This window comes from Homo sapiens, chromosome 6, assembly GCF_000001405.40.
Source record: "Homo sapiens chromosome 6, GRCh38.p14 Primary Assembly".
Lineage (NCBI taxonomy): Eukaryota > Metazoa > Chordata > Mammalia > Primates > Hominidae > Homo > Homo sapiens.
Genome location: NC_000006.12, coordinates 134,427,740 through 134,571,918, shown reverse-complemented (window position 1 = coordinate 134,571,918; position 144,179 = coordinate 134,427,740). Strand labels below are relative to the sequence as shown.

At 39.2% G+C, this 144,179-nt stretch overlaps 3 long non-coding RNA genes across 7 annotated transcripts, besides 6 other annotated features; 2 read left to right on the top strand and 1 right to left on the bottom strand.

Moving 5' to 3' along the window:
* The first annotated feature begins 31,913 nt into the window (after positions 1-31,913).
* On the top strand, positions 31,914-46,601 carry LINC03002 (long intergenic non-protein coding RNA 3002). Of its 2 annotated transcripts, NR_125855.1 has the most exons (4): positions 31,914-32,020; positions 40,855-41,081; positions 42,981-43,096; positions 46,376-46,601. It is a non-coding gene; the product is annotated as a long intergenic non-protein coding RNA 3002 (long non-coding RNA). The 2 variants fall into 2 exon arrangements; NR_125856.1 differs by lacking the exon at positions 42,981-43,096.
* Positions 33,811-35,010: an enhancer, noted in NCBI's record as "BRD4-independent group 4 enhancer chr6:134858047-134859246 (GRCh37/hg19 assembly coordinates)". NCBI's record gives its function as "activates an origin of replication core promoter dependent on BRD2, P300/CBP, MED14 and CDK7 cofactors, and independent of BRD4, by STARR-seq in HCT116 cells {active_cell/tissue: HCT116}" and the evidence as "EXISTENCE:reporter gene assay evidence [ECO:0000049][PMID:35650434]".
* Positions 36,564-37,763: an enhancer, noted in NCBI's record as "BRD4-independent group 4 enhancer chr6:134855294-134856493 (GRCh37/hg19 assembly coordinates)". NCBI's record gives its function as "activates an origin of replication core promoter dependent on BRD2, P300/CBP, MED14 and CDK7 cofactors, and independent of BRD4, by STARR-seq in HCT116 cells {active_cell/tissue: HCT116}" and the evidence as "EXISTENCE:reporter gene assay evidence [ECO:0000049][PMID:35650434]".
* Positions 46,602-67,898: 21,297 nt separating the features above from the next.
* Positions 67,899-134,203, bottom strand: LINC01010 (long intergenic non-protein coding RNA 1010). Of its 4 annotated transcripts, NR_038219.1 has the most exons (5): positions 133,398-133,529; positions 119,790-119,884; positions 107,070-107,178; positions 100,893-101,010; positions 67,899-69,131 (listed from the first exon to the last, which is right to left on the bottom strand). It is a non-coding gene; the product is annotated as a long intergenic non-protein coding RNA 1010 (long non-coding RNA). The 4 variants fall into 4 exon arrangements; NR_038216.1 differs by lacking the exons at positions 100,893-101,010; positions 119,790-119,884; positions 133,398-133,529 and adding an exon at positions 134,038-134,203 and having other exon boundaries at positions 106,861-107,178; NR_038217.1 differs by lacking the exons at positions 100,893-101,010; positions 119,790-119,884; positions 133,398-133,529 and adding an exon at positions 134,038-134,203.
* Positions 84,080-84,291: a silencer, noted in NCBI's record as "fragment chr6:134808766-134808977 (GRCh37/hg19 assembly coordinates)". NCBI's record gives its function as "represses an EF-1alpha promoter that drives an FKBP-Casp9 reporter gene in an ReSE screen in K562 erythroleukemia cells {active_cell/tissue: K562}" and the evidence as "EXISTENCE:reporter gene assay evidence [ECO:0000049][PMID:32094911]".
* On the top strand, positions 93,022-142,889 carry CT69 (cancer/testis associated transcript 69). The gene is made up of 5 exons (NR_125852.1): positions 93,022-93,716; positions 96,694-96,803; positions 117,338-117,466; positions 123,918-123,985; positions 142,704-142,889. It is a non-coding gene; the product is annotated as a cancer/testis associated transcript 69 (long non-coding RNA).
* Positions 134,157-134,216: an enhancer, noted in NCBI's record as "active region_25090". NCBI's record gives its function as "activates an Ori minimal core promoter by ATAC-STARR-seq in GM12878 lymphoblastoid cells {active_cell/tissue: GM12878}" and the evidence as "EXISTENCE:reporter gene assay evidence [ECO:0000049][PMID:35858748]".
* Positions 134,818-136,017: an enhancer, noted in NCBI's record as "BRD4-independent group 4 enhancer chr6:134757040-134758239 (GRCh37/hg19 assembly coordinates)". NCBI's record gives its function as "activates an origin of replication core promoter dependent on BRD2, P300/CBP, MED14 and CDK7 cofactors, and independent of BRD4, by STARR-seq in HCT116 cells {active_cell/tissue: HCT116}" and the evidence as "EXISTENCE:reporter gene assay evidence [ECO:0000049][PMID:35650434]".
* Positions 135,374-135,668: an enhancer, noted in NCBI's record as "tiled region #14472; K562 Activating DNase unmatched - State 5:Enh, and HepG2 Activating non-DNase unmatched - State 22:ReprW". NCBI's record gives its function as "activates a minimal TATA promoter and a strong SV40 promoter by Sharpr-MPRA in K562 cells, with weak activation in HepG2 cells {active_cell/tissue: HepG2 | K562}" and the evidence as "EXISTENCE:reporter gene assay evidence [ECO:0000049][PMID:27701403]".
* Positions 142,890-144,179: the final 1,290 nt, after the last annotated feature.

Below are 144,179 nucleotides of genomic sequence, written 5' to 3'. Positions count from 1 at the left end.
GTTGTCTTCTAGAATTTTTATAGTTTAAAGTCTTAGGTTTAAGTCCTTAATCCATCTTGAGTTGATTGTTGTATAAGGTGAGAGGTGAGGATCCAGTTTCATTCTCCTACATGTGGTATTGATTGCATTGTGAGTAGCTAGTTATCTCAGCACCATTTGTTGAAAAGGATGTCCTTTCCCTACTTTATGTTTTTGTTTGCTTTGTCAAACATCTGTTGACTGTAAGTATTCTGTTTGTTCCATTGGTCTATGTGCCTATTTTTGTACCAGTACCATGCTGTTTTGGTGACTATGGCCTTATAGTATAGTTTGAAATCAAGTAGTGTGATGCCTCCATATTTGTTCTTTTTGTTTAGTCTTGCTTTGGCTATGCAGACTCTTTTTTGGTTCTATATGAATTTTAGAATTGTTTTTTTCTAATTCTGCAAAGAATGATGGTGGTATTTGGGATTGCATTGAATCTGCAGATTGCTTTTGGCTATATGGTCATTTTCACAATATTGATTCTACCCGTCTGTGAGCATGGGATGTGTTTCCATTTGTTCATGTCATCTATGATTTGTTTCAGCAGTGTTTTGTAGTTTTCCTCGTAGAGGTCTTTCGATTCCTTGGTTAGGTATATTCGTAAGTATTTTATTTTTTTGCAGCTATTGTAAATGGGGTTAAGTTCTTGATTTGATTCTCTGCTTGGTCGCTGTTGTGGTATAGAACAACTACTGATTTGTGTACATAAATCTTGTATCTGGAAACTCTGCTAAATTCTTTTATCGGTTCTAGGAGATTTCTGGAGGAGTCCTTAGGGTTTTCAAGGTAAACGATCATATTGTCAGCAAACAGTGACAGTTTGAATTCCTCTTTACCGATTTGGATGCCCTTTATTTATTTCTCTTGTCTGATTGCCCTGGCTAGGACTTCCAGTACTATGTTGAAGAGGAGTAGTGAGAGTGGGTATTCTTGTCTTATTCCAGATCTCAGAGGGAATGCTTTCAACTTTTCTCCATTCAGTATTATGTTGGCTGTGGGTTTGTCACAGATGGCTTTTATTACATTAAGGTATGTCCCTTGCATGCTGATTTTGCTGAGAGTTGTAATCATAAAGTGATGCTGGATTTTGTCAAATGCTTTTTCTGCATCTATTGAAATGATCATGTGATTTTGTTTTTAATTATATTTATGTGCTGTATCACATTTATTGACTTGCATATGTTAAACCATCCCTGCATCCCTGGTATGAAACTCACTTGATCGTGGTGGATTATCTTTTTGATATATTGTTGGATTCAGTTAGCTAGTATTTTGTTAAGGATTTTGGAATCTATATTCATCAGGGATATTGGTCCATAGTTTTCTTTTTTTGTTATGTCCTTTCCTGGTTTTGGTATTAGGGTGATGCTGGCTTCATAGAATGAATTAGGGAGGGTTCCTTCTTTCTCTATCTTGTAGAATAGTGTCAAAAGGATTGGTACCAATTCTTCTTTGAAGAATTCTGCTGTGAATCTTCCTGGTCCTGGACTTATTTTGTTGATAATTTTTTAATTGCCATTTCAATCTCACTGCTTGTTATTGGTCTGTTCAGGGTATCTAATTCTTCCTGATTTAAGCTAGGAGGGTTGTATTTTTTCCAGGAATTTATCCATTTCTTCTAGGTTTTCTAGTTTATGTGTGTAAAGTGTTCATAGTAATCTTGACTGATCTTTTGCATTTCAGTGGTGTCAGTTTCGTTTCCTGTTTCATTTCTTAGTGAGATTCTTTGGATTTTCTCTCTTCTTGGTTAATCTTACCAACGGTCTATCGATTTTATTTATCTTTTCAAGGAAGCAGATTTTGTTTCATTTGTCTTTTGTATTTGTTTGTTTGTTTCAATTTCATTTAGTTCTGCTCTGATCTTTGTTATTTCTTTCTTCTGCTGGGTTTGGGTTTGGTTTGTTCTTGTTTCTCTGGTTCCTTAGGTTGTCTGTTTGTGCTCTTTCAGTCTTTTTGATGTAGGCATTTAGGGCTATGAACTTTCCTTTTAGCACCACTTTTGCTGTATACCAGAGGTTTTGATAGGTTGTGTGACTATTGTCATTCAGTTTGAAGAATTTTTTAATTTCCATTTTGATTTCATTTTTGACCCAATGCTCATTGAGAAGCAGGGCATTTAATTTCCATGTATTTGCATGGTTTTGAAGGTTCCTTTTGGAGTTGATTTCCAGTTTTATTCCACTGTGGTCTGAGAGAGTGCTTGATATAATTTCAGTTTTCTTAAATTTATTGAGGCTCATTTTATGGCCTATTATATGGTTTATTTTGGAGAAAGTTCCATGCGTTGTTGAATAGAATGTGTATTCTGTGGTTGTTGGAGGAAATGTTCTGTATATATCTGTTAAGTCCATTTGTTCCAAGGTGTAGTTTAAATCCATTGTTTCTTTGTTGACTTTCTGTCTCGATGACCTGTCTAGTGCTGTCAGTGGAGTCCCCACTATTATTGTGTTGCTGTCTATCTCATTTCTTACATCTATTAGTAATTGTTTTATAAATTTGGGTGTATATACGTTTAGGATTGTGATATTTTCCTGTTAGACAAAGCCTTTTACAATTATATAATGTCTCTCTTTGTCTCATTTAACTGCTGTTGCTTTGAAGTTTGTTTTGTCTGATATAAGAATAGCTACCCCTGCTCACTTTTGGTGTCCATTTGCATGAAATGCCTTTTTCCACCCCTTTACTTTAAGTTTATGTGAGTCCTTATGTGCTAGGTCAGTCTCCTGAAGGCAGCAGATAGTTAGTTAGTGAGTTCTTATCCATTCTGTGGTTCTGTATCTTTTAAGTGGAACATTTAGGCCGTTTACATTCAATGTTAGTATTGAAATGTGAGGTACCAGTGCACTCATCATGCTCTTTGTTGCCTGTGTACTTTGTTTTTTTTTGTTTTTTCTTTTTGCTTTTTAACTTGTGTTTTTGTTTTATAGGTCCCCTGTGATTTATGCTTTAAAGAGATTCTGTTTTGATTTGCTTCCAGGATTTGTTTCAAGATTTAGAGCTCCTTTTAGCAGCTCTTGTAGTGGTGGTTTGGTAACGGCAAATTCTCTCAGCATTTGTTTGTCTGAAAAAGACTATCTTTCCTTCATGTATGATGCTTCGTTTTGCTGGATACAAAATTCTTGGCTGATAATTGTTTTGTTTGAGGAGGCTAAAGATAAGGCCCCAATCCCTTCTAGCTGTTGGGTTTCTGCTGAGAAATCTGCTGTTAATCTGATGGGTTTTCCTTTATAGGTTACGTGGTGCTTCTGTCTCACAGTTCTTAAGATTCTTTCCTTCGTTTAACTTTGGATAACCTGATGACAATGTGCCTAGGCAAAGATCTTTTTTGATATGAATTTCCCAGGTGTTCTTTATGCTTCTTGTATTTGGATGTCTAGGTCTCCAGCAAGGCTGGAGAAGTTTTCCTTGATTATTCCCCCAAATATGTTTTCCAAGCTTTTAGAATTCTCTTCTTCCTCAGAAACACTGATTATCTTAGGTTTGGCTAACGATACCAACCTACCAGGTTTGTAATGAAGTGGGAATGAGCCAATATGTGTGAATTCCTAGACTATGTCTGACATGAGCCCTGATTGGTGTGTAAAGGGTGACATATGATAGGCTTTTATTTTCATCTGGCATTTATGTAGTAGGACATGAGATGGAAGAAACAATAAAAACAGGCCACAGACAGAACTAGGATACAAAATAGAAAGATGACCTGCAGCAGAACTAAAACTGGGTTAGAGATACACTTGCAACCATTCCTGACAGATAAAACAAAACAAAAAACCAACATCAGCAACAATAGCAAAAACAACAACTGAACTCCTTCAATCTTCCTTGTTCAGAATTCTTTAGTGAATCAAAGATTAGGCAGAGAGAGAGCACTATTACCCACACCTAGGTGAAGGAGACATCCAGATAGGGAAGGAGCAGCTCTCAGGGGTACAACCAGCACAGGCACATCCAGGCCAGACATTCTTGGATGAGGTAAGCTGGTGCTGGATGGTTGAGTACAGCATAGTGATGAGATCTCTGGAAGCCCCGTCACAGAGGCAGTTTAAGAGCAGGGCAGAGTCTCAGAGAGGGGAGAGCTTGACTGGAATTTGAGAGAATAATTAAGAATGGGCCCAGCTCATACAAAGGTGACTGTAGGGTAGGAGATCTGCAAAGGAGTCCAGAGGACAGTAGTGTCATAGGCCAAGGTCAACCCAGTGGAAAGAGGAACCAAGGCTGCAAATAAGAGCTGAAATTCACCTCCCAGGTCTAATGGAACCATTTGATGCTAAGGCCTATGAGTAAAAGTTGAGCTGAAGGGTCTCCTGGGAAGAGCAGGGGGCAAAGAACCAAAGGAGTAAGGCCAGAGGGGGCAGCTGGTAGCTGATGTGCAAATATACTGATTTGTGTCAGTTTGCTGAATGGTCTAGTCTTAACTTGGCTATTGCTAAACTCAGACTCCTCCATCTTAAGTGAAGCTAGATAAACTTACTTTTTTGCTGTTCTTCTGGAATCTTTTAGACATTGATAACATATGGGTTATCATTGCAGACACATTCCTTCCATCCTTACTAAAGCAGGTTAATACACTCTTTATAAAATAGTGTCCAAACAGAAATCATTTTGAATTTAGCAGAGACATCCTAGGGTGGAAGAGCAATTAAAAGACCATCTTATCCACTGCTTTGGAAACTTCTTTTAGCCATGGGTAAACACAGTTTAAACAGAGGTACAATATGTAAAACAGACCCATGGGGACCTGCTTTGGATGAAGAGAGAGGGCATTTGTTGGGCATGGAACAGGGAACTTGGAGCTCCACTGGATGGCTTCTCACCAATACCCATTCCTTGCTCAGAGAGCAGAGTCTGAAAAATGCCAGGTCAGCTACCACGTTTTTATTCCCTTTTTTAGTCTCTATGTCACATAGCTGCCCACCTGCAGGGAATAAACCTCAATCTCCGAAGCAGAGATTTCTTACTTTGGCCAGTTCTTTTTTTCTGTACCACCAAGCTTTGTCTTTCTGCAGCGTCTATCCATCAGCAGTCCTTGATGCCACATTAAGACATTTTATCCTGGGATCCGATTATTTAAATCAAAGGATTTTACAAAATTCCTAACCTGTATCATTGGAATATATCCTTGCCTTATTCCTTATTATGTACATTATCGGACTGTAAACAAAAAAAAGAATATCTTTTTTCTGAGAAAGGGAGAATCTGCTGGGAGGCAGTCTCAACAGGATTTAGGAAATAAATAACATATAAATTAATCACATGATACATAAACAAAAAGCATGGTTCCTAAAATGAAATTGGTAGTCAATGTTGGAATGTCAAATAAAAACAACTGACTGTATCATTGCCTTAGTAATAAAAATTTTCTTGATTAAAGAAAAAAAGCTGAAGCCAATTCAGGTTTTAAAAAAAGCATATTGAAGAAACATATATATAGAAGAAGTAATGCACAGTTGACCTACAAAGAAATAGTATACACACTAGGCATCAAATTTAACTCATCATTCTGAAGTGATATACATTATTTAACCCCCAAAAGGTAATTAATTAAAAGTACATAGTAGAATTGTCCTTTGAATGTCATGACTTATCTGTAGCACAAGTTCTGTATTCAGAGTCTGTCCATGTATAATTTATGATGATGAACAATGATCTTAGATTGGCATCAGGCTAAAGTTAAGTTTGATTGTCATAAGCAAAAATGGACTTTCTGATTGTTGCTGATAAGTTCATGAAGGACAACAATGTGAATGTAGCTGCCAAACAGGTTAATATGATTTTAAACGATAGAGAAATATAGCTCTGGGTAGTAAAATCTAGGTTTGGGATTTAAGTCAAAGGATAAGGGTCCAATCTGCTGTGCACACTTGGGATATCTTAAAATGGTGTGTATTCTAAGATTAGTGGACAGAATGGAAACCAGATTATATTGAAAAACAAAGGAAATGGGAATATCCAATTTGGAGAAGAGATACCTCATGAGAGATTTGACAGTCATTCCCAGGTCCTGGAAGGCTGTCATAAGAATAACAGAAACATAGATCTTGTCTCTACATGTAGAAATGTCCAAAAACAAAATGGACAGTTACAGAAGAATTCAGATTCTTGTAGTGAGAGTGTTCAAAGGCCAAGGGTCCACTTGGTGGAGATATTTCAGTTAAGAGTTTTTCAAACTGTGTTTCAAGACCTATTGGAGAATCATAAAATGAGTGAATTAGAATCCTCTAATGACTTAGAGGATCATTATATTTGTCTTTCCTTTAAAGAAAACAAAATAGGAAATAGCATTTTGAGCCTGCAGGAAAAGTACATATTATTTTGTTATTATTTTATAAAACTTGTGTTACACACACACACACAGAGTATGGTAGGTCTCAGCAAAAAAAATGAATTTCTTCTTGTAAATTGCAGTCAAAAAAATGTGAAAGTCAAGGTTTGAGTCATCATCTTCATCATTGCCAGGTGAGGACCATGAACCAGACACACCTGAGCTGGCATTTCAGTCACAAAACTTTTAGTTGTTTAACCTCTCTGTGGTTAAGTTTCCCCATTTGAAAAACGGAGAAAATAATCACAGTTGCCTCTGAAATGTATTTATACATATTGCGTTTTAAAAACCTAAATACTTAACATGTTTTAATGATTATGTACATAATCACTTCTGCCTTTTAGTTTCTCAAAATAAAAAAGAAAACCCAGAGTTTTCTCTTTAACCTCATTTTTTCCCTTTCTTTCCTTGGACACTGATATGTACAGATAAATCAGTAGGACCACATCCTTGGGAACAGGTTGTGGGGGCAGGGAAGCGTAACAGAGTATGTGCTCAGTTCCTTAATACAATAACACGATTCATTCCCAAACTCCCAGATGTAGCTCCATTGCATTCTGCCATGGCTTTGGAGGCAAAGGAAGCCTTCCCATTTTTACTCAATGGCTCTTTTGCAACTGTTCACTTTGGCTGTTGGTGTCTCCCCAGCTGGAACTGGACATTCATGTTATCAGAGAACTGAACGTCTCAGCCTCTCGCGTGTAAGATCCATTGTCTAACATGGGCTGCTGTGTAGGGTGCTGTACCATTGGCCTTTATTGCTGTTTGGGTAACAGGAAGAAACCTGGTACTTTTGTACTGTTCAAACACTCATCCTATTCATGGCCACTGTTTATACCAGAGGAAAATGTTCTCACAGAGAGACCAATAATTTAGAAAATATTTGAACAGGAGGTTGAATAGCTTCTATTGGAGTCTTTATCAGTGATCTCTATTTCTGAATACAATGCAACTCTGTTATAAAGTGTTCCTCTCCACTGCAGATTTGGTTTATTGCAAGCCAAATCTTGCTCCCCATGTACAGAATAAAATCTCTATCACCACAAAACAAAAAGGCTATACTATGTGTAGTTCTTTTTTTTTTTTTTTTTTTTTTTTTTTTGAGAGGGAGCTTCACTCTTGTTGCCTGGGATGGAGTGCAATGGCGTGATCTTGGCTCACCGCAACCTTCACCACCCAGGTTCAAGCGATTCTCCTGCCTCAGCCTCCCGAGTAGGTGGGATTACAGGCTTATGCCACCATGCCCAGCTAATTTTGTATTTTTAGTAAAGATGGGGTTTCTCTATGTTGGTCAGGCTGGGCTTGAACTCCCAACCTCAGGTTATCCACCCACCTCGTCCTCCCAAAGTGCTGGGATTACAGGCGTAAGCCACTGTGCCCAGCCTACTATGTGTAATTCTTATTCCTGACTTCTGGGATAATAGAATAAGCTATAGTAGCAGTAGTAATAATAATTATATATATATATACAAAATATTTTAGAAGATGAACAAACTGAAGCATGAGCTACCATTGTAGATATTTCAGAAAGTGCTAAAGTTTATTATCACTAAACATATAAAAGTTTTCCAAATTAGAATACTGAATTGGGTACATGCAAAAGAGATTTAGACTCAGAGGAATATCTATGTGTCTGGAAGTTTTGTGAGCTGCCAAGGTCTTTCTCCACTTTTGAGTAGAGTAAACCAGTATCACTGAGAAAGACACAATTATTTGAAATGGTATTTATGGCATATATTGGATTAAAGTCCTCAAAGGTATGTAGAAATAACAACTTTATTTATCTATAAATTAATTTATAAATTAATTTAATGTCTATTTCCAGCCTCCTTGACCTTAGATTGTGTATGGCATTTCCCTGGCCAAGGCTTCAAGAGCATAGTAGCATCTGGTCCTCAGGTCATCTTCTCACCTAGGCATCGTCTGAAATCGTCTGAAATGACCTTGGTCTTACTGGTCTCTCATCACTGTTCATACAGATTGATGCTGGGTTGTCTCATGTCCCCAAATGCAAAGCCACATTGCATTCAGCTGTCTCTTACGTATTAGCATGGCTCTCTAGGGGGCACAGAGGTCATTCGGCTGCTCCTGAGCCCTGCTAGACCATCAGAGACTCCCTGGGCTCAATGCCATTCCCACATGAGCAGGAGACCTTCTTAATCCAGAGTTACTTTGAGACATGAAAAGACTGAGCCTCCCTAAGGATTGAACACTTCATGTTCTCAGATTCTGCTTCTTCATCCAAACTGAACTCAAGGTACCTGAAGCTCTAAGACTTTCTCTTCCTGTACACACTGTGCAGCTACATCTCTTCTGGTCTTGCTCCCTCTCTTGGGTTAGTTACACCAAGGGAAAAAGCTTTGGTCCCTGTCTTCTCAGATACCGCAAACCTGTCTGGGGTTTTGCTGTCATTCCTCCCCAGGGTTTGGCCCCTGGGAGGGGACAGGGCATAGGAATTATCTTACTCAGGGATGCACAATGTCTCTATTTCTTCCCTCCCTCCACCAAAGACCTTCACTGGAATCCTGAGGATTCAGAAAGCTTTGTTCTTGATGCAATTGGTTCTCTTTGGGGTTGCCAGGGAAAAGCAATCTATTCACCCCTGTTTTAAATGGGGAGTCTCTTTCAATATAGAGGAAATCAAATGGTGGCTGTGGTTGATGACATATGTCACAGGTGCAGAGCACTATCCTCAATTGCAGAGGGCAGGTGGGTAGTTTGGAAGATTTCCAAGAGAACTCAGTCTTTACCTAATCTGACTCATGGGCGTTCCACCAATTCACTCATTCACTTGTACATCCATTAAGCATCTATTGAACACTTATAATGTACTGAGCACTGAGGAACAAACCTGAATAAGATATGGTCCTTGCTTTCATAGTTCAGCTGGAGAGGAAGAGAACAAAAATGCAAACAGATAATTACAATATAAAAATGTAAATTTCATAATAGAGGGATGTCTGAAGAACTAAGAAAGCACAGTGGAGGGAACTACAAATTCTGCCTAGGGCAGTTGGGGAAGGTTTCACAAACAATCATTGCAGTTATTTTGACCAAAAGAATATTGAAAAAGTGTGTGTGTGTGTGTGTGTGTGTGTGTGTGTGTGTGTGTAAGGGGAGGAGTATTTCAATGTATCCTAATTTGCTTAAAAAAATACACAATATATGGTCCTATTTCTAAAAAATGGAGTGAGCTCCTCTGATGTCCTAAATGCTTTATACCTTCCCTTTTTTGAAGACGTATTCATCCTTCTAATGGGCAGTATGCTTTCAGAAGGGCTTCATCAGTGTGATCAATGGACAGGCTACGTGGTATATTAACAGATATAATATGTCAATAACTACAATTCTATTTTTGACATGAATTAGCTATTTTCTTCTTAAGTTTCTCTCTGGCACAGTTCAGTTCCCTCTACTAAATCTAGTAAGTTTTTATAGCAGTGATTATCTGAGACCAGAATAGATGGTCTCGGAAGTAATTTAACTCTTCAAAGTGGTTCAAAGGAACTAAAAAAGCTGGAAAAGCAGTGCTCTCATGTAAAGTAAGTGAGGAGAGAGACAAAATGAGATGAGCTGAAAGCCTAGGCTTTATCTTACAGGAATGAATAATTAGTTACTCAAAGATTAAAGACTAATGGATTTGGGACTGGTACTTAAAAGTATGTTTCACTTTCTAATGTTCTCTGAAATGAAACCTAATGAAGCAGATTTCACAGCAGTTTCCAAAACCCATACAAAAGACAGATCCTAAGAAGTGTAGCAGAAATCAAATGAAAACATCAAAATTTATAAATATGTTTTGAGAACTTTCATTTCATATTTATCCCTTTAAATTTAAATTTCATGAGGACCCATGGAGTACTATTCAGCCATAAAAAGGAATGAAATAATGGTCTTTGCAGCAACTCGGATGGAGCTGGAGGCCATTATTCTAAGTGAAGTACTCAGGAACAGAAAACCAAATATCGTATGTTCTCACTTATAAGTGGGAGCTAAGCTATGAGAACGTGAAAGCATAAGAATGATATAATGGACTTTGGGGGTCTGGGTAGGAATGGAGTGAGGGATAAAAGACTACATATTGGGTATAGTTTACATTGCTCAGGTGTCAGGTGCACCAAAATCTCAGAAAGCACTGCTACAGAACTTATCCATGTAACCAAAAACCACCTATACCCCCAAAACTATTGAAATAAAAATAAATAAATAAATGAAAATAAATTTCATGAGGATGTAGTAAGCTGAGAATTGCATACCGAATGCCACAAGCAAGTCTATTTTTTAAGAGTACAAAAAAAAAAAGCAGGCATATACACATATTCAGAAACAGATGAACAAAAAGGAGGCTAGTGACTCAACGTTTTTGACACTTAACAGTGGGTTGACTTGACTTTAGTTCCAGGAACGGGCAAAGGTTCAAGTTGGATCTCATTTTATTCAAACTGGTTTTCCCACCATCTTTAGTTACATCGTGACAGTACTCCCACTACTATGCCTCAAATACCAAACACTATGCCAATACTTTTATTGGATTAAAGAAAAGAAACCGCAAGTAAACATGTCTGATACCCCCAAAGATCACATATCTTTTTTTTTCACCAGTTATTTTTGCTGTCTTATTTTCTTGTAGGTGCTTTTGCTGATATGGGCCTGAATGTAGACAAGACCACAACACTTTGCAGCTGGCTATTTTTGTAGAGGAGGAATCTGTAAAGGGCAAGTAGGCTCAGTTCATTGCCCAGACGATCTCCAAATAGGTCCAAACCTGTTTAGCTGCAAATACAATAGCAGTTCTTTCATGCATTATTTAGTACAAAACATCTAGCTGTTGTTATTTAAAGTGGACTACAATTTTCAGAACTTTCACAATCCAAGAAATGCCTCAGTTTACCTGTCATATAAAGAAATTAATGTCACTTCATCCTGTCTGAGAGCATTAAGGTATTCTACAGACTATGAGATGTCTGGATCCACCAGGCAAAAAAGACTCATAGAGTTAAAAGCTATCAACTGCTCTTCTCTCCATAGTAGCAGGTTTGTCATTGTAACAAGTACAAGGTTTGGCAAACCTCATAAAGCAAATGGGTTTGTTCCCATAATCCTAGGCCTCTGGGCTTGGTTTCTGATTAGAAATGGTATGCTGGCACACTTCTTACACAGGAAAAGACAAAATGTGGCTGTTATGAAAATACTAGGGAGAGTATTAATTTTTGTCCTCAATAATATCATATAAGGTACCTTAGATATTTCTGCTGGTTTATCACTGTGCACTGCACTGAATAGTATGAATCCAGCAACAACAACTACAACAAAAAACATGAGACACAGGATTTAATCAATGGCAGTTCCAAAGATTTTCTGTGTGGGGTCAAAGAACAGTATTCTGCCAGTAGCTTGCCATTTCCTACAGTTATGCCAAAAAGCCAAATAGGTTTATGTGTAGGTAGAAGAGTAAAAGAGTTTAGTCTAACAATGAGCTTTAGTTTAAGAATTGGGACCAATTACATGAAATTCTTCTCTTCTCAATAAGCATTCTAGAACTACCATTTGATCCAGCAATCCCACTTCTGGGTATCTACCCAGAGGAAAAGAAGTCATTATACAAAAAAGATACTAGCACACACATGTTTATAGCAGCACAATTCGCAACTGCAAATATGTGGAACCAGCCCAAATGCCCATCAATAAACAAGTGGATAATGAAACCGTGATATATATATATATATATATATATATATATATATATATATAGGTGTACATCATATATATATATATATATATATATATATATATATGATGAAATTCTACTCAGCCATAAAAGCAAATAAATTAACATTTGCGGCAACTTGGATGGGATTGGAGACCATTATTGTAAGTGAAGTAACTCAGAAAAGGAAAACCAAACATCACATGTTTTCACTCATAAGTGGGAGCATCCTATGAGGATGCAAAGGCATAAGAATGATACAGTGGACTTTGGGGACTCGGGGAAAGGATGGGAAGTGGGTGAGGGATAAAAGACTACAAATTGGGTTCAGTTTATACTGCTAAGGTGATGGGTGCACCCAAATCTCGCAGATCACCACTAAAGAACTTACTCATGTAACCTGATGCCACTTGTTCCCCCAAAAAACTACGGAAATAAAAAAAATAAATAAAAGTATGCTAGAGATTATTACGTTACTTAAAAGTGAGGCACCATAGCATGGAATGGGTCCTGCCAAACTCTGGAGAGATTGTACGAGCAATGCTTCCCACTGGGCTGTTAATGATCCATAGCTGGCCAGCTACAGTCCCTTGCTTATCTGTATCTGTACACTTTAAACACATAAGAAAATCATCTAAGAAATATTCCGATTGTTGCTTTAATTAGTTCTTGTTTCAAGACAATCTATTTCTTGTGGATCACCTACATGGTAATCAGAAGGACAAACACATCATTATCTCTACCAATCACATTACCTTCAAATATGACCTTTGCTGATCAGGTTGTTAAAAATTATACTAAGAGCAGTAATTCTGTAATAGTTCTTATCTCACAAGAGGAAAAATAACCAAAATGCTGTAAATGCCAATGAATCCCCAAGGAAATATCGGAGCTTCTTCTACAGATATTTTCATAAAGGAAACAAAGAAGACGACTTGTGTATTAGTCTGTTCTCATGCTGCTAATAAAGACATACCCAAGACTTGGTAATTTATAAAGGAAAGAGCTTTAATTGACTCACAGTTCAGCATGGCTGGGGAGGCTTCAGGAAACTCACAATCATGGCAGAAGGAAAAGCAAACCTGTCGTTTTTCACATGGCGGCAGCAAGGAGGAGTGCTGGGCAAAAGATGAAAAACCCCTTATAAAACCATCAGATCTTGTGAGAACTCACTGTCACGAGAAGAGTATCAGGGTAACCGCCCCCATGATTAAATTACCTTCCACTGTGTCCCTCCTACGACGTGCAGGGATTATGGGAACTACAACTCAAGATGAGATTTGGGTGGGGACACAGCCGCATCATATCAACTTGTTATGGTGGAATAGTCCTAAGATGGGAGATATTCTACTAAGAAATGTCAATGAAAATCTTGCAAAGAAAATGCAATAATATATTACCTAAATTAGCTATAAAGTGTATGTTCTAATCACTTCCTCCCCAACTCCCATTGATTTTTTTTGTATAGGAGTATAATAAACAATAAAACAGTATAGTTATTTAATGAAGTAAATGCATAAAATAATATAGAAAACAATTGCCCAGAAATCTTTAGTAAAGGAAAATCTATTGAGTGATATTAAAATTGTTTTTATTAAAGCATGTGAAAATGTTGGAAAGGGGAGATAATAACAATAATCAGTAACAATAAATGGAAAGGTTGAGATAGGCACAGTGCATTTTCTTTCCCAGTATAAAAGAATCAAAGTAAATGGAATAACTTACCAACCCTATAAAGCTTTGAAACTCAAGTTGCTATCAAACCCAGAGAGATTCTTTTTGTATTATCTGGATGAAAGGTTGAAAATTGAGTCAGTTGTTTGAAGTGATTTAGCTACTTGGCACCAAATATCCAGAGCCGATACACAGATAGAAACTAAAATTCTGCAAGTGTACTCACAGAAAAGGTGATTCAGAGGACCCTTCACCTGCTAAAGTATATAACCAGGTTTTCTTATTTCTAAATGACTAAATACAAAGAGGATTCTACCTCCTACTTTTCAGTTAAAAGACATAAGGAACATAGGAATATGGACAAACCATTAGCTTTATTCTTGCTAGCTATTGATTTTCTTTTTCACTCAGCCAACTATTTTCAAATCATGTGAAAATTGTTCCACTAATGTGATCTGAAATAAGAACACACCCACACAAACGCCAAAAGCTGAAGGCACAGGTGAAAGATATATTAGTAGAAAGAATACTCCAATAAAACCAAGGGCAAGGGTTGGGCTGACTAAAAGTCAAATTAACCTTTCCAGAAATATGGAGGCTACTTAATTGACCTGGAGGACTATCATTCTATTTACTTGTCTTTTGTTGGAACCATTCCTAAATCATCCCAGAGGGATAAGTTGTAACACTGTCCAAAAACAAAAATCTCAGCATCTCCCCAAGAGACCTGCTCATAAATGACACTCCATTCCATGAAGCGGCTTATTAGTGATGGCCTTTCGGGCCTTCATTGTGCCTAGAACCTTAGGGACAGTTATTGAGTCTAAGGTGTTTATTGTTACCTTAGAACTGTAAGAAAAATATGTGAAGCCCTTCACCTACAGCCAAGTGAGAGACAATATACTTCTCAGCCTGTTTTCTAGATTCAAGATTCAAGCTGCGGTATAAACAGTGGAACAGTAGAAAATTGCAAAATCACTCTAATGGGAATATTTTCTACTGCATTTAGGAGCATAAAGTCAGGAATTTAAAAGCCAGATATTTTTCTGTTTCTTTATGTAAATGGAAATTAATATAGCTGTGCTAGATAAACTTTCTGACATTCTTACTGCATGTGAAACAGGATCCAAAAAAATGAATTGGAATGTTTTTCTTGAGCTCTTTACCTGTGTTGTCCAATATGGTAGCCACTAGCTACAGGTAACTATTTAAATTTAAATTAGTTAGAATTTATGACATTAAAAATTTAGTTCTTCAGTTTTACTAGCCAAATTTCAAATGCTCAGTAGCCACATGTGGTTAGTGGCCACCGTATTGAATAGCATAAAGTATTGATTATTTCTGTCGTTGAAGGAAGTTCTATTGGACAGTGCTGCTCCATAGCATAACTTATTATTTCTAATACATTATATTTGCATAAAGCGACTTCATCAGTTACTTAATATTACTATTTATATTTTCTAGGCAAAAAAATTGCAATTCAAAGAGGTTAAATGACTTTTCAAGCCAAAACAGTGAGCAGGGTCTTACAGAAACTGACTTTCATGAAATTTTAAGCGAGGTCATCTGAATTCTATCAATGTACTTTCACAGAAACTCTGCAGTGATAAGCACTTAAAACAGATCACAAATAAATTTATTCCTCACCTTAGTCACCCAAATAATCTAAATTCTCCATCTAGGATTTTGTAAATGAGATTGTCCGAGGTAAAAGGAGTCTATCATATGGTTATAAGAATCCATCAAAATCTCCTCTCTTTGCTTTTAAATTGCTTTGAGTTGCATCCTGTTTCTTATTTCATCCTTGGATCCTTCTGACTTGTATCACACTTGACATCTCTACCAATCCTTAATTTTTCTCTTTGATTTCTTTTTATCAATATTTTACCCAGATGTTCCAGGCCCTTTTCTGGGCCTAACACACATTGACTAAATTTGCCCTACAGAGCTTGAAGATTTCTCTCAGTCCCGGACTCTAATGGGAGTAGATGACCATGGTGAGGGAAACAGCAGTGTTCAGGATCACTTGGCTCAGATTGGGATCTTGCAAGTACATAAGCAATGGGACAACCATTAAATTATAAATATAGCCCATGTGCTGGGGCACTGCAGGTTCAATAACAGTTTTGGATTTCTGAGAATTCATATGGTCACAAAAACTACACTGGTAAAGAAGATGTGTAGCAACCAATAGCATAAATGATTTGAACACATTATCTCTGTTTTGCTAACTTGATGAATATGGTCAACACTGGTATATTCAATAAGGTCATCGCCCTAAAAATTTGCAATCTTTGATAAATTCTTCAAAGACCTAAACTTTTATATCCTTCTTCATCTCCTGTTTACTTGTTCTGTTAATTATTGAGAGACTGGTGTTGAAATCTCCAGCTACATTGTAGATTTGTCTGTTTTTCTTTGCAATTTTATAGGTTTTGCCTCATGCATTTTGAAGCTTTGTTATTAGATGCATAAATATTTACAATATGTGTATCCCCTTGATTAGCAGTTGTCATTATCATAATAAAATAAACTTCATTATCCATGTAATATTCTTTGTGCCGAAATGTATTTTTCTGGTATTAAGATAGCCATTCTAGCTTTCTTTGGACTAATTTTAGGATAGTATCTTTTTCCAGTCTCTTACTTTTAACCTATTAACTTCTTTACATTTTAAGTAGAATTTTTGTGGGAAGCATATAGCTGGGTCTTGCTTTTTGTCCAATCTGATACTCTCTAACTTTTAATTGGTGTGTCTATTTATATTTAATGTTATTGTTGGTATGGTTGAATTTAAACGTACCATCTGCTATTGGTTTTGTTTGTTATCTAAGCTTTTTATTATTTTTATATGTATTTTTCACATATACTTTTTACATCCAAAGTAACTGCTATTAAATTTCCTTGGGAGCTCTGCCTATTCTTCTGAATATTCCAGAATATAAATGTATTCCTTTAAAGATTTTTTGGCACAAACTTCCAGCTAAGCATGGTAGCGCAAACACACCCACTTGCTCTCTATTCTCTAGTGAAACCCTTCAAAAATGACAACGGATTTAAGAAAAATTTTTTGAAAACCAATTATAGATTTGCATGCATTTTTAGGACATAATACAGAAAAATCCTGTATATCCTTCACCCCGTTTCCCTCAATAATAGTAATGTTTTGCATGACTGAAATTGGCGTTAATATAATCCACTAATCTTTTACAGATTCACCAATTTTGTATGCACTCATTAGTTTGTGTATTTAGTTCTATGCAATGTTATCATAGGTGAAGATTTGTGTGAGTACCACCACAGTGAAGATATGGAGGACTTCCATCACAAGGATGCTTTGTGCTAACCTTCTATAGTCACGGCCACTTCCCTCCCCTGACAATCTCTGACAATCACTAATTTGTTCTCCATCTCTATAATCTTGTCATTTCAAGAAGATTATACAAATGAAATAATATGGTATATAACTTTTTGAGATTGGCTTTTTCACTCAACAAGTGAAGAGATCCATCCAAGTTTTAACATGTACCAACAGTTCATTCCTTTTTAATGCTGAATAGTATTCCAAGGCATATATGTAGCGTAGATGTTTAACTTTTCACCCATTGAAGGAATGTTTGGGTTGTTTTCAGGAGAGAGTTTTTTGTTTTGTTTTGTTTTTTTGCTAAAGACTCTGCAAAGAGAATAAAAAGATAAGCCACAGTCTCAGAGAAAATATTTTCCAACCACATGTCCAAAAAAGAACTCGTATCTAAAATATACAAATAAATCAACAGTAAAAAATGAGCAAAACAGTTAGAAAATGGGTGGAAGATATGAACAAACATTTTACCGGAGAAGATACATGGTTGACAAATGAATATATAAAAAGATGTTCAACATCATTCTTTTTTAGAAAATACAAAATAAAGCCACAGTGAGATATCACTATATACTTATCAGAATGACTAAAACAAAAAATGTTGACCATGACAAATGCCGGTCAGGATGTAGAGAAACTGGTTTGCCATTCGTCACGCATGGGAATGCAAAATGGCACAGCTTCTCTGAAAAAGATTATGGCAGTTCCTTAAAAAGCTAAACATGTGCTTACCATATGACCTAGCAATTACACTTTTGGGCATTTATCCCAGAGAAATGAAAACTTAAGTTCACATAAAAACCTGTACATTAATTTTTATAGCAGCCTTATTCATAGTAGCCAAAAATAAATGAAATTTTAAAGGGCATAAACCCAAAGCACAAAGAACACAAGTGGATTTACTAGGAAGTTAATGAAGCTGAAGCTTTAGGGCCCCTCACTGTTCATGTGGGTGCCTTCCAAAGGCTCAGGAAAGGACCCTAAAAATGTATTCAAACTGTTGTATATTTTTATAAGATTTGCAAAGGTAAGACTTTTTAACCATAACTAATTAATATTGTTGTGTATTTCCACTCAGACATCTCCTTTATCACAGATCACCTTGCATTTCATGGGGACTGTGATCACTTTTGAGCTCTGGGTAAGGAAAGTTTATTTGGGTATACATTGAGCCTTGGTTTAGAAGGATATATTTATGAGTGCAATCACTCTGTATATAAGTATGTTGCAAACAATCCTAATAGAGGTCATGGGTTCCAGGACTATTTCTGCTACCCATTTTACCAACACACTGAGCATCACAATGCAAATACATACTCAGGCTCAGAGATTGTTTTGTGATATGATAGTTCCCTATGGTATCAGCCTTCAGTATATGCAAGTAGTACACGAGAAATAACAGTCAGATTTCTTCACTTGTAAAATCAAACTTCTTTTCTATCCCTTTTCCATCCTTTTAACATTTTTTTTGCAGGACAAGTCTTCTGGCAATAAATTCCTTCAGTTATTGTTTATTAGAGAAAGTTTTTATTTCTCCTTCACTTTTGAAAGATAATTTCAATGGGTATAAATTCAAGGTTAGTGTTTTTTGCTGTTGTTATTGTTCAACATCTTGAATATTTCAGGCCAGCCACGGTGGCTCACACCTGTAATTCCAGCACTTTGAAAGGCCAAGGTGGCAGATCACTTGAGTCCCTGAGTTTGAGACCAGCCTGGCCAACAAGGTGAAACCCCTTCTCTACTAAAAATACAAAAAGTTAGTCAGATGTGGTGGCACACATCTGTAATCCCAGACACTCAGAAGGTTGAGGCATGAGGATTGCTTGAACCCGGGAGGCAGAGGTTCCAACGAGCCGAAATTGCACCATTACACTCCAACCTGGGTGACAGAGTGAGACTCTGTCTCAAAAAACAACAACAACAACAACAAACCAACCAAACAAACAAAAAGAATATTTCAATCTATTCTCTTCCAGCTTATACTGGTTTTAAGGGCAAGTCCACTATAATTTTTATTCCTATTCCTCTGTAGATGAGGTGACTTTTTTCCTTCTGGCATGTTTTTGCTTTTGGCTTTTTGCTTTTTGCTTTTTTTGTTTTGTTTTGTTTTTGGAGACAGAGTCTTACTCTGTCACCCAGGCTGGAGTGCAGTGGTACAAACATGGCTCACTGCAGCCTTGAACTTTTTGGCTCAGATGATCCTACTGCCTCAGCCTCCCAAGTAGCTGGGATTACAGGTGCATGCCACCATGCCTGGCTAATTTTTTAATTTTTTGTAGAGACGGTGTCTCGCTATGTTGCCCAGGCTGGTCTCAAACTCCTGGGTTCACGTAATCCACCTGTCTCGGCCTCCCAAAGTGCTGGGATTATAGGTGTGAGCCACAGCACCCAGTGTCCTCTGGCTTCTCTCAAGAATTTCTCTTTGTCTTCTGTTTTCTGCATTTTGAATAATATGCCTAGGTATAGATATTTTGGTACTTATCCTGCTACATGTTCTCTAAATTCTCTGGATCTGTAGCTTGGTGTTGGTCATTAATTTTGGAAAATTCTTGGCCATTATTACTTCAAATATTTCTTCTGCTCCATTCTCTCTTTCTTCTTCCTCTGGTATTCCAATTACATGTATGCTATGCCTTTTGAAATTATCCTACAGTTCTTGGATATTCTGTTCTATTTTTAAAAATTCTTTTGTTTCCTTGCATTTCTGTTTGAGAAGTTTCTGTTAATCTAACTTAGGCTCACTGATTCTTCTCTCAGCTATTTCCAGTCTACCAATAAGCCTCTCAAAGGTATCCTTCATTTATCTTCGTGTTTTTTCTTTTTAGTATTTTTTATTCTTTCTTAGAGTTTACATTTCTCCACTTAAATTACCCATCTGTTCTTGCATGTTATCTATTTTTTACATTAGTACCCTCAGATTTTAATCATAGCTATTTTAAATTCCCTGTCTGTTGATTTCAATGTCTGCGTCATATCTGAGCCTGGTTTTGAGGCTGCTTTATCTTTCTAGATTGTGCGTTTTCTTGCATTTGGTTTGCCTTACAATTTTTTTGTGTGTGTGTGGAAAGCCAGATGTGTCATACTGGGTAATAGGGACAGAGGTATATTGATCTCTAGTGTGAGGTTTTATGCTAATCTGCTAGGTGCTGGGCTGTGTTTAATATCTGAGGTAATTAAGGTGCCAGAGGCTTCAAATTCCTCTAGTGTACTTTTTTTGGTCTCTTCTTCAGTTTTGGCTTCCCGGAGTACTCCTGCTCAGAGAGAGTTTGTGTGTTTCAACCCTAAGGTCATGACTCCTAAGAGTTTCTCATTCCTAGGCAAATGCACACTCAGCCTCTAGCAATTTGTCAGAATTGCCATCTAAGCGTTCTTACCAGTTTGTGAACTCCGGAGGCAGCTGCTTCCAGTGAGCAGATCTCAGCTGGACTCATTTCTGGATTCCAGAATTTTGCAGGGATAATGGGAACAGAGTTTGTTCCTCACGTCTCTGATGGGTCCAAGAAAAGTTGATAATTTTCAGTTTTTCAGTTTGATCTTGTTGTAAGGATGGAAATGACAGCTTCCAAGCTCTTTACACATCAGAGCTGAAACTGGAAGTCTCTTGGCAGAGGAGATATTTCGATAGATACTGCCAAATTGCCATTCAAAACAATTGCAACAGTTTACATTCCCATAAATAATATATGCAATGACTTAAATACAATTAGTTTTAAATAGCTTGAAACAACTAAGAACACTTGCTAGTATTTGACCTTGAGACTGTGGGACAAACCCTAATAGCATGAATATCAGAGAAAGTCTTAAAACTAAGAGGGAGGAATCAGGAGGGGAGGTTGTGTTCTAATGTATTATAAATTTAGCATTCCTCCACTTATGCTCTTTCTTAGTTTCAAAAAAAAAAAGAAGTAATGAGTGAAAACACTGATGGTGCTAATGAATTGGTGGGTTTGCATGTACCTAGCCTCACACATATAAAATGCGTCAGAATTTTCCATGAGTCAGGAATCACAATTGAAATTCCTGACCTTGGTCTGGCTCCAGGAGGGAACGTAGCTTCTTCGCTATTGTATGCATGCAGCTGACTTCTTCTATACAGGAAGTAATCCTTGATGGTTTCAAACTGTGCCTCTTCTCTCTTTTTTAAAACAAAAATGTGCTCCATTAAAATTTCTCTTAATCTCTTTGATTACAGCCAGAGAAATAATAAGTGCTTTTTCCCTTACCTGTCCTTGTAGAGATGATGATGCAGCAGTGAGTTGATTTTTTTTTTTCCCACATGAATGTTATTTTTCCATAAGTCCTTTTTCTGTGAGTGGAAAATTCACTTCAAAATCCAGTAAATGGTTTTTTAAAGTCAGCAAGGGGCAAAACCCTAACAAACCAATGATCTTTCTATTGACCACAATCCTTCAACTTTTATTCTTACCTTGTTGGAAATTTTATCCTGGAATTTGATAATCTTTAGTATAAAGTAAAATAATTGAAAAAGAAAGGTCTGATACATATTTGAGGGTCAAAATGTTCAAAAAAAAATAAGTCAAATAGTTTGGTGTAATAGAGCCATCTTAACTCAAGCTTTAGTTACCCCAAAAGTGACTGAAGAGAAGACTGTCTTAAATGGGCTATTTCATTATTGTTAAAAGCTACAGTTTCATTTGTTCACTCACTCTGGTATAAATATCTACTAATGGTAAATGAACTCTCTGTTCTAAAGAATGTAAAAAGGCTCTCCATCCTTGATAACAATAAGCTATGGACAGGAAATGAAATATGAAGCAAAGCCAAAACTCTTCTTTCAGCTTTGTTTTGTTAAGCTCTGTTCTCATAAGATATTGTCAGTCACAATGAAATGTGACTTTACTAAATGTTATCATTTAATAACATAGAGGATATAAAAATAAAACTTCACCCCCAGGTGCTGAGATTGGGACAAACTGAAGAAGTTATTTCCACATTTACATGATATTATTGCTATAAACAGTATTGAAAACTGTCTAATATTCAAGTTTCTTTTTAAAAACAATTCAAGTTCAATCCCTCTGACCATAGAATTATATCTGTTTTGTAGTTTAAAGCATCATCCAATACAAATTCAAACTTTCATCTGCATTCACTGATCCAATTCTTTAGACACTATTTTTTTTTTACTAAAAACAATTTAAGAACATAAAAATTTGAAGTAAATATGAATTATTATTTTTTAAAGAGTCCATGTAGTCACAAAAAGTAAACTCAGTGATCCAAATGAAAGCTTATAGATGAACAGAAGGCCCTTTGCTCTCAAATCCCATTGCTTCTGTTTTAACAGTGTTTCTGAGTAGGAGAATGTACTAAAATCGCCCACTTTACAGCTCACTTTCCAAACCAGTAGTTTGGGATTAGAGGGATTTTTTTCTATGTGCAGAGAGACAACAAAAATTTAAAAACTTTTACATTCAGTCATCAGGGATTACCTTTGTTCTATTACTTTTCCTCAAGTCAAAAAGTAGTTTCTCATAAGGTTCTTATGCTACTAAATACTAGGCTTCAAGGTGTGTTTATCTCATCAAAACTACACACCTATAATTTATGTGTCTCTCCTTTTTTCTTGGTTTACATAGAAAACATTGTTCCAGAGAAAGCTCTCAATTCTAAAAACTTTAAAACTTTGTTATCAGCAGAAAAAGAATATCAGGAATAATGGTGCCATTTGGATGCATAGTCCTGTCAGATGAGCAAGAGACTTGATGATGAAAACCTAGTCAATTTCATGATGATCTGAGGGCTACCAATTGGTTTCTGAATTTATAAACTGAAGATGAATTACTTTCAACAAGTGGTATGTCAACACTTTAACTGTGGGCTAGATGAGAGATTCAAAAATTTTATTCTGAGTTAATTAAAAATAAGAGTAGAGGATGAGATATAATGGGGAAAGAGAAGTAGAAAATAGAGTTGATTTTTTACTTTTGGAAGGATCCACTCTCAGATGCAATAGTATAGAAATAATTACAGTGACAACCATCACATATGCCATACACTGGTGGTGCCTTCTCAAGCACTTCTGTAATAGGGTACCAACTCTTTTTGGAGGCCCATTGCTTCCTCTCTTTCTTCTCCATCAAGTTGCCTACATTGCAACTTCTCCAAGGCTGTGTTGTTTTTCATAACCTATGTTTTGTTTCCTTTATCCTCTCATTAGTGATTTTGCTCTTTTTGAGCTACTATAGTGGTATGCTGCAACAATTTGGAGTCAGATTCACCTAAAGAAATTTATGCATTTCAGTTACCTATATGTTGAAGATGTATTATTCCTAGCCTGTTTAATGTTATCAAATACAACATCTTCTGTTGCAATGAAATAGGTTTCAGTGTAGAATAATGGATAAGAGCTCAGGTTCCAATGTGAGAAAGTTGGGGTCATATCTCATGCCTACCACTTAATAGGTGAGTGTTCTTAGGCAATGTACACTTATTCTCTAAGTCCCTATTTTCTCATTGGTAAATGAATTTAATGATAGAACTAATGGAACTTGCTTCATGGGTTTTGGGTCGATATTAAATGAACTCCTCCATGAATAGTGCATAGCATAAAGCATGGGGTATAATAGGCAGTCAATGAATGCTATCATTCAAAAAAATATCGAACATGACATTGCAAATCCATTCTAAATGGAAAGAGATGTAATACAGTATCCTCATCTTGTTGAAAGCAATTCTTTTCTATTGTGGTGAGGAGTTTAATTGATAGGCATCTTAGAACTCATGTGCTGAGTGTGCAGCTTTCTGGATGCCAACACCAAATTAGAGGGCACAGAATAGTAGCCTACTCTAATTCTAATAGGTGATAGAACCTAAACATAATCCATTTGGTTTATGGCATCAGATAAACTTGTGGTATTACTATCATCAGTCGTTACTAATTAATTCGAATATTAAAGCAGGTTTACGTCCCAAGAAGAGTTCCTGTGCTAAGACTTTTACCAAATAAGGTCCAAAAACAAACGGTCCATTGAGTGATGCTGTTTCTAACAGGCTGACTTAATAAAACAGATCTTTCAGAAACTTCTAGAATTACTGAGACTTGGTCTTTTGGCTACATATCCTAACTCAGAGAAGTTTTTTTTAAAAGTGAAAGGATCAACAATTATTTTCTAGTCAGTTACTCTTTGCTAGTTTTGAGTGAACTTGAATTTTTAAAAACCATATGACTTGAGATTTAAAAGATGTATGTTAAGTGATATAAGTATTCCTCAAGCTATTAGGCTCAGTGCTCAAGTTTTGTTCTTTGCGAGCTTTTAAAGCTGTATGATGTGGTCATGCAGGGTCAAAGTAAATCGGTCACTTTTTCATAATAATAGTTCATTTGTTTGTTATCCTATGTTTATGGTTACCCAACGATGCTCTGACCCGTTCTTTGACATTTACTCCTGAGGGTCAGCAGATGACATAAAAAGAAACACGAAGTTGTAAATCGACTCTTTGTTAATAAATCTGGTTGAAATTTTGATAGAAAGTGGCAGTTAAAAACAACTGTTCAAAATGGTTTGTGAATGATGCATGGTTTCAATAATCTATTCTTTCCCTTTTCTCCTTTACCATGATTATCAAGATTTGACTATAAATAACTCTCCAGATGCAGAGGCTAAAAACTGCCAATCAACATTCTCTGCAGTATCTTTTATGAGTTCCTGGATGAGTGCCTTCCCGTTTTTTCTGGTAATGAAATGTGTCTGGCATGTCTTCTGCTGGGTACTTCAATATTAACCCTTTTTCTTCAGGATATTCTAATTTAATGTGTACAAAGTTGTAGATGCTCGTGGACCTGTACAAGAAAGCTATACCAGATATTGATATTATCACCAAGAAATTTCTTTAAAGTGAAGTACATTCCAAGATGGTGTTCCCAAAAATGATGGTGTTGCAACTCAAAGAAGGCAAAAGAAGCAATCATTTTTTACCTCTAGGCTCTCCCATGAAAATCCCTACAGTGTCCTGATGCCATATACCTCATATTGAAGAATCCAAGGGCAGCATTAAGTTATTCCCTGCTGTATTGCTCTGTCTTGCTTCTTGGTGGACAAGGGAGCTCTCTAAGCTTGAATTTTCCCCTTTCCCAAGACTAAAAATAGACAATGGGCCACCTACATGGGTCATTGTTGTAGGATCTTGACTGAGTAAGATTAAATTTGTAATAGTCTTAAAGATATTAGCTCAAATTATTTCAATCTTAATTTCTATTTAATAAAAAGTCTTTGGTTCAGGCAGTTAAATCATTTCTGCAGGTGTGTTTCTCTACAATTATTTAGTCTTACTGCCTAGTTTCTATAAGGTTGGGTTATAAATTGCACTACTGGAGATTTTGTCGATCTCAAAGCATTTTCTAAATTAGGTCTGTGATCAAAATAAGAAATAATTGAGAAGAAACAATTTCTCCAAAGAATAGTTAAGAATATTAGTCCTTTGCGGCTAATACCCAGAATCTACAATGAACTCAAACAAATTTACAAGAAAAAAACAAACAACCCCATCAAAAAGTGGGCGAAGGATATGAACAGACACTTCTTAAAAGAAGACATTTATGCAGCCAAAAAACACATGAAAAAATGCTCATCATCACTGGCCATCAGAGAAATGCAAATCAAAACCACAATGAGATACCATCTCACACCAGTTAGAATGGCGATCATTAAAAAGTCAGGAAACAACAGGTGCTGGAGAGGATGTGGAGAAATAGGAACACTTTTACACTGTTGGTGGGACTGTAAACTAGTTCAACCATTGTGGAAGTCAGTGTGGCGATTCCTCAGGGATCTAGAACTAGAAATACCATTTGACCCAGCCATCCTATTACTGGGTATATACCCAAAGGATTATAAATCATGCTGCTATAAAGACACATGCACACGTATGTTTATAGCGGCACTATTCACAATAGCAAAGACTTGGAACCAACCTAAATGTCCAACAGCGATAGACTGGATTAAGAAAATGTGGCACATGTACACCATGGAATACTATGCAGCCATAAAAAATGATGAGTTCATGTCCTTTGTAGGGCCATGGATGAAGCTGGAAACCATCATTCTCAGCAAACTATCTCAAGGACAAAAAACCAAACACCACATGTTGTCACTCATAGGTGGGAATTGAACAATGAGAACACATGGACACAGGAAGGGGAACGTCACACACCGGGGACTGTTGTGGGGTGGGGGGAGGGGGGAGGGATAGCATTAGGAGATATACCTAATGCTAAATGATGAGTTAATGGGTGCAGCATACCAGCATGGCACATGTATACATATGTAACAAACCTGCACGTTGTGCACATATACACTAAAACTTAAAGTATAATAATAATAAAATTTTAAAAAAAAGAATATTAGTCCTTTGCTCCTTGGGCTGGCCTCATGCGCATGCAAATTGTATGATCATACAGTGCTTAGGAGACCTTGTACCTGGCTTCATGCCTTTCTATGCCATTTTAAAATTCTTGATAATTTTATCTTTGAACTTGTGATTTGTAAGTAAGTGAAATGGGACAATGGAGCATGTGCACAAGCAGAGAAGACACGTACAATGCATGATGGCTGTGATGCCTCATTACCCCATGAGCCACGTAGTATTCACCATGGCCCATAAGCAGAACATTCCAGTGGACCCACGATACATGGGAGTTCACTAAAACTCAAAGCAAGCAACATTAAGCATGTTAGGTCTACCACTGAGTAAGTAGCGGGAGAAGTGGTCTGATAACTGTAAGAGACCACTTTTCTTTTGAATGAGAACTCGCTTTGAATGAGAACTTTCTTGGAATGCAAACAGAAGGAAATAAGAGTTCTAAAAAACAGGAACAGCAAGGAACTCTCTCATATCCATAACTCATGTTACTTCCCTGTATTAGCCAACCACATATGCTAGAAATTGTGACATAAAGCAGAGAGAAAGATAAGTTGATCTACAGTTAACTTTCCTTTTAGTTTTTTCTTACCCATCAGTAAGTCAGAGGTAGAGAATGCTGGTAGAATGTATGCATATGAGGAAGAGAGGTAAGAACAGTTGAGTTAGTATTCTACAGCATTTCCACTGTTCTAGTCAGAGCAAAATATATGTGCATGTATGAGTACAAAATACAAATTGTGTGATTTTGATGACTCTACATTGGGTTAATGGCTTTTAAATTTGTGTTCAAGACTGGCATTGCACAATATAAAGATGAATGGTAAGAATCCTGCTAATAATTTAAAATTTTATTTTTTCTTATTTAGAACAGAATTATAGTAACAAAAAAACCATGACAAGTCAAGAGAAAGACTGTGAAAGAAAGGAAAAAACTATTTTAGTACCTTTAACAGCATGTTATTTTCTGCTTTTTGAATAGGAGGTTCTGCATTTTCATTTTGTTCTGGGCACTGCAAATTATATAGCTGGCCCTGGTTGCACCACAGCTGTTTGCTCCTTGACCTTGCTAAATCACTAAGAGATGGGGTTTGGGAAGAATGGAGGGGCGGGTGAGGCAGTGAGGCATACTTCAAGCCCCTTCCCTGCAAAGCCCTAGGGATTCTCTTCTGGATTGCTTTAATAAAGTTCTTTCTTGCTTTATTGTGAAATTATATTAATAATAGTAGTTTCTATTAGTTTTCCAACCAAAGAAAGGACCCTGTATTCTTCCTTATTTCTAATTTACTGAATACGCACTACCCTTTGTTAAACTCAAGTTATCTTTGCTATTGTTACTTTCTATAAGCAAGTTCAAACCACCCATGATTTGACACTGTGGAATACTTTCTTCTCTTCATTTTGTTTGTTTGTTTGTTTGTTTTTGAGACAGATTCTTGCTCTGTTGCCCAGGCTGGAGTGCAGTGGCACAATCTCGGCTCACTGCAACCTCTACCTCCTGGGTTGAAGCAATTCTCTTGCCTCAGCCTCCTGACTAGCTGGGATTACAGGCCTGTGCCACCATGCCTGGCTAATTTTTTTATTTTTAGTAGAGACGGGGTTTCACCATGTTGGCCAGGCTGGTCTCGAACTTCTGACTTCAAGTGATTCACCTGCCTCAGCCTCCCAAAGTGCTGGGATTACAGGTGTGAGCCACCATGCCTGGCCATTTCTCTTCATTTTCTTTTTTCAGTTTGTATTCGACCATCTAATTTCAAAACCATTTCCTTTTCATTACATTTTTAACCTTATAATTTAAGGTCACTAAAAGTGTTTTACATATATCCTGCAAAGTTTGATCTTTTTCTTCTCCCTTTTTTCTTATGTCTGATTTCTTATTTATTCTTAGGTCCACAGAAATGTAGGTAAGACCTAGGCCTTTATAGATGTCCTGTTGGTTACTTCTAAGGAAGAAAAGAATCATGTTGCTAGTTCTCTTTAAAGGTCTCCCAAGAGGCTATAAGCAACTTGCCAAAATGTCAGTAATGTTTTACCTCCGCCTTCACCTCTAGCTGTCATTCATCACCTCTAAGCAAATCTTTTGATCTTAGGAAAACCTCCACCTTGCCTTTTTAGTTTCTTTGATTTCTTACCTCACACTATCTAATTTCTGAATTCTCAGTATCAAAAGTGGTGAGACCTAAATCCTGTTCTGATTTGTTTGATCTATATCTTACAGGAGCTTTAAAATTTCAAGACCATCTTCATTCTGGCCTCTGCATACATGCCTCACCCCATTTCTTCCTTGCCCTTAGCTTTTTAGGAATACCAAGCTTCTTGTATTTATTCAAATGTGCCTTGTGTTTCAGTCCTCCTCACTTTTTCTCTTGTTAGTCCTTCTGTCTAGAATATCCTTTATTATCTTCTTTACTTAAATAATTACTTTTCAAGCTTAAAGTATCAGCACAGGCATTACCTCCACTGCAAGTCTTTCCCATTCCTTCATAAGACAAGTTAGGGTCCATCCAGTTAGGGCCCATATTACCGTGGGTATCACTCTATCTCAACACATTGTATATTGTACTAAAAACATCTGTTTATGTGATTGCCTTCAGACCATACTATGATGTCCTTGAGGGCAGGGATGTATCTTTTTATTTGTTGCATTATACAGCCCTGGACACATAGCAGTATTCAACACATATGTTTTTCCCTAAATTAAGACAAATTGAATTAGATGTGCTTTAATATAATATGTGATCTCTCTTCTGGACATTATGTGGTCCCAGCCCAGAGAATATACAGACAATTGATCCTTGAACAGTGTGGGGTTTGTGCAGTTGAAAATCCAAGTAAAGCTTTTAACTCCCTTAAAACTACCATCAGCTCACTGTCGACCAAAAGCCTTACTGATAACATAAACAGACAATTAATACATATTTTGTATGTTATATGTGTTATATACTGTATGTAAGCTAGAGGAAAAAAGAAAATCATAAGGAAGGGAAAATATATTTACTATTAATTAAATGAAAGTAGATCAACAATGGTCTTCATTCTCATTGCCTTCAGATTTGGTAGACTGAGGAAGGGGGGGGTTGGGTTGGTCTTGCTATCTCAGGGGTGGCAGAGGCCGAGGGAAATCCATGTATAAGTGTACCAGCACAGTTCAAACCCATGTTGTTCAAAGATGTGTGTGTTGTATAAATACATATGTATATATAAATTATGTGCTCCAGCATTATTCTCTAGATTTTTTTTTTTTTTTTTTTTGACAGAGTCTCGCTTTGAAGCCCAGGCTGATGTTGTGCAATCTTGGCTTACTGCAACCTCCACCTCCGGGGTTCAAGCGATTTTTCTGCCTCAGCCTCCCGAGTAGCTGGGATTACAGGTGTGCACCACTATGCCTGACTAATTTTTTGCATTTTTAATAGAGACAGGGTTTCACCATGTTGGCCAGGCTGGTCTCGAACTCCTGGCCTCAAGTGATCTGCCCACCTTGGCCTCCCAAAGTGCTAGGATTACAAGCATGAGCCACCGCGCCCGGCTAGCATTTTTAAAAAGTCATAGAGTGTTAGAGTTAAAAAGAACCCCAGAGTATCCCACTCAATTTAAGAATCTCCTTTGCAGAGTTTTGGCCAGTTGTTATCCATTTTATTTAATAATTTAATTTCATTTTATTCTTTTAACCTGGGTTGGGGGAGGGACCTGATGAGGAACAGATAGTTTCACAGACCCTTTTACTCAAAGCCAATTGCTAATATAAATTCTCTTCTCCAGAAGCCTATTGTAATCAGGGATAAGTTGAGTCATAGGTAGCGGAAAGGTCATCAAAAACTTTTGCTATCCCTAGGTTTGGGCAATCCTTTCTGAAGAATTTCACAAGAAGATTCTACCAAATTTTCAGAAATTTAAGAGTTCTGTTATGAGCTCAGCTAAAGATAAGCCATTCAGAGAGTAGTTTTGAGTCCTTTTCATGAGCTTTAGCTAGAATTTTGATTTCTTGGTACTTTTTGATTCATTTCATTCTTGGGAAAGCTAAGTGCATGGATTGTCATTTTCGTCAGTGTCTTGCGTCAGTTACAAGATTGACATCTATTCTTTTTACCTTGGGACAAGAACACTGGATTCCAAGAAGCAACTTCCAGGTTTTTCAAGTTTTTCAGTATCAGTATTTCCTTATATATGGGTTCTGTCGACCTTGCCGTAGACACACAGATATATGTAGGAGGTTAGCCCGCTGGTGGTGATGAAAGCCAGCCTTTACAGTCAACTGGAGACTGGTCACTTGTCCACATGCCTAAGGGATCTGACCTGATGAACAGGGCCTACCTGAGGAACCTGACATGTGGGTTCTGTACTTTCTGCTGCCAGCTCTTTATGAGGTTCAAGGGTCTTTAACTTTGTCTCTGTACTAACTCCTTGTACTGCTGAAAATAGACAATGCCTATCTAACTTTGCCAGGTTATTTTGAGAGTCAAAGGAAAAAATATGTGCAGAGTTAAAAGTGCCGTGGAAGTGAAAAAGTGGTGTGTTCTTTCTTCTATTCCTATTGGGAGTTGACTGCTTATCTCATTTTGCATAATAAACTGGCCCAGATTGGGTGGAGCAGATAGAAAGGAAGAGGTGTCTAGCAAGAAAAGATGGGCTTAACAGTGTTTGCTTTTTTCTCCATGTACTGATTGAGACTATTTCTTAATCAGAGAAAATCTGTTTGGGATCCAGAATGGTTTTCTCTGAAAAGAAGATGAATTGCTAAGTTATAAAACTAGGGCAATGGGATGGAGAGACTTCTCACCCATGATTTGATACTGTGGATTACTTACTTCTCTTCATTTTCTTAAGAGCCATAATTGCCCTGCAATGGATCATGGATCCCAGGCTGCTTCTGGACAGGTACTATTGGGCCAACACTCAGACTTACGTTCAGTACCCCCATTTGTGTCCTGTGGCATTGTGCCCAATGTAGCAACTAGAGTGATAAATGACTTCCTGCGCCTAAGGTCACCAAACAAGCAAATGCTCCCCAGGGTCATTAGATGGCTTTGTGTTCTTCTCCTAAATTGTTCCATCAGTGAGCCAGGATGGTGGAGGACTTGATTTTTTTTAATTTTATTTTTGATGCTCCTTCTAGGCTCCAGACTCACTGGAGACATCCTGACACATAATGCTTCGCCCAGCACAATGCGATGCCCTTTACCTAGTAAAAGGGTGAGTCCCGTAAAGGTGCTGCCTTCCCCCCAGAACAAACAAGGGAAATGCATCAGGAGAGCTCAGCTGCAGACAGAATGCACATCATGAAGCAGGAGCCACCCTGGGATTCCTCAGATGAAAGCCAATTTCAATGAACATTGTGTTTCAAAGCCCGCTTCCTCTTGCTCGGTAAGAGCTGCAGAAGGAACATCCCACTTGAGTCTGCTGACACAAAAGAATGCTGTGGCTGGGAGATCTTATCGAGCCTTCCTGTGCCACAGCAACAGAGCTCCAGTTGTGTCTTGTAAGAATTGGTCATTGTTTCATGGGGACGACTGGCTCCTTTGGGTGGGATCTGATGGCATCTCATGGAGTTGAGGTAGGTGGTGCTGGGAGGTCAGCCAGCCACATGACCTGGCTTGCTGGCTTCTCGGAAGTCAGATAGAAGAGCAAACTTCACCCAGTTTGCTGGATGCCGAATAGTTAAACATTTTAAGTTTAACCATTAAAATATGTATTTTCTGTTTCCTTAATAATATCTTCAACTGTACAAGTTAAGAACAAAAATTAGAAATGATGTTCAGGTTTTCTCAGTTGGTATAAGCTGTTTATTGTTCTCTTTTAACCAACAGTTATTTGATTCTAACAAAACTGAGGAAAATCAAGTAGTGTTTTGAAAAATATAAATTTAATTATTTAAAACTATCTATGGAGAATGTAGATGCTAATACGTAAACATTTTAGTGTTGATGACATAAGTCTCAAAAATATTTATTTGCTTCGTGAAGATGAACTTCCAGTTTACAATCATCACATTTGTATATAATAGTGTAAGTTAATAACATCAACTTAATTAAATTTGGCTAATTCTAGATAGTGTCTTCTTTTCCTAGAAAGCTCGTGGCCTTTTCCAGAGAGGGAAAATTGATGGTTACTTGTTCAGTTATACGGAGAGTAGAATTTGAATTTTCTTCTCTTTCCTCTTTCTCTTCCTAAAGGTCTGCTGCAGTAATGAATACATATAGAAATATATATAACTGTCGGTAAGACATGTCAGGGAAAAGGGGGGCCGTGAGTTTCCTAAAGGAACTTAAAGAAATTTTTTTTAGATTGAGGGGGTACATGTGTAGCTTTGTTACATGGCTGTATTGAGTGATGCTGAGGTTTGGGCTTCTGTTCGAACAATCACCCAAATAGTGAACACAGTATTCAATAGGCAGCTGTTAAAGTCTTGCTTTGCTTCCTCCCCTCTTCCCCCACTTTTGGAGTCCCCAGTGTCTATTGTTTTCATCTTTATGTCCATGTGTACTCAATATTTAGCTCCCACTTGTGAGAACATGCAATATTTGATTTTCTGCTTCTGCGCTAATTCACTTAGGATAATGGCCTCCAGCTGCATCCACATCTCTGCAAAGGACATGATTCCATTTATTTTTATGGTTGCATAGTATTCCATGGTGTGTATGTATCACATTTTCTTTGACCAGTCCACCATTAATGGACACCTAGGTTGATCCCATGTCTTTGCTCTTGTGACTAGCGTTGTAATAAACATATGAGTGCAGGTGTATTTTGGTAGAATGATTTATTTTCCTTTGGGTATATATCCAGAATGGGATTGCTGGGTCAAAGGGTAGTTCTATTTTTAGTTTAAAGAAATATTTTAAATCCCTCTTTCCCATATCTCCCTGTAGAATTTTCTAAAATGCTGTTTGTTCCATGTATTCTGATATTCAGAAAAAACAATTATTTTGCTTTAACTTTGTACAAAGTTCTGAGGATCAAGATATTACCAAAACACCATCTCTGTTCTAAATATACATTTTAAAATTATCATGCATAATTAGTTATGTGTAAATGTTTCTGCCCTCACTGAACTGTGAGCACCTTGAAGAAGGGAGCTAGACCATATTCATCTTCCTGTCTCCAGTGCTGACCACAATGTCCTGCACATAGAAGTGCTTAGTGAATATTTATTGACGGACAGGTGGATGGATGGGTGAGCAGATGGATGAATGGATGGCCATGCTATAGCCTAGCACATTTACAAGTAGGGATTTAATTCAGGCTATCCACATGGTGCTTGGCATGACTACACCTGTTAATCCTCTGGGCATTTATTATCCCACTCTTTTGTTTGTTTGTTTGTTTGTTTGTTTGTTTTTTTGAGATGGAGTTTCACTCTTGTTGCCCAGGCTGGAGTGCAATGGCACTATCTCAGCTCACTGCAACCTCTGCCTCCTGGTTTCAAGCGATCCTCCCACCTCAGCCTCCTGAGTAGCTGGGATTACAGGCACGCGCCACCATGCCCAGCTAATTTGTTGTTGTTGTTGTTGTTGTTGTTGTTGTTGTTGTTGAGATGGCGTCTTGCTCTGTCACCTAGGCTGGAGTGCAATGGTGCCACCTCCGCCTTCCAGGTTCAAGCGATTCTTCCACCTCAGCCTCTGGAGTAGCTGGAATTACGGTGCACGCCACCACGCCTGGCTAATTTTTTTTGTAGTTTTGTAGAGACGGGGTTTCACCATGTTGGCCAGGCTGGTCTTGAACTCCTGATCTCGGGTGATGTGCCCGCCTCAGCCTGCCAAAATGCTGGGATTGCAGGTGTGAGCCACCGCGCCTGGCCTGTTACTCCACTCTTAATTACACAGAATGCAGATATTTTCAAGATCACCTTGTCCAACTCCTTCAGTTTACAGTTGACGAAATGAGATTCAGAGAGAGAATTTGATTTATCCATAGTCACATAGCTTATAATTAAGTGGCAGCTCTTGGTTAACATCCAGACCTCTTGATTTTCAGTCAAATGCCAACTACATGATGTTGCTTTCCATGACTCATATTTGGAGGTTTTCAGGCACCCTATGGAGCAGTCTGTCCCTCCTGGCTCATCTGGGGCAATATGAGAGCAAATGGGGCTAGAACAAAACTGGATGAAAGGAGAAACTCTGGGGCTGCTGAATTCACATGCCGATGGTGCTGGGGAAAGGTATGAACAAGAATGACTCACGGTTATTCAGGCTGATGTCATTCCATGACTCCCTCAGAAGATGCCACACTCAAAATTCAGCAGATGGCATGCCATCCCTTCCCTAGGTTTCCTGGCTAACCTCTGGAGATGGTGATGTCCAGCCCTACTCCACTTACCAAAATCTCTGTTTTATGTAAAGTCCAGCCTTTGGAAACCCTTTCCAAAGAAGCTTTTTTCCCCACCACTTAATGGTGAGGCTGATGTAATGGTACTATCTCTAGACCTTCCTGATATAAGGAAATGCTCCTAATGCATTATTTCTGATGGTCTGGATTTTGGTTTCTCTAAGTTATGCCCAGTTACAATGCATCTAAATGCATATGATGGATCTATACTTAACCAGAATGTTGTTTATTAATAATTTAACCTTGGGCCAGGAGTGGCGGCTCACGCCTGTAATCCCAGCACTTTGGGAGGCCGAGGCGGGTGGATCACGAGGTCAGGAGTTTGAGACCAGCCTGGCTAACATAGTGAAATCCCGTCTCTACTAAAAATACAAAAAAGTAGCCAGGCGTGGTGGCGGGCTCCTGTAATTCCAGCTAGCCAGGAGGCTGAGGCAGGAGAATTGCTTGAACCCAGGAGGCGGAGGTTGCAGTGAGCTGAGATCAGGCCATTGCACTCCAGCCCAGGCGACAGAGTGAGACTCCATCTCAAAAAAAAAAAAAAAAAAAAAAAAAAAAAGAATTTAACCTTGTAGAGTAAACTATTTTAGAATGAGCACATAACAGAATAGAGGAATCTCAAAATAATTATGCTGAGTGAAAGAAGCCAGACCAAAAAAAGAGTACATACAGTATGATTCTGTTTATATAAAACTCTGGAAAATGCAAACTAATCTAGAGGAAGAAAAAGCACAGCAGTGGTTGTCTGGGGAGATGGGGAAGGAGTGGAAAGGACAGAGGGATAGAAAGGGGAGCAAGCAAACTTTGGAGGGTGATGAATATGTTCACTGTCTTGATTAGGGGATCTGCATATGTCGAAATTTATCACACTGTACAACTTAAATATGTGCAGTTTGTTGTATGTCAATTATACCTCAAAAAGCTGTTTTTCTCAAAGAATGTAATCTTTTAACGTTCAACTAAAATACTGTATTATTAAGTTTTCAATAAGAGAAGCAAAAACACTAGGATGCCTGTGTGTATGTATGTATATGTATTTATACAGTTCCAGGGATTTGACATTACATAATAGTGTGGTGTGGTTAAGTGGTTAAGTCATGTCTGTAAAGCTGTTGTCTTCATATCCAATGCTGGAGCTTGAATTCCAATGACAGGTTGTCAGGAAAGGAAGATGGATATAAAGTGGGGAAGAACCAGAGCAGGCTAGAACCCCAGACACAGTGGGGGCTCACAAGGACAGACTGAAACTTGCACCAGTTCTGAATGCCTCTAACCTTGGTTGTATAACGTCCTTCAGAGGCAGAGCCCTTCATAACAGAGCTCAGTAAAGGTGTGTACCTGGCCCAGGAGTTGGAGAAGCTTCAGGAGGATCCATCCAGGGGAAGGTGGAACAGTTGCAGGCCCAGCTGCTGTCTCATGCAAGAGGTGATCCAGCAGCGAAGAGACATATATAAGGTAGCAAATGGCTGCTGCTTTACTCCCCTCTCCAAATTTTGCCCGAGAATCTCTCCTGTGACCCACCCTAACCAGAAACACACAAAAAAGGGAATTCTGGGAAACAGAGTTCAGTCTAGTTGGGTTCGCTCTTTACAAAGCCACACCTTGACAACTTGGCCTCCTACTCTCTCCTTAACTCAAACTTAATTTCCAATTACAGATAATAACAAAGTTGTGCCTGCCTCTAACATGATATGTCTGTCCCAAGAACAACCAAAATACACTTTTCTGTAAGAGAGAATCCAACATTCTTGTTATGATTTTGGGTGATATTCATTTTTCTTTTAACAGATTCACAACAGATTCTCACCTCTCCTTTGATATCCTACAACTTATACATTGAGATATTAAGTTAAATAGTATTAACACATTTTATGTTAGATGATAAGGGAATGAGACAGAAGACAAATACAAAGTAATTGGTTAAAGAAATATATATACATATATTTATATGTATGTTTGCATATAGTCCTATAAAAATGAAGAAATACTCATAATTATTACAGTACTTGTATCTGTCACTGGTCACATGACCACAGCTGGTATTTAGAACTACATTCTTCCACTACCTACTTCATGTTCCCTTTGTTCTCAGTAAGTACTTTAACTGGTCTTGGGTTTTTGCCTGGTGATATAAACCAAATCTTTGTTCCTGAATGTTCTAGGACATTAGCAGTCTTGTTAAGTTGAACTGATGTAGTTTTCTATTCACTTTAATCACAGGATATGGTAGTACTAACAGGAAACCTAGAACTTTAGCTTTCAAGACATGCTCCTGATTCTCTTTGTGTAGAAGCAGCCTAGATTGAATCACTGCCTTCTTTGCCTGTTGATTCAATGGCATGAGTCAAAGCGGTCAGGTGGCACTCCAGATCAACCGAGTCATCATATGTCCCCTGACAGAAGAACTCCTCCTTTTGGAACTAAGACCTCTTTACCACCCGAGCCTGATGTCACAGGGACTGGAAGCAATCGTTTGTTAGTGAACTGCTAGGGATAATAGTGAGAAGATCCTGTCCTATTTCCACCCCTTGATCCCCGTACGCATGAGTTCTGGCTAAGGAAGAAACAGAAATATATGTTGGATGCTGATCTAGAGCATACTTTGCATCCTAAAAGACCATACATGAGTCTCCAAAAGGACATTCCACCATTCTATCAAGCCAGCTGCTTCAGGGTGACGGGGAACACGGTAAGATCAGTGGGTTGCATGAGTCCATTGCTGTACCTCATTTGCTGTGACACAAATTTGTTGGTCAAAAGTGATGCTGTGTGAAATACCGTGATAGTGAATAAGTTATTCTGTACATGGTTTTTGTAGTGGTTTTAGCAGGAGCATGTGGGCAGGGAAGTCAAATGCATATCCACAACAAGTGTCTATTCCAGTAAGAGCCAAACACTGCCACTTCCATGAGGGAAGTGATCTAATGTAATCAGCCTAGTAGCTGGGAATGGTGCCATGTCAGGAGCTCACTGTCAATCTCTGCTGTTAACAGATCAGGCACTCAGTTTTGGCACCACTCAGTGGTGGCTATAGCTAGATAGGCCTTGGTAAGTAGAAGTTCATGTCGATGAGCCCACGCATAACTGCCATTTTTTGCCACCATTGCCTTTTTTTTGTTTTTTTCATTTTCCAGTTGGGTAATGACAGGAGTTGGTTGGGAAGAAAGGTGACGAATGTCCACAGAATGGCTCATTCTGTTCACCTGATGAATAAAATCCTCCTCTGTTGAGTTTACCCTTTGGCGAGCATTCACATGGAACACAGATATTTTTACATACTATGCCCATTTGAAGAGGTCCATCAACCTACCTTTTCACCAGATTTCCTTGTCACCAATTTCTCAATCATGTTCCTTCCAATTCTCTGACCATACAACCAAATAGCCCATGAGTTAGTGTTGACTTGTACTTCTGGACATTTATTCTTTGAAGCAAAATGAATGACCAGGAGCATTGCTTGAAGTTCTGCAAACTAGGCCCAAGATTTTTATCCCTTTATCAGCTTGTCATAGGAAGCTCTCCAAGGGTCATAGGTGTAAGTTGAGAGAAAGAAGGCAATGTAATAGGAGTAAGGGTCACGGATATGTAGGCCACTTGCTCATGCAACGTATTTGTGCTTTCAGGCCCTGCTGAGGCCCAATTTCGTATCTACCACTTCCATTTAATCAGAGAGTCCTTCTGTGCATACTCAACTTTATGGCCTGGTGACTCAGACAACACTAGTAATGGGCAGCTCAGGTCATATGGTAACTTGGTAGCCCATCGTCAAACATTCAGTCTCTACCAAGGCCCGGTAATAACATAAAAGCTATTTCATAAAAGAAGAATCATTACCTATCAAGAATGGCAGGGCTTTCTTCCAAAATTCTAAGGGTCTTGTCTGTGCTGTACCTATAGGAGCCTGGCAAAGGCTTTAAACAGCCTTTCTTTCTGTTACTGGCATTTCAAGCACCATTGGCTCTTCTGGATCATGTGGTCTAAGTGGCAGAGCTGCTTGCAGAGCAGTCTGGACTTACGGAGCCTTCTCTTGTTCTGGTCTCTATTTGTGGGGTGCCTCAACATGCCTCAGACTTGATATTTGTGGGGTTTATTTCCTACCCTTGGTGTGCAAATGTCTTACCACTATATCTAGAGCAGTTTGTACTTTTTAATTACCAGAGAAGGAATCAGAAAAGCTGAAGGAGGATACATGGGAAGATGAAACAGCTGCAAGCCTGGCCACTGCCCACACCAAGGAAGTAAGCCAGCAGATAAGCCACAGTGTTTAGGGGGCGGCTGAAATGTGGCTGCTGCTTCCCTTCCACCCTCCTTTCTCCCACAAGAACCTCTCCACATAGCTCACCTTACCCGGAAAGATACAAGAACAGGAATTCTGTGAAATGTAGTTCATCCTAGCCAAGCTGACACATTACACACTACAGATTCAACTTATGATCTATTATTATAGGATGGAGAATCCAGTTTTTTTTTTTTTTTTTAAAAGTAGATGGCCTATCTTGGCATGATCTTCTTTCCTGAAGAATTCATCTAACAAAATTGTTTCTTACCTACAAGGCTTTGATTCCATAGAATTTGTGTGTATATTCTAGCTCTGGGGAGATGATCAAAAGGGAGCTGTTTCCAGAAACATATTATTTTTTAATAAATAAATTCTTAACAGTGTGAAAATATAGTCACAGTTTGAGTGTATTATTTATCAATTGCTTTTCCAGAGAGACTAAAATTTGCTTAGGTTTGAGGTTTTTTTTTTAATATTTAATCTTCAAAGTATTAGCATTTACTTTTAAGTTAAAAAGTGTGCTGTGGGCAAACAGCAATGTGATATGCTTTTGCATTGTACCAAAAAGAACATCTCAGCATTTGCTCTCCAGGCTTCTTGGAATGCAGTTCATTGTGGTGCTGTAGGTGACCATAGTGTTTCCAGAATTGATTGTCCAGGAAGTGCAGGGCATCCCAGTGTGTGTACCTGTTCCTCTGCAGAAAGCACTAATTTTCTTTTGTTTCTTTGTTTTGTTTCTGTAAACGATCTAAGAGAAGACTGATGTCAACTTTTGTCTCGTAATACACGAATCTATGAGTTTCTCTCAGAAAATGGTAAGATCATTGCTCTGTGCAAGAAAGGAGGGTGTATGTAAGGAGTATGTGACAAGCTTTGCAGGGACAGAATTCACAACAGAGAGCAGCTAAAGGAAGAGAAAGTACAAGTGACACTAAAGGGAAGGTGATTTTCAAATCCACCCTTGCTTATCTCAAACCAGTGCATGATTTCCTGATGAAGCCATTTGTCCACCCTACAGTGCTGTTGTTTCTAAAAATTCCTACCACAGAATAACAACTGTCAACACCTGCCTCAGACACAGCAGTAGGGAAGACTGCAAGTGGGAAAGAGATTTAAACACACCAACCTTTTTAGGAACAAAATCACTCATATCAGCTGATTTGCTGAATTAAAGGATTTTTTAAAGTATATGGTATTCTTTGACATAGTATTGGCTGAATAATCATTTAACAAATGTCACTGGTGGATGAATTAAGTAAGAAAGGTGTCACGTTGGCTCTTCATACAGACATTTGGCGAGTAATTGGCACTAAAAGGATTCTGATTTCTTCCCCTGCCATTTTGATCTTTCAAGTTTTAAAATAGCAAATAACATTGGTCCTTAGGGTTGGTCCATGTTAGAATCACAATGGACAGAGACCCTGAAAAACTGTACAAAAGAGGGAGGAACAGAACAGAATGGAAAAAAGTTATGGAAATTTTCCACCCATGGATGGGACACACCCTCATGCAAACAAAGCTCTGCGGCGAAGACTATATTTCATAAAAATGTGATAAAACACTTGCTGAGCCCTGAGGGGATGAACAATGGTTCTTTTTATTTTATTTTTTTTAATCTTCCAAAATTCAGTCTCACATGCTGAGCAGTTGAAGGGAAAGGCCTTTTGTCATATCTGTTTCCAAACATCTATTTCCTTTCTGGAGCCCCAGAAGTTTGAGTTGCTGTCACAGTGAGGAGCTCTCTTGTGTCAGCCACTCTGATTCTATGTCCTTGTCCTAACTAGGTTGTCTGCCAACGCTAACTGGCCAGCTCTGACAGGAGGTGCGTGGCCCAGGAGGAGCCATCAGGCCAGTTCTCTGGGATACTGCTGTGTCTCCAGCTCTGCAGTTTGCTCTTCGTCACTCAGCGGCAGACGGAGAGGCAGACACGAGCCCCTTGTGAGCCCTCCTCCTTACCGTCATCTCACAATGCTCTGAAATAAGGAGGCAAATGGCTGAGGTCCCCTCAGTTGTGAGTATCTTGCTTCCTTCCCCAATGCCTCTTCAAACCACTTTGTCAAAAACAACAACAACAACAAAACAAAAACAAAAACAAACAGATTCTTGTGTTCATGATACTAAAACAAAATTGCGTAAGGTCTGTTGCTTAAGATTAAGCACTGGCCGGGCACGGTGGCTCACGCCTGTAATCCCAGCACTTTGGGAGGCTGAGGCGGGCGGATCACGAGGTCAAGAGATCGAGACCATCCTGGCTAACACTGTGAAACCCTGTCTCTACTAAAAATACAAAAAATTAGCCGGGCGCGGTGGCAGGCGCCTGTAGTCCCAGCTACTCGGGAGACTGAGGCGGGAGAATGGCGTGAACCCGGGAGGCGGAGCTTGCAGTGAACTGAGATCACGCCACTCCACTCCAGCCTGGGTAACAGAGCAAGACTCCGTCTCAAAAAAAAAAAAAAAAAAAGATTAAGCACTCAAAAAATGTCAAAGTTGGTCTTAAAAATCTGGCTGTGGTTAATGGGATCAGCTGCATTTTTCTTTAAAATGATGTAACCCATCTCCTCCATTTTACTTTTGCATTTGACTTTCCAACTTCCACGCGAAGGAACAGCATGTGGTTTACTTGTGGTCATATGTTACATGTTGCTTTGGTGCTTTACAACTTTCAAAAAGCTTTTATACAACAGTGATATCATCAGTTCCTCAGATAACCCTGTGATGTGGGTAGGTTGATGGATACTCTATCATCATTTCCCATATGAGGAAAGAAGAGTAAATAAGTTACACAACATGGACGAGGTCACCCTGCACTTCAGAGGTGGAACCAAATTCCAACAGAAGCATTGAATTTCTAGACGAGTTTTTGTTTGTTTTTTATCTTTTCCATCACACCAAGCCACCTCTGTGAAGGAAAATTGTATGCATCTCCCTAATCCAACATTTTTCATGTTAATTATCCACTAAATTACAGCCACAATTTGGTAGTCTCAGTAGCTATTCTGGTTTGAGGACAACTTTTTCCAAATTTCCATATTTTTTCTACTACTTTATCATTTTCTTCTCTACTTGGAATGCCATACTTAACATTCACAACAACACCCTCTTTTATCTTTCTTCTTTCTTCCCTTTCTCTGTTTTTTTCTTTTTCTCCCTTTGTCTCTCCTCTTTTTCTCTCTGCCTTTCTCTGTCTCCTTTTTGTGTGTTTATTTTTGTTTTAGTTTTAGAGACAGGGTCTTGCTATGCTGCTTGGGCTGGTCTCAAACTCCTGGGCTCAAGCAATCCTTCTGCCTTAGCCTCTCAAAGTGCTAGATTATAGGCATGAGCTGTCATGCCCAGCCTAGTTTTGTTTGTTGATTGCATACTGAAAGTAACACATGACTAGAATATAAGAGAACTGAGTTTGAGATATTATAATTTCACATAACCTCTATAGGTCTCTGTTGTTTTATCTCTAAGATTGTTTTTTGTAAAATAATGATTTTCTACACAAGTGAAGAAGAGGGAAGGGAAAATGGGATTTTTGTGCTAATCAAAAATAATATGTGGTTAAAAAAATTGAGGGCTACCTAATTTGTAGGTTTTCTTATTTTAAGTAATAGATGATAGGATCAAATCCAGGTCTTCTGTCTACAAGTCAAATATTTAGGAAGCTGCTGGGTGCAGTGACTTGCATCTGGAGAGGCTGAGGCAGGAGGATCACTTAAGTCCAGGAGTTTGAGGCTACAGTGAGCTACAATTGCTCCACTGCACTCCAGCCTGGGTGACAGAAGACTCCATCTCTAAAACAAAATAAAACAAAACCAAAAACAAACAAACAAAAAAAATTATTTAGTGATTTTATTTTTTAGTGACTTTGTTAGCCTTACCAATAAGTTACTTTTACTTTTTTTTTTTTTTTTTTTTTTTGAGACAGAGTCTCGCTCTGTCCCAGGCTGGAGTGCCGTGGTGTGGTCTTGGCTCACTGCAACCTCTGCCTCCCGTGTTCAAGCGATTCTCCTACCTCAGCCTCCCGAGTAGCTGGGATTACAGGTGGGTGCCACCACTCCTGGCTAATTTTTGTATTTTTAGTAGAGATGGGGTTTCACCACGTTGGCCAGGCCGGTCTCGAACTGCTGACCTCGCGATCCTCCCACCTCAGCCTCCCAAAGTGCTGGGATTACAGGCATGAGCCACCACGCCCAGCACCAGTAAGTTATTTTTAATATGAAATTCCAAGACAGGATATACAAAATTTAGGAAAGAAAGAAGCCAGAATTTTAACAAGCTACTCCTGTCTTCACTATTATTAATACCAGATAATTTCTCATATTGATGGCATTTTTTTCTTAGAAACTCTAATCTAACAGTCAACAAAAAAACTACAATAAGCAAAAGAGGATATGAGACGATTATTCTAGCATTCTATTTTTCTGGTTCTCTTTGTCAAGCTAAGCGTTATGAGGTAATGGGGGTGTTTGTTCTGACTGGAAATGTGTTGCATTTAGATATTATATACAAAGGTTTTTCCTGGAATAACATCGTTATTTAGCTAAAAAGCTATAGCTCCATAGACTTGTGTGCTCTGAACACAGCTGCATAATTAGTAATCATCATTAATCATTTCTACTTCTGTACTTTTATCACCAACAAAATTATAGCAACCTATATTTTTAGTAAATTTTAATTGCAAGTTTAATTTGATATTTATTTATCACTATAAGAAGCAGTTTGCTGAACTGATTACGCAAATTTAAAATGATGTTTCTGAAGATAGAAATAAAACTTCCCACCAGGAATAAACAGACTTTTCAAAAGAAGAATATCTGCCTCTTGGCAAAAAAAAAAAAAAAAATAGAAAAAAAGAAAGGCTTTTAAGTTTTTTCCACCTTTAATGTGAAAATGAGTATTCATACGGGATGGCTTTAGACTACCTATTAGAAAATGCATATCAAGTAAGAGATGTATAATTTATAGAGTTGATTGCTTTGAGCAGAAAAGCTTAAAAAGGAGTTTTTGCAACTCAGGTTGTTCTCAAGAGGCAAACGTATGCTCATTATTCAGAATTGAAACCTGCCTGTGAAATACACAACAAAAAGGAAAAGAAACTTAGAGAAATGTTTGAGAGGTAAAATGTTTTACCACTCTTGGAAAAATTTTCTTGCTTCTTTTCTGTAAGAAGGAATAAGATAGTTGTTAACACTCTTGAAAACTATCTTAGAGAGTGAGGCTTGAACAGTTGAGGTTTTCTCATGGGACTGTGCACTGATGTCTTGTGGTGCTGTATCAGTATCTCCAGGCTTTCTTAGGTGGACAGTTGAATGGATGTGTCAACAGAAGCTGAGAAATGTTCTCTCAGCCAGGCTTAAGACATGAAAAGAAATGGCTTTCTTCATTTACAAAATTGAGCCACGAATAGACTCAAGAACAAAAGCCTAACAAGGAAGATGAATAACATAGAATTATCACTGTCACTTACATTATGTCCAGAATAACTGGATTACAAAAGGCAAGTCATGTTGTCAACAGCCCGAGATATGTGAGGAAACTCTCTGATGAAGGCCTATGCCCAAATGTCCTGAAATGGAAATCTGAGACCTGTGAGTACAAAAGTGCCCTGAATGTTCTTAACTGGCAGGGTGAAGGCAAGGGGACGGGGCAGTTTCTAAAGCAGCTAGAACCCTTCAATCACATGCAAGGAACTGGTAATCTGAAAAAACAAACCACCAAGAAAGAGTACAGATAAATGTCATAGCAAATCAAATGGAACATGATAAGCCAAGCTCTATACTCCTATTAGAACAGGAAATTCCAAGGAGAGATACCTTGACTTTTAAATAGTCTGCAGACACAAGCAATGCATTCTTCACAGGCATCTTATTTCCTGTTTTTGTTTTGTTTTGTTTTTGACTTTTTAGTATTTATTTTAACGTTTTTGAAAGAGATACATTTTTTCCAATTTAAAAAGAAAGAGACATGACCATCAAGAGTAGGTTAACATATAGCAGAATACCATATAAATGAATTAGCTGCTAGCTACAAGCAGCAACTTGGATGAGTCTTAAAAACATAACATTGGGGCTGGGCACGGTGGCTCATGCCTGTAATCCCAGCACTTTGGGAGGCCGAGGCGGGCAGATCACGAAGTCAGGAGATTGAGACCCTCCTGGCTAACACGGTGAAACCCCGTCTCTACTAAAAATACAAAAACAAAATTAGCTGGGCGTGGTGGTGGGCGCCTGTAGTCCCAGCTACTCGGAAGGCTGAGGCAGGAGAATCACTTGAACCCAGGAGGCAGAGCTTGCAGTGAGCCAAGATCACGCCACTGCACTCCAGCCTGGGCAACAGAGGGAGACTCTGTCTCAAAAAACAAACAAACATAACATTGGACAAAAACACATCACAGAACAGTATGTATAATATAGTACCATCTGTACAAAGGTCAAAGCAGGTAAAATTAAACAATATATTATCAGGAATCTATAAATAGGTAGTAAAGCTATAAAGAAAATCAAGGAACAAGTACCATAAATTTCAGTATTGCCCTTAGTGGCAGGGAGAAGGAGATGTGATCAAGAAGGGCACAAAGGTGTCGAATACTGGCAGTGTTTTGTTACTTAACGCTGCTGGTAGGAGCCTGAGTATTCATTTTATTATCTTTACACCAATTATAAATGCTGTCATCTACTTCTTTAAATGTATGATTTGTAAGTTTGTTTCCTCAGAAAAGATGAGTCAAGTTTCAAAATTTTATTTCATTTATTGAGATCCAAGTATCCCTATTTTCTGAGGGTGGCCTTTATCCAGAGACACCTATGAAGAAACCCAACATGCAGAGTTTCCAGATCCATAGACAATGCTGCCAAAGTGTAAAAAATAAATAAAATAAGATAAAAATCCGAAAAAAATTATTTTTTTTAAAGTTGGTATCCATATATATGAACTGACACTCAAGGCCTTTTACAACCTGAACCCAATCTTTCTTTCTAAGCAGATGATATCCCAGAACTTCCCAGTGGGACCTTTTCCTTGTTAAATGTTATTCCCTGGCCAAGCCTTACATTTCCCATGTTTGTGCTGTGATTATCTCATTCCATTTACCTGCATTTCCCACCCTCTTGCTGATTGGCCATCTTAGTTTGATCTTTTCTGGGAAGCCACCTCCATAACCTTTGTCTGAAGTGCTCTGGCTCTCTTGAGCTCTCAACAACTGCCAATTTAATTCTCCTAGCAGTTAACCTTGGGTGCCCTGTAACAACTGCATTTTCACCAACCAAACCCCTTTCCCTCCTGGGCAGAGAGCTTGACTTTATTTTCTGTCTTCCCTTGCAGGTAGATGTGATTGAGTTCTATCTACCAGAAGCATATGCCTCCTGGAAGCCTGGTTCTAACACCTCCCACAAAATCCTTCAAGCACTTTTTTCTGTTCCAAGGTTTGCTTATGGGGGACCCAGTGAAGTGCTTCAGAGCCCTAGAGATTTGCTGAGTCATATGAGGGGTCAGCAAACTTTTCCTGTAAAGGGTCAGATAATAAACATTTTAAGCTTTGTAGACTGTATAAAGTCTCTGTTTCTTCTCCCCCTCCTCCTCCTCTTTCTCCTTCAGCTTCTTTCCTTTAAATATGTACAAAACCTTTCTTCTTTTCCAAAATCTGTCTATATTTGACCTGTGAGCTGTAGTGTGCTGAGTCCTGCATTAGTAGGAAAGATCTTGAGTTTCAGAATGACGATGTAAAGCAGAGACCCTCCTCCCCGCACCCATTCTCTGCAACCGACACTTGGATTACTTTTCTTTTACTCTTTGTCTTTCTCTGAAGTATAGATGTATGGTTGGCTTTCTGAGGTCAAATATAATTAAGAGGTAGCCAACCATTTGGCAAATTTGAACCAAGAAGAGTTCTGATATAAAGAATGTAGGACCCATTCACTCCCAATTAGTCTCTTCACTGAAAGGTGGCTTACACCAGGTATATCTCATTTGCTAATTTGCTTAGTCCATGTCTAGGGAACCATTGTGATCAAGCCAATATACCCAGGCCAGAGCAGCCTGCTTTAGAATCAAAGCTTTAGGCTAGGCGTGGTGGCTCACATCTGTAATTCCAGCACTTTGGGAGGCCGAGGCGGACAGATCACTTGAGGTCAGGAGTTCGAGACCAGCCTGGCCAACATGGTGAAACCCCGTCTCCATTAAAAATACAAAAATTAGCCGGGCATGGTGGCGGGCCCTGTAATCCCAGCTACAGCTACTTGGGAGGCTGAGGCAGGAGAATCACTTGAACCCAGGAGGAGGAGGTTGTAGTGAGCTGAGATTGCATCACTGCACTCTAGCCTTGACAACAGAGTAAGACTCCACCACAAAAAAAAAAAAAAAAAAAAAAGAATCAAAGCTTTAAAATCCAGCAGAAGTAAAATTTCCAAGTGGGAGGGAAGAGGATCAACAGGAGAATCTGCAAGAGTAAAAGAGGAAGAAGATGTGTGCTGCATGGCACAAAATGAATCTGCAAAGCATCTGGGAACTGCAGGTATGTCTGACTCATAATATTAATGCTTTGCTTAGGACCCCTAATCTCCCTCCTTCTCTTCAATTTTCTGAAATAACCCACATCTGTGAAGTGTTTTCCTTTGCTTATATTTTCAGACCCTACTGATGCCTGGAACTCACTGGAGTCAGCATGTCCAGGCAGTCATTGTAGCAAGTCAGAGTGGTGTGATGAAATGCTTCAGGAGAAAAACATTTCACCACAGCCTGGTTCACTCAGATACCTTGCCAGGTACTGTGGTTCTCATGTGAAGAAATTACCCTTTACCTCTTTCAAGGTGTTTCCCCCTAAAACAGCAGATTCATTTGGACACTGAGTAACTCGCTATTTTTTTTTCTTAGGCCAACATTTGTTTTGTTCCTTGAAGCTGCAGGTTCAAACTCAAGTGTGGTTTTTCTTTCTATAACACACTCAATCTTCAATGACTTACTCACGTGCCAAGTTTGAGAGACACAAAAGGAATACCGGTGCTAAGCAAAAAGCCAACAGACTCTTGCTCTTGTTCTTGTAACATACTTCTAGAACCAAAGGAATGGGGTCTCCTTTTAATTGTGATGTAAAAAGTAGAAGAAAAGAGAGTTAGCTTTTCTATAGTTGATTTAGAAAAAGGGTCTCTGAAATTACATTCATATAATATATACTTTCACTGGAGTAAGCCGTATAGTAGATCTTCATTCTCAGCAATCACAATGTACTCCAAGTGACTTATTTATATGTGAGTTTTGACTCCACCTGCCTTTGTTAATTATTTGGTAAGCTACTATTAATAAGGTATTCATAGCTCATTTGCTAACTCTTCCAGGGAACCAACATCTCACTCGGGCCTCTGATATTGTAACTGTGGGCCTTTAAGAAACAACGGAAAACCCAACTGAATAAAAACTGACCTCCTTTGTGGCTGCCCTGATGGAAGGGGCTCAGGAGCAACAGCCTTCATGGTGCCCACCCTCTGGGCCAGAACAACGGATGCCCCACAACTGAGTTTAGTGCCTCCAAGAACCACAGGTGAGGGTTCTGGGGGTAGGGAGAGTGGGAGAAATTTCACCATCCCACAGATGAATGAACACTGGTCTAGTGTGTTTAGGGCAGTGTACCTTGACCCAAAGGGATTGCATGGAATACACTTTATGTTTAATCTCCTAACACCTTTTTGCTAATGCAATTACTTGAAATATAACTCAATAGAAAGACACAACCCTCCTGAAGTGTCTTGAAATGCTTATTGTACAGGAAGGTTTCTGCTTATTTGCTTAATTTTTAAGGATTTGTAGCTTGATTTTTCCCCCGAAAATGGATGAAAGGATGAGCAGTGTTAAATTTTGAATATCTTAAGAAGTCGTGGCCCTTGTTAAATTTTGTTTGAGAGAATTCATAGAAAGTTACTGTGAAACAACCATATTCTTAGAAAGCTTCTCATTTAAGACTCAATTGGGTCAGAGCTTAGGTTATTCTGAGAGCTGAATACATTTGTTCTCTCTCTGAATCACAGATTCTGACATGTTATTTTAGAAGTTCTTGGTCTTTTTCTAAAAATTGACAGGCATATGGAAAAGTTAATAATTCAGTAAGTAAAATATGCTTATATCTGCAAACAACAGAGATTAAAAAAAGGTGCCCTATTTTTATTGTTAATCTTTCTAAGAGTTTTGAAAATGCAAACCCAAACTTGACATAGAAAAGGTACAAAAGATCTTGGCCCTTAAATTTTCTCTGCTGTTTTTCATTTCATGCAATGTTTTAATTTTCCTTGAGATGAAACCACTTAGATACCAGCTTTAGATCACTATGTCCTATACTATAGGATGTATAGAATTTTAAAAGGTAAGAACATTCTTGGGAAAATGTGGCTTCTATGAAATATAGTCACAAACATAAATAATGGCTATTTCTACATTATTTCTCTTCATTTTTTATTCATATTACATTAATTATATTCTTATAATTATTTCAGTATTCCTTTTTTTTTTTTTTTTTTTTGAGATGGAGTCTCACTCTGTCACACAGGCTGGAGTGCAGTGGCACAATCTCTGCTCACTGCGACCTCTGCCTCCCGGTTTCAAGCAATTCTCCTGCCTCAGACTCCCGAGTAGCTGGGATTACAGGCCCCCGCCACCACACCCAGCTAATTTTTGTATTTTTAGTAGAGGCGGGGTTTCACCATGTTGGCAAGGGTGGTCTCAAACTCCTGACCTCAGGTCATCCACCCACCTCAGCCTCCCAAATTATTGGGATTACAGGCATGAGCCACCACACCTGGCCCCATTTATTTCTTTAAATTTATCTGATTTAAGACAAATTTGGGGATGATTTTCTTGTAAATGAAACTAATGTCTTTCATGAATGAGTAGTTGCAAACCAGATCTGATATCATTTAAGGCGATATGAGGAGGACTTAGCTAGTCACTAAGTTTCTCTATTTATTTTCTACACTTCCTTTCAATGATATTTCAGTTTATATTTGGAAAATAGCTTCCAAACTATAAAAATTGCCTCACAGTCCATAAAACAATATGCCACCTTCAAGCTAAAGATGAATACTTTTTTTTTTAGAGCATGAAAAGTTCTATTCCTTGGGTTGCTGTTCCATCTGTCCATAACTTTACAGAAAGTTAACTACCAGGAGCTCAAACTTAAGCAGATCATATGTGAGGTCATACATAAATTCATGGAAAAAAAGGAAGCCCTTCTTGCTGACAGATTTTGCTGTGAGCAATGGGATAGGGGCAGTTGTTTTCCTCCTGGGGCCTTAGTTTCTTTAACCTTGAATCTTCTTTTTCCTATTTCTGCATGACTGCCTTCATCTTTTCTTGGGATCTCAGCTTAAAGGTCACCCTAGAGTGATCTTTTCAGAGTAGGTGCCCTATTATATAATTGTCTCTGTAGCACCCGATCTAAGTTTAAGGTGCCCTATAATCGTCTACATAGCACTTATCATGAACTGATACTCTTGGTTTTTGTTTGTTTCATGTCAACCTCCTTGTAGTTGCAGAGCATGAACTCTGTCTTATTTGTTCTGTAATCTGGCACCTAGAGTGGTGCTTGGCAGGTCTTATGAGTTGAATTGTGCCTCCCAAAAAGATATGTTGATGTTCTGATCCACAATACATCAGCATGTGACATTATTTGGAATAGGGTTGTTGCAAATGTAATTGTTGGGATCGCAAGGAATAAGGTGTATCCTTAATCCCAAAAGACAGCTGCCCTTAGAAGAGAAAATAACACACAGAGAGGACACTGTCTGAAGACACAGACACGCAGAGAAGATGGCCATGTAAACAAGAGGCAGAGACTGAAGTTTTGTGCTGGAAATCAAGGAATGCCCAGGGCTACTAGAAGTGGATGAGACAAGCAAGGCTCCTCTCCCACAGGCTTGGGAGGGAGCACGGCCCCACCAACATGCAATTCCCTTTTCAAATGCTGAGGGCTGACACGCTACTCCCTCAACCAGGGGCCAAATATTTGCCTTAAAAATGAAACTAAAGTAAAAACAAGATTTTTGTAATAAAAACCGGCTGTATAGCAAACAGGATGAAATGTATCATTCTATTCCAGTTCTCTAGTTGGGCTTGAAATAATATTGTAATAAATTCATTAAAAGTACTAGTAGGAGGAAAATTTTTTACCATGATTTTGTGGTACAGTGGCTCCTGGCCACTGTAAATTTGCAAGTTTAAGCAAGGATCATTCAATAATTTTAAAATACTTTCCTCCCCCAGCTTTTTTTTGCAGCAGTAAGAGCATACCTCTGAGGCACTGTGAAGAATCTGATAGTCGAACTGAATGAAGCCAAGTCCAGTCTTTACGGAAAAATTTACACAACACTTCCAGGTGGGCAGATTCAAAGACAGGATGAATCATGGTTCAGTGCAGTGGTTCCTGGCTGTAATCCTAGCACTTTGGGAGGCCGAGGCAGGGGGACTGCTTAAGACCAGGAATTCAAGACAAATCTGGGGAACATAGTGAGACCCCGTCTCTACAAAAAATTTTAAAAAATTAGCCAGGTGTGGTGGCCCGTTCCTGTGGTCCCAGCTACTCAAGAGGCTGAGGCGGGAGGGTCACTTGAGCCCAGGAGTTTGAGGTTACAGCAAGCTATGATCGCACATCACTGCACACTAGCCTGGGTGACAGAGCGAGACCCTGTGACCCCCTTCCTCCCTGAAAAAAAAAAAAAAAATAGGATGAATCAGTGTCAAAATTATGAAGAAAAATATTCTGGGTTCTTAATTCTCAAGGTCTGCATGACCAAAATGGTAAGAGCTCAGAGGGTACAAATTCAAAATGTATTCATTGCTAGAATTGATCTTTAGTGACTGCATTTGAAAAATCTGAAACCACTTGAAAAACAATTGTATATGTGCATATACGTACATGCGTGCGTATGTGTGTGTGTGACCTGAAAAATTTCATTATGAGGTCCTTTATATGGCTACTGTAGCAAGTCCTTCAGTTTATACCAAATGTCTCCTCATAAATCAGTAAACCTCTTCATTTGTTCCTTGATAATGTAAGAGCAATTTCTTTAGAAGGCATATACTGTCCTATAACTGCAGCTTTCTCTTTGTCTCATCTGTACACAATACATAGAATTAAGCACAAAGAAGCAAATGGATGTACCAAAAACAAAGAGCAAACTTTGCAGGGAGTTACGTGCAGGGTCTGAGAGCATTTCCTGTCTCATAGATAGGAAGCATTTGCATCACGGCTTGTCATCTGCGCTGTCGGGCCCAGTGTCTCCTAACTTCCTGAAATAAAACCAGACTAAGCAAAACAATAAAAGTGACAATTTCTCTGTGTTTTGGAATTCCAAACTCCTATTACTGGAACATTAAATCTTTCAACCCTACTGGCTAATGTGCCTTCCAAAATTAACAGTGTTTTTGTAATGGTTTGTTTTTAAAATATAATGCTGCAATATACATTCCATATATTATAACAACTTCTTATTATTATTATTTTGAGATGGAGTTTCACTCTTGTTGCCCAGGTTGGAGTGCAATGGCGTGATCTTGGCTCACTGCAACCTCCACCTCCCAGGTTCAAGTAATTCTCCTGCCTCAGCCTCCTGAGTAACTGAGATCACAGGTGCCCACCACAATGCCCGGCTAATTTTCTATGTTTTTATTAGAGACAGGGTTTCACCATGTTGGCCAGGCTTGTCTCGAACTCCTGACCTGAGGTGATCCGCCCACCTTGACCTCCCAAAGTGCTGGGATTACAGGCATGAGCCACCGCACCCAGCCTATAACACTTATTTTAAACATTATTCCCAAATTCTGCTAATCTTTGTGTCAAGAGAAAAATACTGGCTTATTAAAATTTACTTTTCCTTTTACTCTTCTAAATGGCTTGAACAAAACTCATTCTCCCTTGAATGTTAATTGGGTTTCAGGTGTGGGCAGATGACAGAGAAATACATAATATAAAAACAATCCTTAGTTTTGTCTGTAAATTTATCTTTCTTGCCCTTCAAGTGTACTTGATGGTCCAGTGGTTTCCAACTGTGATACAAAATTTTCATTTGCCTTTATAAGAAATCATCTCGTATAAAGAAGTGGTCATATTTTATCAGCATCATCACCAACAAACACATCACCATCACCACTTTTTAATTTGTAGAAAATCCGGTCTTATCTGCCAAGTTGGCAAGATATCAAAAGAGCGTGTTTTAAGGTGGTTCAGTTCTGGATGAGTTTGGGAAGTTCATGGTCGAGTCTGGGGAGAACTTCTATGTCATAAACCTCCACATCACATAGGTTAACAGAGTAATAGAATTGTGTAGGTACAGAGACCTGATGAAACCTACTGACACCTCTGCTTTTCAAACCAAGAGAGTGCCCCTTCTAGGGTGCCCTTGGGAATGTGCAGCCATGAATTAGGTGTGCCTGGAGTAAAGGAACACACAAGACTGCGAGATGGGATGAGGTGAGTGTGAGTGAGTGCATGGAGAGAGGTTTAGGTAGGACATAATATCTATGTTTTAAATATCAAAACAAACTCAGATGATGGAAACGAATATAAATTTTTCATAAAATTTTAGGGAACAACTAACTTATTTTCTGTTTAGAGCAAGCATTCAGACCTGTAGAGAGTACAAATTCATTCAGCCCAGAAGAAACGCTTAAGGAGAGTGATCTGATCCCATGCTTTCATTATGCTGCAAGGAAATAGAAGTGATTTACCAGCCCACTAGAATCCTGGTTTTCTGACTGCCAGGCCTCAGCTCCAATTCATAGCTCTTTAAGAAAAGAGGAAATGCAGAATTAACTTCTATTAAATTTCATCCATGGGCCAGACAGGATGACGACTGCCAGGCATTGTCATCGTCACAAGCGGTGGTTACGAGCTCAGGCTCCCAGGCACACTTCTTCAGTGGGAAATTGGTTCCACCTCTTACCTGTGTGACTTTAGGCAGGTCATTTTTAAGTCAACTGATTCCTAGTTTCTTCACTATAAAATGAGGATCATAAATGAAACTTCTTTACTGACAAGAATTAGATGAGACAATCTTTGCAAAATACTTAATGGTGCTTGGCGTGCAAATGTTAGTTCAGTGAAGACTGAATAGAAAAAAAGAGAAAAAAAATCCTTTGTCTGTGGGAGGGGTGAGGAAGAGGCAGTGGGGGTCGATTTTATGGCTGTTTTACAGATGAGAAAAATTGGGATTGAGTAAAATTCACTCATTTGCCAGCAAGTTGCAAAACCAGTATGTGAAGTTGTGTCTGTTTGAACCCCCACTTCAGATTGTGTCTGCGACACCGCAACGCCTTCCTGTTAAGAGAGCCGAGAGCTGGAAACTATGCTGAGGCCATCCCCTTTGGGAGCTGGCTGCCGCACTCACTGCACTCATGCTGAGTTCTGAAAGCCCTCTGGCAGCTCCCCAGCAATTCCAGCAATCTGCAAAGTTCTGAACTGGGTGCTGCCCAGGTGGCAGAAGTCAGTGAGCATATCCAGGTGACAGTGCAAATATGATTGTAGGTAGGAGTCCGGAATGTGACCTTGACTTCTTTTAGCCATTTCCCAGTCCGTTCTCAAGGGCAGATGCTGCGTCCTCTCTCAATGCAGGGCTGACTCACTCCATGCCCAACACTGTAAGAGCTTGCTCTCTGTCTCAGCTCTGCCAATAACGTGACCTTAGGCAGCTCACTTTACTTCTTCAAGGCAGGCTTAGGATAGATCCTCAAGCCACACCCCTGGCCAACAACTCGGATTCTACAGAGTGAGACACTGAAATATTTATATTTCTTTATGGTAACCTTTTCATTGAAGTAAACCTTACATCAGGAAAAAATGTGCAAGCCCTGTAAATATACAGATTAATTTTCACAAAGTGAACACAGTCTCACATTAAATAATAAAGCAATCCAGCCCAGAAGACACCCTCTGGGCCCCCTACTAGGCACCACTCTACCAAGATAACCACTCTATTTTGACTTTTAACATCATAGCTTACGTTTGCCAATTCTGAAATTTTAGATAAATGGAATCACACAGCATGTATTCTTTTGTACGTGGCTTCTCTCACTCAGTAGTGTGCTTGTGAAATTCATCCATGTTATTGCAGGTAGTTCTAGTTTGTTTTCATTGCTATATAGTAAGGGATCAATCTCCGGTTTTATAAATAAAGTTTTATTGAAACACTGCCAGGCTAATTTGTCTCAGTATTATCTACAGCTGCTTTCACACTACAGTGGTAGAGTTTAGCTGCCACAGAGATTACATGGCTGGCAAAGTTAGAAATATTTACTATCTGGCCCTTTACAGAACAAAGTTTGCTGAACCCCACTGTATGGTATCCAATCATATGAGCCCACTCTTTCTTTCTTTTTTCTATTCTTTATTCATTGATGGACATTCGGGTTTTTTACAGTTTTGAGTTATTACAAATAGTGCTGCTGTGAACATTCTCGTAGTGTCTTTTGGTGACATTTCTGTTGGATTTATGGAATGTGTATTTTTTAAAATCTTGGACTGATGCTTATGCCAGGTTTGGGAACTCCTGCTTTACAGACGTAATCTAACCCAAAATGTTTAAATTGTCTTGCTCCAAGTCATGCAGAAAATAATTGGCAGACCTGGGATTGATAACCAAGCCCTGTTCTTGGAACAATTCTATGTTTCCACTGCTCTTCCCATAGTTATTATCTTTAGAAGAACATTGTTAGAAAGCTCTTTACTTATCCAAGTTCTTTCACAAATATGACTCTTTTCTACGGTATTTGGCTGTACATTTTCAAGAACAGAAAACTCACTGCCTTATGATAATTTTAGAGAGAAGAGATTATGTAATCACTTAACCCAGTCTTCTCACATTATAAATTAGTAAATTGATGTTTGGAGATACTAATAATTCACTCAAAATAGGCATTTTGAGCCTTGACTTTTATCCTGTACTACAAAATGATTTTGAACCTGCATTTTTTGTCTTTGCAATTTGTACTACTTCAGTCAATTAACTTAATTAACTAGTATCTATTTAACTATTTAAACATTATGAAAGTGCCTGAAGTAAAACCAATAGTCTCTCTTTCACCTTCCAACTGTATAGCCTCTTTCTCCTAGGCGACTACTGTTAACAATGTTTTTCAATCATCCATATATAAACATATGAAAATGCATTTAACTGCTATGAGTCCAAACTTTGATAAGGAAAAAATAAAATTTAATTCTTCTTTAACTCAAATTAATATCTAGTTGGAGGCTCCATGTCATTAGTTAAGTGAAGACTCAATCTTAGTTAATTTGGAATACCCTCCCTTTCCCTGTAGCTGTACCTCATTTCAGAGGGGTTAACGTAATGCCAAGAATTTGGTGTGTGTTGGGGGCTGGGGGTTCAGCATGGGAAGCATGTAGACCTTGGTAGCCATAGTGATATTGAGACATGTTCCCTCCTATCTGGGCCTTGGCCACTGGTCCCCACAAATGTCATGGCCCATGCTGCCAGATGCTGTGAGGTCTGGTGGTTTATGTGCCATGCTTGGGCCATGGCAATCTCTGCCAGGCTCACCATATGGCCTGGCTCACCACAGCCATTCCTCTGTGGCAGCTTCCCTGGCCTCCACCTGGAAATGGAGGTCCAGCTCTCTGGTTTTATTTATTTTTATTTTTATTTTTTTGAGACAGTCTCTTTCTGTCACCTAGATTGTTTGTCATCCTCTATTCTTGATATTACAACACAAATGCAGTGGCACAATCTCAGCTCACTGAAAGTTCTGCCTCCAAGGTTCAAGTGATTTTCATGCCTCAGCCTCCCAGGTAGCTGGGACCACAGGCGTGCACCACCATGCCTGGCTAGTCTGTGCATTTTTAGTAGAGAAGGGGCTTCATCATGTTGGCAGGCTGGTCTCAAACTTCTGACTTCAGGTGATCCGCCTGCCTCAGCCTCCCAAAGTGCTGGGATTGCAGGCATGATCCACCGCATCCAGCGAACATATTTTTTCTTAACACCCCCTCACTCCTACTCACACACACAGGTTTTGGGTTACTATAAATAACACCATAAATGTCTTCTCAAACATCTTTTCTTATGTTTATTGCACCTTTACATTTCCTCTGCTGCGAATTGCCTCTTCCCGTTTGTCGTTTTCTAATTAATGTGTAAGAGCTCTTTGTGTATTAGAAATATTAAGCCATTGTCCTATATGTGTTGTAAATATTTTCTCTTAGAAGCTCATTTGTTCTCTGCTTTATACTACACAGAAATTATACATTTTTATTGAACTGACTCTGCCTTTATTTCCTTTATAAGCTACACAGTACTCTATACTATGAATAGTTTCTTTAAAATGTATTCAGTTATTTACCTAACTAAGCTCCCTATCTTGCTATAGAAAGCTTTTCTCATTCCACAGCTATAAAATGTTTTCTAAATTTTTTAAAAATATATTCTATAGTTTTCCTTATTTCATATTTGGCTCCTTAATATTCAGGAATTTATTTTGGGCTATGTTACAAGATGGGAGTTGAAGGCTATTTTCTTGCATATACATAGTCAATTATCCAACCCCATTATTATATGTATTTTGTATTATATGCAAAATGAATATTATACACCTTTTCCCAAATGATTTCTGCTCTCAGATATAGTCAGACCTACTTCTGGATTCTATTGTTTTCCATTGATCTATCTGTTTTTCTATCAGTACCATTCTGCTTTGATTGCAGTAGCTTTATAGTAAGTTTTGATATCTGTTAAGGGAATTACACCTCCTTTTCCATTTCTGAAACAGGACTATAAAGCTCACGAGACACCTTTCTTCTCTAGATATTTCTAATTTTCCACTAGGCCAGGGTGCTGCCTTCTTATAAGCTGATTTTCTTATGAATTAAGAAGCATTACAATTTTTTAAGTAAATGAAGCTTTTCATGTCTGAGAAGTTATACAAGCTGACATCCTTCAAATTTTGTCAAATAATATTATTAATGAGTTGGCCATAATTTTGGATTCGAATTAGCATTTTCTTCAACTTTAGTCATTGTCTGAACAATAGGAAAATCAGAAAATTAAGGGAGAAAGCACAGTAAATTTTATGATTAATGAAGATCACTATTTTGCTTGAATAGAAATAATTTGGTTTAACAATAATTTAATGCAATTTTGTAATCTTAATGCTCAAGTAGCTGGTCTTCTAGTGCTGTGTTTTTCTTTGGTGGGGGTCCCCTGTCCCCCATCTTTATTTCTAATTTGCATCTAGCTTTAATTTTTAAGGGTTATAAAGGTTTAGACAGCATCGTATTTTTTTATTCCAAGCTTCATTATGGATGTGAAAAGAGCTGAAGTTTATTATTTGTTTAATGCCAAGATACTAACTAATTTTCCACTAAACTCCATGGACAATTTGGTTCTTATGCTTTTTGACTAATTTATCTTTGTTTGTAAATGCAGCTATGTAGAAAGACTTCTCTGGATAAAATATTAATCAATCTAAATAGAACCATTCGGCATATAGTATATTACTCAATTTATAATCTGGAATTAGCACCACAATGATTCATGCACTGTAATATCCACTACTGTACTCCCTCCTACACACTGAAAAGCTTTATATTTTGGGAAGAATTTGCCTTAATAACCACCACAGTGGGATTTTGCCCTCATTTCCTGTGTATTTATTCTGGGTGGTGTTTGCAAGATGATGAGGATCTATTTTGGTGGGGTTCTTTTCCTCGAGGAGGAAGTAAGAGCACTGCGCCTGTCTCCAGCTCCATGACTGCTAGACAGATCAGACTGGGGCTCTGCCAGCCAGGCTCCAGGAAGGCTTCTCCCTTCTGATGGAACAACCAAACAATTGTTACTATTTACATGGCCCAAATGGAGAAGTATTCTTAGAACAATAAGAAAAGGGAAAGTCAGCCACCAGCAGGAAAGAAGGCCTTTAAGCAACATCAAACTCAGAATGTGACTGTCCTTTCAATGTAAACAGTTTGCACAGCACTTCTCTAAATAACAATACAAGGAGTGCTGGCCATGTGCAGGGCCCCTACATACACTATTATTTCTAATTCCATAACAGCCGGAGCAGATGTGTATTAACCCAATTGGACATCCGTGAAGACACCAAGGCCCAGAGAGATCATAAGAACCTATAGAAGTTTCCATGACTGGTGGATGTGACAGTCAAGCCGCAGTTTGTATAATACACAGCCATAATCTTATCTACCACTTTTAAAAATTAAACATAGATGAAATGTTTACAGTTCTTTGTGAGTGAATCTATAATTTTGCTTAAAAAAAGCACAAGGCAGTGCTGAGGGCTCCATTAACAGTTTGAAATATATTCTTTGTCTTCTGAGTTTCTCTGAATATTACAGAGGCAATGGGAACTTGAGGGAAATTTGCTCACTGCTGTGTGTGACAGCATACCAGCTTCCTTTATCACATAAAAAAGGATTCCCCTGGATCTCGCTCATTCTGCAAACAATGCACAGGGCGAACTCTTATTCTGCTTACAGTAACTTTAAATTTTGAAGGCAAGTGTGTAAATTAAGGATCTAAGCCAGGTGTGATGGAGCGCACCTGTGGTCCCCACTACTCAGAAAGCTGAGGTGGGAGGATCATCTGAGCCGGGGAGGTCTAGGCTGCAGTGAGCTGTGATTGCACCACTGCACTCCAGCCTGGGTGACAGAGCAAGACCCTGTTTAAACAAAAAAAAAAAAGAAAAAGAGGAAGAAGAAGAAGAAGGCGATTAAACATCTACATTAACATGATCATCATACTAAGTTTCAGTAGAGCTTGGGTTATCCACTGCATGAGCATGAGTGTGACGTGCGATGTATGCATCTGAAAAATCATTCTCTATCACTAAATATTTGGTCTCTTTTCCATTAGCATTTAACTTTTCATTGATTGGTTCTATTAAATGCTAGATCAATGAAGCAATTCTTTACCTTAATTGCATGTCATTTAAAATAGGTGAGAGAAGAAAATAATGACTCTACAAGTGAGATGTCCATTGGATTGGTTTTGAATATGTAATCATGTATGAGAACAAGTCAATAATTATTGACTTAAGGACTATAATGGACCATGAAAAGTTACTAGTTTTCTAGTTGTTTCTAGGTGTGATGATGCAAATAATTTTTTAGTTTTCTATTAACTTTTTCTTAGGTTTTCCAGGGCCCAGCCTGGGCCTACTCTATGCTTAGGTAGAGTATAGAGTACTATACTAAGGTACACTAAGATGTTTATTATTTGAAGCTCTCCTTCTCACTGCCCAGCATGCCAATCTCATTTCAAGGTTTCCTGTTGTCAGGTTCTCCTGTATTGGCCTGCCACCAGCCACAGGAATATCCAGCATGCACACAAGAGAGGACCTCATGCTCCCACGAGCTTCTGTTGATAACACTTTCATAGATAGGGTCACAATTCATTAGTTTCCATCACAGAAAGCAGGATTCTGGGCAAATCAGTCAGAAGACAAGTATGCTGTAAAGTTAGGATGACAAGAGTGGGGGTCTGGCATCTGGAACTCTGTTCAGGGCACCCAACATGAGGAAGATGAATTAGAATGGAAGAAGAATGCTATGAACTACATTGTGTTATCCCCTCCCCCAAAAATTAATATGCTGAATCTCTTCCACTCAATGTGATTGTGTCTGGAGATGGAGTCTCTGGGGAGGTTAGGTTTAGATGAGATCTTGAGGGCCCTCGTGATGGATTAGTGGTTATAGGAAGAGACACCAGAGAGCCTGCTTCCTCTCTCTTGCGGTCATGTGAGGACACAGCAAGAAATTGGCTGTCTGAAAGCCAGGAAGAGAGCCCTCACTGGGGAACTGAATCAGATGGCACCTTGACCTTGGACTTCCCAGCTTCCAAAACTGGGAGAAATAAATTTCTGTTGTTTAAGCCACCCAGTCTATGGTGTTTTGTTAATGGCAGCCTAAGCCGACTAATATAAAGAATGGTAAGAAGGGAAGCATTAAAAGAGAAATCTTCTCCAAAAGGGAGGTAGAGGGTTTCCTCATCCCTTTGCCTAAGGTCACCTGAAGCTTACACTGTGTTAAAATGATCAATCTATAGGACACCAGGCCTTAAGATGGCTGCCATGCCTGCAGTCTTTTCCAGAGAGAAACACTGTATTCACAGCCCCTGCTGAGGAAGATCTCTAGGAAGTCCTTTTTTTTTTTTTTTTTTTTTTTTTTTTTTTGAGGCAGGGTCTCACTCTGTCACCCAGGCTGCTGCACAATGTCGTGATCATGGCTCACTGCCTCCCAGGCTCAAACCGTCCTCCCACTTCGGCCTCCCAAGTAACTGGGACCACAGGCGTGTACCACCATGCCCTGCTAAAGTTTTTGGTTTTTTAAGTAGAGACGGGGTTTCGCCATATTGCCCATGTTGTTCACAAACTTGTGAGCTCAAAGCAATCATCCCACCTCTGCCTCCCAATCTAGGAAGTTCTTTAAGTGTAGGTGGACATGTTTTGCTCCACATCAGTCTGCCACCCACAGACAGCTGGACTAAGGTTCATACCTAACCCAAAGGCAGCTAAACTAGTCAGACCAACAGCCTGTGAGGTGGTCTGACGCCAGAAGCTCTGCCCTTTATGAATCATGGTGATTAAGTTGACCAACCCAATCCTCTCTCTTGAGACTTCAAAGTTACCTAGTAAAAATGAGCTATATGGTAGCAGAAGAATATAGGCACACAGAGAGATGCGAAGGCAGACAGAATACTCAAGAAGCTGGAAAGGGAACAACCAGTCATTAGAACTGTGTGGAATCCTGAATCACTTTTCAGAACATAAATTGAGTTCTAGTCTCCATGGGAAGCTACGGTTTTGTGATTCCTTGTTGTGAGCCTTTTTCTGGACTCTGGTTTAGATTGTAAGCTTTAGAAGAGGAAATCTAGTACAAAATTCTTTCTTACTTTATTTCCACAGGTGTTATTCCACAGGGCATAACACTCTGGCTTCATCTCTTGAGGTAGCATGAGTAAGTCTCTTTCCAGCAAACAAAAAGGCCACATAAACGATGATCTAAAATAGCTTATCTGTATATCTGTATGTTTTTTTCTATATAAGATGTTAGGTTACATAAAAGTTTAGGAAGTGGGACTTAATAGGTTGTCTTGGAACTTTTCTAGCTTAAGCTCCAATAATAAGAAAAGTAGAAAATAAGTATTCCTACATTTTTAAGGAGATATGCTAGACAACTCTATGTAAGAAAAATAATAATTTCTGTTACATGAATGAATTAATGAAATACCTGAAAAGAAATAAATTTCAAGTGTTTGCAGAAATATCTGAGAAGGAATTTCAAGAGTTTGTAGTATTTCAATTTTTTTTCTAGTTTTTATTTTCTCTGCTTCCTAATTTTTGATTTTTATTTCCCCTTAGTAAAAAGTAGCCATTCTCAAAATGTGGTCTGCAGACCCTTAAAAGTCCCCAGGATCCTTTCAGAAGGTCTGAGAGGTGAAAAGTATTTTCATATAGTATACGTTCCTTTTTTCATTGTTCGACATTTTCACTGAGGTTGGTAAAAAGGTAATGGTGGGTGCCTTGCTCTGACTCAAAACAGTGGCACCTAACTATAGTAGTTAGTCATTGCACCACCTATTCATATTTGAAAAAAAAAAAAAGGCTAGCTTCACTGAAGAATGTCCTAGATGAAGCAATAAAAATTTTATTACATCTCGATCTTTAAAATAATGTTCTTGTGGTATAATGAGGAGTACTGTATTAGTCCATTCTTTCATTACTATAAAGACATACCTGAGACTGGGAAATTTTTAAAGAAAAGAGGTTTAATAAATTTAATTGGCTCATGGTTCTGCAGGCTGTACAGGAAGCATGATGCTGGCATCTGCTCTGCTTGGGAGGCCTCAGGAAATTTACAGTCATGGCACCACGCAAGGCAAAGGTGGGGCAGGCGCGTCACATGGCCAGAGCAGGAGCGAGAGAGCAAGGGGGGAGGTGCTACATATTTTTAAATGAACAGACCTCACAAGAACTCACTATTGTGAGGACAGTACCAAGAGGATGGTGCTAAACCATTCATGAGAAACCTCCTCCATGATCCAATCACCTCCCACCAGGCCCCACCTCTAACACTGGGGATTACATTTCAATATGAGATTTGGGCAGGGACACACATCCAAACTATGTCAAGTACACAGAAAGCCCCTCTGCTGCCTACTGAAGTACGGTGGTTGTCTCAAGGAAAAGCACTTATGCAACTGAGTGGTGGGCTGAACCAGCCACTTTTTTCATGAAATACTATTTTTATTTGAAAGAACAACTGACAGAAAACTGTAGTTCTTCAAACATTGGTATTGACAGACATTTTTTTAAAAAATGAACAAAGTGGGTCTGTCATTTTAAAAAAAGATTTGGCAGTATTTGTTGGGAATAATGAAATCTGAGCTTTCAAGTGAAAATTAGAATTTGGAAAACTTGTAGCTGCCATAACGAACTTGACAGCTTTGAAAACTTCAACACTTTTTTGTTGTTGTTCTGGTGAGATCGGTGATGATATTAACAGATGTGATTTTTGATATTGCATAGTGACATAGATCAACATTAACAAGATCTGCATATCTTATGGAACCAAATTTTCCAGATGACCAATACTTAATATTACAAAAGTCATGAGTCAAATGTCTGTCTCAAGCACCAAATAGATCAATGAATTTTTTTAGACCAGTGAATTTTGATGTAACAGAGTATGAAATTTTTATTGATACAGTTTCAGATATCATGTTGTAACAAACCTGTAAGAAGCTATCACTTGCTGAGTTTTAGTATAGTATCAAAGAAGAACATCCATAATTAATTATTTGAAAATGCTGTTAAATACTGTTTTCTTTTCCATCTACACATTTGTGTGAAACAAGATTTTCTCCATATACTTAAACCAAAGCAAAATAATACAATAAATTGAGCGCAGAAAGAGAAATTAAAATCTGGCTATCTTCTTTTAAGCCAGGTATAAAAGAGATCTGCAAAAATGTAAAATAAAAGCATATTTCTATTTTTGCTTTGGAAAATATAATTACTTTTCAGAAAATGTGTTATTTATGTTGACATGTAATGAGTTTTATTATTATTTTAAATGCATTAAAATATTTGTAAACTTTTCAGTTTTAATTTATATTATGGTAAATAGCAATAGACCTAATCCATGTAAGCGAAACCTCTTTGAGTTTCTCAACAATTCTTTTTTTTTTTTTTTGAGTTAGAGTATCGCTCTTGTTGCCGAGGCTGGAGTGCAATGGCGCAAGCTCCGCTCACTGCAACCTCCGCCTCCCAGATTCAAGTGATTCTCCTGCCTCAGCCTCCCAAGTAGCTGGGACTACAGGCACGTGCCACCATGCCTGGCTAATTTTTTTGTGTTTTTAGTAGAGACAGGGTTTTGCCATGTTGGCCAGGCTGGTCTCGAACACCTGACCTCAGGTGATCCATCCACCTTGGCCTCCCAAAGTGCTGGGATTACAGGCGTGAGCCACCGCACCCAGACAACAATTCTTAAAAGTGTAAAGGTGGCCTGAGACCAAAACATATGAGTTACTGCTTTTATCCCTTTAACCTACCTTAAAAAGGTAGGTAAACAAAGAAAGATTATATGCATATTAACACACAAGGGAAAAAAAATACAGATACCAAAGGGAATTCTTGTTATAGAATTGAGAAGCAAAGTTCCAAATAACATGTATGAAAAATATTTTACTAGCATACTGATTTCATTTTAGCTAGGAATCCAGCATAGCATATGAATGCAGCGTCAGCTATTAGATTATATTTAAACTAAGACAATAATTGCATAATTGATAAGAAACATGCAAAACAACTCATCTAATTTGAATCAAATGAGAGACTATTCATATTTTGAAAATGTATTTATTGTCTAATGCCAGCAGATTTAGTTATAAAAAGACTTGAAACTAAACAAAGATCTTATTTGCATGCTCATATTCCTGTACAATATTCAGATAACAAAAGCAAAGCTAAATTTTTAGAAGTTGTACAAGAAAGTGCTCACAATTTATTCAATACATTTGATAGTATAAGAAAGGCTATATTTTGGTGAAGGTGGTAACAAGTTTCAGTCAAATTCTGCCCATTATAATTAATTTCAACATGATTGTTTCAGTTATTCTGCTTCTGGAATTTGTTCTGTCAATACCTGAAATAGGCTGTTAGTTTTGACTTAAAATATTTCCAGTCAAGATTTTTGTATATTCATTTTAGTCAATATCTGATCTATAGCTTTTGGGGGGTTTTTGGTGCAACATTGACTAATGTTTTTCGCCAAGTAAGAAATAGGTATTTTTTTACAGAATACAGATTCTCTCAGACCTGTCGTGCTGACCTGCTGTTTTTATAATTATACTTCTTATACAAGTAGAAAGTTAAATTTACAAACTACCTACCTAAACCAAATTCAGTAAAATTAAAGTTAACTAGCATAGTTGAATGTGATCACATAGCTTTGCAGAAATTAAGTCACTGCTAGTAGCAAGCACAGGGCTCCCACAACTGCAGTGCACCTCCTTTGGGTGAGTACGTGGATGCCACTTCTGAACTGTCTGATGATTGTATCCACCCACGACTTTTTGTTTTAACAACCAAATTGCAGCAAAATCTTCCTGTCTACACGATACTGTGATATTGTTCTTCACTGATGTACCTATTAGTATTACTATGGTATTTTTATGTTTCCCTCCTCACCCTCAAGGTGATAGTATTAGGAGTTGGGGCCTTAGGGAGGTAATTAGGCTCTGCTCTCATGAATGGGGTTAGTGCCCTTATAAAAGAGCCCCCAGAGAGACCTCTTGATTCTTCCATCACTTGAGGACATCAAATCTGCCTCGATTTTGGACTTCCCAGCCTGCAGAACTGTGGGAAATAAAATTCTGTTCTTTATAAGCACCCAGTTTATGGCATTTTGTTATAGTGACCCAAACAGACTAGACAAGTATCCAAAGCTCTAGAATTCCATGGGTACTGAAAATGCCTGTGATCAGGCCTATTTTGACCGCAATAGTTGTCTAGATCATCTAGATAATCCCAAACTTGATCATATCAATTATTTTTATTGTCTTTAGAAATGAAAACACAAAACAAGAATTTTGTAGCGAACTTGAGTGACTTTAAGTGTTGTCTTCGGAGTCCAGTTTACGAAACAATGGTTCTGATTAGGAAGACTCAAGGCTGCAGGAAAGATCCTGCCTTCAGGTGAGGGTCTCATAGGTGGTTTTATTCCTGAAGTTGAGTATTTGCAAGCTTTTCAAAGCTTTCAGAGCTATCATAATCAAAGGGCCACAAGATGGAGAAGCCATTTTTTGAAAAAACATGCTTTATGTTAGGAAAATAAAATTTTATGCATTAATCTCCACTTCCTGAGAAAGGGCTGTACATGTCTTTCCATTAAAAATAGCAAGTTTTCATGTCAAGAGCACTTTTATTTGCAAACCTCATAGTAAATTAGAGCAAATTCTGGCAACATCTGCCTCATTCTTAAAATCTAAAGCAGGAATTAGCAAGCTATACCACCTGTGAGTCAAATCAGCCCACTGCCTGCTTTTTTGTAGATGTAAGCTAAGAATATTTTCAGCATTTTTAAAGTATTGTTTAAAAAGAAAAAAGAAAAAAACCCATATGAAACAGAGGACTTATGTGGTTTGCAAATTATAAAATAGTTAATATCTGGCTCTTTATAGAAAAAGTTTGCTGACCTCTGCTCTAAAGAATTGCTTCTTTTTAGAAAGCAATATTAGTTTTATCTTGAGAAAAAGGTAGATAATATTCACATTCTATCTGTCCTCTTTCTTCTTCACCCTGTTTTATTCTTTGTTTACCTTTTCTAGCTATCAAAGAAAGGCTTTTATCATGCTACTAGATTTGTTGTCTAAGTTCTATCATTCAGTCCTTTATTTTAAAAACAGGTGAGAAGGCAATTTATATTAATCCTCTTTAAAAAAAAGACACTAATATGAAATAGTCTGCTTTTTGACTTGTTTTTCTGTGGGTCAGTAATTTTTTTAAAAAAGAGAATGTGACCTATTTTACCTTAAATGCCTACATTAAAGTAAAGCTATTTCTTAATGTCTTTGATTTGCATTCTTATTTATTTATTTATTTATTTTACTTTATTGTTTGGAGACAGGGTCTCACTCTGTCTCTCAGGCTTGAGTACAGAGGCACAACCAGGGCTCACTGCAGGCTCTGCCTCCCAGGTTCACGTGATCCTCCCACCTCAGCCTCCTTGAGTAGCTGGGCCCATGAGCGCGTGCCACCATACCTGGCTAATTTTTTTTTTTTTGTAGAGACGGAGTCTCCCTCTCAGGCTGGTCTTGAACTCCCAAGCTCAAGTGATCCTCCTGCTTCAGCCTCCCAAAGTGCTGGGATTACAGATGTGGGCCACCGCACCCAGCCCTTTTCTTTAGTAATAATACTAATAAAGTAGGTCACTAACGTGGGAATAACTTGAAAAATGTGGGAATAACTTGAAGAATGTTTAACCTGAGTTCAGAGCATCCCAGATGGAATATATAATTGTTAAACTCAGGAAAGGACAACTGAACATTAACCTCATTTTCTAAATTTCTTTTCCCAGGAATTAAAGCATGAATAATATTTGTTTGGTAAGATCTAAATGGCTTAGTAATCTCTAAGCCTGCAGAGAAATTCACTTTCAGAATTGCAAAATGGTTTATAAGGTTCATTAATAGTCAATTTTAAGTATGATTAAGTGCTTAGACTATTGTTAAGTACCCAAGAATTACTTCTTGTTGATTAACTATTACGATCTCCTTTACCTGACTCAGAGAATGCATTTAAGTAGCCAAAGAAATGTGATAATTACTCATTAAGGAAACAAAATGTGGTGGGTATCTGGATTCCTTTTAATCTTCAGTGGTTTATTTAAGAAAGAACATTGGAAACTAATTCCACAGGGAAAATGCTGTTGCTGAAGAAGGCGTTGGGACACAGATTGCTGACAACAGGATTTGGTTTTGAGAACTGAATTTGAAAGACCAAAATGAGTTATGTTTTCTTCCCTGAAGGCAGATGGGTACTTGTGAAGAACTTCCTTCAGTAAGAAAGTTAGGATCCCTGCCACGTTCTCCACCTCCTCACAGTTTCCTCCCTTCTGGAGCTCTCCACGGGAAGCAGGCACGAGTCACCAGAAGAGGGAGGCTCTTGGTGGGGCACTCTTGGTGGTCCGAGGACTCAATCAGGGTCCTAGAGGGTGAGCCCATCTTAACCAGAGATGGCAGAACTTGACCCAAGAAGGCCTTGTGGTCATCGGGGCTGTACGCAGCACACCCCTGGCACATTCTGTGCCTCTCTTCTTTTGACTCTATTTGTTGCCAGCAAACAGCGACGTCAGGACTTTGGGGAAGGTTGTGTCCTTCAGGCCTTTGTTAAAACTTTGTAAAGTTGTAGATGGCACTGCCTTCCCAGGCACCAGCAGAATCCTACTCATACCCTACTAATCCTTGTTTGCAAATGCAGGGCATGATCAGTCAGGCCCCCCTTGGCATGGTGCTGCAGGCTGCCCTTACCAGAGTCAGGGGCCACCGCCAGCTTTGCTGCTATCCTGGATTTTTAAATACTGCCCTGACCTCCCACTCTGAGCTCCATTCTTTCCCCGATTCCTCAGGCAGCTTGGACTCGAGCCTGACTTGTCCAGTTCCTAGCCTTTTATTCTTCCAAGGGTGCACCAGGGCAGCTGGAATCTCTGGATCTTAAAGCACCTCCTCTTCCACATCCCCCCAACACCCCACGTGCAGGACCACACCTCCACCTTTGCCCCTGCTGGACTTTGACTTCTGGGCACACCCGGAGCAGCCAGACAGCTTGCAGTCTGAGCTTTGGCCTGCATTTTAGAATTCAACGTCGTCGCCTCTTCAGGCTTAATGTTTCTACATTTGCTGCTTTAATTTCCCCTCCAGCTCTGAGCTCTAGCTCTGCCTTGGCTTGCCTATTACCTTGGCCACACGGCCAAGCTGGCAGGTTCCCCGAAGCCAGTCTATTCATGCCCATTCCTCAAGTTTGCTGTAGCTATTTGTGTGCTCCAGCTTCCAAGAAGTCTCCAGACATAGGACAAAGGCTGAAATGAAAGAGTAACAGGAAGTCAGTTATCTTAGCAGGTTCCCCTGTGAATGCTGGTGAGGGGTTGCTGAAAGGAACTTCTCAGATCAACACTGACAAGGATTCTCAAGGGAAGGCTTGGTGATGGAGTGAGACAGATATTTAATTTAGATATAGAGATATAGAGGACAAGCCTAAATTAAAACATCAACTCTTTTACTAGCTCCTTTCATAGATGAGAAAATGGGGGACCAAAAATATTAACTGCCTTGGCCACTATCACTCTGATTAAAACAGAGCAATGTTGGAACCAGCGTCTTGCTTGCTGGATGGGTACAGTTCTATCTACCCTTATTTATTCAACAAGTATTCATTGAGTGTCTACTCCAGGCCATGCCACCACAATTTAACAGTTCTTGGCTGTATAATAAATAGGTGCTAGAAAACATACGAAGTAAATATAATAAAAGGTAGCCGTTGTAAGGGACATTAATCTAGTTAAAAAATAATATCTTTAGAATTTTAAATTAATGTTATTTATGCTGGTGTGATGCTAGAAGTATATGTAATAAGTTTTTATGGAAATTCATAAATAAGAGCTACCAAATTGTGCTGTGATTCTCAGGAAGGTTTCTTATGTTGGATGGTACAGAAATCAAACTGGAAGGCAAGATAAAATTTAGATTTTGAAAAGAGAGGGAAGGTTTTTCAGGAGGAGAAATGGAAGTTTTGTGTTGAGGATTTAAAAGAGAAGATTGTGTAGTTAATGTGGGAACAAATTATAGAAAGCTTTGAGAAAAAGCCAACCAAAAATGTTCATGGGGGCTCGGGCGTGGTGGCTGACACCTGTAACCCCAGTACTTTGGGAGGCCCAGGCAGGCGGGTCACTTGAGGTCGGGAGCTTGAGACCAGCTTGTCTAACATGGTGAAACCCTGTCTCTACTAAAAATACAAAATTATCCGGGCATGGTGGTACATGCATGTAATCCCAGCTACTCAGGAGGCTGAGGCAGGAGAGTTGCTTGAACCTAGGAGGCAGAGGTTGCAGTGAGCCAAGATCCTGCCACTGAACTCCAGCCTGGGTGACAGAGCAAAACCTCGTCTTAAAAACAAAACAAAATAAAAAAAGCAAAAGTGTTCACGTGGCACTGGAGGGCCACTGAAGTATTAGCAGGGGAGTGCCATGAGGAAGCTAGGCTTTAGGAAGACTGCTCCAGCAATGCTAGATTGGGGCAAGGGTGGAGGGCAAGGAGGAAGAAGGTGAATGCCTAGAATTGGTACAATAAGTTATTTGATATCAGGCTATTAAAATAATCTTCAATTAAAGGAGATTCTTAAAGAAAATCAAATATGCCATTTTCAAGTACTTATAATAATGTGATCTTATGATTAAAACACAACTGTCATCTTCGGTCCTGATAAATGTGCTATAGCAAAGAATTTAGATTGTATATTCCTACCATGAGTCTTACATGGAAATGGATGAAGGTAATGCTTAAAAATAATTTGTTCTCAGATTAAGCAAACCACCTCCCCTCCCCAACAAAATGGTTTTGAAATCTATAATTTCTATTAACATCTCTTTCATAGTTAGTACAAAAATAAACAAAGCTAGTTCATGCTCACATAACTAAAAATTATCCATGAATGAGCATGTGTTAATCAACCAGAAGTTTGAAGGTACAAATAACATCAAAAATCATTAAAAAATTAAAAAAACAAAATTCACTCCCAATCCCATTACTCAAACACCAACTGTTGTTTTTCATCTTCCCATGTTCTTTTTACCAGGTTTTGTTCATATGTTGCTGCGTCACTTTTTATGATGGTGAAACTGTGTTTACTCATAACAATAGAGATAGTGAAATTGACAATCTTTGTCCCTAACATAAGAATAGTTACCCTACTTTTTTTTTTTCTGAGACAGGGTGTCATGCTGTCACCCAGGCTGGAGTGCAGTGGCACGATCTCGGCTCACTGCATCCTCCGCCTGCCGGGCTCAAGTGATCCTGCCGCCTCAGCCTCCTGAGTAGTTGGGTTTACAGGTGTATTCCCCCTCGCCTGGCTCATTTTTGTATTTTTTGTACAGATGGGGTCTCACCATGTTGCCCAAGCTGGTCTCAAACTCCTGGGCTCAATTAATCCCCATCCTCTACCTCCCAAAGTGCTGGGATTACAGGTGTGAGCCACTGCCCCCCGGCCAACCCTACTATTCTCAAATGAGATTTGCACCTTGGCAGATGGCAGTATGAAGTAGAGTTTTCACTGCTTTCAGGCTCTTCAAAGTAAGGACCATACTATGGCATCTTCTTGAGGAAGCTTGATTAAATCCAGCAAAGTGCCCTGCAGTTAACTGTCTTCTGCTTCAACTGGCTGAGTAAATAACAAAGGGTGACAACTGCAGTACTTTCTTTGTGCGTGTGCTTGTGTGTCTGTGTTTTTGTTGACAAGTTAGACACTAATCTCTCTAGTGAGTTGAACATTAAGCAGGTTGTATGTCTTCTGGAAAAATATCTGCATAAGGATTTTAAAGAAATTAAGCCCTGGCTATTTATTTGTAATATGTTTCTGAGATTTAGTCATTCTTGTTGAAAAGGAATGTTTTAACATTTACTCCATTAATATTTGAGTACTGTTATATTCAGTCTAGTTATATAGATTGTGCGTCCAGATTCACTTGTCACTTAATGAGTTGTCCCCAGTGAACCAGATTTGCCTGCCTAGAGGCAATGGTCTGGGAGGCACTGAATTTATTCAGAGGATTTTGGTTTGTTTGCTTTAAGAACACTTGTTAGCAAAACCTAAAACTTGAAAATTATCCAAATCCACTACCAGAATATAGCTACAACAGCTCCAATCTAGTGATAAAAGTAGAAAAAGTTTTGATTCCCAATGACCTTGATTTATATAAATTTGCATGTACATGATAATCTTTGCTTGTGAGTTGTAGAAGCAAACATGAAATGAGGTGATATTACTTTTGGGAGTTGAATACATGCTATGAAAATAAAACCAAATTCAAATAAAGCCAAAATGTTAAAATGTTTGATATTTCATCACAGCAGGGGTCTCATACCACCGTATCTGTCATGAAGTTTATCCCACTGCAAAAAATAAATAAATAACATTTTGTAATATTTTTTAAAAACTAAAATATATTTTCATAGTTCAGGTTTTTATTCCATGAACTGATGTTCCATGTGATATCTATTCCACAAGACCCAAACCAAAAATTATCTGTGCAGGAAGATGTTGTTACAGTTAATGGTCTCCACTAAGGATTAAAATACTCACTGTTTCAAAGTTTTATGGAGAGATCAACATTTTACATAAAAACATTTTTCACCATAAATTTTTCTTGTGCCTTGCTTTTTTAAAAAAATTAAATACCCTCTGACTCTGAAAAATGTTTCTTAAAAAAATAATAATTAATGGGAATAATAAAATAAATTTATATTGGGAAACTTTTCACAAAGGCTGTCTCAGTATTTTCTCATAAAATCTTGCTTGGCAGCCATTACTGTCATTCATTGATGGGTCAGGACACTGAAGCCTGAATGAATTAAAAGTCTTTTTGATTCTGATACCAAGTCAATAAAAAACCCATGATTTAGTTTCCCAGGACATTGTTCTTTTTATTAGCTTTGTAGAACAAGTATTGATTGTAATAAAACAACAATTGAAAGTCCCCAAACAAGGTTCCTCAAAAATGGTTTTATTGCTTCTGCCAAAGTACTGTGTCGTAGTCAAATGTGTAGCTGTATGCTCAATGTGCTTACCCTGCATTGGTACACCGGCAGCTTTGCTTAGCACAGTTCTAAAGCCCTCTCTTTCTATTTTTCTTTTTTCATATATATATATATATATATATTTATTTATTTATTTTTTTTTTTTTTTTTTTTTTTAAATTTTTTTTGTTGAGATGGAGTCTCACTCTGTCACCCAGGCTGGAGTGCAGTGGCACGATCTCGGCTCACTGCAACCTCCGCCTCCCCGGTTCAAGCAATTCTCCTGCCTCAGCCTCCCGAGTAGCTGGGACTACAGGCATGCGTTGCTACGCCCGGCTAATTTTTTGTATTTTAGTAGAGACAGGGTTTCACTGTGTTGCCCAGGCTGATCGCAAACTCCTGAGCTTAGGCAATCCGCCCCCCTCGGCCTCCCAAAGTGCTGGGATTACAGGCATAAGCCACCGCGCCCAGCCTCTTCTTTATTTTTTCGAAACAAGGTCTCACTCTGCCGCCCAATCTGGAGTGCAGTGGTGTCATCTCGGTACCCTCTCTTAGAAGTGGGAACAAGTGCCCTCTCTCTTCTCCTATGTCCACTCTCCCCTCTTCCAGTGTCCTCCTCCTCACCCAGATACTGCCACATCTAATGAGTTTACAATTATTTTTAAATTTCTTTCCATGAGATGATATCTGCATACCAGCTGGGGATAGAATGTAATCCGTCCTGCAGAAGTTAAACCATGTGTCATGTGAAGAGCAGGAGATGGTAAGTCAGGGACATTTGATGGAAAACCTCTCGGAAATGTCAACCTCAGTATCACATGTTCATCTAACTTCAGATTTCAGAGTTCGTGATATTTGTGCTAGAGCCAGTCATTGGAGTCAGTTCAAGTTTGGAGAAAATTTTCTTCCAAATTAACAAGAGAGAAGGAAGAAGGAGAGAAGAAGAAAGAGGAAGGAAGAAAGGAAGGTGGAAGGAAGGAAGGAAAGAAGAAAGGGGGAAGAAAAATAAAGGAAAGAAAAAGGGGCAAGGATTTTTGTATATGCATGTGTTCCTGCTCTTAGAAGAAAAAAAGTTTAACTAAGTTACTTCATTTAGCCAATGATGATCATTTTTCTTTTTTTCTTTTTCTTTTCTTTTTTTTTTTTTTTTTGAGACGGAGTTTTGCTCTTATTGCCCAGGCTAGAGTGCAGTGGCGCAATCTCAGCTCACTGCAACCTCCGCCTTCCAGTTTCAAGTGATTCTCCTGCCTCAGCCTCCCAAGTTGCTGGGATTACAGATGCCCGCCACCACGCCCAGCTAATTTTTTTTGTATTTTTAGTAGAGACGGGGTTTCACCAAGTTGGTCAGTCTGGTCTCAAACTGCTGACCTCGTGATCCATCTGCCTTGGCCTCCCAAAGTGCTGGGATTACAGGCATGAGCCACCGTGCCCGGCCAATGAAGATAATTTTTCTTAGAGAATCAATAAATTTCATCTAGCCAGTGGTCTCATTTCTGCAGATGCATATTAGAGGTTATTAATAGGGGAATAATGATGTGATCAAACAATCAGACAAAAATATAGTATATTCAGGTTGAAGAACAACACAATTGCTCCTGAGAACTCACCTTGAATAGCTGCAGCATATGGTTGTAGGAGTGGTTGGGGTCCACACACTTTAGGTTTTGTCTGTGATTAGGAAGGAACATTAAGTAGACCTGATCCCCTAGCATTCTCGTCTCAGTAGGCATCACCACCAGCTTCTCAGGTGCAAGCCTGAAACCCATCTGTACTTTACACCTTTCTTCTCTTTACACCAACAAAGAGAGGAAAGAGAAAGAAATCTCTTCCTGACTAATTAGAAGGCAGGTTCACCCTTCTTCATGGTGGCTGTCTTATGTTAGACACTCATTAGGTTTTGACAGTATTATAGCGACAGCGGCTTGATTCTTCCTTTCTAATCCTGCTAGGGTGATCTTCCCAAAACACAAGCACATTCAATTCCCTGTGTTTAAGGAGCTTAAACTCCTCGGATGCCCTGCCCTTGCCTCAGAATAAAATTGAAACCCAGCATACGGAGACTTTAATGAGTCAAACCCTATTTAACTCTCTTGTCTCCACTGTTCATTCCTTTGCCACTGGAACTCCATCCACTTTTCGGATAAAATGATAGGCACGTCAGGCTGGGCGCAGTAGCTCACGCATGTAATCCCAGCACTTTGGGAGGCCGAGGCCAGCCGATCACCAGGTTAGGAGATTGAGACCATCCTGGCCAATATGGTGAAACCCTGTCTTTAATAAAATAAAAAAAAAACAGCTGGGCATGGTGGTGCACACCTGTATTTCCGGCTACTCAGGAGGCTGAGGCAGGGGAATTGCTTGAACCAGGAAGGAGAAGGTTGCAGTGACCTGAGATCGTGCCACTGCACTCCAGCCTGGCAACAGAGCAAGACTCCATCTCAAAAAACAAACAAACAAACAAAAAAGTGCAGTTCCAGAAAAGAGCACATTGTCTTGTGATGTCATGGCTATGCACGGCAGCTCCCTTTGCTGGGTCATCCTCCACTGCTGTTTCTTTTTTTTTTTTTTTTTTTTTGAGACGGAGTCTCGCTCTGTCGCCCAGGCTGGAGTGCAGTGGCGGGATCTCGGCTCACTGCAAGCTCCGCCTCCCGGGTTCACGCCATTCTCCTGCCTCAGCCTCCCAAGTAGCTGGGACTACAGGCGCCCGCCACTACGCCCGGCTAATTTTTTGTATTTTTAGTAGAGACGGGGTTTCACCGTTTTAGCCGGGATGGCCTCGATCTCCTGACCTCGTGATCCGCCCGCCTCGGCCTCCCAAAGTGCTGGGATTACAGGCGTGAGCCACCGCGCCCGGCCCTCCACTGCTGTTTCACCTATTCACCTAGCTGGCTTGGTGCAGGCCTCATCCCTTTCAGGAAGTCTTGCCTGCCCCAGCCTGTTTTAAGTATCTGTTTTTAGTACCCCCAGTATGTTTTAAGGATCTCTCGGAGGCTACACCCATCTTACACTGACCTCTTAACATGCTGCCAACCAGATGTTGTCTATTTTCCTGTCTCCACCCTCAATTTTGAAATCCTTCCCGGCAGGCACCTAACACATTCCTGGCACAGAAGAGGTGCTCAGTACAGTAAATCCTTGCGAAATGATTTAAAGAATTAACGAACTAATAACATGGTAACCGAAAGAAATGAAGGGGCAACATGAACCTGAAGTTTGGAGTGGGCAGTAGTGGCAGTGAGAAAGTTGTTTCTCTGTAGTTTTACCTGAATTGGGTCAAATGAAAAAAATCCGGGAGAACTGGGTTCTAATCAAACTTTAACACTAATTAACTGTCTGCCTCTGTGCAAGTTATGTAACTTCTCTCCACCTGAGCTGACTTTTCTATAAATAACATGAACTCCATAGGTTTTCTGTGAGGGTAAATAAAATATTGTATATACAGTGTCTATAATATTTTTCTAGAACATATTAAGAATATAACAAGAGTTTAATAATTAAGAGTCTAATAAATATTAACTTCAGCCCCTTAAAGTTTAAAGTTTAATATTATCTAAACCTGATGAAATCAACCAATTCAAAGCAACAAAATCAAAGAGCTTTAGACTAGTAATTTCAAATAGAGAGTTACTGATTAAGAAAACAAAAACCTTCTGGCACAGAAGATGAGGAGTAAGAAAAAAGAAGGCTGGGCACTGTGGCTCATGCCTGTAATCCCAGCCCTTTGGAAGGCTGAGGCAGGCAGATCACTTGAGGTCAGGAGTCCTAGGCTAGCCTGGCCAACATGGTGAAACCCTGTCTCTACTAAAAATATAAAAATTAGCTGGGCATGGTGGTGGATGCCTATAATCCCACCCACTTGGGAGGCTGAGGCAGGATAATCACTTGAACCCGGGAGGAGGAGGTTGCAGTAGCCAAGATTGTGTCATTGCATTCCTGCCTTGGTGACAGAGTGAGACCCTGTCTCAAAAAAAAAAAAAAAAAAAAAAAAAAGGCAGATTTAAGCTCCAAAATGGGCTGGACGTGGTGGCTCATGCCTGTAATCCCAGCAGGCTGAGGATTGGAGGCTGAGGCAGGAAGATTACTTGAGCCCGGGAGTTCGAGACTAGACTGGGCACCATGGCAAGACCCTTGTCTCTGGAAAAAAAAAAAAAGAAAAGAAAAGAAAAAAAAGCTCCAAACTGGTGGGGAAAATCAAATTCACAATAGTAATAATGTCTCCACCATTCCCTATGTCTTTTTGCTTCTTTTCTTCCTGTAATACTTCACTTTATAATATTTCCTAGAGAAAGATTTATACACATATCTTAAGTGTACAGTTTGATGAGTTTTGACAAATGTATATACCAATGTAACCAACAGCCTTGTCATGACAGAATAGTTCAATGGCTTCAAAAAAGTTTCCTTGCACCCTTTTCCGGTGAGTTCCTTCATAGACAACAACTGTTCTGATTTATATAACAATATATTAACGGTGCCTTTTCTTAAACTTCATATACAGTAAATGAAATCATGTGTTCACCTTCATACAGCATTAGTCTGTGAGATTCATCCATATGTATGTATGAGTAGTTCTTCATTTTTTTGTGGCTGGGTAGTATTCTTTTTTTTTTCCTTTTTTATTTAAAAAAATTCTGGGGGTACCTAGTAGATGTATATATTTATGGGGTACATGAGATGTTTTGATACAGGCACGCAATATTCTTTTGTATGAATGTCACTGTTTATCCCTTCTCCTGTTAATGGACATCTGGGCTTTTTTCCCCAGCTTAGGATTATAAATGTTCTTGTACGAGTCTTCTTGTAGATCTATATTTTTGTTTCTCTTGGTAAATACATAGGAGTAGAATTGCTGAGTCCTGACATGTTTAGTTTTATTAAAAACTAACAAACAGTTCTCCAAAGTGACTGTATCATTATATACTTCCACCAGCAATGAATGAGAGGTGTAGTTCCCTCCTAAATGTTTGCCAATATTTGGGGTTGTCAGCTTTCTAGAAAAGACTGTTAACATTTTGCATTTCCACTAAACTGTATGGGTTACTCCACATTCCTCACCAGCGCTTGATACTAGCAGTCTTTTTAACCTTAGTCATTCTAGTGAGTGTGTAGTAGGATCTTGCTGTGGTTTTAATTTGCATTTCCCTGTTGACTAGAGATGTTGAGTACGTTTTCATATGCTTATTTGCCATCCGTATGTCTCCTTGTGTGAAGAGTTTGTTCAAATCTTTTTGCCAAATTTTTCATTGTGCTTGCCTTCTTACTATGGAATTGTAAGTTTTTTTATAGATCCTGGACACAAGCCCTTTGACAGACATATGCTTTGCAAATATTTTCTCTCCATCTACAACTTGCCTTTTTACATTCTTCATTGTATCTTTCTAAAAGTATAGGCTTTTAATTTTGCAAAAGTCCATTTTGTCAATGTTGTCTTACGATCAGTGCTTTTCATGTCCTCCTTAAGAAAACTCTGATTAACTGAATGTCACGAAGACTTTCTCCTATGTTTTTATCTATAAGTTTTATTGTCTTAGCTTTTTTTATTTAGGTTTATGATTCATTTTGAGTTACTTTTTGCTTACAGTATGAGGTAAGGGTCAAGGTTAATTTTTTATTAATCCATAGAGATGTATAATTATTTCAGCACTTGTAAAAGACTATCCCTCCCACACTGCATTACTTGGCACCTTTATTGCAAACTAATCAATCATATAAGTGTGGGTCTATTTCCAGATTTTCTATTCTGTTCTATTCATCTATTTGTCTAGCTTTATACCAATAACACACTGTATTGAATAATGTAGTTTTATCATAACTTCTGAAATTACGTATTGTGATAATGTGAAATATCTATTTGGTTTCAGATCTATTTCCTCCTAAAATTTTTAGAATCTCCAAAGCGATGTCCTTTTGTACACTAATGAGTTGACTGATGACTGACAGCCCCTATGTAGCTTCAAGATGGAGACTGGTCACTGGCAAGACCAAGAAATCATTATAGGATTGGGATGGTTACAAGAAAGACCAAGAAATCATTATAGGATTGGGACTTTCAGCCTACCCCATAACCTCTGGGGAAAAGAAAGGGGCTGACAGTTAAGTTGATCACCAATGGCTTAGTTTAATCAATCATGCCTATGTAATAAAACCTCTGTAAAAGCCCAAAAAGGCAGTGTTCAGAGAGCTTCTGGATAGCTGAACACGTGGAGGTTCCTGGGAGGGCATGGAAGCTCCATGCCCCCTCCTCCATACTTCATATGCATCTCTTCATCTATATCCTTTGTAATGTCCTTTGTAATAAACTGATAAACAAATATTTCCCTGAGTTCTTTGAGTCACACTAGAAAATTAACTGAATCCAAGGGGTGGAGGATGGGAACTCCAATTTCTATTTGATGGGTCAAAAGCACAGGTAAAACACCTGGGGTGTGTGATTAGCATTGAAAATGGGACTCAGTCTTGAGGGACCTAATTCTCAATCTGTGTGATCTGATGCTACCTTCAGGTAAGTAGTATTAGAACTGAATTGAATTAGAGGACACCCAGCTGGTGTACACTGCAGAATTGATTGCTTGCTTGTTGGTGGGAAGAAATCACATATTTGGCCACAGAAGTCTTCTGTGTTGACTGTTATGGTGGGTGAGCAGCGGAGAAACAGTTCATGTTTTTCCACTTGGAGATATATATCCTCTAATTTTGATTTTTTTTTTTTTTTGAGATAATCTCGCTCTGTCCCCCAGACTGGAGTGCAGTGGCACAGTCTCAGCTCACTGCAGCCTCTGCCTTCCAGGTTCAAGCAATTCTTCTGCCTCTGCCACCTGAGTAGCTGGGATTACAGGTGTGTGCCACCACACTTGGTTAATTTTTGTATTTTTAATAGAGACAGGGTTTCACCGTGTTGGCCAAGCTGGTCTCAAACTCCTGGCCTCAAATGATCCACCTACCTTGGCCTCTCAAAGTGTGGGGATTACAGACGTAAGCCACCATGCCCGGCTATGTCCTCCAGCTTTGTTCTTCATTTAAAAAATTATTATTGCTATTCTTTGCCTTTGGTTCTCCTTGTAAATTTCATAAGCAGCTTGTTAATTTTTTCAAACAAGCCTATTAGGATTTTTATTGGTATAACATTGAATCTTTAAATCAATTTAGGAAGAATTGCTGTCTTAACAATGTTGAATCTTCTAATCCACAAATATGTATGTCTATATTTATGTCTGCTTTTGCTTTTCTCAGCAAGATTTTGTGGTTTTCAGTGTAAAGTTCTTACCATCTTTTGATAAATTCATGTCTTAGTCCATTTAGGCTCTTATCACAAAATTCCACAAACTGAGTAGCTTGTAAACCACAGAAATTTATTTCTCAGACTCCTGGAGGCTGGGAAGTTCAAGATCAAGGTGCCAGAAATGTCTAGTTCCTTGTAGACAGTGACTTCTTGCTGCATTCTTACATAATGGAAGAGGTAAACAAGCTTTCTTGGGCCTCTTTTATAAGAACACTAGTCCTATTCATAAGGGCTCCACCCTCATGATCTAGTCACCTCCTCAAGGCCTCACCTCTTAACGCTGTCGCATTGGAAATTAAGTTTCAACATACAAATTTGTGGCAGGGAAGGAGGACACAAACATTCAGACCGTAACAATCCCCAAGTATTTTTATGCTATTATAAATGGAATTTTTTTAAGTTTTCTAATTGTTCACTGTTAGTCTACAGAAATATAAATTTTGTTTATTGACCTTGTGTCTTACCATTTTGCATTCACTTATTAGTTCTAGTAACTTTTTGTAGATTCTTTAAAATTTTCTATGTACAAAATCGTTTTATATGTAAACAAATAGAATTTTACTTCTTTTCCAGTTTATATGTTTTTTATTACTTTTTTTGTATATTACATTGGTGAAGACTCCAGTGAAATATTGAGTAACTCCGTAAAAAGTAGATATCTTTCCCTCATTTTTGATCTTAGGAGAAAGTATTCTGTCTTCCAATATTCAGCATAATGTTATCCATTAAGTATTCATAGGTATTCTTAAATCAGATTTAGGAGAAAATCACCTTTTATTCCTACCTTGCTACCTTGCTAAGAGTTTCTATTATAAATGAGTGTTGAATTTTTATAAAATGCTTTTTTTTTCTACGTCAATTGAAATAATCATTTTTCTGGTCTTTGCTCTGTTAATGTGGTGAAATACATTGATTTATTTTCCATTGTTAAACCCTACTTGTTTAATGTGTTGCCCTTTTTATACGTATTACTGGATTTGATTTGCCAAAATTTTGATAGGGAATTTACCACTTATGTTTATTTGGTGTATCAACATAATGTCATTTCTCGTGATGTTTTTGTTTTAGTATCAGGATAATGCTAGCTGCATTTAACGAATTAATTATTCCCTCTTCCTTTGTTTTCTGAAAGAGTTTGTTTTGAACTATTTCATTTCTTAAACATTTAATGAAAATCACCGGTGAAGACCTCTGAGCCTGGAGTTATCTCTGTTCAAAGCTCCTTAATTATGAACTGCGTTTCTATAATTAATATAAGGATATTTAAGTTCTTAATTTTGGGGGGTTCTGATTTGGTAATCTGTTTTTCTTAAGAAATTTGTCTATTTTATCTAAATTGTCAAATTTGTTGGCAAAAGCTACACGTAGCATTCTCTTATGATCTTTTTAATGTTTGTAGAATCTGAAGTGATGCCCCGTTTTCTGATATTGGTAATTTTGCACTTGTGTCTTTTGGCTAGAGTTTTAAGAATTTTATTAACATTTTAAAAGAACAAGTTTTTGTTTTTGTCTGTCTCTATTGCTTGTCCAATTTTCCTTTCATTGATTTCTGCTACCTTTATTATTTTCTCCCTTCTACTTATTTGGGCTTAATTTTTGTGCTTCTTTTTGTAATTTCATAAGGTTGAAATGTCAATCATTGATTTTAGATATTTTTGTTTTTCTTTAATTTATACATCTCATATGTATAAATTAATACCTCTTCATAAAAGAAAAAGATCTAAGAAGAAAGAAAAAGATCTACCTATAGATTTGTCTCAATCACTGTTTTAGCTGCATCCCCCAAATTTTGGTGTGTTGCATTTTTATCACTCAGTTCAAAATATTTCCTAACTTCTTCTTGCAATTTTTTTCTTTAACTCATTAGTTACTTAGGAGATGTTGTTTAATTTCCAAATGTTTGGGGTTTTCCTAGATATCTTGTTTCTATTTGTTTCAAATTTAAACCCATCATGATCAAAGAGCATACTAAGTATGATTTCATTATTTTAGAATCCTTCACTGAAACTTGTTTTATGGCTGAATATATTATCCATCTTGGCAAATATACCACATTGCTTTTGAAAAAAATGCATCTTTTGTATTCTTTCAAATGTTGGGTGTAGGATTCTATAAATATCGAGTAGATCAAGATGGCTGATAATTTTGTAAAGAGCTATGTGTTTCTGATTTAATTTGTCTAGCTGTTCTTTTATCTTTGGGAGAATGGCATTAAAATCTCTAATTATAACTTAGAAATGGCAATTTTTGTTTCCAGTATTTTTAAGTTCTGTTATTAGGCACATAAACATTTATTACTGTTATGTATTTCTAGTGGATTGCCAAATTTATTATTATAGAATGTCCCTCTTTATCTCTGGTGATACTTTTATCTTTAAAATTTTGTTTATATCTTATTTTAATATAGCTACACCAGTCTTCTTACACCTTCTGTTTTCATGGTAAGTCTTTTTCCACCCATATACTTTCCATCTATTTTTCTCTATATATTTAAAGTGCAACTCTTATAAATGGCATATATTTTGGTCTTGCTTTTTATCCATACTATCGCTATATTCTAAATGGAGTGTTTAGATTACATTGGAGTGTTTAGATTAAATGCATTCATGTATTTATTGATATATTTATGATTGGGCCTACGATTTTATTATTTTGTATTTGTTCCTTCTATATTGTGTTTCTTTGTTCCTGTTACCTATTTTTTTAGATACTTGGAATTAAAGTTTATTCTTCCTATTAGCTTTTTAGCTATACTTCTTGGCATTATTTATGTAGGTGATTGCTTTAGGAATTGGACTTCTTACAGTCCACTTACATTTATGCATTATGGTTTCATACAAAATGTAGAAGACTTACAACTCCGTAAGATCCATATTGACTTCCCCCTAATCCTTTATCCTTAGTTGTTACATGTATCACATCTGGATATCTTAGAAACCCCACAAGATAATGATATAGATTGCTTTAAACAGTTATATTGACTATACAAAATTAAGATAAAAAAGCAAAAAAAAAAAAGCATTTTCTAGCCAGACACGGTGGCTCATGCCTGTAATCCCAGCACTTTGGGACGCCAAGGCAGGAGGATCACCTGAGGTTGGGAGTCCAAGACCAGCCTGACCAACATGGAGAAACCCTGTCTCTACTAAAAATACAAAATTAGCCAGGCATGGTGCCTCATGTCTGTAATCCCAGTTACTCAGGAGGCTGAGGCAGGAGAATTGCTTGAGCCTGGGAGGCAGAGAGGTTGTGGCGAGCCAAGATTGTGCCATTGCACTCCAGCCTGGGCAACAAAACTCCGTTTCAAAAAAAAAAAAAAAAAGAGAAAAAAAAAAAGCATTTTCTGTTCACCCAGATGGTTATTAGTTCTAGTGCTCTTCACTCTTATTCATGGTTCTGAGTTTCCATCTCTTTTTATTTCTCTTCAACCTCAAGAACTACCTTTAGCATTTCTCATAGTGTTGGCCTGCTTGCATCAAATCGTCTTAGTTTTCTTTCATCTGAGAATGTTTTTCTTTCTCCTTCATTTCTGAAGGGTATAGAATTCCCAGTTGACAGCTTTCTTTTTCTTGAAGCACTTTGAAGATGTTGTTCTACCCTGCTGGCCTCTGTGGTTTCTCATAAGATCAGCTATTAACTGAATTACTGTTCTCTTATATATATGTGTCATTTTATTGCTTGCCACTTTCTAGATTTGTTCTTTAATTTTGGCTTTCAGTATGTGACTCTGATGATACCTGTTTCTGCAAGATAGGCTTTGGCAAAAATCAAAATTTTAGGTCAAATAACAGCCTCACTGATTCCTTTACTGGCTAGAACGTAAAATGTGTAGAACCACGTCAGGTTTCCAAGGAGAATCTTATCAAATCTTTAAAGAGCATGCAATTTAAATGCTATTGAGATTGACCAGAGCAAAATTCTTTGTATGAAGCAAGTATAATATTAATAACAAAATATGATTTAAAATTTACATAAAAAAGAAAACTACAGAAGAATCTCAAATATGATGACAGTCAGAATCAAATAACACATTTATAAAAATAATACACTGGCCAAGTGCAATGGGTCATGCCTGTAACCCCAGCACACTGGGAGGCCAAGGCAGGAGGATTGCTTGAGGCCAGGAGATTGAGATCAGCCTGGGCAATGTAACAAAACTCCATCTCTAAAAAAAAAAAAAAAAAAAAAATTAGCCAGGCATGATTGCATGCACCTGTAGTCCTAGCTACTTGGGAGGCTGAGGCAGGAAGCTAGCTTGAGATAAAGGCTGCAGTGAGCTATGATCATGCCACTACACTCTAGTCTGGGCAACAGAGAGCAAGACCCAGTCTCAAATAATAATAATAATAAAAATAATATACCATAATCAAGTGGGGTTTACTCTGTAAATCTAAGAATACTTGGCATCATGAAGTCAATTGATACAATTTGTCAAATTTAAGGAGATTTAAAGAGAAAATTCACAAATCATCTCTGCAAATACTAAAAAGATATTTGATACAACAGAATGCCCATTCTTGATTTTTAAAATTCAATAAAATAGAACTTGAAAAGTATTTTGCTAACATGAAAAAGATATATAAATAGAAATCCCAGAACAACACAAGGATGCCCACTATACCACTGGTATTTAATGTTTCATTGGAGGTGTTAACTCTCGCCATTAGATAACAGAAGAAAATCGGTAGTGTAAGAACTGAAAAGGAAGAGGAAAACTAACTCTTAATCCACCTGACAAAGGCCTAATATCCAGAATCTACAAGGAGCTTAAGCAAACTTAGAAGAAAACAAACAACCCCATTAAAAAATACGTGAAAGATATGAACAGACACTTCTCAAAAAAAGACATACATGTGGCCAAGAAATCTGTGAAAAATAGCCCAACGTCACTGATCATTAGAGAAATGCAAATCAAAACCACAATGAGATACCAACTTGTGCCAGTCAGAATGGTGATTATTAAAAAGTCAAGAAACAACAGATGCTGGTGATGTTCCAGAGAAATAGGAACACTTTTACACTGTTGGTGGGAATGTAAATTAGTTCAACCATTGTGGAAGGCAGTGTGGTGATTCTTCAAAGATTTAGAACCAGAAATGCCATTTGACCCAGCAGTCTCATTACTGGGTATGTATCCAAAGGAATATAAATTATTCTGTTCTAAAGACACATGCACATGTATGTTCACTGCAGCACTATTCACAACAGCAAAGATATAGAATCAACCCAAATCCCCATCAATGATAGACTGGATTAAAAAAAATGTGGTACATATGCACCGTGGAATACTATGCAGCCATAAAAAGGAATGAGATCATGCCCTTTGCAGGGACATGGATGAAGCTGGGAGCCATTATCCTCAGAAAACTAACACAGAAACAGAAAACCAAATGCCACATGTTCTCACTTATAAGTAGGAGCTGAACAATGAGAATACATGGACACAGGGAGGGGAACAACACTTACTGGGGCCTGTTGGGGCAGGGTGGGGCTGGGGGAGAGCATTAGGGAAAAGAGCTAATGCATGCTGGGCTTAATACCTGGGTGATGGGTTCATAAGTGCAGCAAACCACCATGGCACACATTTAGCCTATTTAACAAACCTGCACATCCTGCATATATACCCTGGAACTTAAAACACACACACACACACACACACACAGAATAAAAATTTTTTTTAAAGAAAAGAACAAAATAAAAAATGAATGCAGGAAAAAAAATTAATATAGATATAAAACTATTTGCAAATCGTATAATATTTGATTTGTCTTATAAAACACATAAGAGAATTGAATAAAACTGCAATATTTGTAAAGTAGCAAGATTTAAATTAATATGAAAAAGTAGGTAGCCTTCACATTTGCAAACGATATACAGAAAAACAGATAATCTTGCTATTTATAATTGCAATAAGCAAGATAAAATAGCTAGAAGTAAGCTTAACATGAAATGGGCAACACCTGTACCTAAGAAAAACTTTAAAATACTGTTGAAGGAGAAGAAAAGTATACTTAGACAAATGAAACAATGTATCTCATGTTTCTTAATGCAAAGACTCAACATCATTACAATGTTCATTCTACTTAATGAAGCTAACAAAATCCAAGCAAGAATAGCCAACAAACCTTGAAAATCTCCAGATATTGCATATAAGACTTCATTGATTAAAACACTTTAATATTGACCTATGAATGGAGACACCAGTGGACAGAGTAGAAATTCCAAAAACAGGGACAAACACATGTAGGAAATTGAACTGGAAAAGATGGCATCTCAAATCATCTTTAATAAATTGCATGAAGACAATTGAGTAAAAGGCAATGCTGGATCCATAGTTCATAACATACATCACGATAAATACCAAATGGATAAAAAATTTAAATGGAAAAAATAAAATCAAATAAATATTTAAGAAAATATAGATACATTTTATTATAGAACTACAGTTGGGAAGATCTATCTACCTATCATTCCACTTTCAAAACCTAAAGAGAAAATAATGATTAAATCAAATGCATAAAAAGAAAAACCTTAAACATGGCAAACAACAACAACAAAAACACAAACACAGACAAAATCCAAAGACAAAAGAAAAACTAGTCAAAACATTGCAATTTGTAAACAAACGCTGATCTCCTAAGTACCTAATAGCTCCCAGAAATCAAGATTTTTAAAACCTACAGTAATAGGAATGGGGAAAGGACATGACACAAAAGTTCACAAATGGCCCTTAAAGGTATGACAATATTCTGTTTTACTCATGATAAGAAATCAGGCTGGCATGGTGGCTCACCCCTATAATCCCAGCACTTTGGGAGGCTGAGGTGGGCGGATCATTTGAGGCCGGGAGTTCGAGACCAGACAGGCCAGCATGGTGAAACCCCATCTCTACTAAAAATACAAAAATTAGCTGGCCATGGTGGCACACATACAAGGCCTGTAATCTCAGCTACTGGGGAGGCTGAGGCATGAGAATCATTTGAACCTGGGAGGTTGAGTTTGCAGTGAGCCAAGACAGTGCCACTGCACTCCAGCCTGGGCAACAGAGAGAGACCCTGTCTCAAAAAAAAAAAAAAGAAAAAAAGAAAAAAGAAAAAAGAAAAAAAAAGAAATCAAATATTAAAACCACACTAAGAAAACACTTGTCATCTGCTGGATTGGCAAAATCCAGAAGTGTGATACACTTCCTTGGGCAAGGCTGTGTAGGAACAGGTACCCTCAAACATTTATTGGTGGGGGAATAAAATGCTACAACGTTCCAGGAAGAGAGACTGGCAATAGCTATCAACATTACAGATGCATTTACCCTTTAATCCCCCAACATCATGTCTCAGTATCTAGCCATTAGTTACACCTGTACACATAAAAAATAGCACATGAAAAAGGATGCTTCTGGCAGCATTGTTTGCAATAAAAGAGACTGAAAACTACTCAAGAGTCCAACAACTAGGAGACTGGTTGCATAAAATCTAATACATTCAGGTATTAGAATAATCTGCAGCTGTCAAAAAGAGTGAGAAGGATGTCACATATGGACATGGAGAAAGCTCTATGATATATTAAGTGAAAAGAAAGGCAAGGTGTGGAACAGAAAAACCATATCTTTTGTATAAGAGAGAAATAGAAGAATATTCATATGTGTATAACAAAATAGTGTAAAGATAAACAGAAACTCAAATAATAATGTAGAGTGGGCAAAGGAGGAATTTGGTGGATAGAACAGAGAAGGGCAAAATGTCCCAGTGTACCTTCTTAGACAGATTTTTATTTTTATTATTTTTTTTTAGAGTCTTGCTCTGTTGCCCAGACTAGAGTGCAGTGGCATGATTTCAGCTCACTGCAACCTCCACCTCCAGGGTTCAAACGACTCTCCTGTCTCAGCCTCCCGAGTAGCTTAGACTATAGGTGCATGCCACCACAGCCAGCTAATTTTTGTATTTTTAGTAGAGATGGGGTTTCATTATGTTGGCCAGGCTGGTCTTGAACTCATGACCTTAAGTGATCCTCCTGCCTCGGCCTCCCAAAGTGCTGAGATTACAGGCGTGAGCCACCACGCCCGGCCTTAGAGAGTTTTGATTTTTCTTTTTTTCTTTTTTTTTTTAAGACAGAGTCTTACTCTGTTACCCAGGTTGGAGTACAGTGGTGCAATCTCAGCCCACTGCAACCTCCACTTCCTGGGTTCAAGTGATTCTCTTGCCTCAGCCTACTGTGTAGCTGGGATTACAGGTGTGCACCACCATGCCACCATGCCACCATGCCCAGCTAATTTTTGTATTTTTAGTAGCAGAGACAGGGTTTTCCCATGTTAATCAGGCTGGTCTCCAACTCCTGACCTCAGGTGATCTGTCCACCTTGGCCTCCCAAAGTGTTGGGATTACAGGCGTGAGCCACTGCACCTGGCCAGTTTTGAGTTTTGAGCCATGTTCAAAAAATTTTTTTGAAGGGAAAATAAGATATGGGAAATTTTCCAAGAATGTTGTTATTTAGTAAAATAACGCATGGCTTCTGTCTTGCTAGTTGTGGTCTTGGGGGTGGTCACATGTGGGAGAGACTTATCTGGCCAGGAAGACGGGGCAGAGTATAGGGCGTCAGTGCTCACAGAGGCGGCAGCCAGGCCTTAAGCCATCCAGAACGGTCAGGACATTAGCACAGTTTATCTTGGCCCCACGCACGGCCTGATTCCACTCATTGTCTTGGCTCCCTGTGGTAGCTAGCAGGTCATGGGGCTGCCTTGGGAAAAAAAAGTAATGGGCTATCCAGGCAGGTTCCACTCCCCGTAATCTGTCCCTGAGGAAGGTCCCGAGAAACATTAGCAAGACTTTTCTTTGAAATGCCTTTCTATAATTACTTTTTCTGTCTCAGGAAGACAGTTTCATTGCACCTAATCTAAATTTAGGTTTCCTGATTCCATTCCATTCCTCATGGAAACAGTTTGGACGATCCAAATAACGACCGCCTTCACTGATGTTTTAAGGAGGTGAAATTCATACATGATTCCCCTCACCAGAGCTTAAGCTAGCTAAGGGTGAACAGCCTCGAGTGTTTCCCCTGGTAGCCCTGGGGAAACTGGAGCTGTGGACTTGTTCACACTGTTGCTCAAGTTTCCTGACCTTCTGGGGCAATGAGACAAAAAAAAAAAAAAATGACTAGTTCTAGCATTGTCCTTTTAGCTTTGCCTCTAGCATCCTTTAAAAGACCATATTCTCCACAATTCACAGAAATGGAGGACAGCATTAATGTTGACAAAAAGTACAGGTAACTGTCCCAGGGCCCCGACAGATGCCCCTAGGGCCAGATGAAAGTGCTATCTGCCTTAATTCAAACTGTGCAGCGGGGAGATCAAAGACTGAAGGACAGTCACCCCACATTCTGTCCTCTCAGGAATATGCAGCAAACAGTAATGAAAATATATGCCTAACCCAGGTGTATAAGATCCCTCTGCCTTCCAGCTGGCGTGTCCTCTAACTCCTTGCTACTGAAAGCATGGTCTATACATAGACCCTAGGATCAGCCGCACCAGGGAGCTTGTTAAAAATGCAGAGTGTCAGGCCCTACCCCAGATATGCTGAACCAGAATCTGCATTTTAACAAGATCCCCAGGTGACTCACAATCACATTCAAGTTCACAGAAAGCTGCTCTGACCTGTGGGTGCAGGCAGAATGTTACGTCATTCTGGTCTGTGCTCTTCCTTTTACCTGCCCTTCTCTCACGATTGAAACATCTTCCAGGTACGGAGTCTTAGTCCACCCTATAGGTGCATGGGAACCACGGAAGCAAAGGGGTGGGAAGAATCTCCCTTTCCTGGCCATCCTCTCCTCTCCATGTCCACAAAGCAAAACCACCAGTCAGCAGCTCAAAGCAACTATCCCTATTTTGGAAACTGGGGACACGTTTAGGAGCACTTCCTAAACTAGGAGAGGGTAAGTTAAAGCTCTCACCCATTTGAACTCTACCCATCTCAAGATTCCTCTTCTACAGTTCCATCCACCTCCCAGGCATGGGGGCGGCCTTCCTCCCCCCACTCAAAAAGAGCTCTGACGTCTCACTCTTCCTACCATCCTCCCTTCACCCTTGCAATGAGCCATATCTGTGAATTTCTTTCTCAAGTTCTAGGTTTCAGTTAGGCAGGGACTGGTGCTGGTGACTCTAGGGCCCCTTGTTGGTGGTGGAGATGGCACTTCCTGATCTGATTTGCTGCTCAACTTTCGCACCAGTGTGAGTTGCAGATGGATGAGTTCTTCTAACTGGGGGACTTATTAAAATAGTTTCTCATGGAGAGGCAGTTCAGTGTAGTGGATAGAGCAGAGTATGGAGCCAGAATCCTTGAATCAAATCCCAAATCGACCTACAATAGCACCAGGTAGGCACTGGATAAGTATCTGCTATCCTTATATAGGTGCAAATAATGTCTGGAAATATTTCAGAATGCTGCAGGCTTGTGAATTGAAAGAGCAATTTGAAGTGATTATCTGAGAGCTTCATACAGGCTCACTGCAGGGAAAAGTAACATTTATGCTTAGGAGCCCCAAGACCATTTGCAATAGGTAGAGAGGAATCAATGTTTCTTGTTGCTTCTTCCTCAAACTTCATCTCCTGACTTCACAGGTAGGCTTATCACTCCCAGCTTGAATTGCTTATGGACATTGTTTCCCGTTGCTTCTATTCTGTTGTTTTACTTGTCTATCCCAGTGCTCTTTTCCTATTGCAGAAGTTTGTCTAGTGGGCACCTTTACTAACCTCCTTCTTAAAAATGATGTTGGAATACAGAAGTTAACATGAAATAATTTCCACATAATTGTATAACTATAAGGAGTAGAACTCAGGAATCAGAGGAGCTATATACAGATAGACAGGGAATTTCTTTTTTTAAAGGTACACTAATTGTAATACGATCTTTTTTTAATTCAGGAGTACTTAGAATAGATTTCAGCAAATTTGGATCTTTGAGAACAATACTCCTCAAGTTACTAGGTCTTCTGTGTGGTGAGTCAGCCCAGGGGTGACATCCTGCACTGTGTAATTGCTGGCATGGCTTTGGGAACCATTGCCAGGCTGGTTAACTTAGTTTAGGTATTAAGAAGATATGAATTCTAGTTTGACTTGTGCCAAAGCATACAGAAAAGAATAAAAGAAGGTGTTTTTTAAATTTATTTTTGTTTTATTTTATTTTTTACAGAGCCTTGCTTTGTCACCCAGGCTGCTGGAGTACAGTGGCACTATCTCTGCTCACTGCAACCTCCGGCTCCTGGGTTCAAGCGATTCTCCTGTATCAACCTCCTGAGTAGCTGAGATTATAAGCGTGCATCAGCATACCTGGCTAATTTTTGTATTTTTAGTAGAGACAGGGTTTCACCATGTTGGCCAGGCTGGTCTCGAACTCCTGGCCTCAAGTGATCCGCCTGCCTCAGCCTCCCAAATTGCTGGGATTACAGGCGTGAGCCACTATGCCCGGCTGGAAGGAGCTCTTTACTGTCACATCGGTTGCAATTTTTGTGTGGGTTTAGAGCATTTCTAGATTTTCTATGAAATTTGGAAAGTTATTTTTACTTTCTTTAAAATGGTAGAGATGTCTAATGAAGTGAATCTAAAGAAATAGAGAAAAGGACCGTTTGCACAATATAACTATAAAAATTCCAATTTGAAGAAACCAAAAGATCATCTACTACAACAATTTGTAAAATGTTGGCATCCCTTCAGTAGTATCCTTGTTAGAGATTGCTTTATCATATAGCGGGGAAATATACAGCTGTAGGAACCAAATAGACCAGGGTTTAAATATCAGTCCCATCACTTCCTGGCTATTTTAGCTAAGTCAAATTGCTTAATTTCTACTAGCCTCAGTTTTCTTATCAACGAAATGGTGCATAAAAGCTACCCTGTATGTGGCTGGTAAAAATTAAATGAGATTTTATATATATATAAAGCACTTAGCACTATGCCTATGTATACTATAAAAAATGTCATACACACCGGGCACAGTGGTCATGCCTGTAATCCTACCTACTACTTTGGGAGGCTGAGGCAGGAGGATCACTTGAGGCCAGGAGTTCAAGGCCAGCCTGGGCAATATGGTAAGACCCTGTCTCTACAAAAAATTTAAAATTTAGCCAGGCATGGTGGCCCCTGCCTATGGTGTCAGCTGCTCAGGCGGCTGTGGCAAGAGGATCGCTTGAGCTCGGAGGTTGAGGCTGCAATGAGCTGTGATTGCACCACTGCACTCCAGCCTGGGTGACAAAGTGAGACCCTGTCTCAAAAAAAAAAAAAAAAAAACAAATCATACAAAGCACTTAATAAAACTTAAAAGCAAAACCATACAAAACTCTCTGTTCTGTGAGCTTTTTAACTTGCCTACCTACTTTGAAGTGTTGTCATTAGGGATAGAATTATATATTTAAAGCACCTATCACATGGTAGAGACTCATTAAGTTAGAAGGGCCATTATTATTTCTTTCAGATGATCATTCTACATCATTCATTCATTCACCAAATATTTAGGTGGAATTGACTGTGTGCCAGTGGTTTGAGGGAACTCAATGAGTGAGACACTTGTGTTCCTTGTTCAAGTCTGGAGGTGATTGGCTTGAGGTGGTTTGAGTGTGACAGGCAGAGAGAAGCAGAAGTTTGGGGCTAAGTGACAGGTAGGTGTTGGTGCCATTGACTAATCTAGGGCAGGTTGGAGGAAAATAAGACTTTGGGGCAGAAGAGGATGAAGAAGAAATCAAGGGTTCTATTTTTCCTGTGTTAAGTTCAAGATGCTCATGAAACATTCAAGTGGAAGGTCATGGAGGTAGTTGAATATATAAGGCAAGAGAGATTTGACTGGAGAAAACAATGGTTTCATTATGACATATACATGGCATTTAAAGCAACAGAGCTTGATGAGGTGCTGAAGAAAAAGTGTGTAAAAGAGAAGAGAGGTCCAAACTGAAATCTGAGGAGCCTCAACATTCAGAACTCAACTGGGCGCTGTGGCTCAAGCCTGTAATCCCAGCACTTTGGGAGGACGAGGCAGGCAGAACACCTGAGGTGAGAAGTTTGAGACCAGCCTGGCCAACATGGCCAAACCTTGTCTCTACTGAAAATATAAAAATTAGCCAGGCATGGTGGCGAGCGCCTGTAATCCCACCTACTCTGGAGGCTGAGGCAGAAGAATCTCTTGAACCTGGAAGGCGGAGGTTGCAGTGAGCCGAGATCACACCACTGCCCTCCAGCCTGGGCGACAGAACAAGACTCCGTGTCAGAAAAAAAAAAAGAAAAGAAAAGAAAAAGAAAAAGAAAAGAACTCGGTGGAGCACAAGTAGCTGAGTAATGCCCCAGAAGCCGGCATCATTGTTGGACAGCTCAGATGTTCAGGATGTTTCATTTTGAGCCTACCTCATTGGAATTTCAAAATATTGGCCTCTTTGGAGCAATACAGAGCAAGTCTGTTCCTTCAAGTAGATGAAAAGCTCCCTGCATGTCTTCCATTGGACTTCTCCCCTTTAGCTTAAAAATATCCACAGTCCTGAAACATGGCTCAGAAGCAGATATTACCCAAACCCTACTCTTAAAGCTCGGCCAGCCAGCCACATGCAGGACCCTGAAGCAAATAAGAGGGTAAGTACAAGGAAAACAGATGAATCACTTTGAAAACCCACTGCTGTTGTCTGAATGAAGCATGACTGTGGCTACAACAAACAGCAGTTGTATAAAGCAAGGTCTTTCAGAGAAAACCGTAAGACAAAGAGAGCACATTCTACAGTCAGTTGTGCTTCAAGCAGTATCTTTAAAATTATGGAGTAGGAAGGCATGTGCTAGTGATGTCAAAGCAACTGCAAACCAGCAGGACTTCAACTAGAATTTAGTCAGATGTTCATGTTTCCTCCTGGAGTTCATTATTCCAGATAATTCATTTGTCTTTGCTCAATTTTTGTTTTTTGTTTTTGTTTTTGTTTTAAAAGACAGGGTCTCAGGCCAGGCGTGATGGCTCATGGCTGTAATACCAGCACTTTGGGAGGCTGAGGCAGGCAGGTCATTTGAGGTAGGGAGTTTCAGACCAGCCCAGCCAACATGGTGAAACCCCATTTCTACTAAAAATACAAAAATTAGCCGGGCGTGGTGGTGAGCACCTGTAATCCCAGCTATTCAGGAGGCTGAGGCAGGAGAATCGCTTGAATCCAGGAGGTGGAGGTTGCAGTGCGCCAAGATCGCACCACTGCACTCCAGCCTGGGTGACAGAGTGAGATTCCGTCTCAAAAAAACAAAAAAAAGACAGGGTCTCACTTTGTCACCCAGGCTGGAGTGCAGTGGCTTTTTTTTTGTTTTTAGACGGAGTTTCGCTCTTGTCACTCAGGCTGGAGTGCAATGGCACGAACTTGGCTCACTGCAACCTCTGACTCTCGGGTTCAAACAATTCTCCTGCCTCAGCCTCCCAAGTAGCTGGGATTACAGATGCCCACCAGCTTATTAAGCACACACAGCTTATTTTTGTAGGGATGGAGTTTAATCATTTTGGCCAGGCTGGTCTCGAATTCCTGACCTCAGGTGATCCATCTGCCTCGGCCTCCTAAAGTGCTGGGATTACAGGCATGAGCCACTGCTCCCAGCCTAGTGCAGTGGCTTGATCATAGCTCACTGATGCCTCGACCTCCTAGGCTCAAGCAGTCCTCCCACCTCAGTCTCCTAAGTAGCTGGGACTCAAGGTGCATGCCACCACGTCCAGCTCAGTTTGGTTTTGATTTCCATTTCACAACTCTGATATAGTGCGTTTGTTACTCAGCTATGTAACTTTATATTTGAATATCCATTAATTGACTTTGACATCACCCCAAGCTTTGCCCTCCACTCTTAATTTAGGATCCAATATTTACCTACTACTTTAGTTCTTACCTAGGTTTTGGTCCTGCTGTATCCTGACATATCTAGGGAAAGCCACATGCAAAAACGAATACTGCAGGTAAACACTCCAGCCATTATCCAAAGGTCATATTTTACAGATGTGCTCTGTGTGGAACTGGAAATTGATCTGCATTCATTTTTCAGACACCTCTGCATATATAACAGTGTTGGTACCTAGTAATTTCCCGAGCAAGAGACAGCTGATAATCAAAGTGTTTGGACTGCTCCTGCCTGACAGAACTGTGAGATATGGTCTCCACATCTAGGTACTAAGTATCTGACCAGATAGATTGTTGAGGTAGTTCTACTCAGGGTACTATGATGCAGGTCTGGAATTTACTTCTCTTTGTGATGTTAACCATCACCCAACCATGGGACCACTGGTGTGAGTCTTTCCACCTTTCTAAGGTTCACTCCCTCATTAGCATCTCATCCTAAGGACACCTTCTACCTCCTTGTCCTCTAAGCAATGCTTTTCAAACCCTACAGACCAGTGCCTGCATCAGAATAATGAGGAAGGGCTTTTGGAATACTATGCAGCCATGTCCCTCTGCAGGGACATGGATGAAGCTGGAAACCGTCATTCTCAGCAAACTAACATAAGAACAGAAAACCAAACACCACATGTCCTCACTCATAAGTGGGAGTTGAACAATGAGAATACATGGACACGGGGTAGGGGCATCACACACTGAAGCCTGTCGGCGGGTTGGGGGCTGGGGGAGGGAAGACATTAGGAGAAATAACTAATGTAGATGACAGGGTTGATGGCTGCAGCAAACCACCATGGCACGTGCATACCTATGTAACAAACCTGCACGTTCTGCACATGTACCCCAGAACTTAAAGACTTAAAGTATATATATATATATATACACATATATATATACATATATATGTATATATACATCTATACATATATATGTATATATATACATATAGTATATATAGTATATATATACACATATAGTATATATATAGTATATATATACACATATAGTATATATATAGTATATATATACACATATAGTATATATATAGTATATATATATACATATAGTATATATATAGTATATATATATACATATAGTATATATATAGTATATATATATACATATAGTATATATATGATATGAATATTATATTCTTCAGGAGATTTTGATTCAATAGGCCTCAGATGAGGCTAAAACCCTACCTTTTCTAATGTTCCTTGTATGATTCTGATGAGTAACCAGGTTGGGAATCACACTTACAGAAAGTCCAAGTCAGGAACAGGAGGTTATGACTTCCTGGGCCACTTCTTCTCTCTGGTCTCACTCTATCTGGTTAGCTTCATCCAGTAAGCCCTTTGGTCAGTTTGTTCCCATTCTGACCATTATGATTCCTCATAATGGTTCTGTTCTAATTCTCCTGACTTAATGGACTCATTGGTCATTCCAGATGCTCTGATCCTAATAATCCTTTTGATACTCTGTTCTAATTTACTAAGAAGAGTCACCAATTTTGTTTCTGTGGTTTGGTATGAAATAAGGTGGCAGAAACAGCACTCTCCAAATATCCATGCACTCCTGACATTTTTCAGCAGCCCACATTACTAATTCTGGCTGAGGGATTGGGAGCAGAAGAGACACGTGTCATCTCTGAGTTGAGGCTGTTAAGAGCTGGTGCAACTTTCCATTCTTCTCTTCCCCTCTAGCAGTGACCTGAGAAGCTACGTATTGACACGGCGCTACCACGGGTGGAGGAGCCTGCATTGCTGAATCACAGGATGAAGGCGAATCCCTGCCAGCCTCCATCCATCTCTGGGTGAGCAATAAATAAACTGCTTGCTGAGCTACAGAAATTTCAGGGTTGATTTGTTACCACAGCATGGCCTACCCTGTCCAGGACTAAACAAAACTGATTTCTTGGTAAAATGCTGCCAAGATAACGAAGCCGACCCATCACGACCCAATTTCCTAATTTCTTCTTCTCTTTCCTTTCCAAATAGCACATAGCGGACACCCATTGGAAACCGCAAAGACAAAATAATGCTAGTTACAAGGGATGAAACAGCTCATTAGTGAAAGAAAAAGTAGCTCCACTTAAACTGTGATTGACCTTCCAGGAAAGTCATTTTCAATCATATTTAAATCCTTTAACATTTCCCGCCTCTTGTTCATTCTATACCAAAGGTGGCAGACTCTTATGTGAGGGTAAAATGCATGGAGTAAGCAGTTCTAAAACAATGGGTAATGTGGGGCTTTGCACTTAAGAACAGAGCAAATAGAAAAGGGCTTGGCCATCTGAAGATATTCAAATCAGTAAAAGTAATAGCTCTGGCTAATTAAGAGACTGCAGCCCCAATCAGCCTGCCACCAGAAGCTATGAACTGAAGCTAGACATACCACTGGAACTCCATCAGGTCTAAAAATCATTTTTGAATTTTCGTATATACATGTCAAAATACTGTGCAGCCATTCAAAAATATGAAGCATGCTGGATGCAGTAGCTCATGCCTATAATCCCAACACTTGGAGAAGCTGAGGCAGGAGGATTTCTTTTCTTTTCTTTGTTTTTTTTTTGAGATGGAGTCTCACTCCATTGCCTAGGCTGGAGTGCAGTGGCACCATCTCAGCTCACTGCAGCCTCCACCTCCCCAGTTCAAGCGATTCTCCTACCTCAGGCTCCCAAGTAGCTGGGATTATAGGTGCGTGCCACCACACCCAGTTAATTTTTGTATTTTTAGTAGAGACGGGGTGTCACCATGTTGGCCAGGCTGGTCTCGAACTCCTTGCCTTAGGTGATCCACCCACCTCGGCCTCCTAGAGTGCTGGGATTACAGGCTTGAGCCACCACGTCCGGCCTGCCTTCCTGCTTAATACCCACAGAATGAGCACTCTCCAGAGGAGTCAACAATGCCTGTTTGGTAGGGAGTATTTCTTTAGCCCAAGAGTTCAAGAACGGCCCTGGCAACATAGTGAAACTCCATCTCTATAAAAAATTTAAAAAGTTAGCTGGGCATGGTGATGCACGCTTTTAGTCTTAGCTACTTAGGTGGCTGAGGTGGCAGGATCTTTTGAGCCTGGGAGGTTGGGGGCAGTAAGCCATGATCTCAACATTTCACTCCAGCCTAGGCAATAGAGTGTGACCCTGTCTCCAAAATAAATAAATAATAAGTAATAAATAAAAATATGACATAGAAGAATAGTAACTGGGAAGAAAAATTATTTACAATATATTTGTAAGTAATATATTGTATTTGTAAGTACAATATATTACTTACAAATAAATACAATGTTACTTACTTGTAAATTAACTTGTAAATTACTCATAAATTGTAAAGTAAATACAATATTACTTACAAATAAATACAAATAAATACAATGTATGTATTTGTAAGTACAATGCAAAAAAATACAATATATTTATGTGTTTTTAAAATTAAAAAACAATTATAATATCTAATTTATTAAAATAAAATGTGTAGAAAAAAGACTAGAAGTAGGGTTCATGTACCTAATTAACGGTTGATATCTGTAGGTTGCAGGCTTTTCCCACTCTCCTAAAATAAACATGTATTGTTTTGTAGTCATCAGGAAAGAAATGTTATCTTAAAAATTCGTATCTTGGAATAAAGGGCAAATATATCACTATGTTAACTACAAAAATTACTGATTTTTAAATTCTAACTATATAATGTGTACTGTGATATCTTGTGTGTTTGGTGTGCTTTAAATCAATGGTTGTACTAAATTACACAGAAACTAACCTCCAACTGCCACTCATCTACAAGTTCTAGTTAAGTTGAAACATATATCTATTACCCTTTATATATTTCAGAAGAAAATTTTGCTCATTTTAGTGATCATCATAATTATATGGCAAAAGAGAACAAACCACATCTTAAAAACATAACAGCACAGGGGCAAGTGGTAACAGACAGTGGAAAACATCCTGTAATTACAGCTGCCAAAAGAATGCAAATAATTAAGAAAACTTTTTGTTCTCCAAGTTTTTGTTCCACTGTTTATTCTTTGGAATGACTTGGTATTTGGTGAGTTCCCAACAGGCTTGAGACTGGTTCATTAAGCTCTAATCTGATTAGGACTTTTTGTTTCTTTGTTCTCTGTGTCCTCAGGTGGCAATTTTGGCAGAACATCATAAATTTTTGCCCTGCATCTAGGTACAGTAACATAACTTTGCCTATGTATTACATAATAAGAATACAATTCTCGGGCATCAATCCTAAAAAGGCAACTCTAGTTAATCAAGTCTACTTCTGTCCAAATAATCTTCAACATATGGATTTTACTTGTAATACACATGTGTATCACTGCACTAGATACACATTTATGTATGGCTAGCCAGGCATATATATTTTCCCAGAGCAATTCCCAGATGAACATTTTACTTTTTAAAAATGTTTTAAAAAACTTTTTGAAAAGTTTTCCTAAATCTTATTTCTCTAAATAAAGGTTGACTTAATGTATTTGAATCAGGTGGCAAGACGGGTGAAAAACATGGCAAGGAAGGTTATTTGTCAGAAAAAGAAACTGCAATATAAGACCAGTTGGATAAGAAGAATTACAAGACCATCAGGAGAAGGCTTTAAATTAAATATGAAATACAGCTAGGGCCCAGTAAAGTCTTCAATATTGAAGAGCTAGTATGAGTCACCTTGCTATGCCAGGGGGCAGAAAGATTGTTGGGGGGAAATGGCCACTAGACGCTATCTACAGTCACTGCCGGATTATCCTGGAGGCACAGATAAATAAATAAATACACATCAGAAAATTTTCACTTCAATAAATTCACCCAGACTTTTATAACCAATAAATCATCTAGAAAGAAAAGCCATTCTGCTACCAGCATACTTATGAACTTTATGTTAGTTCAAAAAATAAAATGGTATTTGTATTTATGTATGGAGGAGCTCAGGGACTCTAAAAGTCTTATTCTGGTCCTGGCAACAATTCAGGTGAATAGGGAATGAAAATGAAGATCCATGTCAGGGCAGGTCCTGGATGAGATTTCAGAAAGTTTTGGACTAGACAAAGGTCCTAATAGAGGTGGGTGGGCTTAAGGTTCTGGGCAGCTCTGGAATGGTGGCTGTGTGCACTCTAGCAGGGTAGAAGTAGTGGTCTTCATACGCTTTCCTGACAGCATGCCATCATCTGGATATGCAGTCCTCAGCTCTTGGAGCAGCAGGTGGTTTAGGGGAGACCTATGCTTCCTGCAGGAGGCATTTGAATGGCAATCAGTTTTGTAACATGTGCATTGTTTAAGGTGTTTCATTCCTCACACATGAGTATGGAAAAAGAGTAGTCTAGAAACTGTACTGAGTATAGAAAATGTATGGAGAGTATAGTAAATGTATTAAGTATAGAAAATGTATTGAGTATAGAAAATGTATTCAGAGTATAGAAAATGTACTGAGTATAGAAAATATATTGAGAGTATAGAAATGTATTAATTAGAGTATAGAAAATGTATTTAGTAGAGTATAGAAAATGTAATGAGTATAGAGTATAGAAAATGTATTGAGTAGAGTATAGAAAATGTATTGAGTACAGAAAATGTATTGAGAGTATAGAAAATGTATGGAGTAGAGTACAGAAAATGTATTGAGTAGAGTATAGAAAATGTATTGAGTAGAGTCTAGAAACATATTGAGTATAGAAAATATATTGAGTAGAGCATAGAAAATGTATTGAGTATAGAAAATGTATTGAGTAGAGTACAGAAAATGTATGCCAAGGCCAGTCTCAGTGGTTTTTGCTTGTAATCCCAGCACTTTGGGAGGCCAAGGTGGGAGCCTTACTTGAGGCCTGGAGTTTGAGACCAGCCTGGGTAACATAGTGAGGCTCTGTCTCTAAAACATTTTTAAAATTAGCAGTGCATGGTGGCGTGCACCTGTAGTCCCAGCTACTCAGGAGGCTGAGGCAGGAGGATTGCTTGAGCCCAGGAGTTCGAGGCTGCAGTGAGCCATGATCATACCACTTTACTCCAACCTGGGTGACAGAGTGAGACCCTGTGAAAGAAAGAAAGAAAAAGAAGGAAGGAAGGAATGAAGGAAGGAGAGGGGAGGGGAAGGGAGGGAAGGAAGGGAGGGAAGAGAGAGAGAGAGAAAGAAAGAAAGACAGGGAGAAAGAAAGGGAGAGAGAAAGAATGGGAAAGAGAAGAGAAAGAGGGAGGAAGAGAGAGAGAGAAGAAGGAAGGAAGGAGAGAAAGAAAGCAAGAAAGCAAGCAAGAAAGAAAGAAGGAAAATGTCAGACTTGTTGTCAACCTATGAGTGACAGGCAGCATCATACAACAAAAATAGACATGATGACAGAATCTCAAATTTGATCTAAAGCAGATCGTCTCAAGTTCTGTAACGGCATCAAAATGAACTGTCCTCAATTGAAAAGAGCCAGTACATCCTATTTTAAAATCTACAGAAATGCACCTGTGTTTCCCATCACTGTACCAGGACTCCAGTTTCCAAGTTTGCAATGCAGTGAGAAAAAAAAAAACGCCCTAAAATCCTTCTCTATCTTAAGCTTCAAACTACTGCAGACTTGAAGCGAAGATAAAAGAAAGGCTTCTAACCTCCATTTTTTTACTTTTTGGTGCTTAACAGGCAATCCTAACATTAACAGGTTTAGTTCCATGAAACACCTTCTGGGCCAAAAGATAAGACTTCCTTCCCCCATAAATCACATTTTCTCAAATATTTTTCAAAGCTGAGGTGTAAGCCTTTTAATAGAATTATGCAAATTTTGCCCCAACTCTAAATGTTTTAGGAACTAAATAACCACTTTGAAGAATCACAGTTTTGCAGTGTCCACATTGGAAAATAAATGCTAGAAACTGCAGGCAATGAAAGGGACGGCGGTGGCGCCCCAAAAGTGGGAATTTGTCCTTAACGTTATTTTGCACAAACCTAAAGCAACCTCTGCTACTGAAAGGTCAGTTTTGACTCTCTGGGATGAAAATGCTGACCAGTCGTTAGGGGATTATCTGCTTGGCAGAGTAGAAGAAGTCCAGATCAAATGCATCTCATTCCTGATTTGAACTGGCTGAAGGACTAAAAACATCTCAGGCACAAGTCAGGGCAATGAACAGTGAGGCTAGAGACTTGTATAACTCCTAAAACTGAGATGCCAAAGGACATCTGAAAAAGGGCTATGGTTCATTGTGAAGAAATACGATATTTCCTAGTTGGTTTTTTTTTTTTAAATAATGGAAGTCATTTTCTTTTAAATGGTACTTAGAAAAAGATTATTATGAACAATATCTTCCAGTCCGACACATGCTTAGCACTGCAGACTGGGTAAGACACCCTGTTTAATGGAAGATTAGTATTGTCATATACATAAGCTAGAACATGGAAAAGCACACAAACTGTTCTGATTCTGCAACTCTTGGGCCTTCTGCATGTGGGTAAAGAAAAGCAGTTATGTGGAACTTCCAGAAGCACTGTCTTATCACTAAGGGCACTCTTTAGGACTAAACGGCTAATAAAAAAACAGTGATTTTTTTTTTTTTGGACTTAGGTAAGGTAGAAACAAGAAAACGTTTTCTTGTTGCGAACTCATAGACCCTGCGGCACGGCTTTAAAACAGTTAGGAGTGTCCCTGCTCCCTCTGTGGGCTGGTTCTTTTCTCAGCTGTTCCCTTTTCTGGGAGAATGGTCTCTTCTCCCTAAAAACAGTGCTTGAAGGTGGCATGTGTGGCAAAGCAGGCTCGGGACAAAGGAAGAGCACAAAAGAAGGAGTGCGGCATATGGGAACCTTTGCCAAGTTATTATTTTTATTCCAGTTTAGCTTTTTAAGGGTCGCTAGCTAAGGCTGACATTTATTGCCATCATGCTATTTCCTAAGAATAAGGCCTCAGCTGAAAATCTGACCCCAATCAACTTTCAAAAATGCACTGATATATTTTAAAACACACACAATAATGACAAAACCCCCAAATTGCAGCCTGTCCTCTCTCTTTGTATGATGCCTATCTGCCTTGGCACTGTCCAGACTGTATGCCCTTAGAAGCAGCTCCTTGCCTGCAGCTGTGAGGTGTCTTGTTTGCCATCGACCACCTGTGCTATGTGCACACTCAGCTGGCATTTCTGCCAAGAAGCTAAAGTCAGGAACACCAGCAATTTCAAATATGTAATCAGGTTTCAAATTAAAGTCCTTGTGCTTCTGGTATATGGGAGTGTTCCCAGAAAGAGTGGGGGTTCTGCTGTCACTCTTCTAGCTGCTGTGTAATTTTTTTTTTTTGCAAGGCACTTGGTATGTATCTGGCTTTAAAACTGACATTGCCAGGCATCAGAAGTTGAGAAGTTTCGTCCTTGATTTATTTGTTCTCGTTTGTGTTCAATTATGATTAGAAGTCACCTCTACACAGCTGCTCTACAATTTGTACTGCATTTGCTTCTGGGATTTCTAACCGCACTGTTCAGTGGAATAACATTAACAATATGAAAATGAAGTCCGTTTTTATAGTGCAGTGGATAGTGTTTTATTAAAAATGGCTAACAGCTGTAATTTGTAGGTAGTTAACTCATGTGAAGTTTAACTTTAGCATGTATTTTTCCCTAGGAAAATATTTTATATAAACAGAAAGACAAATGTGAAAAAGTAAATCAAACCCAAAACACACCTACCAAAGTAATTCTGATCACAATAGCGACATCTCTGCTGCTGCTATGTTTCTGGAAAAAAAAAAGGGGGCTCCCCACTTTAGTCTGGAATGATAGTAAGTAATAAAAAGAAAATATATAGCTGTCGATGTTTTTGTTTTCTTTTCTTTTCCCCACAATAACAAGGACTTCATAGACACAGATAAGCTACATGTTCTTTTCCAAAAATTTCCTGCAACAGAGTTTTCTGACAGGGTCATATTACAATTCTAAATGTGAATAACACAGCAAAAAGAAAAAAAAAGGGTATTTTTTGGCTGGTACTCATGGGTATTAGTTTGCACTCTTGCAAGCTAACTGAATATCCACAGACCTTGTGTAGAGTCCAGAGGATGGCTTTGATGCTCTTTCTGCTACAGGCTGGTTTGGGTGCCTGAGTTAGAAGTGTTAAAAGGGCACAGAAAACAGATCTCCTGATTGGCTTCTTTTTCTGAGCACCATTACCTAGGGCACAATTGTGAAAGAAGATATCAGGAATGATAAGAAGACAGGATCATACCTCAGGGAAAAAAGAGACCAGTCATAACTACAGATGGTGCCTCTAATGTAAAGGTGGCTACAAATGTGTGTGAAGAAGTGGATAGTATTCTCGTTTTGCAGTGCCTAGAGTTTAAAATTTAGTATAGTAGGGTCTATGGATATTCCATTAGCTTTCAAGAGTACAAACTAATACCCATGTGTACCAGCCAAAAAAAATCCTTTTTTTTTTTTTTTTGCTTTTTGCTGTGTTATTCATATTTAGAATTGCAATCTAATCCCTTCTGAAAACTCTGTTGCAGTAAACTGTTTTCCATTATTCTTATCATCTTCTAACATGCCATTTGATATGTTAGAAATATTAAATGTTAGCCTGTTCTTTATTTCCTGCACACTCTTCCTCCCCAACCAGAATGTAAGTGCCGGGGAAGCTTTGTTTGCTTTATTTACTCCTCTGGCCCTAACCCTAGATCAGTGCCAGGCACATAGTTGTCTGTTGACTTAGTAATGAGTAATCCATTTTAGTCCTGTGTTTCTATGAAGCTGATTGATAATAAGCTTATAGCTTCTGAAATTATATTATATTATTCTATATTTATTGAACACCAAAGGCAAAATCTCTATCTTTTTATTTCAAGGTACAGTGCAGACTGCTAACACTTGGAGAATTTTAATGTTATTACTTGAAGTGAGTTGAGGCTCCTAATTGGAGAATGACTGGTTGGTTATCAATTTAACTGCTTGTGAGATTGTTAGTTTTTTGAGTAGAGGTCAGGAATAACACTGCAAGAGAATATGTTTTCCAAACTCCTCCTATAAATGCACCATCCAATTAAAGAAAGCTGAGATAACATTACTTCAAGGCACTTTCAAAAAAATGATGTCAAATTTTGCACACAAGTGGAGTGCTGCTTTTATTTCACATACGTGCTCATATCTGTTTTTAATAGAATGTTGATAGAGAAATCTTGTTACTGCTGGAAAGAAATGAAGAACAAATGTTCTCTTACAACTTGCAAATTTCAACCAGTAAGTTCTGGGTTTCTTGGACTAGTGAGCATAAGTATCAGCTAGTGTGTTTTCTAAAAAAAGGTTTGTTTCTGGGCCCATATTCTGGGAGCTTCTGATTCAGTAGGTAAAAGCAGGGTGCAGCAATCAGAAATGTTTATAATTATGCCATGGGATTTGGATGCAGGTGGTCTGCAGACTTCACTTTGAGAATAATAAAAAATAAGAACCCTGATTTGTGAAAGGTCCTATAGGATCTTGGTTTCCTCTTGAGCGCAACTGTTACTAAATTATAATTCAGGTACCCAGCTGCCAGGTGAATGGCTTTATGTTTTGATTATAAGAAAAGTCAAATGGCCAAGAAACTCTTAGAACACGCTTTACAGTTCTAAAAATGTTTATCTTTTCTATTCTTTAATTGACTGAGGCTTCTGTTTAGGTTAATGCCACAAATGTTGATGCCACAAGAGTGAAGTACAGAAAGAAAGTTCATAAAAATATTTATTTGGCATCTGGCAAACTATAAAATATTTTCTCACATGTTACCTAATTTGATTCTCATGGTAGCTCTGTCGGGGAGTCAGGGCAGGTATGTGTTAATTTTGCCTATGAGCAAACAGAGGTCTGAAGAGGTTCTAACTTGCCCAATACCAGATAGTAGAAATAAACAGCAGAGAAGCCACTCCTCCTGGGACTGCTCATGCCTAGGTTATGCAGTGTTGGTTCAACTACCTTTCATGGTCCCCTAATATATCCAAATATATTCCTTAATGTCTTTCTCTCCTGACTCTTTCATCTCTAGAGACATTGCATAGGGAACATTTAACACTGTGCTCAGGAGGAAAAGGAGGAGGGTTGGATGCTATTGTGTGTTCAGGATTAAATGAGATAATATATGTGAAAGTCTTTGTAGTTATAAAATATTATACATATACAAGCATATATTATTATTGCATTGTATATTGCATATTAGATTATTGCTTATCCTTTTCAGAGCATGACTGCATCATATAGGAAACTCTTGGCCAGGCACAGTGGCTCATGCCTGTAATCCCAGCACTTTGGGAGGCCAAGGTGGGCGGATTACTTGAGGCCGGGAGTTCAAAACCGTGTCTCTACTAAAAATAGAAAAATTAGCTGGGTGTGTTGGCACACGCCTGTAATCTCAGCTATTCGGGAGGCTGAGGCACGAGAATCGCTTGAACTGGGGACATGGAGGTTGCAGTGAGCCAAGATTGCACCACTGCACTGCAGCATGGGTGACAGAGCAAGACTCTGTCTCAAAACATAATAATAACAATAAGAGAAATTCTTGAAACTTAGAGTTTCTGAGAAAAAGAGTTACCAACAATAAATTTAATAATACATTTTTAAAAATTGAGGAAGGAATACATGCAGAAATAAATAATAATTTAAAAGATAATGAGAAACTAATTAGAATAAGCTGAAACATGATTGAAGTTCGGTTGTGGGAGGAGATAAATGACTCATACTGAAAACTACCTAAAATAGCACATACAAAAGCGTTTATAAGCTTAGAATTTCTTATTTTATTTTCTCAGAATATTTCTGGTAGTTAAATTTGAGGCTTCCTGCGATGTGGGCATCTCAGAGGAACCATATAGATTGGCGCTTGTACTACAAAATATCCTAAGTTGACTGGGTTTAAATGTGGTTTTTTAAATTTACTTTTATTGTCATTTTCCCCACTTACCCTGACTTGAAGCTCATGAAAGTAGTTTTTATATCCTGAAGTCAAGGAGGCATTGTTCAGCCGCATCATTTGCCTACTTCTCATAGCTTGAAAGGGGAATAAAAGGCAGATTGCCTCACCACCTTGCTATTTTAGTCTCCTGATGTCTTGTGGTCTCGGCACCTCTCCCTGCTTGTAATTCCATATTGCTAGTTGTAATCAAATCCTACCTTGGAAAGGTCAGACTTGAGCAGGAAGAGTGCAGTCATTCCAACAGCTGTCGCTCTGGGCTCTCCCGCTGTGTCACAGTGTGAGGCGTGTGCACCACTGCACTCCAGCCTGGGTAACAGAGGGAGACTCCATGTGAAAAATAAATAAATAAATAGAATAAAATAAATGAAATAAAATTTCTTTGGAATGGCTACTTTCTCGTCTTCTTGAGCTTCATGAGGGGCTTAAAAGCAAAGATTATTTTTCTGTGACATTTAATGGCAAATACAGATAGAAAGAAATACGTTTAGGATGTTCCAGGGGTTCGAAAAACATGTTCATCCAGGCCCACTAATTTGGTCTTTTTCTTCTTATTATTCTTATTCTCACTCTTCTTTTGTTTTGGACACGGGGTATGACTCTGTCACCCAGGCTGGAGTGCAGTGGAGTCATCACAGCTCACTGCTGCCGTGGCCTCCTGGGTTCAAGGGATCCTCCCACCACAGCCTCCCAAGTAGCTGCAACTACAGGTACACGTCCCCACACCTGGCTAATTTTTGATTTTGTCTTTGGGTAGAGATGGGGTTTTGCCATGCTGTCCAGCATGGTCTCAAACTCCTGGACTCAAGCAATCAACCTGCCTTGCTCAGCCTCATACAGTGCTGGGATTAAAGGTGTGAGCTACCATGCCCAGCCTAATCTGGTCTTTAAAACCAGAAAGTTATCAAAATATTTCAAATTCCTTATGGACGCAGAACTTCAAGCTGAAACATCCTTTCTAGGCTCTCGTTTACACTCCATTTTACTTCCATATTTGAATAATGTTTTTTTTTTTCTTCCTTTTTTTTTTTTTTACCCTTTTTGTGTCACAGTATAAATAATCTTTAGAAGGATAAGCCTCTGCTGACAATAGAGCTCTATTTACTAAGTATCTACTATATACCACACCCTGGAGCAGGACCACCAACATTATCTCATTTGGAATTCTTAATCGCTAGAGATGTTGTTTACCATCTTGCAGATAAGGAAATGAAGATCAGAAAAAGTAGGTAATTTGCTTAAAGCTACAGGAATGAGACACAAAAATGTGAAGTCAGGTCTATCTTACTCCAAAGCCTGTGCACCATGTTTGAGTGTAAGCATATGTGTGATTTGTTTTAAAGAGATAATACGCCTCTATTTGTTCCAGCTTCTCTACTTGCTAATTGACCACATGCAAGTCACTCGACATCTTACAAGGTCAGTTTCTTTGACTGGAGAATGGGAATGACAATTCTTTTTTTTTTTTTTTTTTTTTTTTTGTCAGACGGAATCTCTCTCTGTCACCCAGGCTGGAGTACAATGGCGCGATCTTGGCTCACTGCAACCTCTGCCTCCTGGGTTCAAGCAATACTCCTGCCTCAGCCTCCCGAGTAGCTGGGACTACAGGCATGCGCCACCATGCCCGGCTAATTTTTTGTATTTTTAGTAGAAATGGGGTTTCACCATGCTGGCCAGGCTGGTCTCAAACTCCTAACCTCGTGATCCGCCCGCCTCGGCCTCCCAAAGTGCTGGGATTACAGGCGTGAGCCACCGCGCCCGGCAGGAATGACAATTCTTATTCCTTGCACTTTATAGGATTATTGAAGAAGTAAAACGAGAAGACATAAATGGTGGCTTCTAAGAGCACCCAAACACTTTCAAATCACAGGTGTGCATTAGTGAAGGTTAGGTTTGGCTGCCCATGGTAGAAAATCCAAAATGACTGCAGCTTACACAAAAAAGAAATCTACTTCTCTCTCAAGCTGGGCACAGTGGCTCACGCCTATAATCCCAGCACTTTGAGAGGCTGAGGTGGGCACTTGAAGCCAGAAATTCGAGACCAGCCCGGCCAACATGGTGAAACCCCATCTCTTCTAAAAACACAAAAATGTTGCTGGGCATGGTGGGACACGCCTGTAATCCCAGCTACTCAGGAGGCTGAAGCAGGAGAGTAATTTGAACCCTGGGAGGTGGGAGTTGCAGTGAGCTGAGATCATGCCACTGCCCTCCAGCCTGGGCAACAGAGCAAGACTCTGTCTCAAAAAAAAAAAAAAAAAAAAAAAAAAGAAATCTACTTTTCTCTCACATGAAAGATGACCTGAAGAAAGCAGTCCAGGGAAAGTGGGCAGATTCCTACCCATCTGGTCCTGAGAAACCTTCAGTCAGGCCACTGTCTTTGTCCATAGGTCACCTCGTGGTACCAGGTGGCCCCAGTGAAATGGTCTACTGTATTCAGCACATAAAGAGAAAAGTCAAGAGAAGAATGCACTTCCTAGGCTGAAGCGGGTGGATCACTTGAGTTGAGGAGTTTGAGACCAGCCTGGCCAATGTGGCAAAACCCCATCTCTGCTAAAAATACAAAACTTAGCCAGGCATAGTGGCGCACCGCCTGTATTCCCAGCTACTCGGGAGGCCGAGGCAGGAGAACTGCTTGAACCCGGGAGGCAGAGGTTGCAGTGAGCCGAGATCCCACCACTAGACTCCAGGCTGGGTGACAGAGTAAGAACTGTCTAAAAATAAATAAATAAATAAATAAATAAATAAATAAATGAATAAATATTTTTTAAAAAATGCACTTCCTTCCTAGAAATTGTACACAAAATAGTTCAACATTTCCTTTTTTCCCATAATCTTAGGCTACCTACTGAGGCATATAGAGACATGAAAATTATCCTCAGATGAGAGGATTAATAAGGCTTTAAATGCAATGTGTCATTTTTCCTCTATCAGCATAAAGTATGCTTTCAGAGAATTTCTGAAAGAGGATACATGTCAGATATTATCCTCATTTCACAGGTTGTGTAAGTGAAACAGAATGGTCATAGGGCTTGTTTCAAGTCACACAGTTAGTGGATGAAAAACATTACAACGAAGACATTTGATAGTTATATGATAGTTATAGCTCCTACACAATTTTTTTTTCACAAAACAACTATGCAGAAAACATAAAATTAACCCAATCAACAGGAGAAAAATCAAACATCCTGAAAACTGACTTGAATTTGGCTTTGGGTAAACATAATTGAAACCAAGGTTGTTTCCAATAAACTGGAATGCTACAACCCAAAGTCTTGACAAATTGGAGGTAGAGAGAAATAAAAATTCTAGCTATATACTCACTCACCTTGTCTTTCGTTTTCATTTTTATTTTAACAACAACAACAACAAAAAGCTGTGTAGCCTCTGACTATTGACTGTGGTGCAATCCCCAGCTCCTTACCATTAGTGATTGGCACCTGACCAATGAATGGCATGGCAGCAAGCAACCTCATGATTTTGAGATACATGTAGAAGCAACCTCAAATTCGCATAGCCTATATATGGCTATAGCACATTATTTTAAACCTAAAAAGCGCACTATAATATCATAAACATTGTACACAGAATTTAGGCTACATTTTTACATCGAATAAAACATCGTACACAGAAATTAGGCTAAAAACACAAACTCGGGCCAGATGTGGTGTCTCACGTCTGTAATCCCAGCACTTTGGGAGGCCGAGACAGGCAGATCGCTTGAGCCCAGGAGTTCGAGACCAGCCTGGGCAACGTGGCAAAACCCCATCTCTACAAAAAATACAAAAATTAGCTGGGCGTGGTGGTGATGGCCTATAGTCCCAGCTACTTGGGGGGCTGAGGTAGGAAGATCTCTTGAGCCTGGGAAGTTGAGGCTGCAGTAAGCCGTGTTTGCACCATTGCACTCCAGCCTGAGTGACAGAGTGAGATCTTGTCTCAAAAACAAACAAAAACACACAAACTCCAAGAGTATGGCGGATGCCTAGGCTGCATCTCCTAGACAGCCAGAGGTCACCATCACTCCCCTACCTGGAGATGACTTCAAAGCAACTTGAACGCTGTCTGCATAGCTTCCTCCCATGCCTCATCTGGACCTCCTTAACACTGGCTTCCCTAGCTGTGGTCTTAAAAGCCACACAGACCCATCTCTACCTCCACCTCTCCCTTGCCTGTTGTCAGTTTTCTCCTGGCTTTTCTTACCACCTGGTGCTTGCTATACATGTGTTTCTTCCTTTATTGTCTGTTCCCAACTAGAACGTAAGTTCCATGAGGACAGGATGTTGACTTGTTGATTGCTATATCCCAACTTCTTAGAATAGGGCCTGGCATATTTGTAAAATAAATAAAATAATAAATACTGAGAAGTTTAGACATTATGATGGACCACAGAAAATAGTTGGTTTGGGCAGGTGATTCCATAATGTGCCCCTTAAATTGTACCATGGACATCTCTGACTAAGCTTAAGAAAGCCTTCAGTCAGACCTTAGTAAATCTTAAACTTTTCTTTTTTATTAAAATGAAGAACATTGATAAAATCAGTCATTTCCTTCAAGGCTTCTGACTGATTTCCATTAAGGTTGCTGCCTCTACAATATTTCTTTGAGTGACTGGTAATGACCTCCTTATAAACTCTCAGACAATAGAGAATGCTGTATGCATCCATATTCATTTATTCATTCATTTAATTATGCAACAAATATTTTTTGAGTAGTTACTATGAACTAGGCAACATTCTAGACCCTAAGGGTATAGCAGGAATCAGATAGTCCCTGCCTTCATGAAGCTTATATTCTAACAGGGAGAGAGACAGACAATTGGGAAATAAGCAAATTGATATATATTTTGAAGGATAAGAAATGCTATGGATACTGTCACATTGGAGATTGAAAAAAAAAAAGAAAATTTAAAAAAAGAAATGACGTGGAAAAAAACAGAGCAGAGTAAGAGAGCTGCGTGTGGTGACCTGGGGAGATTTAGGGAAAGGCATTTGAAGAAATAAGGCAGTTAGGTACTGCAGAAATGGTGGAGAGTGTGTGTCTTGGAGGGAGGAAGCTCCGGGCACAGGAGATCCAACAAGAAGGCCCTGAGATGGTGGCATGCTGGGGGTGTTCTGAGACTAGCAAAGGGGCAGTGTGTGGGAGCTGCCTGGGAGAAGGTTGTAAACCTGGGGCCAGTGTGTGTGGAGAGCAGTGAGTGCAGAAGGAAGCGGGTGCTTGATAAATTAGAGACAAATAACAAGGGAGCAGCCCTTTTAGGGTCTTGGAGGCCACAGTGGAATTCTTTAATCAGAGTGAGGAGGGTTCTAAGAAAAGGAGCAGCATAATCTGATTTACTTTTTGAAAGATCACTCTAGTACCTGGGTAACAATAGGCTATGGGGGTGACAGCCTCTGGAGAAAGACAAGGCTGGGCACAGTGGCTTATACCTGTAATTCCAACATATTGGGAGGCTGAGGCAGGAGAATTAATTGAGGCCAAGAGTTCAAGACTAGCCTGGGCAACATAGTGAGACCCCATCTCTATTAAAAAGTTTTAAAAATGAGCCGGGTGTGGTGACATGTGCCTGTATTTACTTGGGAAGCTGAGATGGGAAGGATCCCTGAGCCCAGGAGGTCAAGGCTGCAATGAGCCATGATCTCGGCATTGCACTACAGCCTGGGCAACAGAGCAAGACCCTGTCTCTAAAAATAATTAATGCTGCTATTGAGAGAAATGGAGAGAAAGAGGGAAGTCACGGATGGATCCAAGCAACTGGCTTAGGACATAGTTACCATGCACTGAAATGAGGAAATGGGAGGAGTGTGGGGGTTGAGGAAATTGGGGTTTGGGGCACACAGTTATAAAGAGCCAAACTCATTCAACGTTTTTAAGCAGCAAAGGAATGGAGCAGCATTCAGAACTGTTGCAAGAAAGCCAGAGAGCCAGCCTTGGAGGCCATGCACCCAGGAGCACAGCCCAGAAGTCTCCATGGCCGCTTCCCCTGACACTGCACGGCCACTGGGCAGAGGCAGCCAAAGTCTAGGCTGACACTGGAAAACAAACACCAGAACCACCGCCCCTGCTGCCAGAAGCTCCAGTTGTCACTGTCACCTCCCAAGTAAAAAATATAAATAAAGGACTCTGTATGGTTTCTACTTTTCAGTTCCCTCTTCTGATATGGAGTACCTGATGGGCAGAGCCTGGTGTGGGGCTGCAGAGGAGCCTGGCTCACCAGGCCTCTGCTTTCCACTGCCAGGGTTTGAGAGCAGAGCCCCAAACAGTTATTCAAAATGGCTTTGCAAACATGGTAACCTTCACAGATATTCTTGCAATCACGGTTTTTGCCTGTTACTACTCAGTGAACAATTCAATGTTTTTTAAAAAAAGAATTTGATTTTTTTCCCCTCTATATCCATCTCTAGACTGACCAGGTTTCTTGTAGACTAGGTGCGCAGTCTTTCGCCAGACTGCGTAAAGGCCTGAAGCAGGGTAATAAAACTGACTTCCCTGTTTGAGAAATAGTTCTGGGAGAAAATGTGAAGATACTTGAAATCTGTAGATAAATTCAAGAAAAAAATTAATGATAGTCTTTAAGCATAGGAGGGAATATACAGCAAGTAAATGATAAATGGATAACTAACACTGCTTAGGTCGATATGAAAAAAATTGGAAATTTGGAAAATCCTGGTCTAGTGTTCCTTAAGAATAATCATCACTAGATTAATTAGAAAATATTAATAAGGAATTATTAACTATTTGTTGCTACATTTATTGAGGGGTTAGCAGTTGCAATGAACTGAAGGTTTTTGTCCCTCCAAAATTTATATATTGAAATCGTAATCCCCAAGGTGATTAGGCAACAGGGCGTTTGGGAGGTGATTAGGACGTGAGGGCAGAGCCCACAGGAATGGGACTAGTGCTCTTGCAAAAAAGGCCTAGAGAAACCCCTGGCACCTCCTGCCGGTAAGAAAGTGCTGTCTGTGAGGAAGTGAGCCCTCATCAGACACTGAATCTGCCATCACCTTGATCTTGGACTTCTCAGTCTCCAGAACTGTGAGAAATAAATCTCTATTGTCTACAAGCCGCCCAGTTTGGGTTTTTTGTTATAGCAGAATGGACTAAAACACCAGTGCTAAATAATGCTGTGTTCAATGCTGATTTTCAACATCTCATTTGATTCTCACAATAACCCCAACAGGCAGGACTAGGCTCAGAGAATGTAACTACTTTGTCTTGCTAGTAAATGGTGGGGGTCCAATGTCCTAAGCTCTTGGCTTCAAAACTATATGCCCCAAGTTAATCTCTAGCGAGATATAATGTCTAGTAAGGAGGAAAGGAGAGGACCTGGGTGATCCACAAACTTAACAATCTGCCCTGAGTAATCTCATTAAATGTGTATTTTAACTTTGTTTTTAAAGTGTCATTAACGTGTTCTGCTAAATCTTCACTGCTGGGAATTCATCCTTATTTACCTACAAAAACACACATATAGGTACAAAGCTACATTTTCCAGTTTTCGTTGTGAGAAGAAAAAACCTGGAACTCTAACATCATCATTTAGGAATTTTTATCAAGTTTCATGAATTATGAAATATCTATATGATAGAATACCATGCATCTTTTAAAGGTATGGGAGTATCTTTAAGATATACTTTCAAGTTAAAAATATCCAGATGAAAAATAGTGGATATAGTGATTCCATTTGTGAATAAATACACACAGATTTTTATGCTTGTAGATACATTAAAAAATTCTAGAAAGATATACAAATACTTGTGGGAGAAAGGGGAAGTTTTATAAAGGTCAAGGAAGACCTTTACTGCTCAGTTACTATCTGTTCGTATGGTTTCAGTTTTCTACCTTGCGTATAGATAGGTAACTTTTTATTCTTATTTATAATGAGTGTTTTTAATCAACTCTGTATGTTTGAAAGATTGTTGAGCCTTTTGAAAAAATTCATTTAGGTCTTTATATACTTCATTTTAAAAATTATAAAGCTGGCCAGGTTTGGTAGCTCATGTCTATAATCCCAGGACTTTGGAAGCCCAAGACAGAAGGATTACTTGAGACCATGAGTTCAAGGCTAGCCTGGGCAACATAGTGAGACCCTGTCTCTAAAAAAAAAAAAAAAAAAAAAAAAAAAAAAGATGAAAAATTAGCCACATGTAGTGGCACTTGCTTTAAATTTAATTAATTTTAAAATTTAAAATTAGCCATATGTAGTGGCACTTGCTACTCCAGCCAGAGTGACAGAGCAAGATCCTGCCTCATAAATATATAAGTAAATAAATAGCTATGTAAAACTTTGTGTTAATACCAAATATTTTTTGTTAGTCTGATTCTTAAGTATTTATTGCTAAACTACATGTTACTTTGCAGACATTTACTACAAATGGTCAGTTTCCCTTTAAATTAAAAAATACACAGATCTATACATTCACAGCATGAATAATCAAATGGAAATTTAATAATCATAGCTAAGGCTTAATTTGGTGCTTCCTCAGTGCCAGGCTTTGTGAAAAGCATCTCATTCACGTTATCTCCCTAAATCTTCACACCTCTGCAACCTTGATGCTTGCCCTGCCCATTTTGCAGAGAACAGAGGGAAATGATTTGCCCGAGGGCATGTATCTGGGGAGCCATGAAAGCAGAGGAGCCCAGAGACTCTGAACCCAGATGTAGGAGCCCAAGTATTACACATGACTCCTCACTGCCTCCATATTCAAATAAGTTTGACTCTGGAAATATGATTGTGACATTCCCAGAGACATTTGGCTCACACCTCCTTATACATATGTAGTGCAATGTAAAGCTTTAAAACACTAATGATTACTTAACACTAGTATCTGGGAATGTTAGGGCTATATTTTCTGATCTATATAATATTAATTTTGCCAACAGTACTTGGTATTCATGGTATGATTACTGATCGATAGGTTGAATTTTTCATATACCATAGGTAACTAGAGTACACTGGCTAATTATACTTGGTGGCTATATCAGTGGTAAATAGAAAGCTCTTTTGTTTTCATCTTTATTACTAAGAATATATCTGAAATCTATTAGTACTCATTTTCTTAGTAGAATAGCAAAGACATTTTCTTTTGATGAAAGAATTTCTTATGGAATCGTTATAGCTATCAATGACCATAATCTAAAAATAGATTAAGCTGAATTTCTATTAGAAGTGCACTATATCCTCAAAAAAAAGTTCTTTTTTGTATACTAAGTCAGTAATATGTGTTTGTTTTAGGTAATTTTCTCATATTTTCTTAAAAAATAGAATTTTTACAATGATTCTAGCTAATTGGATTCCAGTTTGCTAAGGTTCAACTACATACTAAGATTTCAACAAATTCCACAAATGGGTAATTTGTAAATTGCTGGGTTTGGGGAAAAGTTCTGCAGTGAAAGACACTAAATGCAGTGCAAAAACTGAAAGCATTGTTTGTAAGAAGGAAGATGCTGTGGTTTTACAGATTATATATTCCTGACACACCTGAAGCCTCTCTCCCATGTCCTACCCCGAAACTCCCTTGGAGTTGTGATTCTTGTTCCTCGTGCACCCCCTTTAACTCCTCCTTTAAGATGATTCATGGCCAGGTGTGGTGGTTGATGTCTGTAATCCCAACACTTTGAGAGGCCAAGGTGGGTGGATCACTTGGGGTCAGGAGTTTGAGACCAGCCTGGCCAACATGGCAAAACCCAGTATCTACTAAAAATACAAAAACTAACTGGACTTCGTGGTGTGCACCTGTAATCCCAGCTACTCGGGAGGCTGAGGCACAAGAATCACTTGAACCCGGGAGGCAGAGGTTGCAGTGAGCCGAGATCACGCTACTGCATTCCAGCCTAAGTGACAGAGCAATGTCTCAAAAAAGAAAAGAAGAAGAAGAAAAAAAGAAAACAAAAAACAAAAGACCATTCATATGAGAGAGAGAGGCTCTTAATCAAATTTCTTACCTAATATAGAAATGTCTTGAATGCATTCCTGAAAGACAACAATCCAGTAGGAATGTTAATTCTTTTCATTATACAAAATGCCTTATGTCACTGAATATTTCTTATGTCAGACAATTATAACTACTATAGTCCTTCAGCCACGAAACAGTCAATTATTGACACTACTTCTGGCAGCTGGAGCAACTCAGATTATAAATGCTAGTTCCTCTGCAGACTTCCCAAGACTTGTTGACCTAAAACCTTGCCTTATCCAGTTAGGGGGTTGTTGAAAATAATAAAGCCAAAGACCGTGCAATGCTCCTTATCATCTCTAGACAAAATATCTCTTGGAATGCATAGCCTGCCTTGTCTTACATGATAAAGCATCCCAGACTAAATTTATATTTCACATGGATGGAAGTAGTGCATTTTCCATTAGGAAATGGAACAGTAAGGATGGATTGTTCTCAGGTACCCACATCCAGGGACACTATCCAAGAAGCCACACAAAACACGTTTTAAACAGACAATATTCCTTTTCTCCTTGTAGGGTGCTTAGCAGAATCCTCAGCTCACAAGATGAATAAATGCAGACTAAATGATGCACAAATAATCTTCACACACAACCATCAACACATGGAAAGACTGCAGGACGGCCAGATCCCAAGCTAACAAACAGGTAAAATTTGCATAATTAGGTCTTCAGGTGTCTTTAGTTATGAAATGTGTCTGATTCACTTGGTGATTCTGGGCGTCTTAAGCTGGGTCTGTTAGAAGCCAACCTGGCTCACGTTCTGCCAATCCGCTGGGTGTTTGCTGTGCTGGGTATCATTAACCAACCAGTTTGATAGGAGTGCTTTGTTTTCTGCACTGATGAAATTTGTTTTCTGAGCTGCCTGAACAAACAGGTTATTTAAGCCATTGTGTGGAGAAGGTTGGAGGTGGTTTTTAGAGAAGACAGATCTCTCTTCCAAGGAAGGATTATTATGTGGTTGCAGTAAGAGATGAGAAATTATTCTCTTGATGTCCACATGTCATTGAGGCCACAGCAGGACAGGGAGGCAACCCTTCATATTGATGTGAATGGTGGAGTGTAACTCATCCAACCAGTTTCCCCTGAGGAATTTCTCAGCCAAACAATTCCTAACCTCTCTCCTCCCTTATGTATCCCTAATAGATTGGAGTGGGGGAGGGGTGGCGCTGACACTGAAACCTTCAGTGCTTGTTAGGAACACATCTAAAATATTTTATTTGAGGGCAGTAAAATGAAGAAACCAGGTTGCCTGGTGGGAAAACCATCAGCTTTTGAATCATCAAATTTTGAATCAAATCCCAGCTCTGCCAGCATTAGCTTCATAACCTTAGACCCTCTCTGCATCTCAATCATCAACTGTAAAGACTGCTGTGAAGTTTAATAAGACACCTAGAATAGTGTCTAGTGGTGTCCAAAGTGTGGCCTGGCCTAGGACCAGTATCTGCATCACCTGGAAACTTCTTAGAATTGCAAATTCCCAGTCCCATCACAGACCTAATGAATTAAACTGGGATGGAGAGAAGGTAGCAGCAACCTGGTTTTAACAAGCCATCCAGGTGATTCTGATTCACAAGAAAATTTAAGAACCCCTGGCCGGGTTTACAAAAGTCCCTCAATAAATGGCAGCTGTTCTATCATATTAGTGTAGTGTTTTACAGCTTACTGATTTGCTTTTTCATTCACACTACCATCTACTTTGCTCAGGTTTACATTCCCTTTGACCCAGTAATTCCACTTTGCAGAATTTTCCTAAGGAAATAATTAGAGATGTTCAGAAAGATTTATATGAAGAATTAATCATGCACGTGAAAATTTAGAAACTAATGTCAAATGAACAATATGAAACTGGTTTAATAAATTATGGCACACCTATATGATGGAACACAGTGCAGCATTTTAAAAGCATATTGTAGATCAGTGTATGTCAGAGCAAGCTCTGAGAATCACCTCCATCAGAATCTTCTGGGGTGCTTCTTCAAAAGGCAGATATCAGATTTATGAGTCATCATCTGCGGTTATGAATGAGGATCTCTGCGAGTGAGAGACTTCAGAATCTTTATTTCCCACATGCTCCCAGGTGAGTGGTATGCACCCAAAAGTTTTCAAATAATGTTTTAGATTAATAATAATATATGGAAGATATTCATGGTGTATTATTGAGTGAATGAAAGTGTGTTTTAAAGCAATATTTACAATATCTCAATAACATATGCACCATAGCCGTATATGTAAAAAGACCAAACTACATATGCTAAAATGCTAAGTAATTATTTCTGGACAGTAAGATGGCAATTCTGGTGATTTGTTTTCTTCTGTTCTCGATGTTTTGCATTTTCTGTAATGTATAGCTTTTCCATGAGAAAAGTAAAACCACATAATAGTGCATGTGTCATTAAACTATGGAGTGGGAGCTTCACATTTTATTAATTTTTTTAAATTTTTGATTTCAGTAGAGATGAAGTCTCACTAGGTTGTTCTCAAACTCCTGGCCTCAAGGGATCAATCCCAAAGTGCTGGGATTACAGGCGTGAGCCACCATGCCTGGACTGCTTGAGGAGTGAAGGCTAAGATAAATCCAGAATTAAGCTGTGTATTAGTCTGTTTTCACACTGCTATAGAGAACTGCCAGAGACTGGGTAACTTATAAAGGAAAAAAGTTTAATTGACCCACAATTCTGCGTAGCTGGGAAGGCCTCAGGAAACTGACAATCATGGCAGAAGGGGAAACAAGCCTGTCTTACATGGTGGTAGGCAACAGAGAGCATGTGAGAGTGCAGGAAAAACTATCATTTATAAAACCACCAGATCTCGTGAGAATTCACTCACTATCATGAGAACAGCATGGGGGATACTACCCCCATAATCCAATCACTTCCTTCCCTCAACACGTGGGGATTACAATTCAAGATGAGATTTGGGTGGGGACACAAAGTCTAACCATATCAGGCTGTAAACAAGTCCTCCTCACCTCTGCCCAGGGGATGCTGAGGCAGTCAGCCATTCATTAGGCAATGCAGGTGACTGGGCATGCTGCTGACCCCATCTGTAGTCCCTGGATAATCACTGGGGGCAGAAAGAAAGGAAATCAGAGCACTATTGACCTGGCACAGAAGTTATGGAGCCTTCTGTGGACTTCTTTTATAACAGGAGAGTTGCCCATCTTTCATGGGTGAATCCCCTTAAAATGCATAACAATTTAATCTTGGAGTTTGTGTTTTGTAAGTGAAGTCCAGAAGGACAATGGAACAGGGGGTGAGGAGCTTCCTCATCCACTCTCATTATCTCCCACCCCTCCACTCTCTGCTCCCCAACCCCCTTCCAGTGACTACAGCCATTTGGGCAGGCAGGGGCCTGGGCCTGCAGGGGGCGTGGAAGCTGGGTGCACACACCCCATGCACCAAGTGGCTGGGCAGGCCTGAGCTACCTGAGACCATCTGCACTCACCCTGTGAATACCCCTGTATCAAAGAGAGCATGAAATTAAATAGCAAGTAAGAGACCCCATGACAGGCCAAAAGAGAAAGAAAGGAAATCTTCCACACCTCCCCCCCACCACCACCCCTGCTTTTTGAAGGGACTTTGAGGGTTTTTTGTGTGTGTGTTTTCACTTGGGCTCTGCAAATTAAGGTAGCAGTCCAGATGAGGACTTAGGGATCGATGCACACATATCAAAGAAATGAAAAGAGGGCTTATTGGAAGAGGTTCCTCCCTTGGTAATCATTTCTGGTCTGTCTGAGAAAACTAATGTACTCCAGAAGGGTGTATCCCTGAAGGCACTACAATGTAGAATAAATTGTGTGGTTAAGTCAGGAGTATTTTCTCAGAAGGGTGTCTCTAGTGATTATAGACCAGGACACAGCCCTACTTAATTATATGCAGTATAAATAATCATTCTAAATAGTCTTTTCATATATACATGAAAGAGTATTTCATATGTGTGTATATACACATATATATGAAGCCAGGACTAATTAGAGAAAGTATCAGGAGTGTGACAGACAAGTTCTTCAGCTTTTGTTAAACAAGATTGAGGGGGAAAACATAATTATCAAAAAGAGCTGAGTTCACCTTTCTTTCTAGAAATTATCTTTCCAATAGCTTTCTCTTGTTCTCACTTTGAGAAAAGAGTTAAAAATAAAAATGAAAATAATGAATTTCGCTTTGTAGAAAGCACACTCCAGCACTTTGTTCATTAGCATCTGGAAAGTCCAGGGCACTCATGCACAAACAAATTACAATGCAAATGCTTATTAATGAAAAATCTACAATATGCATGTTTATAAAAATCAATTACACTTCACACCAATTTCTAAATTACTCCCACAGAGTTAAAAACCATTTTAAGTTTCTAATAAATAAAAACTCAATTTTACTGCTCCGTGGAAGTGAGAACAATTCATTAAACTCCTGAGTCCTGCTGGTTGTCTTGGTGAGGGCCAAAGAGAGTTTAGTAATTACTCACATGTGGAAAAACGGGTGTGTATGTGTTTGAAGGAGGCCTCTTTTGGACCCAAACCTTGGCCTGGTTTCCCCAAATCTCATGGACTTCTTGTCTTACTCTAACAAGAGAATTAGCCAGGGTCCTCTTTCCTATTTAGTATAGATACAGATATTAATAAAATGTGTCCAGTTGCAAAGAAAATGGTGTAGATTAAGGAGCTGGCTTAAGGCATAGCTCTGCTTCCTCTCAGGGTTAAGACACAGCTCCGTGGCTGGATCTGGCTGAAAGACTGGTGGAATAAGATTTCCAGACAGTTCTTCCCTTGGACCCAGGCAAATGGTATCCTAGCCTGAGGTGCCTGCTTTTGTTTTAAGAGGAGAGAGACCCATGAAGCCAAAGAGACATGCCCACCTGGAACCAAGGCACCCCCTTCTAGTCCTTGCTTTGGGTACCTTGAACTCTGAACTTTCTCTCCCAAATACCCTAGCCCTTCCACAGCCTGTGTGGGCTACTCTTCAAGTCACAGCATTACAGCTGTTAACTGCACTCCTAACCTGAGAAAGTCCAAAAGGCAACTCTTTGCAGGCTCCCGGGTTGCAGCTGCAATGTTCACATACACATGAGTGTGCATGGGGGTCAAGTTGCAGGACTGAGCAGCAGCTAAGAACATAAAAGGGGCAAACTATGAGTTGGAAGGGTGGAGGCCTCCATCTGTATTCTTGCACCGGCTGCAAATGTCAGAGATGGATCTGCTGCCAGGAGACCACATGTGCAAGGGCCTGAGTAACCTCCTAGGCAGAAAACATCTTAAAGGAAGAGGGAATGAAGGGATGATTGTGAGGGCAGCATAGGGTTTACCCCTTAAATTTCTCATTCATAATGATGTGAAACTCAGCCCACTTGAAGCTAAAACTTATTGAATAGCATTTGGTTTAACATAAGAAATGTTCACTAGGCCGGGCTCAGTGGCTCACATCTATAATCCCAGAACTTTGGGAGGCCGAGGTGGGCAGATGGCTTGAGGTCAGGAGTTCGAGACCAGCCTGGCCAACATGGTGAAACCCTGTCTCTACTGAAAAATAAAAAAAAAATTAGCTGGGTATGGTGGCGGGTGCCTGTAATCCCAGCTACTCAGGAGGCTGAGGCAGGAAAATTGCTTGAACCTGGGAGGCCGAAGTTATAGTGAGCTGGGATCGCACCGCTGCACTCCAGCCTATGCAACAGAGCGAGACTCCATCAGAAAGAAAGAAAAGGAAAGAAAGAAAGAGAGAGAAAAAGAAAGAGAAAGAAAGAAAGAAAGAAGAAAGAAAAAAATGTTCACTATACTGCCAAAGTTCCCTGGCCTTTTACATATAATTAAATCTTCTGGAGATTGCTCCCTGTGAGATATTGAATATCCAGCCATTTAAACCTATGATGTGGCCAACCAATGCTGCCAGAGAGGACAGATGCCACGCTAAGACTAAGAGTGAGTCCACTATCAGCTGTCTCCTCAGTGCTGCTTTTCTTGCTAAGCACAAGGATATCTCTCTGCTTGCCTGAAGTTTCACCTGTCATTCTTTGGGCTGAACTGATAGCAGCTAAAACATGGGACCCCAAATTTCAAGCTTTGGTTAAGCTGAGAGCAGAGATGTTCTTCTCAAAGGCAGTGTGGAGGCAGACATAGGCATGGAGAAAGAAGAGTGCACAACTTCATGAAAGCACTCAGTACCTGAAGGGCACTCAAACAAAACGACAGGAAAATCCCAGAAATGAGACAGGAGGGGCAGAGACAACCAGGCCCCATCCATAGACTTGCCCACCGCAGACCCTGTGAATCTGTGTAATTTCAGTTTAGGTTCAGTTGCTTTAATTGGCTGAGAAATGAGGCTCTCTATATGGAAGGAACCACAAACAAACATTTTTTAGTTCATTAAAATTTTCACCATATTGAAATAGGCTCGTTTTTGGTTTCTTTCCTTTTAAAAACGTATGTGGTGTTTGGGAGCTATGTCTCAGAGTCATCTATGTGATAACGTCACTTTTATGTTAACAGTCATTTGGTACCAGGAGTATTTTTTGAATAATTTCTTTGTTGAGATATAATTCATATACCATAACATTTACCCCTTTAAAGTGTAAAATTTAGTCTTTTTTAGTATAGCCACAAAGTTATGCAACTTTCCACACATCTAGTTCTTAAAATGTTTATCATCACCCTAAAAGTCCCATTATCCATTAGCCCTCACTCGCCGTTCTCCCTCTCCTCTCAGCCACTGGGAACCCGTAATCTACCTTCCATCTCTATGGATTTGCCTGACCTGGACACCTCATACAAATGGAATCATACAATATGTGGCCTTTTGTGTCTGACGTTTCACTTAGAATAATGTTTCCAGGGTTCATTCATTGTTTATAGCATGAATCAGTTCTTCATTCCTTATTATGCTGCATAATATTCCATTGTATGAGTGTATCACGTTTGTTAATCCATTCATCAGCTGACGCACATGTGGGTTGTTTCCACTTTTTGGCTATTATGAATCATGCTGCTATTAATATTCATATGGGTATTTGTGTGGACATATGTTTTTAATTTTCTTGGGTATATATTAAAAAGTGGAATAGCTGGGTCATGAGTGTATTTTTTTTTTGTATCTTTTAAAATCTCAAAAAGGGGAAGATGATGTTTCAAATGATCATCTGAATGCTGGGTTTCCACCTTCCACCAGGAAGTCATATGGTGTGAGTATGATCTCTCCTTCTCTTGGCTAATGAAAAGTTCTACATCCTGTAGAAACCACTGGTTGTTGAAACAAATCTGAACAGATCTTTCTCTCTCTCTCTCTTTTAATTTTCTCTCATTTTTTATTTTTAGCAAATTATCCCGGATCCTGAAATATATCTTTTGATAGAAATGACTCTGGTACTTTCCGCAACTTACTTTCTATGGAGCACTTTCCTGAAACAAGATTTGTGTTTAAATATTCCTCCTTCTACAAAGTATTAAACAGTAGTAAGTTCTGCAACGTTGACAATGGAAACCTGGCAATGTGCCCTTGTTTGACTATTAAGGAATTGCTTCCAAGTACCACAGGGCCTTGAAGACCAAAATAACACAATTACCTGGAAGGTGAACAATGGCAACTTATCAGGTGTGGTAAACACTTTTTTCCCAAGAAGATCCTTTATTCCTTCTGAATGCACATCAAGAAGGAGTGAATACATAAATCACATATTTGTTAATAAGATGTGCATTGCATTTTTGTCCATGTAAGCAGCTGACTTGATTGTACACCAACTAGTTGAAAATGAAAAATTAAGTCACAGGGGCCACTTAGCATCAAGTCACTTAAAAATAATAATTTCATGTTATTTTTGGTAGACTTTTCTCCCCTTAAACTTGTTTGTAGACATAGCTACAGTTTGAAGAAGAGAATGCTTCCTCAGAAATGTGCTACATTGATAAGATTCTGCCATAAAGAGGCAGAATCTATTTTTGACTTTTGAATTTGACTATTGTAACTGGTATTTTTCACTTTCCGTGTGTGTCATCATAGGTTTTTTCCCTGTAGATGTTTTAATCCTTTCTGGTTTTTCCTTGTTTTTTTCATGTTTGACCTCCTAAGTCCTGAATCACCAATTTCACCACTTGTGATTGTTTTCAAACTAATGTATTTCACACTTGCGTTTCGGGGATACATCCATCAGGAGAAATATTCTAGTGCCAGTACAAAGTCATCTTTCTAATTTGTTAATGCATGTCTGAAAAATACAGAGAGTGTGAGATGAGCATAAAAATAACTTGAAACAGAAGGCTGAGAAGCAAAAGGGAGAGAAAATACACATAATAAGTAGTTTGTTGATTCTTTTCCTCATAAACTAACCCACATGTCACTGCCTGCTATGGGGCTTGTCTAGTGCCTGCACTTTCACGCTTACACCAGCGGAGTTCCAGGCCACTGATTCTCAGGATTCATGCTTGTCAGTATTCATGCTTGTCATGCATGCAGCATGTTCATTTCCTGGCAACCCTTCTAAGAGATGGAATATTGTAGCCTCATTCTAATCACAAGTTTCCTCGGAAAAATTCCTTGGATGCTGTGCAAACCACTCAAATTCAATCTTTCAACAGAGATCACTGAAATGTATGACATCTGCAATTATGATTTGTATTTGTGGTCCTTGTAATTTGTGTGAATATCAAGCATCCAACATGTCAGAAACAGTTTGCTGTGTAAACAAAGGCACCAATGAGACGTAGGCTTGGGCTGCATACAGAGCTTTGCACATGCCACTCCGCGTAGCAGAGAAGAATAGGATGACACAGTCTGTGTTTTTCTCAGTTCAGCTAAGCAGACATTACTAGGCACAGTGAGCTCAAGACATGGAGGGATTATAAGAATAACTTGTTTCTGAGAAGCACAGGAGATAAACTAAAAAAAAAGGTCTGTTATAATAGAGCAGTAGATACATAAATAGCTGCTGTGGTGGTATAACCTGTGCATATACATTATTAGAAAATGAGGAATTTATTATGTGGAAATAATCCCAGAGGATTTCATTACAGGGTTAATTGCTAAGCAGACTACTGTAGGAACTATACGATTTTGTTTGTTGAAGTAAAGAGAGAATGTCTTTTGAACTGTGGATGAAGAGTAAAAGCAGAAGGGTAGAAAGTAGCCAGGCATTGTGGCTTGCACCTGTAGTCCCAGCTACTTGGGAACTAAGGCGGGAGGATCGCTTGAGCCCAGGAGTTTGATTCTGCAGTGAGTTATGATTGCACCTATGCACTCCAGCCTGGAGACAGAGTCTCCAGTGCAGTCAAGTGCAGTGGTGTGGTCTCGGCTCACTGCAACCTCTGCCTCCCAGGTTCAAGCGATTCTCGTGTGTCAGCCTCCTGAGTAGCTGGGACTACAGGTGCACACCACCATGCCCGGCTAGTTTTTGTATTTTTAGTAGAGACGGGGTTTCACCATGTCGGTCAGGCTGGTCTTGAATTCCTGACCTCAGGTGATCTGCCTCCCAAAGTGCTGCGATCACAGGCGTGAGCCACTGCACCTGGCTGAGATCCTGTCACTTAGAGGAAAAAAAAAAAAAAAAAAAGGAAAGTAGAAGGCCCTGGCAATGTAGTTTGAAATTTAAAACTCATCTATTCTACAAGTCTCCTCTAGTTAAAGGAGTTCATGTGACTTAATTCTGGCCAAAATGTCAGCAGAATCCTGCTAGGTGTCAAAGTGAGACAACTTTGCTATTCCCATGCAGAGGCAGGTGTGGCTGGCCCTGACCTTCCTCGGCTCATTCCTGCCTGGAAGGGCATGGCAATGGGGTCTGAAGCTGCGGTGGCTCTCCCAATGTGAGGGAAAGGCCAGAGAATCCTGCAACGCTGCTCCCAACATGTGGGTTCTCTTTCTGAATGTGAGAAAACGAACCTTTCTTACTTATAAGTCAATTTTTTTTTATTTTTGGAAGCCAACCAAATTCCTAATTGATATTCTTAGGTGGGTTTTTGGCCAGGAATAAGCTGCTTATATTATAGCTGTATTTGGTAAAAACAAATTTTAAAATAAAAAGTGCACATGATCATAGAATTACTTCATGAGAAAGCCATGCTTTATATCTTTCAAGTGTATTCGCTTGAAGAATCACAATAAAATAATTATATATCTCCATTTCATAATTTGTGGCTAAAAGTAGATTTCCTGATCTTTCAGCCATATTTGGTCCATTAAGCTTCACTATCTCAGACAAGCACATCTAAAACCCTCTGCATGGCTATGAATTTAATGTCAGCTAGGATTTCAAAAGACAGGTACATTTACAGTGTCATTTATTTTCCTTTAGTTTCTCTTCCAACCCCATGAAGTAACCTATTTCTGCTGGCTTTTTTTTTTTTTTTTCATATTTAGAAGATTATTTTATCCACTCCAAAATCTAAGCTTTTTACGGTGCCTTCTCAAATTTTATGAAATAAAAGTGGTTTACAAATTCATACTCCCTAAGCCCTTCAAGAATTGCTTTCCACCAATTCTAGTAACTATCAACACTGGGCAGGGAGAAGGAAAGCATTATCTTGAAGGCTGGCAACTTTTGTCAGAGCAGACATCGACTATGAAAACCACAAGGAGGCTGGGTGCTCCTGCCTGTAATCCCAGCACTTTGGGAGGCCAAGGCAGGCGGATCACTTGAGGTCAGGAGTTTGAGACCAGCCTGGTCAACACGGTGAAACCCTGTATTTTTAGTCTCTACTAAAAATACAAAAATTAGCCAGGCATGGTGGCAGGTGGCAGGTGTCTGTAATTCCAGCTACTTGGGAGGCTGAGGTGGAAGGATTGCTTGAACCCAGGAGGCAGAGTTTGCAGTGAGCTGAGATCAAGCCACTGCACTCCAGCCTGGGCAGCACAGTGAGACTCCATCTAAAAAAAAAAAAAAAAAGAAAAGAAAAAGAGAGAGAGAGAAAACCATGGGGAACCATTTGAGCTAACGGATCCCATCACTTGTTGGTTCTCAAAAGCTTTGGGGGCACTTTTTAAAAATAAAAAGTCTGAGATTCATCTCCAGATATTCTGACCCAATATATCAGGAATAAAGGCCAGAAATATGTATTTTTATTTTATTTATTCTTTTATTTAAGACAGGATCTTGCTCTGTCACACAGGCTGGAGAGCAGTGGTGCAATCATGGCTCACTGAAGCCTCGACTTCCCAGGCTCAGGTGATCCTCCCACCTGAGCCTCCCAAGTATCTGGGACCACAATCACACACTACCATGCCCAGCAACTTTTTTACTTTTTATAGAGCTGGAATCTCACTATATTGCACAGCCTGGTCTTGAACTCCTACTCAGAAGGCTGAGGCAGGAGAACTGCTTGAACCTGGGAGGTGGAGGTTGCAGTAGGCTCAAGTGATCCTCCTGCCTCAGCCTCCCAAAGTTCTGAGGTTATAGGCATGATCCACCATGCCCAGCAAAATACATATTTTTTAATCTTTACAAATACTCATCCAGGTTTGAGGACCACTTACCAACTCTAGTGCTTCCCCGAATGTGCACACAGCACAGCTAAGGATCTTGTTAAAATGCAGATTCTGTTTCAGTAGACCTCAGGTTGGCCTAACAAGTTCCCAGGTGATGCCCATTCTGACAGTTTCTGAAGCACACTTAAAACAACGAGGATCTAAGCTGCACCCCACCTCTATACTTTTGTGCTACAGAGAAGAAAACTGAGACTGGGAGAAGTTAAATGAGTAGTCCAGATCATACAGGCATGCAGTGGCAGCATGAGGATCAGAAACCAGGTCTTTTAATTCCCAGTCCAGGCTCCTCTGCGATTTTACACTGACTCCAGCAAAGAGCAGCCTGTGAGACCTCTTGGTGTTGATGAGGACTGACGAACATGAAGCTGCTTTGGTTCACTCTTTTGTTTTATTATGGGCCCTTTGAATAGCTCATGATCTCATTTTCCACCCCTCTTCAACTTCTCTCTCCACCTCATATCTAACCAGTGGTGTGCTGGTAAGTGCTTAACTACTGACTTTCTGGAGGAAAAAGAAAAAAAAGATCTGATCTGTGATGTTTGCTGACCTCCATGGTATAAATACTCCCACTACGGTTAACGTGAAGCTGGAAAGAGATACACACAAACAGCTCTCATGAAGTAGTGGAGGCCAGCTCCTGCACACCATTGCATCGACGTGTGCATTGCATTGCACACATTGCATCCTCTGCCCCAGAGCTGAAGCCACAGGTCAGGACAATAGCCGGGTTCCAGCCTGACTGCAACGAGTTGGTACTTGGCTAGAAGAAATAACACTACTGCTTTTTAAGCAAGCCAACCTCTAGTGTAACTGGTAAGAGATACTGATTGTGTATGTTTTAGGAATGCTAATGCAAAGAAGAGAGGAAAGATAATGGAAAAAGCATCTGCTCATAAAATAACTGAAACCTTTAGAGACCAAAAACAAGCAAACAAAAATCAACAGATAAATCCCGAAGTGGACAAGTATATAGAGAGATGCCTTTACTTAGTCAAAATACAATCAAAGAACACTGGATCAATTTGGAATTCAAGTCAACAGTATTGGCTGGTTGCTTCCTGTGTTTGGGACATTTAGTGAGGCTCTTGCGCCACAGGTTTTCATTCCATGGGGTCTTACTGTAATTTTTTTTTTCTTCTCCTAGTAGAAACTACTTCTGCCAGGAGATTCACTGGGGAAGATAAGACAAACAGTCTCCTATGCCAGTGCAGAAGTGACTGCATTCCATTTGCCACTGTCCACCAGGTATTAGGTTGGTACAAAGCAATTGTGGTTAATGGGGAAAACTGCAGTTACTTTTATACCAACCTAATAATTAATATTTTTAAAAGAAAAGTTTTGCTATCAAAAGAGATTCATTATAGTCAGCAAATTATACACTTCTAGAGAGAGACTACACACAGTCATGCACAGCAGATGACATTGTACTGAACAATAACTAAAGTCTATACAACAAAAAGTTTACATTGTTTAGACATGTCACACAAAGTAGTGCAAACAGCACTATTACTCTTATTTGTTAAAAATGGTTATACATTGCATAGAAGTGTTATTTTCCCATGTAATTAATGAACAATGAAAGTGAAGTACAAGAAAAATAAGAACAATAAATATGGATTTTCAACATGGAGGAAATTCAGATATCATAAATATTTCTATCAAAAATGACCTTGTTATACAAAAATTAGCCAAGTGTGGTGGCACACACCTGTAGTTCCAGCTACTTGGGGGGCTGAAGTGGGAGGATCACTTGAGCCTAGGAGGTCAAGTCTGCAGTGAGCCATATTTGAGCCACTGCACCCCAGTCTGGGTGACAAACTGAGATCCTGTCTCAAAAACAAACAGACAAAAAATGGCCTTGTGTTTCCCTTAGTTTTCTATTCTCACCTGGTCTCTTTCCCTATTAAAAATTCCTTTTACCAATAAGAAACATTCTCCTCACCCACCACCTAAATGTTTTTACCACTCACTAACTCTCTTGGGGAAAGAGAAGAGTAATTCTTTCCCATTATCTAATTTAGTAAATGGTGCCTAGGATCAGAAACCAGGCTGCTGCAATAAGGTGGATTGTTTTTCTCTTGTTATCAATCCCTGTTGTTCATTGTGACAAGCCAAAAAGGTAATGAAAATCCAAAGATAAATTTTGTTTGAACTACATTTAGCAAAACTAAGTTAACAGATTTAGAAGCAGATAACCATTATGAAATAATCTTATAAGACATATAAGCAAAACCAAATATGAGGGCCGAGGCGGTCGCTCATGCCTATAATCCCCGCACTTTGGGAGGCCGAGGCAGGTGGGTCACTTGAGGACAGGAGTTCAAAACTAGCCTGGCCAACATGGTGAATTCCTGTCTCTACTAAAAATACAAAAGTTAGCTGGATGTGGTGGCACACGCCTGTAATCCCAGCTACTCAGGAGGCTGAGGCAGGAGAATCACTTAAACCTGGGAGGCGGAGGTTGCAGTGACCCAAAATCATGCCACTGCACTCCAGTCTGGGCGACAGAGCAAGACTCGGTCTCAAAACAAAAAACAAAAACAAAATAAACAAAAAATATGAATGAGTTCCAATATCTTCACATAGGGATATCAAGATACTAAATTGAAAATTCCTTAAAGGTTTGTCTTTAACTTACCGGGTAAGTCCTAGACCAGTGGTCCCCAACCTTTTTGGCATCACGGACCAGTTTCATGGAAGGCAATTTTTCCACAGATGGGACTGGGGTGGGGTGGGATGTGGGGGATGATTTCAGGTTGAAACTGTTCCACCTCAGATCATGAGGCATTGATTCTTGTGAGGAATGCGCAAGCTAGATCCTTCACCTGCACAGTTCACAGTAGGGTTTGCACTCCTTTGAGAAGCTAATGCTACCACTGATCTGATAAGAGGCGGAGCTCAGGCTGTAATGCTTGCCCCCTGCTCACTTCCTGCTGTGTGGCTTGGTTTCTAACAGGCCACAGACTGGTACCGGTCAGCGGCCTGGGGATTGAGGACCCCTGTCCTAGATGTTTGATATGGTGCCTACAGAATGCTAGTGTAATTCAAGAGTCGATTTTAAGCAATATTTCTTTGCCACTATAGGCAAGATCCTGAGCAAGGCATTACAACTACATGTAATTCAGGAAATATAAAATAACCTATTCTTTTTTTTTTTTTTTTTTTTTTGAGACATAGTCCAACTCTGTCACCCAGGTCAGAGTGCAATGGCATGATCTCGGCTCACTGCAGCCTCCACCTCCCAGGTTCAAGCGATTCTTCTGCCTCAGGCTCTCAGGTAGCTGGATTTACAGGCGCACGCCACCATGCCTGGCTAATTTTTTGTGTTTTTAGTAGAGACGGGGTTTTGCCATGTTGGCCAGGTTGGTCTCGAACTCCTGGCCTCAAGTGATCCACCCGTCTCGGCTTCAACCTATTCTTTTTGAACACCAGAAATACGCTAAGGATTCATTTTGAGCCATAATCTAACTTTGAATCTAAGGTACGACGACCCAGTTGGCTTAGAATATAGCTCTAATAAAGTATTGTTCTTTTATGCATCCCTGACAGTGAAAAAGTTTGTGAATATCTTGAGCACTAGAGAGATAAATGAAAATGTGAGTGTACAAAATCCAACCTCAAAATGAGAACACAGCCCTGAGCACAGGTCCTGAACAAAAAGCAGAACATCTTTTTGTCAGCCTCACACCTCCTCTAAACCCCAATTTAGAATAGGTTTGGTATGAAGATCAAAATAGATTAACTGTATGGAGAATCTGTAAACCCAAAATAGATTAACTGTATGGAGAATCTGTAAACCCAAAACACCATAAAGGTGTAAAGTGGTATAATTATTATTACTATATGTTTTTACACACCAAAAACCACAGAGTCGGCTTCTGTACAGCTCACAGTGTGAAAAGGTGTGTTTCTTCTTCCAGAAAACATTAAAATTGGTCAATATATGACTTTTTAATCTTCTTATGGTTAATCCAAGTGAATTGTAATTTTCCTCCATGGTAAGGGTTATATTTTCCCCTTTATTTCTGGAATCTTTTTGCTTTTCCTTTCTTCTTTTTCTCTGTCTCTGTATATGTCTCTGTCTTTTTGTTTTTTAAACAAACACCCTCCTTTCCGCAGAAAGCCTAAGGGCCATTATTATTGTTGTTCAAGGGGAAAAGTGGCTCCCAAATGTCAGGCTCAATTCTCTGGCTTTCTTCCTCTTCCAATCTTTGTCCCAAGATGCCTCACTGCATTGTTACTGTTCCAAAGTAAAACCAATCAGTTCTTTAAAAATCTTCTGAATGCCCATAATTTCATGTACTTAGTTTACTATCAGTCACTACATGATACACTTTTAATTTGGCAAATTTAATGTGACAAATTAATTGGACAAATTTAATGTGATGGTCAAATCATCTTGAGCTACGCAATTCAAAATAATAATTTGGATAGGCCTTAGTTTACTTTTCCCCATTTTTCTCTAACAGTGTTCAACAGTTTCGTATCTGCCAAACCTGAGAAAATTCTTCATAAAATTTCAGAGCTTTTGAGCCTCTTTGAAGTGGCAATATCCACAGGGGACCCGATGTGCTCAGCTAACTTGGTAACCTGACCCTATATCCCTGCATACCCAGACCTCTCTATTCGTTTCTCCCGGGCGAATCCCACCTCAGCCCCCAACTCTGAGTAGCTCAGACTACAAGCACAAGCCACCATGCCTGACTGATTTTTGTATTTTTGCAGAGACAGAGTTTTGCCATTTTGCCCAAGCTGGTCTCAAACTCCTGGGCTCAAGTGATCCAGCCTCAGCCTCCCAAAGTGCTGGGATTACAGGCATGAGCCATTGCACCTGGCCTGTTGGCCAACTCTTAATAGCAATTCTTCTATGCTATAGTGAAATAATTAGAAAAGACTACATCCCTAAATATTTTAGGATGCATTAATCACTGTCTTTAACTAATAAATTAATTGAATGCAAAGAGTCCATTCTAAAATATCGGGGAATTTTATCCTTCAACACAGACTTTCTACAGTAGTTTTCAAACAGATTTTGAAGTCTTACGTTACAAATTAGAAAGTAGAAACACATTTCTAATCTGATATTAAAACATTTACAGAGGAAATAATTGAAAATGTCTTACCAGATCACTGTCAGAATTGGCAGTACTAGGCAGTCCTCCTGATTTTCATTCCAGAATTATAATGATAAGAAGGTAGATATTTTTAAGAGAACTAAACAGTAAGTTAATCAGCTATAGTATTCTCAGTTTTTTCCCTGAAGTTTTTTCTCATTATCTCATTTACTTTGGGGACCAATAACTTGTCCCCTTTTTGCAAACATGGGCAGAAACAATGAGTACTTTTTCATTTTGCCTCTAATGCTAAACAGTAACTCCTTGAGGCTAGAACTACAGATCCGTTCTCTCTCTAATCCCCAGTTCCTACCACAGTGACTGGTAATAACTTTCAGTAATTATGTGCACGATGCACATTTCCTTGTTAACTAAATATTTTACTTATTTCGATTGTAACCTGTAACTTTTATAGAATCCTTGCAAGGTGACCAGAAAGCTCTTTTTTGAGGAGCATAATTCTTGTTTGCGCTATTTTTTTACTCATGTCTTTTCCTAGTGATGATATTGTCTCTCCAGCACTCTCTCTCCTCCCCTCAACCCGTCCTTCTCCATCCCTGTTTCTGTAATCTCTTTATCCTAATTATAAGCTACTTAATATAGAAAGAAAATAATTGTAACAAAGGGAAAAGTTCCTTAAATGCATTACCTTTTTTCTGAAATTTGCAACAATGGCAGGATTCTTAGTAGGGCTAGCAAGCACCACTTACAGTTCTTAGGCAAAAAACCGAAGCCAAAGGACATCATCTGTCATGGAGAAAGACCCAATAGGGGAGAATATTTCCAAAATTCACATCATCAACAGCAGTATGAAATGAGAGTGATGCTAAGAGTCTGACATATACCAGCATGTAAGGGCCAGTCGCACTAGTGGGTGTCAGAGGTTACTTCTTCATTCATAGCTAAAAAGTGGAAGATGATTCATATGTCTTTGCTACTGATGTAAACAAAACACGGTGGGTGGACAGCACCCCCTGAGGGAGATGGAGATGCTGGTGAGTGGGTCGATAAGGAAGTCACTCTGCCAGCCGCCTCCTTCTTCCCAAATGTGCACAAACTCCACCTTGTAAGGTGTCCAAGGACAATGACTTATTCCACAGCAGGTGCAAACACTCAAGATTTCAGTGAGTGTCAACCTCAAATAGCTTAGGTGCTGAATCTAAATTCCACAATCTGTCGACCTGACATCGTCCTCTCTTCAGGTGTTTATATGGCCCTGGAAAAAGAAATAGTTCCATTACATAAAAGGAATTACAAAAATAATGCACCCAAACTCCAGAGAGTACTTACAGTCTTGCATCATTTTGCAATAGTTTCAGTTTCAGATCTGCATAGAATGTTGACCAGGGATAAGGTTTAACAAATCTTAAGTATGAGCATTTTGGGTCTTTTATTTCCTTAATTTCATTGAAAATAGCTGTGTCATTGACACTTTTTAGGCATATCATTATATGTATGCTCAGAGTTCACTTCCAAGAGAGTAAAATATGGCAAAGGATCATTTTAATCCAGTTGTTATCTTTTTATTTATACCCAAATTTTGTATATCTTATATGACAATTGATTTCTACTTTATCTGGTTGTATGATGAGGATGAGTTATTTTTTAAAAACACAACTGTTACTTATAACTTAAACCCAATTTGGGCTTCATAAGAATTGTCCTTCTTTCAGGCTAATATTTATGCTAACAATTGTCACAACCATAATGGAGGAAAAAAATATTTTAAGGACAAGAATGTCACTTGAGAATAAGTGAACACCCCCTGTGACCTGGCATTTCTTGGAAGAAAGGAAGGTGCTGTGACATGCCCCTGTCATTCTGAGGTCCTCTGGAAAGGGCTGTCGTTCACAGTTGCCTGGGCAAGGCTGAGCAGGACGCACGTTTGGTGACTCAAAACATGCCGTTAAGAGTAACTAGGGTGGAACGATGCATAGCCACCATTTCAATTATGTTGGGCTATCAAAACTTTCTTAGGCAAAAGATTAAACATGTTTTTCACCAATTGTAATGGTGCTTATTTCGTTGTGTTTTGTTTTTTAAATGAGCTATTGTTAGTGCCTGTTTCTCAGAAACATAACTTACTGTAAGAATCCACACACAGGCTTAGTCACACAGCCCACCCCTCCTTTGTGCGTTTCAGATGAACAAGGGGCGTGTCTGCAGAGCATTTGCCACTGACTCATTGCACTCCCCACACAGTGAGCGATGAGCAGTAAGTGACCAGGAAGATGACAGAATCCCATCATTGTTTTGGTATTTAGAAACTAGTAAACAGTGAAATCTTGTTTTAGCTACAAATAAAAACAAAAATATTCCATTCCTTTCTCTTCTCGAGGGTGTGCATAGGTGGAAGTGAATGTGCTCTTGTATGAGGACACATACACCTCGTTATTCAAATAGGTATGAGGAGACTCCAGAGAGCTGTGTTCTTAAGATCTATGTAGGAATAAGTAGTAGTTGCCAGATAGGGTTATTACCAAGGAAACCTAAGGCTGAAGTATATAAAAATCTGCCCACTGATGACTTTGTTTGACTTTCGGTTTTCTCATTTTAATTACAGGATGCTCTGCAGCCTTACCATCCCTTAGTCTTTCCTCTACAAATATAGTATTCATAGTAATTCACTTAGTTTTCTATGACATTGAAATGAAAATTATAGGTATAAAAATTAGGTTTACAAAAATCATTTGGAATTCTTCTGCACTGAGGATTTGTCTACTCTCTCCTATTTGTTCAGTTCTTTAATCACTTATTTTCATCAGTATGGGCATGTGGATATTTATCTTAAGCTTTGAGTTATAGTCCAACAGCGCACTGTTGATCGATTGATTGATTTGCTTAAATTGTTTCAGTTTTGGCCATTGGGAACTTTTTCAGCCGTGTGTCTTTTTGACATATTCCCATCACTGTGGATTTTTTTTTAATTTTTTTATTTTTTGCTCTCATTTGAGTGCCTCCTTGCCTTCTGGAACTACAAGATGCTGCAGGCTTATCTTAGGTATTCCCTTCCCCGTCCTAAAATCAGCCATGTCTCCAAGTAACCATTGGAGAATGGTATTAGAAATCAAGATTGGGGCCGGGTGTAGTGGCTCACGCCTGTAATCCCAACACTTTGGGAGGCTGAGGCAGGCAGATCACCTGAGGTCAGGAGTTCGAGACCAGCCTGGCCAACATGGTGAAACCCTGTCTCTACTAGAAATACAAAAAATTAGCCGGGCTTGGTGGTGGGCGCCTTGAATCCCAGCTACTTGGGAGACTGAGGCAGGGAATCACTTCAACCCGGGAGGTGGAGGTTGCAGTGAGCCGAGATCACACCATTGCACTCCAGCCTGGGGGACAGAGCGAGACTCCATCTCAAAAAAATAAATAAATAAAAGAAATCAAGATCTTCTTGCTACTGGAATGTTGACAGAACAGGGAAATATATACGTGTGTTCTAATAATTATATGTACACATATCTATAAGTATTTATATATGTAATTATTCGTATCTATATTAAGCTAAATGTGAGTGCATACAGTTGTCTCAACTCTAATCCTATACCACATGGATCATTCTAGCCTCTTTCCTGTCTTTGTATGTCACCTTCCACTCCAACAGTGAGAAACCTGGCTCCCACCATCCACCATCCACTCATTTATTTGCTCAATACCAGTACACATGAATAACGCCCTCAAAATCAAACTATACTCCTGAGATGCAACTTTATTGACGAGAATACAGTGCTTACATACAGTTTATTTTGCCTTTGGTCTTGTAGTCTCCATTCATTTCTAAAGTTGTTTAGGTCAGCAACTTTCCTCCCACCTCCTTCAGGGAAATTATTTTATACATCTGTAAGACACTTAGATTGTTTTGTCATAGCCTGCACTCCATTCTGGGATCCCCTAATATCCTAAGTGATTTTTCAAAAATTTGTATACATTAGGGTGCACAAAAAGCAATTTTTTGTGCTGTAACGTTCTACTCACCACTCAAGGACTCTGGTGTAACTCCCCACCCTGTTAAGTATGGGCTCCACATAGTGACTTCCTTTCCAAAAAATACAGTATGAAAAGGGTGGGGCGGAGGGCAACTTTACAACAGAGAAAGCTGACAGACATCACCCCAGCCAGGTGATCAAGGTTAACGTCACCAGTGATGTCGTGTTGATAGCAAGTACCCTTGATGTGATGTGGTGAGGATGACACTTTACCTCTGTGATCTCCTCAAAACCCATAACCCCAGTCTAATCATGAGGAAAACACTCTAGAAACACCAACTGAGAGATATTTTACAAAATACATGACCAAGCTTGCTCAAAACTGTCACCATCATCAAAAATAAGGAAAGTCTGAGAAATTGTCACAATCTAGACGAGCTTAAGGAGACAAGATAACTCAATTTTTTAATTTGTTTGTTTATTTATTTATTTATTTATTTACTTTTGAGTTGGAGCCTCAATTTATCACCCAGGCTGGAGTGCGGTGGCACAATCTCGGCTCACTGCAACCTCTGCCTCCCAGGTTCCAACGATTCTCCCACCTCAGCCTCCTGAGTAGCTGGGATTACAGGCGCGCAGCACAATGCTCGCGAATTTTTGTATTTTTAGTAGAGAAGGGGTTTCGCTATGTTGACCAGGCTGGTCTCAAGCTCCTGACGTCAAGTGATCTGCCTGCCTCAGCCTCCCAAAGTGCTGGGATTACAGGCATGAGCTGCCACACCCAGCCAGATAACTCAGTTTAATGTGATATCCTGGATAGGCTCCTGGAACAGAAAAGAGACGTGAGGTAAAAACTACGGGTATCTGGCCAGGCGTGGTGGCTCACGCCTGTAATCCCAGCACTTTGGGAGGCTGAGATGGGCAGGTCAACTGAGGTCAGGAGTTTGAGACCAGCCTAGCCAACATGGTGAAACCCCATTTCTACTAAAAATACAAAAATTCGCGTGGCATGGTGATGGGCACCTGTAATCCCAGCTATTTGGGAGGCTGAGGCAGGAGAATCACTTGAACCCGGGAGGTGGAGGTTGCAATGAGCTGAGATCACACCATTGCACTCCAGCCTGGGCGACAGAGTGAGACTCCATCTCAAAAACAAAACAAAACAAAAACAAAAAACTATGGGTATCTGAATACGGTATGGACTTTAGTTAATAATGTATTAATATTGGCTCATTGGTTTTGACAAATGTACCACACTCATGTTAACAATAGGAGAAACTGGGCGTGGGGTGCATTATAGTTATCTTACTTTTCTGTAAACCTAAAAGTATTATAAAGTTAAAAGTTTATTTTAAAAAATAAAGCAGAAAAAATTAGAGCTGATGCCTTAAGGAGAATGGCATTTGCAAATCTGGGGAAAAAAAGAGATTTAGGGATTTTGCTTCATTTGAGTTATAAAACATATTTTTCCTACTAAGAAATCTTCTAGGGTTTTTGATTTTTTTTTGTTAATTTAAAACTGGGGCACTGCATATGAATCTAGCAAGTAGAAATGACCCAGAGGAGCTCATCTCTAAAGATGCATTTAGATTTTTCTTGCATCAAGAATGAGCTGATGACCCCAAAACCTTATTCTAAATGTTAACGAGCATCTATTTAACTGAAAATTGCTATATTCTGAAATACTGTCTGGGTCTCATACTGAGTAATTGGGATATAAGCTCATATCTATTTTTCTTTCGAATTATTCCTTTAAAACGTATCAGACTATGTTATTGGAAGAGAAAAACTGGATTACTCAACCTGATTGTGTCCTCAAAACCTACACAGAAGGGTTTTTGTTTTTATTGTGCTAAAGTATGTATAACATAAAATTTGCTATTTTAATCATTTTTAAGTGCACAATTCAGTGGCATTAAGTACATTCACAATGTTGTATAACCATCATCACTATTTTCAAAACTTTTCTATCAGAACAGAAACTCTATCCAGGATATTCACATTTTGTATAGCCAGTGGTGGACACTGAAGCTGTTTCCACCTTTTGAATATCCTACACAATAGGTTTTCTACGTGTGTTTTCTTAAAAAGAAGAAGAAAAAAAAAAAGGCTGAGAGCAGTGCCTCATGCCTGTGATCCCTGCACTTTGGAAGGCTGAGGCAGGCCGATCACTTGAGCCCAGTAGTTTCAGACCAGCCTGGGCAATATAGTGAGACTCTTGTCTCTACAAAAAAAAAAAAAAAAAATTAATTAACCAAGCATGGCATGTCTATAGTTCCAGCTACTCAGGAAGCTGAAGTGGGAAGATCACTTGAGCCCAGGAGGCAGAGGTTGCAGTGAACCAAAATTGCGCCACTGTACTCCAGCCTGGGCAATAGAGTGAAAATGTTGAACTTCCCTGGAATGCAAAACTTGGCTTAATTGTTGTTAGCATCAGTGCCTACCATTTGATGTCAAATGGTAAGTAAACATGCTGGAAATGAATCCATGAATTTTGTGGCTCTAGAGGCCTCAGACCGAAGTCATAGCTGAACAGGTAACAAATCTTTCAGACTCTTGCTTCTATTGTTTGTTCATTTATGCTTATTTTTGTTTTTGCACAACACTTCTAAATGTTATGCCCTTATATTCCCTTTTCTTTATCCCTGTTGTAGTGACTCTACTATTGTTAATAAACCCTGATCATTCAAGTGATTTATGTTGACTATTAACTAGTATACCAATTACTGTCATTGTTTATAAAAATCAAGTTCTGCTACTGGCACAATTTAACCAGGCTCTATATATGATAGGAACGTGAGCTTGAGGAGTCACAATTGCTGGAATTTGCTTGGGGAATTTGCCTGCCCCAAATGAAGCTCCTCTTTTCCCTTAACCTAGCTTCTCAAGATTCTCTCCCTTAGTTGAAGATATTACTCGTTACCTAATCATCCAAGAAAGACCTCAGAGAATTACTCTTGACTCCGTCCTCCTTCTTACTCCCTATTATAAATCCCACATAGTTTGCCTTGTGTAAATATTTTTCAAATTACCCACCCCCCATTCCCTTTCCTGCTTCCACAGCTGTGATGGAATCCCTCAACTTTCTTTTCAATATTTCCTGTAGATTTAGACAAGAAGGAACCTGCCCCTGGGTGTGGGGCTATAGAGGGAATGGCATTTCACAAATACTTGCACACACACACACACACACACACAAATGGTTGAAGAACACATGGTTCCTCTGTCATTCAGGACCTGATGCTTAGCATTAGAAGAGTCAACTCAATCCCAAACATCCACTCTCATGACTAACAGTATTCAAACCCCAGGGAAACACATCTCCATTTGTCTTCTCCACATCTCTTCCCTTAACGATTCTCCAAACAGGATGGGCACGGTGGCTCACACCTGTAATCCCAGCACTTTGGGAGGCCAAGGCAGGCGGATTACGAGGTCAAGAGATGGAGACCATCCTGGCCAACATGGTGAAACCCTGTCTCTACTAAAAATACAAAAATTAGCTGGGCGTAGTGGCGCGTGCTTGTAGTCCCAGCTACTCAGGAGGCTGAGGCAGGAGAATCTCTTGAACCGGGGAGGCGGAGGTTGCAGTGAGCCGAGATCGCGCCACTGCACTTCAGCCTTTAGCCTCTTGACAGAGAGAGACTCTGTTTCAAAATAAAAAAAAGGAAAGAAAAGAAAACCATTCTCCAAACAAAAGGCAACTATCTGAAAGCTATTAAATTGTAGGTTGGGTCATTACCTACATAAGAGAAAAACACTGCTTCCTTCACATTGCAGAGGAATTTCAGCAGGCAGGTGTTTCGGGAACTGGAAAGACAAATTAATGAACTTGCTGTTATAGATTAAATGGTGTTCTCCCCAAATGTTTATGTTGAAGCCCTAACCCTCAGTACCTCAGCATGTGACCATATTTGAAGAAAGGGTCTTTAAAGATGTAATTAAGTTAAAATGAGATCATTCAAGCTGGCCCTAGTCTCATAAGACTGATTTTTTATAAGACGTTCGGACACAGACACACATAGAGGGAAGACCATATGAAGACACAAGGAGAAGACAGACACCTACAAGCCAAAAAGAGAGGCTTCAGAAGAAACCAACTCTGACAACACTTTGATCTTGCCACCCAGTCATTTTGTTATGGCAGGCTTAGGAAACTAATACACTTGCCAAACTCTTCCTCTCAGAGAGCATAACAAAATATTGGTTCCCAATTGTGCCAGTTTCCTGTTTCTCTTTGTATTCTAATTTATGGTTCCTAGTAGCACCTCCACATTCTGGCCCTGGTCCTGTACCTGAAAAAGCTCCACCCTGGCCCTCCTCTGGCCGTGCCTTTCCTCACAGGCCTAGTAGTACAGAGGGCCAAGGTATGCCTACCTGAAGCCCATCTCTCTTCCCACTCTAGATTTCCCTGCACAAGTAGTCCTGGGCCCATTGCCAGGACCTGTACGGGCCTCGTCCCTGAATCCTTTCTCCTAACGATTGATTATGCCACCACTCTGCACACCACTAAGTCTGAGAGATGGCCCAGAGCAGCTGTTTGTGTGTGATATGGTCAGAGCTTGAACATGCAGACTGGGATATCCATATGCAAGTATGCAAGATCCCACAAGACATGGGGGTGGAGCTGAAGGTGGCAAGAGAAGGGGGTGTGAAAAGTAGGAGTGAGAGCTGGGGGCTGGAGGACAGATTTACTTACACTTTTTTACTTATTCCTTCTGACATGGTTCTCTGAGAAGACCAAGAGTTCTAAATTTGAACGTGACTTTCCAGATCAACAACGTATATTCACAAGATTAGGAAATAGAAAATGTTTGATGTTATTGTTTGTTAATATGATTTACACCTTCTAAATATTTAGACACATGTTGTGTGGGTCTTCACATATTGCTTCAGGCCCCACAAATATTAAGAGCAGGCTTGGTGGTTCTAGAGGAACTCTTGAATTAGAGCAGTATTTTCTATAGTTGCTCATGGAGAATGGGGAACATTTTGCAATACTAAACAATTCATATTACTCTTATATTTGTATCTACATAGGTCTAGACATAATATGTGAAGTATGATACCAATTTTAGTATCAGCAATAGGTGAATATTAAAATTAAAATTGCAAATAGTTGTGTTTTGTAAATATCATAAAGGCTTTTTAAAAACTCAACAAAAATTTTAGCTAGTTGAAATAATTTTGATTTAAATTCTTATTAGATATTTATTATAATTTGTATTTTACTTTTAATTTTAATTATTTTAAATATTTCAGATGAAAAATATATTTTAGGAGCACATATAATTTTATTTTCCTTACTGCGATTTTGTATTTTTTGACAAAAATACATTACATTTTGTACACATTGATTATAATTACACTTTCTGTTTTATTCCTATAGAAAAAGAAAAAAAATGGCATTATGATACAAACAGAAAATGTAACAGTGGAGTGCAGAAAATACAAAAAAAAGGAAAAAATAAATAGAAAATCTTCAAAGAGGCAATCTGTTTAAATCTTCAAGAACTGGAAACAGTAAAAGTGAACAGGTTTTTATTGAGCATGTCAATAAAATGTTTGCATAAGACTTTACAAGTGCTTTATTTCATGAGGTTTTTATTATTGATCAAAGCAACGAAAATGAACGGGAAATTCATTCTCATCAAATCTACAACTTGGGAGGAGGTCCGATGAAATCCCTGGAAGCTCACATTTTTTATAAATGAAGAGTTAATTACCGGTGGGAACAATGAGAACCTCTGTGGTTCTTCCTGATGCTTGGATCCTCCCAGACCTCTGTTTCCAGTCTCCTTCTCCACAACCTGGCCTATGCGATGCAAGTGGTCTAACTGATCTCCGCCTAGGGAAGGATCCTTCGGCAACTTGCCGACAAGAGAAGCAGCGATGCCCGAGGCAGGTCCAAAGGAGCACTGACTGCGTGGGATTGATTACACTGGAGGAACAAAAGGTCCTGTGGCTACACAAGTTTGAAAAGCAGAAGGTACAATCATTGTATTTCTGGCAGACTTTTCAAAGACTTTAATATATGAATCCCTCATATGAATCTCCTGGAGGATTATATAATAGGCAGATCTCCCAGCCATTTTCACTGAACAGTTCTTAGAATTGGTATCCTTGAAAAATTTCACCTAACCACTCAATATGGTAGCCACTAGTCCTGGGTGGCTATTGAGCACCTGAAATTTGCCTAGTCTGAATTAAGACACATTCTAAGAATAAAGCACACTGTATTTCAAAGGCAGTACAAAAATAAAAAAGAATGTAAGCTGTCTCAATAATAATTTTTGTATTGAATACGTGTTGAAATGATGTTATTTTTGATATATTGAGTGAAATAAATTGTATTGCTAAAATGAATTTTACTTGTTTTGTTTTACTTGTGCAATGAGGTTACTAGATAATATAAAATTCTGTCTGTGGTTTGCATTATTTTTCTAGGATGATAATGAGCTAGAGGACAGCATGTATGTAAGACCTTCAGGATTTAGAGTCTGGCTATCTCTCCAGCTCTCTGTCTAAATACTGTCTTGCTTTGGGTTCCCATCTCTCCAGATCGCTTAAAGAAACCCCTCCCTGTCCCTGCCAACAACCACCACAGCAGACAGCCTGACATCTCTATCTCTTGCTCATTTCAACTTATGGGATGACATCTGGCCAACACTTATTCAGCCTTCAGGTATTAAGCAACAATCACCCACACAGGAAGCCTATCTGGAAATCCAGGCACACCTATCCCCTGGCCTGATTAGGTGGCCTTTCTCCATGCATCTATCATTTCCTGTGTACACCTCTATCCTAAACTCACTATATGGTTTTATAAGCATCTGCTTATGTATCTCTCTTCTAATACATTGTG